This window comes from Patiria miniata, unplaced genomic scaffold, assembly GCF_015706575.1.
Source record: "Patiria miniata isolate m_02_andy unplaced genomic scaffold, ASM1570657v1 HiC_scaffold_3, whole genome shotgun sequence".
NCBI classification, from domain to species: Eukaryota; Metazoa; Echinodermata; class Asteroidea; order Valvatida; family Asterinidae; genus Patiria; species Patiria miniata.
In genome coordinates this window covers 21,329,800-21,457,452 of record NW_024037069.1, presented here as the reverse complement: position 1 = coordinate 21,457,452, position 127,653 = coordinate 21,329,800, and the positions used below count along the sequence as shown (strand labels likewise).

At 40.9% G+C, this 127,653-nt stretch overlaps 4 protein-coding genes across 7 annotated transcripts; 3 read left to right on the top strand and 1 right to left on the bottom strand.

The window, feature by feature from the left end:
- Positions 1 to 19,325: 19,325 nt before the first annotated feature.
- On the top strand, positions 19,326 to 56,808 carry LOC119736553. Its single transcript, XM_038210567.1, has 16 exons — positions 19,326 to 19,476; positions 24,058 to 24,327; positions 24,475 to 24,723; positions 25,251 to 25,586; positions 29,059 to 29,317; positions 29,915 to 30,073; positions 30,697 to 30,832; positions 36,910 to 37,018; positions 37,517 to 37,638; positions 45,680 to 45,947; positions 46,858 to 47,016; positions 48,359 to 48,406; positions 50,409 to 50,667; positions 51,172 to 51,330; positions 55,883 to 56,018; positions 56,692 to 56,808. Exons 1-16 carry the CDS (start codon positions 19,326 to 19,328, stop codon positions 56,806 to 56,808), a joined length of 2,937 nt encoding a protein of 978 aa, XP_038066495.1.
- A 904-nt stretch (positions 56,809 to 57,712) lies between these two features.
- On the top strand, positions 57,713 to 63,819 carry LOC119736552 (ubiquitin carboxyl-terminal hydrolase CYLD-like). The gene is made up of 2 exons (XM_038210566.1): positions 57,713 to 57,893; positions 61,423 to 63,819. Exons 1-2 carry the CDS (start codon positions 57,713 to 57,715, stop codon positions 61,608 to 61,610), a joined length of 369 nt encoding a protein of 122 aa, XP_038066494.1. The 3' UTR covers positions 61,611 to 63,819.
- LOC119738633 (GPI transamidase component PIG-T-like) lies at positions 63,454 to 73,187 on the bottom strand. Its single transcript, XM_038213543.1, is given in 11 exon segments — positions 63,454 to 64,206; positions 66,129 to 66,209; positions 66,763 to 66,928; positions 67,956 to 68,156; positions 68,542 to 68,686; positions 69,376 to 69,648; positions 70,378 to 70,487; positions 70,718 to 70,845; positions 71,873 to 71,909; positions 71,912 to 72,049; positions 72,895 to 73,187. Coding segments are annotated over 11 exon segments (1,908 nt in total). The 5' UTR covers positions 73,166 to 73,187; the 3' UTR covers positions 63,454 to 63,848.
- A 22-nt stretch (positions 73,188 to 73,209) lies between these two features.
- LOC119738632 (protein Jumonji-like) lies at positions 73,210 to 127,121 on the top strand. Of its 4 annotated transcripts, none has more exons than XM_038213538.1 (21): positions 73,210 to 73,348; positions 75,576 to 75,683; positions 99,348 to 100,033; positions 103,940 to 104,139; positions 105,180 to 105,409; positions 105,920 to 107,065; positions 111,047 to 111,117; positions 111,504 to 111,585; positions 114,651 to 114,776; positions 115,292 to 115,363; positions 116,017 to 116,071; positions 116,678 to 116,829; positions 117,379 to 117,461; positions 119,813 to 119,848; positions 121,271 to 121,456; positions 122,868 to 122,982; positions 123,420 to 123,602; positions 124,313 to 124,446; positions 125,034 to 125,208; positions 125,963 to 126,070; positions 126,709 to 127,121. In XM_038213538.1, the coding sequence occupies exons 2-21, from the start codon at positions 75,636 to 75,638 to the stop codon at positions 126,841 to 126,843; spliced, it is 4,023 nt and encodes a 1,340-aa protein (XP_038069466.1). In that variant the 5' UTR covers positions 73,210 to 73,348; positions 75,576 to 75,635; the 3' UTR covers positions 126,844 to 127,121. The 4 variants fall into 4 exon arrangements, with proteins under 4 accessions (XP_038069466.1, XP_038069468.1, XP_038069467.1 ...); XM_038213539.1 differs by lacking the exon at positions 73,210 to 73,348 and adding an exon at positions 73,546 to 73,567; XM_038213540.1 differs by lacking the exon at positions 119,813 to 119,848.
- Positions 127,122 to 127,653: the final 532 nt, after the last annotated feature.

Here is a 127,653-nt window from a genome sequence, read left to right as displayed (position 1 = left end):
TAGTTTTACTACACCACTCGAAGCAGCCCATATTTGTATATTATGAATGATTAAGCAGTGTCTGTAATTATAGTAGGAAATTATCCTGATGCAAATTCCATCCAAAGTGTAATTTTAAACGATCAATGGAAAGAGAGCCACATGTTTACAATTGTAGTGGCTTGGTGTAAGATTATGGTCTTGTACTTGTAAAAGCCCTTGGGTATGTTGCAGTTGGAAGTGGATTGCACCAGCATTCCTGGTGTCATTTTTACAGGACAAAAAAGGTAATGACAAAACTATTGGCCAATTATAAAGCTCAGCAGGTCAATGACATAAGTGTATTTACTGATGTACATGTACATGGCACTCAATTATACACAACTGAAGGCACCATGGAGCACTTGGTCTTGTAGAACGCCATGCTACACACCATGGGAGTCTTACAATATTGATCCAATTTCGTACCAGAGGCCGTCTGCCCATTCACTGCTTGTACATGTACATAGTTATGTACCATGATCAGAGCAGGATACATTGAAAATAAAAGTGAAGATAGCATCGGCCTCCTTGGTGAGTGCAAGATACAATTATTACGCATTATTGATATGTGCATGCCGTATTTTGATAAGATGGCTTTTATGTCTATAGTTGTATACAAACCACTACTTTACTGCATCGTGGTGCCAAGACATGATATGAATGTGCATTTATTTTGGTGTAAAGTAAAACTTTACCTGGGTTAAAGCCAAATGGATCCTCTTTATAAATAAATGCAAATGTGATGTATGATCTGGCAAGGATACTAAAGAATAATGTAAGGAGCAGTGTATGCAGCTGTGTCATTGCAATTGCTTCTTCAGGGAGTTTGGACCCTGCCAGTGCCAACCAAAGGGTCTCGATCTCAGGGTGACAAGTTTACAGTGCAGTGGAAACGATCAAAGTTGAACTTTGCACCATCACTGATCAACACGAGGCATTGATGCACGGTGGAAGATTTGTCTCTAAAGAAACACGACAGAGCTCTTCACGTAAAGTCTAAGTTAGCAGGGAAATGACAGTGACAGCTCATCAGATCCTGGTCGACTTTTACCAGTATTATGCAGAAGAACACCTGCAGTATTAGAAATCCAGGATAAGCCTTACTGGATGATATGCAAGAATCTTGGCATGAACACCCGCAGACTCAACTAGGCCTGAAATGATTGCAAGTAGTACAAGCTGCCCATTGCTTACACAGCTAAATTGGTAACTGTACATACGCCTAGTGAGATGGTTATTTTTCCCTGAGCTGTCACATCGGTAATCCTGTCGAACCCCATTAACAGTGAAACAGATAAGCATCTAGTTGGGCTGTTTAAAGATGTCTGTATCCTAGGATACTGCAGAGCCAGAGATGATGTCAATATGAGTGTGCTTGTACATCAGAGATTCTGCCATTGAAGTGGCTCAATAGAAACTGTACGTGCGTGCGCATGATTTCCTGAGCTGTAGAGACGTTGCAGAGACAAAACTGGAAAGTTTGCAGCAGAACATGGCAAGCATGCATGTCAATGGTCTTTGATTTAGTTCTGATGACATTTTCTGAGCTCAATGCATGGCAGTGACTCCACTCAATAACCTCCAACATTGCAGTGGGACATCTGATACAGCAGCTTTGTGTACGTCCTAGGTTAGTTTGAGCTGTGGGTCATCCTGTAGAAATCCGCTGAACCTGAAACTTTGCAGCAGGACTTGGCATAGATGATCAAGGATTCAGCTCTGAGAGTGATGTTTTCTGATGAGCTCTTTGGCACTACAGAGACTCAGCTAGATCGAGACCCTTAAACAATGCAGTGGCATGTGGCATAATGGCGAGCTGCCTATAATTAACACAGAGTTAAAAAGAGGAGGTGCCTGATCCTTGGAATAACCCAACATCAGGGTGACGGCGGGGTATCAGTATCCTGCTGTCGGTAAAGGCATAATCCTCTACTCGTTTGGGACATGATATGCATAATTCATCTTGGGCTTTTACTCAAAAGAAAATGTAAGATTCTTATAGATAACAGTTTAATATTTGATCCAAAAGCATTTGAATTTATTTCTGTTTATACTTCCATGAAACAAAGCATTTAAGCTGTTATAATTTTAGCAATTGTATATTTTTGTGCTCACATTTCCTTGTGATGAATTTTTTTTTAATAGATACTTTACCTTGTAGTGACTTTCGATGGAAATTGCATCAGGTTGGAATAATGTTAATGTAAAGTTTTCTGTTATGACATAGTAATTCTCAATTTTGATAAACAAAAATTCATGTATGAATGTAATCAGTAGTGTATGTCTTTTCGTGGGGGAGGCGATGTCTAAAGCAGCTTAAAAGCTCTTTAATTTTTTTTTTTAAAAACACCATCAAATGCTGCCAGGGGGCTTCCTACCCCCCCCCCCACCACCACCACCCAGCTTAATATACGCCACTGTAATGCATCTAATTAGGTTTTACAAAGGCATTCAGTCTGAACACCTACATGTGTTTACATATTAAGCCAAAATTTCACTGCATTTTGCCCTCCACTGCTGTAATCAGTGAAGGGCAGATTCCAGCAAAAACCAACATTAACCCTCCTATGCAAACATACATTCTGTTTAAAAGTTGTCCTTTCAGTCAAAATCAATCAAGTGACTGTTTTTAACAGTTTAGAGCTCCCAACTTACATAAGGCAGGATTGACTGGCTGTGACTGTTTATGTAACATGATCAAGCTACATGTATGCTTTGACTGTAGATGATTGATAAGACAGCTGTACCTACTTCTTGCCTGCTGACTAAATTTGACTAGTCACGTGCTGGCTTGCATGAAATATGATCTGACTGTTGGTGAAAAGCTTGTGTAAAAAGCATGGCAGGGGAAGAGGATTCTTTCTTTTTTTACTGTCTGTGTTTTTTGAAACAGCAGGGAGGTTAAGTTAATTAATGCACTTGTGCCTGCCAACCTTCATGTATCTGAGATTGATGCTTGATAACAATCAATCTTTCTTTTTTCAAACGATTTTGGACTGAATAATGCTTTCAGTTTTAGTGGTTAACACAAGCATAGGTGCTAGTTTGTTGTATAGCCCAACCATAACGCCAAGGCCATGTGTTGGCTACAAACTGGTGAAAGAACACAGAAAGACACTTAAAGTCATAGTGAAATTTTTCGTATTTAAGTTGAATTGAACATTTAAGTTCATCATGCCAATGTGGTTTTTGTTGCCTGTGAATATGTTTTCCATGCGTGTGATGCCATTTTCTTCTACATTTTGTGTGGAATGTGGAAATAAGGAATAGGCGCCTAATCCTCGGAATAACCCAACATCAGGGTGACACTGGGGGTATCTCCAGCTGTCGGTGACGGCGCAAATAAACCCTAAATACTTTGAACAGTTTAGGAGCCCTGTATTAGATAATATGACTGTTTTAACTCTTCATTTACAATGTACTTTTTTATTTGTTGGTTATTAAAGCTATACATGCACTGGTACTTTATTTGTATGCGAAATAAAACCATATTTTTCTGACCATGTACCTCACTTGTTACAGTAATGAATTCAAGGGCTTTTAAAGTTAATGTTAGTTTTCTACTGTCAGAGTCTAGCAATATATTTATAGAGTATGAATGGGGTTTACATTCATTAGGAGGACTAGCCTTTTTTAAAGAATTAAATGTCGGACCCTTTCATGGGCACTGTAGTGTGCAAAACTGTCATGCCTAAGTCACTGTATACTATATATGTAGCACCTGAAACAGCCAACGCACTCCAAGGTTTTATTGATTCTTTACGTTCATTGGAAAAAAAACCACAATGTAGTACAAGTGCTGATGGAATTAACATTTACTTAAAACTATGACCAGGAAGGAATGCATGAAATAATGTCATTGTCTTTTATACAAAATAAGTCAGCTGATGGCGTCAGTTTGATGAACTTATGTGTTCTGTAAATTTAAACATAAGGTATTTGCCTTTTAAACAATGTTTTTTTTTGGCGAATAAAATTTCCGAATTATTTGAGCTAATTATATGTTAATATAAACAGGAGGTCACGGGTTCACTCCCAAGCTCTTAGAAAGCATTGGTGTACATGTACATATACCCACAATGACAAACTATCAAAGTCATAAAACAGGTCTTCATCATTCATTCCATTACCTTTGAATTACCTTTCGCATACGTTGAATATTGCCCCCTGCAAGTTTTTAAGGTCGTTCGCGTATTAGGTACTAAAAGGTACAGAAATAGTCTTAAATGTATTTAATATTCTGTTGTTTATCATGAATGATTCCATGTCAAACTGTAAGTGTACTTTTGACCAAAGAAATCTTGTCCACTTGACCATTATGAAAGATTATAGAGACACCCTTCTTGATATTCTTGGCTGGTTCATATTCTGATTCCGAGGAAGTGCAGTTGAACCCTTTATTATATCTTTCACCTTGCCTCTTGTATTTTCTTTGCTGTCCTTAACTTCAACACATTTGCAAACGTCTTGTGGAAAGCCTCTGAAACAGAATCTTGACAGAGTAAAACTGGCTTTTGATGATGCCCAGTTGCCCACAATCCTATGCATCTCATGTTCTTTGAGAAGATAAGACTGCTCTTGCTGTTAAATCCTGGAATTAAACATGACAGGGCCAACACGTGTATCCACGGAAAACAAAAGGTGACGTTGCACCATTATGCCAACAATGCTGTGTTATTTTGATAAGTTTTCACCAGTGTTTTATTGCGTGCAAAATATTTATTTTGGGCTCTGCATTGCCAATTTGTTTTTGTAGAACCTGAAAATATAATCCTTTGAGATAATTACTTTCTGGTATAGCAACTACATGTGTAGCCCTTTAAGCAGGGAAACTACCTTGTAATTTACAGCTCATGAATTCTTGGCATTTAGTTTACAACTGTACAATATATTTTGCTGACAAACACCAATGAGGAACAGAGTGATATGATACTATGTCACGTAGACACCCTGGATAACTGGAGAACTTGCAGATGGGGTGCAAGGAACTTGTCTAATTGCCTGTCAATTTTTTAACGACTGCCCTTTTTTAACATAGAGTGAATGTCTTCAATTGAAAAGCACTACCAATCATCTAATAATATCGAATGACTTTATCATTGGACAAGTGTCCAACCTGTAAACACTTGAGGCATCTCAGTGCTTTGCATTCTTTTGCCAAACGGCCAATGGTACCACATCGGACACAGGTGCGTACCTGGCCCGACTGAGAAATCCAGGCATTGTGGTCTCGCATTCTGATGGCCGAAAGGATGTTCCATGTGATCCTCATTCTACACCGATGGTTTCCTTTGAAGACAGTGGACTCATGCTGAAAGTTGCAGAAACGTCCCTCTTACACCTGACCATATCAGGACAGAATTGAGCAGACCACATTGTTGTCCATATCTAAAGACACATATTTCACCGTGACGACAGTGATGCTATCAAAGTCGGTTAGCTGACACCTGTTTAGAGCCTCTAATTTTGGAACAGAGTCTTGAACTTGACGACTTGAACTTGACATTGAAACGGTTGCCAGGCAAGTGCTGGGCAGCAGAAAGGTGGGCCTTGGTTGAAATTCCCACCTTGCGCAGTTTCTGGAACAGCTAAGTAAATTTTGCAGAGAGAAATTAAATACATTCATCATACAAAATTAGTTAAATACAAATTAATAATCAGAAAAGTTTGTAAATTATTGTAAAAGCAAACATGAACGCCCCAATATTCAATGGAGATAAAAAATCACTAACTGTAACTGTACAATTTAAGTACATGTATTTAAATTTACCAAGATTTACAGGAATCTTGCAAAATTAAATATACAAAATTCCAAGTCATACTCAGACAATCGATGAAAACAAAACTAAGAGAATGCAGAACACAAAGCAGATCACAAAGGAAAGCAACGCTTGATCTCAATCTTAATACAGAGTGCGTTTTTCTTCACTTCTGTTTCTTTCGGAGCAGATCAAATGCTTCAGGTTACTTTTTAATCTAAGCAAGATATCAACATTGGAGTCTGTATTGTTAATCGAAATGACGCAGCGTGTATTCCATATGGCATTCAGACGTTTCGCAATGAGAATCAATGCAGTAGTTTTACTTACGTTCTCCCCAAACCAAGAACTCTATTACAGTCGTTAAGAAAGAAGCACGTTCCCAATGAATGTTATAGTTAAATTTGAAACAAGACTGAAGTGTGAAGATGTTAGTTGACAAGTTGTACGGACTGTCCTTTTTCGTCTCGGTACTAGTTGAGGAAAACTCTTTTATTCAAATGCATATGTCAAGGTAAATTAGTAATTCCAAAGAAGAAACAATATAACAAGAAATTTGTAAACAGAGAAAATAATGAGCAGGGAAATTAAACAAACTGAATCATGCGAAAGAATTAAATATATACATTGTGCTTCTACGTATCCTAAAATGTTTCAAAATTATGATAAGAGCAAAAAAAGTGTGGGAAACCCCCCAAAAAGAACAGAAATTACAAAAATGCAAATATACAAATATCTACAATGTATGTACTAGTAATTGACCAAGATTCACCTGGATCTGAAACTGTTAAAAAAAATTTGAATAAAATTCAATCAGCGAGAATAATGCAAATTAAAGCAGCTCAATAAGCAAAGCAAAGCTTGTTCTCAAAAAACTTACAAATTGCGTTATTCTGAGGGTACAGCTTCTTGCAATCGTTATCTTCTATTCTGTTTCTTTCAAAGCAAATGAAACACTTCAGGCTACTTTTGAATCTTAGCAGGATATCAACTTTGGAGTCAATAAAGGGAAACTGCACATCGAGAATTCCAAATGACTTTCAGAAGTTTCGCAATGAGAATCACGACAGTAAAGTCATTGTTCCCAGTGATTTTTTTTCAGAATATGATCTACAAATAGCCAGGAGGGTAGCCTTAATACAGTACAAATTCTAAATCAAAGTGCCAAAATTCTTGCTTCAAGTGCCAATATTCTTGCTTAAAGTGCCAATATTCTTGCTTCAAGTGCCAAAATTCTTGCTTCAAGTGCCAATATTCTTGCTTCAAGTGCCAATATTCTTGCTTCAAGTGCCACTATTCTTGCTTCAAGTGCCAATATTCTTGCTTCAAGTGCCAAAATTCTTGCCTCAAGTGCCATTATTCTTGCTTAAAGTGCCAATATTCTTGCTTAAAGTGTCAATATTCTTGCTTAAAATGCCAATATTCTTGTTACAAGTGCCAATATTCTTGCTTCACTGTGGGCTTGCCATTAGTTTGATAGAATTGTGTGGAGAAGACTGCAAATTTTATGACCTTTGTCGCCCCCCCCCCCATACTGGAAATTCGTTAGACCTGTTTCAAGAGGACTTTTTTCATGACTGCCCGTTTTTAACATAGAGTGAATGTCTTCAATTGAAAAGCACTACCAATCATCTGATGTTGTCGAATGACATTACCATTGGACAAGTTCCCGACCTATAAACACTTTAAGCACTTCAATGCTTTTGCATTCTTTTGCCAAAGGGCCAATGGTACCACATCAGGCACAGGTGCGTACCTGGCCCGACTGAGAAATCCAGGCATTGCGATCTCCTCTTCTGATCCTCATTCTACACCGATGGTTTCCTTTGAAGACAGTGGGCTCATGCTGAAAGTTGCAGAAACGTCCCTCTATAAACCTGACCATATAAGGACAGAATTGAGTGGACCACATTGTCTTCCATATCTAAAGATTCATATTTTACCGTGACGACAGTGATGCCATCAAAGTCGGTCAGCTGACACCTGTCGAGAGCCTCTAATTTTGGGACAGACTCTCTGCACATAGCAGAAGATTTAAACTTGATGTCTAAACGGTTGCCAGGCAACTGCTGGGCAGCAGAAAGGTGGACTTTGGTTGAAATTCCCACCTTGGGCAGTTTCTTGAACAGCTAAGTAAATTGTGCCGAAAGAAATTACATATATTAATCATACAAAATTAATTAAATAAAAATAATCTGAAAAGTTTGTAAATTATTGTAAAAACAAACGTGAACGCCCCAATATTTAATGGAAATACAAAAAAATCATTAACTGTTAAACTGTACAATTTAAGTATTTACAAAGTGTGTGCATTATTTATCAAGATTTACAGGAATCTTGCAAATTAAATGTACAAAGTTCCACTCAGTCATGTCAGTGAAAACAAAACTAAGAGAATGCAGAATACAAAGCAGATCACTAAGGAAAGGAACGTTTAGGCAACACATATCAGATCACTAAATAGTGTGAAATTGTACTTAGTCGAAAGGTACGGACTGCTGACTTTAAACCTGAAGGTTGCATGTTCGATGCTTGTGGGGGGGGGGGAGTTTTTCAAATCTTATTTCTTTTGGGGTAAATTGAAACTTTATAGTTTATTTTATAACCACTAAAAAGTGTGAAATTATGCTTAGTCAAATGGTACGGACTGCTGACTCTCAATCTGAAGGTTGCGGGTTGAAATCCGGGGGGGGGGGGGTTAGGTTTTAACATTTTATTTCTTTTTGTAAAAATTGAAACCTTATAGTTAATTTTGTTACCTCTAAGAGTGTGAAATTATGCTTAGTCCAATGGTACGGAATGCTGACTCTCAATCTGAAGGTTGTGGGTTCAAATCAAGGTTGGGAATTTTAGATTTTAAAAGTTTATTTCTTTTGGGGAAAATTGAAACTTGATAGTTTATTTTGTAACAACTTAAAAGTGTGAAATTATGCTTAGTCCAACGGTACGCAATGCTGACTCTTAATCTGAAGGTTGCGGGTTCAAATCCGGGGGGGGGGGGGGGGGGGGGGGGGGGGGGGGGGGGGGGGGGGGGGGGGGGGGGGGGGGGGGGGGGGGGGGGGGGGGGGGGGGGGAATTTAGATTTGAATTGAAACTTTATAGTTAATTTGGTAACCACTAAAAAGTTAGAAATTATGCTAAGTCCAATGGTACGGACTGCTGACTCTCAATCTGAAGGTTGCGGGTTGAAATCCAGGGGGGGGGGGGGATTTTAGGTTTTCAAAGTTTATTTCTTTTTGTAAAAATTGAAACCTTATAGTTCATTTTGTTACCTCTAAAAGTGTGAAATTATGCTTAGTCCAATGGTACGGAATGCTGACTCTCAATCTGAAGGTTGCGGGCTCAAATCCAGGGTGGTAATTTTAGATTTTAAAATTTTATTTCTTTTTGGGTCAATTGAAACTTTATAGTTAATTTTGTAACCACTAAAAAGTGTGAAACTATGCTTAGTCCAATGGTACGGTCTGCTGACTCTAAATCTGAAGGTTGCAGGTTCAAATCCAGGGGGGGGGGGATTTTAGATTTAAAAAATTTATTTCTTTTGGGGTAAATTAAAACTTTATAGTTTATTTTATAACCACTTAAAAGTGTGAAATTATGCTTAGTCCAATGGTACGGACTGCCGACTCTCAATCTGAAGGTTGTGGGTTCAAATCCAGGGTGGGAATTTTAGATTTTAAAAGTTTATTTCTTTTTTTTGGAAAATTGAAACTTTATAGTTAATTTTGTTACCTCTAAAATTGTGAAATTATGCTTAGTCCAATGGTACGGAATGCTGACTCTTAATCTGAAGGTTGCGGGTTCAAATCCAGGGTGGTAATTTTAGTTTTTAAAATTTTATTTCTTCTTGGGTCCATTGAAACTTTACAGTTAACTTTGTAACCACTAAAATGTGTGAAACTATGCTTAGTCCAATGATACGGACTGCTGACTCTAAATCTGAAGGTTGCGGGTTCAAATCCAGTAGGACATTTTAGATTTTAAAAGTTTATTTCTTTTGGGGTAAATTGAAACTTTATAGTTTATTTGATAACCACTAAAAGGTGTGAAATTGTGCCTAGTCAAATGGTACGGACTGCTGACTCTCAATCTGAAGGTTGGGGGTTCAAATTCAGCTTTGGAATTTTAGATTTTAAAAGTTTATTTCTTTTGGGGAAAATTGAAACTTGATATTAATTTTGTAACCACTAAAAAGTGTGAAATTATGCTTAGTCCAACGGTACGTAATGCTGACTCTGAAGATTGCGGGTTCAAATCCAGGGTGGTAATTTTAGATTTAAAATTTTTGTTTCTTTTTGGGTAAATTGAAACTGTATAGTTAATTTCGTAACCACTAAAAAGGTGTGAAATTATGCCTAGTCCAATGGTACGGTCTGCTGACTTTAAATCTGAAGGTTGCAGGTTCAAATCCAGGGGGGGGGGGGGATTTTAGATTTAAAAAATTTATTTCTTTTGGGGTAAATTAAAACTTTATAGTTTATTTTATAACCACTTAAAAGTGTGAAATTATGCTTAGTCCAATGGTACGGACTGCTGACTCTCAATCTGAAGGTTGTGGGTTCAAATCCAGGGTGGGAATTTTAGATTTTAAAAGTTTATTTCTTTTTTTTTGGAAAATTGAAAGTTTATAGTTAATTTTGTTACCTCTAAAATTGTGAAATTATGCTTAGTCCAATGGTACGGAATGCTGACTCTTAATCTGAAGGTTGCGGGTTCAAATCTAGGGTGGTAATTTTAGTTTTTAAAATTTTATTTCTTCTTGGGTCCATTGAAACTTTACAGTTAATTTTGTAACCACTAAAAAGTGTGAAACTATGCTTAGTCCAATGATACGGACTGCTGACTCTAAATCTGAAGGTTGCGGGTTCAAATCCAGTAGGAAATTTTAGATTTTAAAAGTTTATTTCTTTTGGGGTAAATTGAAACTTTATAGTTTATTTTATAACCACTAAAAGGTGTGAAATTGTGCCTAGTCAAATGGTACGGACTGCTGACTCTCAATCTGAAGGTTGGGGGTTCAAATTCAGCTTTGGAATTTTAGATTTTGAAAGTTTATTTCTTTTGGGGAAAATTGAAACTTGATATTAATTTTGTAACCACTAAAAAGTGTGAAATTATGCTTAGTCCAACGGTACAGAATGCTGACTCTCAATCTGAAGGTTGCGGGTTCAAATCCAGGGTGGTAATTTTAGATTTAAAATTTTTGTTTCTTTTTGGGTAAATTGAAACTGTATAGTTAATTTCGTAACCACTAAAAAGGTGTGAAATTATGCCTAGTCCAATGGCATGGACTGCTGACTCTGAAGGTTGCAGGTTCAAATCCAGGGGGGGGGGGGGGGTAATTTGAAATTTTAAAATTTTATTTCTTTTTGGGTAAATTGAAACTTAATAGTTAATTTTGTTACCACTAAAAAGTGTGTATTTATGCTAAGTCCAATGGTAAGGACTGCTGACTCTCAATCTGAAGGTTGCGGTTTCAAATCCAAGTTGGGAATTTTAGATTTTAAAATTTTTGTTTCTTTTGGGTAAATTGAAACTTGATAGTTAATTTTGTAACCACTAAAAAGTGTGAAATTATGCTTAGTCCAATGGTATGGAATGCTGACTCTCAATCTGAAGGTTGTTGGTTCAAATCCAGGTTGGGAATTTTAGATTTTAAAAGTTTATTTCTTCTTGGGTAAATTGAAACTTTATAGTTAATTTCGTAACCACTAAAAAGTGTGAAATTATGCTTATTAGTAAACGTGCAATACATTACATGTATTTTGGAATACATCTACCAACCAAAAATTAATTTAATACTAATTTAACAAAATAATTGATTGCGAGAAATAATTAATTAATATAATAATAATCTGAAATTGTTATTAAAGTCGTGTAGATACTTCATGGAAAAAAATATACCAGAAAAAAGTATAACATTTGTTTGTTTTTCTTTATTTATTTGTGTTTTTCCAGCTCAATGAATTTTTCCCAGATTGGGAGAAAGATTTGTCAGCATTTTCCTTGAGTTCAAGACTTTTGTCAGCATTTTCCTGAGTTAAAGATTTAATAAAAGCAGAGTTTGCTGGGGATTGTAGTTGAATACCAGACGTTTTGAACAGGATGCCGCTAATTGCCATGACTTATCTGGTGGTACAAGCCAAAGTTCGACTGAGTGCTGGCATGCTCATCCACATCATCCACATAGCGCCCTCTGTTGTATTAAATGCATTACATCAGGGTATTCCCCTTGTACTTGTGAGTCCAGGCAACCTTACAAGATTCATCAGGTGAGTTTCTGGGCACTGCAAAACAAATATTTTGCGTCATGAACCCTGTGAGACATATAGATTTTAATAATTTCTATCCATCAGCATGGAAGTTTAAGAGGAGTTTTAAATCGATAACAATAGTCAGTAATGAAAAAATACCCCACGAATAAAACTAGTCACACTTGTCAATTTTTTTTTATTGTAAATTTGTGTTTACCATGGCATGTTCTCATTTATAATGTTGTTATGATTGTACGGTCCATCACAACCAAGCTATTTTCCACAGAACCGCTGCACAGTTTGCCCCTAAACTCCGTACAATACCTCATGACATACTCACGTTATGTGCACCAAACAAACATCGGTGGATTCTGTCGGTTTTTCGGCAAAAATGATGAAAAATATGCCCTTTCCACACCGACCCAACCTGACACTTGCATGCAGAATGATCGCGGTCATCGGCGGCGGAACATTTCTAAAAGTGTGGGGGCAAGGTCCAGTTACTGTTCCCGGAGCAGGATTAAAGCAAAATCAAAGCAAATGGGAAAAGTGTGAAGCTAGTTGGTCCGAAATGAAAGTGTGACCTACGTTATGTCTGCTAACCTATGCATGTGGACTATTCCTACCGTAATTTTCGGAATACAAGCCGCGGCTTGATTTTGCCCATGAAAATGTTTACTGCAGCTTATACACAGGGCGGCTTATACGCTGAGCCTTGAAGAATAAAAATAAGATTCACATGTGTAGTTAATGTACTGGTATAAGAAGAGAGGTGTTGCTGAAATGAATTATCAATTAAAAAGTCATTAACAAACCGAAACCAAGGTACCGAGCGGTAAAAAGTATGGTGAAAGCTGTCTTCGACGCTTGTGACCAGCCGTACGTGACCAAATTGAAAACTTTTGAGGTAAAAAACTGACCTGTTTATTCTTAAGACAAAACAAGTCAGCATCTATTGCCACAAAAGCAAGATTTGTAGCGCTCCAGTCAGACAACACACGGTGGGTTGCATACTCTCTCACGTACTGCAGGAAAATGTTGTCATTCACCGGCGCGGCACGGCGCAGGCTGCCTAGCTAGCCGGCCATGCACTAACTTTTAATGCCGGGGACCGGGACGGGGCAGCCGGCAGCAGTTCCCGGTGTTTATTTCTTATCATCAATTTCCACATTTGTTTGTAAGAGTATCGATTGAATATGATTTGATATAAATTTTGTGGCCCTTTTTATAGCTTCTGTAGTGTAACTGGAACTGGTTCAGAGCTTTTTGACTAGAACTTTTAAATTTGGATTCGAGATGCTCTGTGGTGCGATCTGAGGCAATTTCTGACCACTTTTAACCAATATTAAGCAAAAGATACATTGTAGTACATAATACTATTAATAGGGCCCTATAAATGAGACACGTGTTCAAAAATCTTTTTTACCTCTTGTATCATTTTAATTAACCTCGTTTTTTAAAATTGCTCCTGGTAAAAAGTGGGGGGGGGGGCAAAATAGCTACCTATTCAAAAGTGAGGGGGCAACTGCCCCCTCTGCCCCCCCCCCCCCCCCCCCCCCCCCTGGTTCCGCCGCTGGTGATCGCGGTCAATTTCGGTTCGCTCGCTCGGAGCGCGCTGCAGGGGGTACGGTATGAGCGAAACGATAATATGCGCATGCTTACAAGTGCAAGTACGTACCCCCCACGGCGCAGTGTGCTCCGAGCGATCGAAACCAAAAATGACTGTACGGAAGCTTGACTTGCCTTCCTCGATACCGCGTTACCGTGATAATTTATCACAGAAATCCGGAAATCAAAGATACCTATTTCTCGATACCGCGTTACCATGATAATTTATCACCGAAATCCGGAATTCAACGATAATTTCTTCCTCGATACTGCGTTACCGTGATAATTTATCACAGAAATCTGGAATTCAAAGATAGCTATTCCTTGATGCCGCGTTACCAGTGCATCTTTACTTGTCTAGACGTATGTAAGATTTTTGACACTGCGCTATTGTCTGGTGCTAATTACCATTGCCAGGGTGGTAAATTCCCAAAATGAGATCGAGCACTCGCACAATGATTCCAAAGTACATGTATATGCGTACTAATATATAAAGTTCATCACATCAAATTTAAGGCTGTTTCATATTTTGAGTTTCAAATGGTGCACAGTAACGCAGTATCGAGGAAGGGATTATCTTTGAATTCCGGATTTCTGTGATGAATTATCACGGTAACGCGGTATCGAGGAATAGGTATCTTTAAATTCCGGATTTCTGTGATAAATTAGCACGGTAGTGCGGTATCGAGGAATAGGTATCTTTGAATTCCGGATTTTTGTGATAAATTATCACGGTAACGCGGTATCGAGGAAGGAATTATCTTTGAATTCCGGATTTCTGTGATAAATTATCACGGTAACATGGTATCGAGGAAGGAATTATCTTTGATTTCTGGATTTCTGTGATAAATTATCACAGTAACGCGGTATCGAGGAAGGCAATTCAAGCTTCCAAATGACTGCGATCATTCTGCGCGCGTGCATGTTTCAAGCGTCAGGTTGGCTCAGTGCGGAAAGGGCATATTTTTCATCATTTTTGCCGAAAAACCGACATAATCCATCGATGTTTGTTTGGTGCACATAACGTAAGTATGTCATGAGGTATTGTACGGAAATTAGGGGCAAACTGTGCAGCGGTTCTGTGGGAAATAGCTTGATTGTGATGGATAAATAGCTTGATTGTGATGGATGTTTTTGTACTTAGTTGGTGTTTTGTAGAGGCAAACAGTTTCGCGGGGTAAGCTGCCTATGAGGCTCCACTACGTGGAGCCTCATAGTTCAGGAGTACCACATGTAAGTAAGCGCCTATCAATTGTTCCCCCCCGGCTCCTTCTAGAATTAGAAGGTTTCTCTCGGTCAGCCTTTTAGTTCTAGCATGGTGATTTTTCGGGGTCAGCAGACAGTACACTATGGCTTTTGGAAAATTCTTTGATAGAAGAAAAACCTTTGTCTGCAATTCCACATCATGGAAACATTTTTGGGTGGAAAATTTGAGTTTTTACGTTGCCGATCAGACGAATACAGCGTTGATCTTCGCGTGACCTCAGCAGGTCAACTCTACATTCGGCTCGACGTACCATTCGGGATGGAGGGGAGATTGTATGCTTTGCATCGCGAAACAGCACATGTACATCTTGAAGATATTTTGGCGTGCTGAGTATGCTGTGCTGTGTCGTTACAAGTTGTCAGTTTTGGTGGACTGTTTACTGATGGATCTTTTCATCCCTTTTTTGTCAAATTTAAAAACAGTCCACCAAAACTGACAACTTGAAAGGACACAGCGCAGCGTATTCAGCGTGCCAAAATGACGTACATCATGATGTACATGTACTGTTTCGCGTTGCAAAGCATACAATCCCCCCCCTCCATCCCAAATTCAATGTTTGCAAAGACATTTTATTTCTTTTTTTATCAAAGCGTTATCCAATCTATCATCACCTTCTGTATGATTGCCTGGTACAGTAACCTAAGAGCCATGGACAGACACAGACTGGAACGTGTCACCAAATTGGCCTCCAAAACAATTTGGCCTGGACGTTAGGGATTTACATTGTATGTTTGAATCTGCAATTATCTCTAAGCTACATGACATAATGCAAGATCCTTCCCATCCACTTCATTCTTCGGTGGTTGTCAACAAATCAGGAATAATTCGCCCTCCAGGAACCCGCACTAAGCGCTTCAGAATGTCATTCTTGCCTAATGCATGCCATCTATTCAACACTCAATTCAAAAGATAATCCCCTGTTTTTTGTCTTGTCCTTTTTTCCTGGTATGCTGGCATCCACTCACGTGTTTTTATTGTAAAGAGCTATTGTAATTGTGTCTCTTACTAGGCTCCTTGTTATAACAATCTGGTGTTTTTATTTGTTGGATGACAACCTTGTAATTTTTGATAGTCTGTAAATATAGTCTCTGTCATATTGTGTTAATATCTTATAGTACCTTTTGTTTTTTACATCAAATTTTATTTATTTTGCATTCCTATATATCTAAGGTCTTATTGTACCTGTATAATGCACACTGGAAATCAATTTTCATGTTTTTAACGTGATGAGTATAATAAATTGAATTGAATTGAATTGAATTGAAGTCATTGTAGAGTTGACCTGCTGAGGTCACGCGAAGATCAGCGCACGCGCAACGTACGTAAACACACATGAATCATAACCGCTGTATTCATCTGATCGGCTGGTGAGTAAAAACTCGGATTTTCCACCAAAAAAATTGTCCCATGATCCAAGTGTCAATCTTTTTAAAACATGTCAGAGTTAGGCCCCCCAAAAAAGTCTCCGGTTTCTGGTATGGAGCTTGTACAAAAAGTGGTGCGGTGACGCGGCTTTTTTTTTTTTTACCTGACTTTTTTGCTTCAAATGTCGGCTGATGACTGCAAATGGTGCCCGACTAAACTTAGTGCAAATATATGGGAGACCAGAGAGGCCACATAAAGCTTATTCTCGATCATAACCCCATCTAAAAACACGTTAAAATTGTGCAGTAGCAGGATTCCAGTCAAACCAGTGAGTTTGGCGGTTTTGAGACATCATCTTTCATTAAAAAAAAACTTTTTCATTTTGCCGATGCGCATGGCTACGGTGACGCGCGCGCGTACAAGAAACCGGAGACTTTTTTTTTTGGCCTTATGGATCAACCAGCTCAACTTTTTTGATGGATTGATGTTTCAGAAAGTGGAATTTCAGACAAAGATATTTCGTCTATCAAAGGGCATTTTCAAAAGACATAGCGTGCTGACCCCCGAAAAATCACCATGCTAGAAGGCTGAAAGAGAGAAGCCTTCTAATTCTAGAAGCATCCAAGAAGAGGGGATTGTCACTTTTGAAGTGACAAAATCCCCACCCCTCGGGCAAAATTTAAGTGACAATCCCCGACCATGCCCCGACATACATACGTGGGGCGCACTAGTAAATGCATTTACATGCAGTACGCCAATGTTAACAATGTACAGGTAATTTGAGTGACCAAAATCCCCACCCTGGGGCATGAAAAATGTGACCAAATCTCGACATCGGACCTGGGGCAGCCGGGGGGGGGGGGGGACATTTGATAAACACATAACAGGGTCAATAATGGTCTGGCTATTGGCTCCGTGCGTAACAAAAGAGGGCGCATTTTAACCACTTGTGAGAGCCTCTTGGATGCATAAAGACAAAAACCGTCCTAGACACAACATTATTTTGCCCTCGTGTCTGTGAGCAAAATGCTGGGCGTGTAGAATGTCAGTTATTACGCGAACGCTCATCATGGGCGTGATCATGGTGATATGCCATGCACAAGGGGTGATAAGCAAGTGCACTGATAATTTGAAGCCAAATGACATTCACACATCACGTAACAGATCGTCACAGGCCATATGACGCAGCCTGTTTTGCTCATACCATTCACAACGTAAAAGATAAATGTCGTACTAGGTTTTATTGTATGTCTATGCCTTGGACGGGACACCGCACGACTTATTTAGGAAAGAATGTTGCAACCTGATGCCACTTCATCAGTTGTGTACAAAGTCTGTGGAGAGTCAAGGAAAGTTTTTTATTTTTAAGTATTTCCTAACAAAATTGGAAATGTTTCTCAGTCCCGGATTCATGTCTTGTCATCATTTTTGCAATGACTTACCTTCATTGGCATGATAATAGAAAAAAGCTGTATCATGGTTGCAACATTCTTTCCCTTATTTATCCTAAATGTGCACTAAGCTAATAGCCATAGCGTCCTCGCACGTGAGCGTCAGGCGTCATCGGTGTGCGAATACGTAATTTAACTTGCGATGGTCTTCCAGACTAGTCCCCGCCCCCAATAACTTTGGATCATTCGAAATAAACAGTGGATGAACCGGAAACCAGTCTTGGTCACCTCAAACACTCCTTTTTCTGGCTTGCACGGGTACTTTGTGCACGGAGCCCATTGCCAGACCATGTCCCAATGTTAAAAACGCAGTTTTTAGGGTCCAACTTACTTGGACTAGGTGACACTTGATTTGTTTTCCAAATGTTTTGCCCAAACCTAGTCTCACTACATAGGGCCTAGTTCTAGAGACTAGGGGTGTAGGTCCAGGCTACAACTGGGGTACACAAGCTAGAGTTTTAGAACTTCTAAGGGAAAGAATTCCATACAAGAACGTCATTATTTTTTCTCTGCAATGACCTACCGGTAGTATCAGCCATCAGAAAGTGGTAACATGTCCTCAAAAGTCAAATTTAGCATGAACAATATTGAAGCATTTACTGAGAAAACACAATTTTTCACACCAGTCTCATTGTTTGTGCACAGGGTGTCAAGTGATGTCCAGGTATGGAACTCTTAATTTTCGATTAAGTGAGTCCTAGCTCATTAAGTGAGTTTTTGTGCTTGTATTGTCGCCAACATGTAAGTCCCGAAACACAAAAGTGTCTTTGCGTTCTCGAAGTGGTGCTTGGGCGAAGTGGCGAAATTACCTGCATGTATACTTCAGGGGTTTCCGGAAGGTCTGGGGAAACCCCTGAAGTATAGGTAAAAATTCATCAATGTTTAATTGGTCTTTCAGACCACAAAGTACAAACATGGTTGTTTATTTTGATCGTGAGTAATAGATGATAAAAATTGTCATTTTTTGAATTAAATCAGTGCACAGTAATATGCACACGTCGGGATCAGGGCTGATATTTGTTGAAAGTTTCAAGTTTGTTTAGAAGAAAAGCTGCCGATAATATTTTGCTGGAAGAAAGGAAGAAAGAAGATTAATTCTTAGCATTTTAAGACAGTCGTACCAATCACCCAGACACTGACCTATCAGTCACCTGGAAATGTATGAAACCTCCATATATCTCCATGCTGAAACTTAACATGTCTGGTATCTTGATTATCAGATATTTTGAGGTTAACAGAATGTCTGAAATGTAATTGGTTTTAACAGGTTTACGTTTTTGAATATCAAAAAGTCTAAAATGTAAAATGAAAGAGGGATAAAAAATTGTCTGAAACGGTGTCCAAATGTCTCAAATACATAATGCCATTGTTCATGTGTTAGACATTTTGTCTGGAACAAAAGCATTTTAAACATTTCTGGTTTATAGTGACAATTTGCAATTTCTTTTCACTCAAGTAATCAACATTTGTTGGGAATTTATCATTCTTGGAAGACTTTTCCTGTATATTTTCATACAGAACTTGTACGTTCTATTACCTAGCCTGCACATTTCATCTTTCACACTTTCAGGCCACTACGGCGAACAAAGCAAATTCAAACATGACAACTTGGGCGGTCATGCGGAGGAAGATTGTTGCAGCATTTGGAATAAATGGAACTATGGGAGCAAAGACTTCCAGATCTGTGCATGCAGAGAATTACATCAGGTCGGAAGACGCTACCCAACGAAGCTACATGTACCTAGAGACAGGTGAGTCTGGCATCCCGTGAACTCTGCATGAGGACAGCAGATGGAGCTGTGAGAACATTCATGAGAGTTCCGCTGTAGTCATCCTCGCAAGTCCATCAGAAGTCCTCCAGTCTCAAGTCAAGTCGCAAGCTATTTAAGTGAACTACATGTATGACAAAGGCATCCCTTACGGTTATTGTTCATCAAGGCATTCGATAAGTGTTTTATAACACTTCACCCACAGATTCTGCTTGGTTTTAATATTTAAATTATTTAAATCTGAACACAGTTTAAATAAACTTCAATTTCAGTACAAAATTGGTGGGAAATGTATTTCTTTCTTCCAAACCACCCTTTCACGAAATGTTTGAACCCAACTCTGTGGTGTGCTCTCTTGGGAACAATACGCACAACGCTAAACACGCACACCAGCATGCATTTGCACACATATACCGTGCCATGGGTATAGTACTTTGATTGCTATGGGTAAAGTACTTTTGGTCGTGCACTGAAAGATAGCAAAAATAGAAAGTACCATGTGACTCACTCTCGGCCAATCAAGCAACAGCATCTGTGGGTGATCAGGTGTTATAAACCCGACTACAGCACCAGGGTACAAGCAAGTGCGCAGAAAACTCCTGACATACAGGATTTATGGGGTATCACTTTTGTTGTCATTTCATGTGATCTCCTTTGTCTCTTGAAACTCAAAGTCCATATACAGTAAACTCCGGCTACTCGTACAACTTGTCAAATCACTCAAGTCGGCCGTCTGACTAAAGTCCCGATTGTCCGTAATGCATTTCCATAGAATTTTTTATTTCTAAGTCGGTTTTTATAAGTCGCCATTTCGCTCAAGTCATCGTGTTACTCTCGGTCCCCTTTCCATAAAAAGCATTGCAAAATCTTTTGTGTAAGGCGGCATTCAACAAATCATGCATTGGCATTGACTTCCTGTACTGCGGTTGGCAAAGTGTGAGTGAAAAGTGGTTTCGCACGGCCTGTGATCGCTGCATGCATCGGTGTCGAAAAAGGATGTACTGCGTACTTCGCATATATGCATCGTGAGCATATCAATACCAGTACCCCTTCTACGCTGTACGCATGCCCTCTGTCCATTTTGGGGGTCGTCTTATCAAATTGACTAGTGCTGCAGTCAATGCGTGCGTGGCATATATCGCGACCACCCACGCATTTAATACATTACTGTGCACACGTACAAATCGTTGATCGTACCACGATCTGACCTATCTGAATTTTTGACGAATTTGGGTTTTTAGCATATTCTGGTTATGCATGATGAAATCTTTATTTTCTGAAAATTTCAAATTCATAAGTGGCCTTGTTAGCTAATTATGCTGTTTCATCTAATTAAAAATGTTGACCTATCGCTACAAAATGCGAAATTATCATTTCACGAACTGACGCATCGAGATAAGTCACTTCGTGAAACGCGTAAACAACACTGTCAGTTTTCCACGAAGTGACTTATAGAGTCTGGTACCCAGACTTAATGTGGTCCCTATCACTTTCTTATGAAATTGAGTTACTAGGGGCTAGTCTTTAGCGTTATCAGAAACAATGGCGGCGTACACATGTCATTTGATGGCTGAACGAAACTAGCAAGTTTCAACCGAGTTTCTGATTCTGTAAATGTCTGTAAGTATCTTCTGTATTTTGATACTCGTATTGCAATATGTTTGTGTTGGGCTTTGTCTAAATACATGTTTTGCAGAGACTTGTGTGTATAATAGCACAAAATCCTACACTAATTAGCCTATTGGCGTACTCTGTAGTGTAGGCGGTATTGGGTAGTCATAATCAGTCAGAATAACACTTGAGTGGGGTTTGATTCCAAACTAGTGCTTTTTAATGACATCTCGGTTGATATTTACGTTGATTCACTGACTGTCCTTTCAGGAAAATATTTATTAAATAAAAGGGCCAAACTAAGGTTGCTTTTTTAATATTATGATTCGTGATTGGTTTGGTTTGTTTGTTTGTGTTACAGAATGTGGATGTCTCAGTGGTTAATTGCAGCCAAAAGTTTATACAGAGCACCATTCATCTACATAATTGAATGAAGTTTTGAAAACGCTTCGTTGAAAGGAAAGTGATAGATTCCTGGAGCATGAATGTAAGCAATTTTTTTAACATAAAGGTTTTTATTTAACCTTTCATACTTTTGCTGCTTATTATTTTGGTTTTATACTGCCCGGCTCAGATCAAAAAGAGCATTGCGTCTGTTCTTCGTTTTTACGCTTTGTGCTTCGTTTCTCTCTTTTTAAATGTTGATTTAGTACTCCAGTCTTGCTACCATTCTAAAGTCAATGCAGATAAAAAGAATATAAATGGGGTGAACTGCAAAAAAGTTAAATTCAGTTGCTATGATTTGTTTTAGTTAATATTGCAAAACATGTGAAAATCTATATAAAAAAAAAGGATAGTGACACCAGACATTAAACACATTCTGAATGATTTATCAATAATTCCCTTTAACAAACTGTAATTGTTTTATATTGATTTTCCATGTCGACTATATTAAAAGAAAAAATCCAAATAAATGTTCATGTAGATTCTAAATTTAAATTTAATAAAAAAGTATTGATTACTGAATGCATGAACCACCTGCCAAAGTCTGCTTTGGAATGTAACGGGAAAATGCTCAGCCTTAAAACAAAGGGCGACTACTGATTGCCGAAAAATGTTGAGTGAATGTATTTCTATTCTTTTTTGTGTGCATATCTCCAGATTTTCGATGTTTTGTGCTTGTAACTCCACAATCTTTGAACCAGGAGCTGTTCCTTAGCCGTCACTCAGTGTTATCACCTTTGATCTACATCCTTCACTAATGCCAGACTTATCTTGATATATTAAGAGATACCTCTTTTATTGTCAGTCCTCGCATTAGTTCATTTATGTACCTATAGTTTGAAGTAAAACTAAAAACCAAAAACAGTAATTAAGAACAAATAAAGGAAATTCATTGCTAAGAACGTTTCAAGTAAAGCCCTTATTTTTAAATTTGAAAGATTGCTGAGAACAACTCTTTGCACTGCCTCTCTGTTGAACTCTTTACATCAGACCTGCATCATGATGGTCAGTCCCAGTTCAAACATCAAGGCAGTACATGTACTTGTCTTTCTACATAATTAATTTGTTTCTTAGATTTACTTTTCTATCCCTTGAGTGGCCCTTAAATATGGCCTGTTCTGATAGTTTGCTCTCAAAAAACCCAAAATCTTCATTGTATTAACGCGACTAAACATCCTATTTATATTCAGTTTGACGTTTTGAGCATTGTTAATTAAAATGCAGCCGATTTTTTTTTTTTTAATGTATGTCATTGAGATATATCATTTTTTTTTAAGGGGGTGGCTTACAAAGTATCTGCAGAAAATTGCTGTTTTAGGGAATAATAGGTTTGAATAATGAGAAAGTACACTTTGAAGAATAAAAAAAAATAGAAAACAAAGATTTGAAGATTATGAGAGTGTACATGTACGTTTATCGTTCTGTGTCAGTGTAACTTGAACTTGTGAGTCTTGTTTAAACAAAATACCTGTTTTGTCCACGGATTTTATTTCTCGATTTTTTTACAGATAAGAATAAATAAATAATGGGATAAAATACACCTTTACAATGAATGCGTTCAAGAATTATTACTAGGAGGTATACACAATGTATTCAACGAGTTTCTATGCACCCCGTATATATTGGAATTCATTTTCTAATTTCCTTCACTATAACAGCGTTTTAATTTGTAAGAGCTTAATAATCTCTAATAACAATAATATTAATATAAAAAACAACATATTGCAACGAACCTCCATGATGTCTCAACGTGAAGAGGTCCGCGCGTGTGCATGCGCATATGACATTAGTCACTATCAGCCACAGAGAAATTGAAATTGTTCGTTTTACGAAGTGACCTATCTGGATAGGTCAGCGTTCGCGCACATGAAAAACGAAAATTTAATTTTCACGAAGTGACTTATGGATTTGGCGCCTATTTTTCACCTGGTAATGATGAGTTTTTGCCTTAGAAACAATTTAAAATCATAATTAAACTATCCAACTTTATTATATATAAAAACCGAGTCAATAAAAATTAGTGTTCTGGGTGAAAGGGTGGATGCAAAATAGGCCCAACTTCAAACGCGTTTTTCTTGAAATGGCAAAAACTGAGATAGGTCAGATCGTGGTACGATCGACGATATGTATCGTGGTCTCCACTATCAATACCCCAAACGTGATAACACAATTCGAGGACTAATTTGCTGGATTTAACTCAAGCATTAAGGAGATAATCCAGGATAAATCAAAGCCAATTGCAATGAATCATGTGTGCAAAAGACCATTCATGTAAGTCGGCAAAATGACAACTTACAGCAGATATCGGCATTCACGTAAGTCGTCACAAATTCTCCTGTCCCGAGAGTGCCGGTTTAGCAGGAGTTTACTATACTTGGGGGTTACTGAGATTTTGGTAGACTGGGTCCCATGTAAAAACACAAGTTCATGTGCATATAATGGACACAAAATTTCATCTTATCTTAAAGTGCACAATTAAAACTAACATTTGAATTTTTTCTTCTGCAGAGGCAATGGAAGCAGATTTTCTTGATGAGGACCTGGTTAAAGAAGTTGTGAACACAATTTACAAGGACTGGAGGACAGTTGGTCTTTCTCTGAATCTGAGCACAGAAGAAATTCAGGGAATTGAGGCAAAATGTCCGCAGGAAAAAGAACGTACAGTGGAAATGCTTAGAGCCTGGCAGAGGAAAGGAACTGGATATGATACTATTTCCCGACTGGCTGAGGCTTGTCGGAGCTGTCACTTTGATGAACTTGCCAATGAATTGGAACAAGGTAATTAATACCCATTTATATTGAAGATTTAATGCTATTTACGGGTTTGGGGGCCCCTGAGCCAGAGGTCCCACGCCCCATTGGTTTTGACTAGTAGCAAAATGCCTTGTCTAATGCCGCCTTCATATTTTTTGCACTCCTTTTAAGGCCTGGTTGACGACATCATGCTCTCGATTGCCATCAAAATCGGCCACAACTGGAAGGTTCTTGCAAAGACTCTTCGTCTAGACACCAAAGACATTGAGCAGTTGGAGGATTTCTCTGAGGACAAGCAGCCCTATCAGATGCTGATGTTGTGGCGTAGGAGACAGGATCGCAGCGTAGATGTGCTGGGTGCTCTGGCCAAGGGACTACGGGAGAGTGGGCTCCCTGATCTAGCATACGACCTAGTGCAAGGTACATGCTTATTATGGGCTTCGAGTTCGAACAAGAAATGGTGTTTTTTTTACCAGTTTCAAGAGCCCAGTAGATGGAACACACCATTTCTACGTACTGGTTCGCACGCATGCATTGCAAAGTGCATGTACACATGACTGATTTTATTTAGAATGTGCACAAAGTTATGGTTCTTTGTCTGAGTGTCAGGCGTCGTCGGCAATGTGTTCAAATGTTTCCTAGTGTTCTTCCCCAACTCTCCCTTTCTTCTCTTGTGAGGGGGTAGTTAATCTAGAAACCCATTTAATGTTCATTATCTTCAGGTAAATTTGAATTCACGATCTTGTCTGGTCGATCTATGGCAACAAGCCTTGCTACATATAACCATACATTTTGTAATCAAAATAAGTCCAAATAATTGAAGGAATTTTGAGGATTTACTTGTGACAAACTTGTGATGGACTTGACCTCAACACTGTTTTGACATCACGATTTAAATCACATAAACCACAAATGTGCTTTTGTATATGTTTTATGTGGTGCGGCAGGAGTCACTGATGAAATACTATGCAAGCTAGCCATGCTGATAGGAGGCAGCTGGGAGAAGATTGCTCTGCATCTGGGATTCACTGAGGAGGAACTCGAGGAACTCAAAAGTGACAAGTTTTTTGAAACTGCCACCATCCTCAACATGCTTACCAAATGGAGGGAGCGCCATGACTACACTAGGGATCGGTTTGGCTTCCTCATGGAGGCACTGAGGGCTTGTGACTTGAGCAACCTCGCCGAGTTAATGGAGGAAGAAAGACATAGAATGGAGCAGTCTAAAAAGGTTGCTCTTAGTGCGAAGACCGAAGAATACCCTGAATATGCCAAAGACAAAGGTAAAGTTTCAGTAGCCTGTTTTTCAATGATTTATCATTTTTTTATTATTATTTTTTCGGAATTCTTGTCAACAAACTTAGATGGAAATAGTCTCTGTTTAAAGCTATAGTCCATCGTTTGCAGCCATCCGAAAAGTAACTGGCGTATTATTGTTGAAAAACATACTTAGTTGAAAGATAGTAAGTGGACTAAACTCCCTGTGAAATTAATCTTTCTGGCAAGCTGTCATTTTGAAGTAATCAACGAAAGAAGGCCTTTCCAACGGTGCGTCTTAAGACGAACCGTAGGAAAATTTAAATTTTGTTATTCGGCGCAAGCATTGGCACGACGCACAGGCGTGCGCAGTTGCTATAATTCGTCGGATCAGTGCGCGACATCGCGTAAAGCTGCATTCAAAACAATTCAAAACATGATTCAGCAACTTTTGATTTGAAATTGAGATCCTAGAATGCTGTTTTTCTCGGAATTTACAGCTGAAGCTGGGCTGAAACTTCATCAGGTTAGTTGTTCAGTATCCTTCATTAGATTTTGAGCACTTTTGTTGCTTCAAAGGAACAAAATGCACAAATTACAATGATGGACTTTATCTTTAAAAATACTTGATCATGAATATCATTATCAGCCTTTATCTTTATCATCCCACTGCTTGGCAAAGGTCATATCTCTTTATCTCTGGTACATGTATGTCTCTTCCAGGCTGCTGTCCTCATTTTCACCACCAACTCGTCTCTCCTTCTTGACTGAGGTCTCCCTCTCTTCCGTTTACCATATATTGGTTGCCATTCTCTTGTAAGTCGACTCCATCTTTCATCCTTCTTGCCAGGCGTCCAGCGCATCTCCATTTATTCCTTTTTGCTGTAACCATCACATCATTCACATCAGCTATACTTGTTATTAGTTTAGAAAAAGATTGTCGTGTTTTTCCAATATTTCATCAGAATCTCCATCAGTAGATATGAATACGTCATTTTACATGTATACAAGCTGTATTGATTGCTATGTTAATGTTTCAAGCTACTTGTTTTAACTTTTACATTATTTAAGTACTTGAGCATATTCTGTCTGCAGTTGTAAGATGAAAATAAAAATACGAAATACCACAATGTATACATTGCATCAAATTTGGTGTGTACATCTTGCACACTCCGTACCTCCATTCAGTCAGAATCCATTGGCCAAACCCTCCTACTGCTTAGTGTCAAATTGGTCGCACACATGTAGTAATGTCAGTGTTGTAGTACTCGTACTCGGTACTCGTACTCGAGTTCTCGTACTCGTACTCAAATGTCAAAGTACTTGTTATCGAAATGACGGTACTCGTACTCGGGCAGCAAAGTTCGCTTGTACTCGACATGTCAAAATTGTACTTGATCATCAAAGTACTCGTACTCGAATAGCAGTACTCGGGGGAAAAAAAATGGTATAGCTACTAAAATACGTATTGTTCAGCGAGCAGGGATTACATTAAATAAGCTTGGCAGTAATGTACATGTATGGCAAGCTTTGTACATGTATTGCAAGGATAAATTCTGTTACCACCTCGGATTTTCACTCCAAAACAGTCTTTGCTCCTCTTTTTCATAATAACGCCACTATTTAGAATGACTCACTACTGTTCCTTTGCAAGATGCTGGGTACAGATGTTCAAAAATGGTCAAAGATCCGTAGAACACAAAACAAAATTTACAACAGAATCAAATTACATGTGCAGCCAGCAAGGGTGCCCTCAACCATACGAGCAGGACTTTAATTGAGCACCAATGCTGGCAGATACATGTGCATAATAAAAATGCATTATTATTATTAATATTAATCTTATATTAGACAGTGGAGTTGTTCTGAAGAGTTGGAAATCTTCTTTTATTACCCCTCTACCGAAGGTCAGGAACCCTACGGAAATGAACGACTATCGCCCAATAGCCCTAACGTCCAATGTCATGAAATGTTTTGAAAGGCTTCTTTTAAACATGTTGAACAGCCAAGTTTCACACTTCGACTCATCTCAGTTTGCTTACAGGAGTAACAGGGGTGTTGAAGATGCCGTGACCATATTTCTTCAGAAATTGTACAATCATTTAGATGTCTCCAAGTCTTTTGTTAGATCGATTTTTATTGATTTTTCTAGTGGTTTTAACTCCATCGTTCCACATATTTTAATTGATAAGTTATTGAGCCTGGATGTAACACCACAGCTTGCGTTGGTTATTCACAATTTTCTCTTAGATAGACCACAGAGGGTAAAGTGTAATAATATGGTGTCTAGCGTCAAATATTTGAGTTTAGGTGCTCCCCAAGGCTGCGTGGTTTCACCTGTTTTGTTTTCACTGTACACCAGTGACTGTGTTAATCTTAGTCCCAACTGCAGCATAATTAAGTATGCAGACAACACAGTTATTAGCGGTTACTTAACCAATGATTCCATTGAATACATTAGTGCTGTCAAAAAGTTCGTTGACTGGTGTGAGCGCCATCATTTAGTGCTTAACGTCAAAAAAACTAAGGAAATGATTTTCGACTTCGTCGCTCAGCTGCAGTCAATGAACCCCTGGTCATAAATAACCATCCTATTGAGCAGGTTTCAGAGTATAAGTATTTAGGCACAGTTATTGACAATAAACTCAATTGGAACACAAATTCACAATTACTTTCTAGTAAAGCTAACCAAAGGTTGTACTTCTTGAGAAAACTAAAAGAGTTCCACGTTGACAATAGGATCTTAAATCTTTTTTATCAGTCACTGATTCAAAGTATTCTCACTTTTTGTTTGATCTGTAACTTTGGTAATCTGTCTAAACAAAATGTAAAGAAACTGGAGAGACCAAGGAAAATTGCTCAGCGTTTAATTGGTACTGATCTGGATTCAATTGGTTCACTGTATGAAAAAAGACTCATGCTTAAAGTACACAAAATAATGCAAGACATCTCTCATCCACTTAACAGTTGTTTTACATTCAATAGGTCGGGTATTCGTCTTTCTGTTCCTAGGACTTCACTATGTCGCACCAGACGATCATTTGTTCCTAATGCTATTCACATGTTCAACGACAATGCAAGCAGGGTCTAACTAAGGGTTGTTTGCACTTTTTACCATGGTCTCGTAATGTATTTTTCGCACTCTTGGAATGGATTGGTCGGGGCAGCGTTGATTGGTCACAGGAGGCTACGGGGGTAGGAAGGCTGGGTGTTCTTTTCTCTCTGTATCCTTCCAGCCTGATGTTGTCTATGATGTTGTCCCATGTGACCGGTTGGCGTTGTTTTGGCTGGTGCATTTTTTTAGTGTGCGGGTCTTTTGTTGCTTTGTATTTCAAACTTGTCTTATTTTGTAATTTATATTGTTTTTTATTGACTGTGTGTACCTGTATTTGGCCAGTGGATGTCAAATTTCTATGTTTTTTAACGTGAACAATAAATATATTGATTATTGATTGATTATTGATTAATATTATTATTCCTGAGTTTGTCTTTCTAAAGATTTTGGGGGCTTTGCGTCCCCGTTAGTGGAAGGTTTCATTGACCCCCCACCCCGTCTCAGACCGGAGTTCGTGGGCATGCAGAAGGGCATCCAGGGGTATCGGAACTCCTGCTACCTGGACTGCACACTCTTCAGTATGTTTGCCTACAACGGCGTCTTCGATCTGCTCCTGCGACGCACGCAGGGCCAGGGCGATCTGCAGGAGTATGAGAAAGTCCAGAAGACTCTCAGAGAGAGCATTGTCAACCCCTTGAGAATGTGAGTCTGGGTTTGTATCAGGAAGGAGACGATTCCATGAGAAGACTCTTGATAAAATAACTGGACCGAATTATTTATTGATCTGCTGAAGAGTTCATTAAAAATTGGGCTGATGGATTTTGTTTCCTTCTAGGAACAGAAAAAGTCTGACCTGGATCAGTCTGTACGGCTTTGGTCGAATAATACTAAAGCTTGAATAAGTGCTGCCATACACTTGAAGAACTTATTTTCTGCCTTGGTTGTAATGTTGTCCACTTGAAGGGCGGATCCAGAACACATTTTTGGGGGCCCAAAAAAACTTTGTCCCCCCAAAAGTGGGTCCAAAAAATTACAGTGTGGGGTTCGGGGCCCGCTTAATTAGGGCCCCTAAAATTGTTTGAATTCTATATGCTCTGTGGTGCAATCAGAGGCAATTTCCGACCACTTACCAATTTTTTTTTTAGGAAAATATGGTAGTGTATGCAGTGCCTGACTATATTGCGACGTCACTTAAAAAAATGTGGGGTTTTTTTTGGGGGGGGGCATGCCCCCTGTTGGCCCCCCCCCCCCTTGGATCTGCTCCAATCTGGTCCAATTTATGTTTGATTTTGATAACAGGAATGGTTTTGTTCGAGCTGATCGTATTTTTCAGCTGAGGGAGCACCTGGATCAGTTAGGCACAACCAAGGGTCTCATGAGTGAAGAGAAAGATCCAGAAGAGTTCCTACATACCTTGCTGTCAGAGGTCTTCAAGTCTCAACCACTCCTGAAAATCAGGTGAGTTGCATCTAATGGGTGTGAATTGCATCACTGTGATTAGGTGACTGTGACGAGGTGACTGCAAAGAAATGACTGCAACGAGGTGATTGTGATGAGGTGACCACAGCGAGATGACTGCAACAAGGTGACTGTGACCAAGCAACTATGACAAAGCGACTACGACAAGGTGACTAGGGCAAGGTGACTATGACAAGGTGACTAGGGCAAGGTGACTAGGGCAAGGTGACTCTACAAGGTGACTAGGGCAAGGTGACTATGGCAAGGTGACTAGGACAAGGTGACTAGGACAAGGTGACTAGGACATAGTCACTGTAACTATAACATTGAAGGTGATAATCACAGTGGAGGGGATATAACTGAGGTTGAGACTGTCCATATCTAGAGTATATAACAATAATGATGACAGTGATGATGACCATGCATGATGATGACAGTGCTGGTGATTAAAACAGTGATAGTGACAAAGATAGGTTTGATGTAATTGTGATAATTACAATAAAAGGAGTTAAAAGTTCGATGAAAAGGATGTCAAGGTTGACGGAAAAAAAATGTCAAACTGGCCATACCAACTTTCTAAGACGAATCACCTGATTGGTTGCTTAATACAATTCTCCCCCCAGGCACGGTGCTAACAAAGCCGTGGATGAGTCCAACATTCATCAGATATTCCTAAAGAAAGACGAGTCCTTGACACTCCCAACGGTAGAGCAGCTATTACTCCAGTCATTTCAGGAACATGACCTCAAACTAGTAGAGGTAAGTCAATCAAGTCATTGGCTGCCCTTTTCCTTGGCTACTTGTTGCAGCTGGTTGATCGTAAAATGTCAGGGGCATGGCAGATCCAGCTTTGGCTTGGGGGTGGGGGGATGGGGGTTGAGGGGGCGTGAACAAGTGTGTGCTTATTCTTTCTACATGATTTTCCTATTTTTTTCAACCCAAGTTATTTGGTAAACACCCCCTCTCCCCACATCAGAAAGTTGTATCCCAAGTTGAACCCGAAGCTGAAATTGATCCCTTATTAAACCCCGCATCCTCAAAAATAAAACAATCACTTTGTATGAAGAAGGAACCCAAAGCATTTGTGACGAATAGATCTAGCTCCTGAATCCTGCAGAATCTTCTGACTAATTTCAAAGTACTGCAACAATAGATCTTTCACGTGTAGTCACACCTAACTGTTTCGAACTTCCAACTTAATTCAAACATTCAATAATAATTTTGTTCAGCACAGCTCTGGGTCTTACACAACAGAACAAGTGTAGTGATTTGCATTGTCAGGCTTAATTCAAGCAAAGAATCTATGTAGTCTGTTGTGATACTTCATGAGCACTACTTTGTATGCGCGCAAGCACATTAGGTGAACAGTTCGCCCGCGCTCTCTCTTACATTATGTCTGATGAATAAAGCTGCAGTGGCACAGAACCTGAGAATAATCTCCTCTGAGTTCTTCATTGATTCATCTCACTTCATGGTGGCAGCAGTGGTGAAAAAGGCCAGAGAACACCCATCACTCTCAACTAAGCAGAGTAACTGAAAACTACCGGTTGAACAGTGAACATTCGCCGTATTCATCCGCCAGCGCCGGAACTGTGCATCAATCATATCTACGGAGGCCTGTACGGGACATCAAGTCAAGTTGGAAAACTGACAGTACATCGCTCATTTCTGTGGAAAAGCAGGACAAACTGTGTTTGGACATTCTTGGAGAAAGGACTGCTCACCAAAAGAACTCTGGACATTTCATATATGAACAATAATATGTGTTTTGACAAATATATTGTTGAATAGTCAAAATTATTATTGAAATAATTATATTGTTGTGATTTATTGTGATCACTAATCGTAGCACTTACCTTTATGCTACATTGCAGTTGCTATTGTTTACAATTTCGTTTGCTGTAGCATATTGAATTGTATCCCAGAGATTTCTATCCCACAGCCCTGCATCATGGCCAAGTTCCCAGAAATGAACTGGGGTGCCACAGACATCGCAGAAGAGTTTAAGCTTTTTAAACAACGGATGGACCTGAGCTTCAGGGACCAGGAAATCACCGATCCTGCCAAGCGTGCTGTTAAGATACAAATAGCAGTCGGAACTGGAGGCCTCAAAATGATAAATTCTTCAAGCCTGTCAGCAGAAGAACAACTGATCCCCAACCAGTTATGGGAGTTGTTCGAGAAGCAGTTACACATCAAAGTGAACTTCCGCATACATCGCCTGGAGCTTATGCGGTATCGCCAGAAACCAGATGAATCCCTGGACAACTTCGTCAACAGATGCCGAGCAAAGGCACACGAATGTAACTTCGGACCAGAGGAAATGACGGAACGCATCATCGAATTAGTGATTGCGTCTACCACATCTGAATCTTTCCAGAAAGATCTTCTAGACAAACCCATTGGTTTTAGCATCGATGACATGCTACAAGAGGGACGGAAGTACGAAGCCATCCTTGCTGGCAAAAAGTGCCTTGAGACGTTGGAGGCGTCACATACAGCTGTCCATGCTTTCCGACCCACTGGCAGAACCTGTGGCAACTGTGGTCTATCCCACCCCCCAAGACGGTGTCCTGCCTACCGGGACACATGTAAATCATGTGGTTCCAAGGGCCATTGGGCCAAATTCTGCAGAAAGACCCGAAGCCAGGGTAAACGCAAGGGCAAATCTCCGTCCAGACGTGGCCGCAGCCCATCGCGAGGAAATACAACTCGCAGACCAAGATCCAAAAGTCGATCCAATGCCGGCAAGCAGAAGCCAAATGACACCAACAGAGATGAACAACCCATCCATTCAGCAGAAGCTTCAGAGGAATATGAAACAGTATTCCACACAGTTACTGTCTCGAACCTCTGCATGAGCTCGATAGACAACAACAGGGAGGCATACACAACGCTTGACGTTATCTGCCCCGACCTCATCGGCACACACCGACTAATCACAACAGTTGACACTGGAGCCGGAGGAAACATGTTGCCACTCCGTACGATCAAACAGATGTATGGATGTCGATGGAAGTCTTTCGTCCAGCCTGTGAAGACCAAGCTGACGGCGTACAACGGTACAGAGATTGTATGCCTAGGGTGCATTGAGCTTTTATGCCGCTACAAGACACCGAAGTGGACAAAGAACAGATTCTACGTCGTAGATGTCCCCGGACCAGCCATAGCCGGCCTGCCCATGTGCAGCGAGCTTGAAGTGGTCACCATCCACTCCACTGAATCGTCACCTCAACCCCCTGCATCACCCAAACAACCAGGAGTAAGTGAACCCCAAAATCTGTCACATGACACCATCAAGTCGGTCCACGACCTCGTGAGGTTGTACCCCAACCAATTTGACACAATTGGAAACTTCAAAGCCAGAGCAACTCTTCATCTAAAGGAGGATGCTAAACCGAGCATTGACGCACCCAGGAAGTGTAGCATACACCTGAAGCCGAAGCTCAAAATAGAGATCGACAAGATGGAACAGCAAGGTGTAATTAGAAAGGTCACCCATCACACCGACTGGTGTAGTTCGATAACCACGAGCTTGAAACAAGATGGGACACTTAGGGTCTGTTTGGATCCTAAGCGGCTGAACCAGAGCCTCAAGAGATGTCCGCACAAAATACCCACACTGGAGGAACTCAACCCAGCATTTTCTCAAGCCAAATTCTTCTCGAAGCTTGATGCTAAAGCTGGGTATTGGGCCGTCAAGCTCGAGGAAGAATCCCAAGAGCTGACCACCTTTCGAACGCCATTTGGCCGGTACTGTTTCCAGCGCCTTCCATTTGGTCTCTCCATCAGCCAAGACATCTTCCAGCAGTGCATGGACGACATCATAGAACAGGTCCCAGGATGCGTCGGCATTGCTGAAGATGTTGCTGTATATGGCCGTACTGAGGAAGAACACGATGCCAACCTCCTGAATCTACTTCAAACAGCCAGCCGTGAAGGCTTAGTTTTCAACAGCAACAAATGCCACATCAAGACCAACCAAATCAACTTCTTTGGGTCACTGTACTCCGACACCGGCATCCGGCCGGACCCAGGCAGAATTGAGGACATCCACAGCATTCCAACACCTCAGGACAAGGAAGACCTGCAAAAATTCCTAGGCCTGATCACATACGTCTCTGCATATATCCCTAACCTGGCAGACAAAGCAGCGACCCTCAGGGATCTCCTGAAGAAGAATGTGCCATATCTGTGGCAGGATGACCATCAAGCAGCATTCGAAGCCTTGAAATATTCCATCACCACTGACGCGTGTCTCCAGTACTACAACCCAGAGATACACACTGTGCTGGGAGTCGACGCATCACAGAAGGGTCTGGGAGCCTGCCTCCTTCAAAACAACAGGCCGATAGCATTTGCGTCGAAGAGTCTTTCCCCGGCACAAGCCAACTACTCTAACATAGAGAGAGAAACACTAGCCCTAGTGTTCGGCATCACCAGGTTCCATAGCTATCTCTTCGGGAAAGAGTTTACACTCCACACTGATCACAAGCCACTTGAGATGATCTGGAAGAAACCCCTCTCGAGTGCACCACCTCGTCTGCAACGCTTGCTAATTAAGGTGCAAGGATACAACTTTGACGTACAGTACAGACCAGGGAAAACAATGACGCTATCAGATGCTCTGAGCAGATTGCCAAACCCGACAAAGAGTGATGACATACCCCTAGACAGACTGGTCGGCAGTTTTGATGTCTATGAAGGCCAAGACGCCATGTGCATGGACCTTGTGCATTTTGGGCAGTCTAAGCAAGAGCAACTGCAGAGAGAAACAGCAAGAGACCCTGTACTAAGTGCACTGTGTCAGATAATATACAGTGGCTGGCCAGACTCCGTCAAGGAACTACCTCGAGATCTACGGGTCTACTGGCCATACAGGGATGAGCTTGGTATCTCCTGGGGAATAATCTTCAAAGGAAGACAGGTCATCATTCCAGACTCACTTCAGACGGATATCTTACAACAGCTCCATACAGGCCATATGGGTATAGAGAAGACAAGACGTCTAGCCAGAGAGTCGGTCTACTGGCCCAACATCAATCGCCATATTGATGAACTTGTCAAAGCGTGTTCCTACTGCCAGGAATCCCAACCCAAACAGCAAAAGGAACCATTGGAGCCACATCAAGTACCTTCGACACCCTGGACCAAACTTGGCACTGATCTGTTTGAAATCCACGGAGACAACTATCTACTGATAGTTGACTATCATTCGAAGTACCCTGTTGTTCACAAGTTGAACAGCACAACCAGTGCAGCAGTTGCTGGCATCACCTCACACACATTCAGCCTCCTTGGAGCACCAGCTGAGGTTATGTCAGACAACGGCCCCCAATTCGTAGGCAAACACTACAAAGACATGTGTAACACATGGGGCATCAAGCACACAACTTCGTCTCCACGTTATCCACGTTCAAACGGTTTCGTGGAACGTTCAGTCAGAACCGTCAAGTCAGTGATCAAGAAATGCCAGAGGTCTGGACAAAATGTCGACATAGCACTCTTGAACCTCCGTGCAACCCCTGTGGACTCCAAACTACCGTCACCAGCTGAAATTCTCTTCGGCAGACCGATACAAACTACCTTGCCAAACAACCACCTGCAAGCAAACCCCCAGAAAGCTGAGGATATCAGAGACCAGCTAGAGGCAAGACGACAAAAGATGAAGACCGACCATGATGCCAAACAAGCAGTAAAAGAACTCCCGCAACTCTATGTTGGCCAACGAGTGCGAATCCTGGACCAGCAGAACCACACTTGGTTGCCTGGTGAAGTCACAACAGTCTGTAAGGAACCTAGATCATATGAAGTCACCACACCCAATGGACACAGACTACGTCGCAACCGTTCGCACCTACGTGAGATGCCCAGCCAGATGAAATCCCCGGCTACGCCCAAACGAGTTCGATTCGCTGATGAATCACTTCCACTGTCCAACAAGAAGCTAGACACAGAAGCTGTGAAACAAACAGACCGAAACAAAACAGACCGAAACAACACAGATCGAAACAAGTCTCCGACTGTCACTCGCAAAACAAAATCTGGACGCACAATCCGAAAACCAGCCAGATACACTGAATAATATCACACACCCAGATTATACATAGCAGATACTTCAAACAATTTGGTTCAGAAACGATATTACACATTTAATTTCATATGGAAACAAAAAAAATAACCCACACGATTTGAAACAGAACTCAGAGTTTCATATGTTTATTAAACCCGTTTCAGTACATTTATTGTTGTTTAAAGTTAAATTTGTTAACCGTTCAAAAAGGAAGAAAGCAAGAAAGTACCAAAGTCAAATTTCAAAAGAAAGAAAGTACTAAAGTTCACTTTGTACTAAAAGTACACTTTGTTCACTTTGTTCAAAGTACTAAAGTTCACTTTGTTACTGATTCAAAGTTAAATTTGTTACCGTTCGAAAAGAAGGTGCTAAGACTGTGTGCCACATATTGCAGAGAAACAAAAGTTGTAGTTGTCAGTAAGATATGACCACCAATGTTTCATATGCCTGTTAATTGAAAAGCCATCACTACACATTTCATGTAAATGCTTGCTAATTAAGTAAATTCCAGTTTTATGTGTACACCAATAATTATTGCTGAAATTGTACTTTCAAAAGGGGAGGGATGTTGTGATACTTCATGAGCACTACTTTGTATGCGCGCAAGCACATTAGGTGAACAGTTCGCCCGCGCTCTCTCTTACATTATGTCTGATGAATAAAGCTGCAGTGGCACAGAACCTGAGAATAATCTCCTCTGAGTTCTTCATTGATTCATCTCACTTCATAGTCATTCCGTATTTCTGTGTTTTTCTTTTTGCAGGCACCATCATGCTTGATTGTGCAGATGCCAAGATTTGGCACAGACTACAAAATGTACAATCGCATTTTGCCATCGCTTCAGCTCGATGTCACAAATATCATTGAAGACTGTAAGTAAAGACTCAACTTCTGCAAATTTATATGTCATTTGGTATAAATAAGGGTGGAGTTCTGCACTCCAGAAAATCATTCATAGGCGACTTGAGAGGTGTTCACACCCATGATTTAGCACTTGCAAGTACAGATGTCTTAGCAACACAACCACCAAAGCTTGCTGTCTTAAACACAGGAAGGTGGCCATATTTCGGCAACATTAAGATCTGGTAATTTTGGAAAAACTTTTGGGCAGCAGTATTGATTTACAGTAGATTTTTTAAAAGTCAATTAAAAGTCATTAAAATCATCACAAGTCATCCAGTCCCATGTCAAGTAGCTAGCTATTCAAATGAGCTGTCACAAAGGCATTCCTTTGTCATTGTTTATCCCTCGTAACATGTGAGCTGACTCATGATTGGACTAATATGATTGAGTTGAATGCCAAATTTGGACGGGACAATCATAAAATACTGACATTCTACTGTGTAGCATAATGTGTATCTTTCTGACAGATCCCAGGCAGTGTACAGTGTGCGGCAACCTGGCTGTCTTTCAGTGCAGTGAGTGCAAAACAGAGGAAGCTTTGGAATATACCACACTTATCAAGAACTACTGTGAAGACTGTTTCCAAACGGTAAGTCACAGTCAATGACCTGTACAGTGAATCACACTGCTAATTACTGTACTGAGAGTCTGAGACAATAATAAGACGTCATTGGAAATGTGCTAGTGTTTAATTGTGATCAGGAGTCTTTGCATGAGTTGCCTCTCAATGTTAAAAATGAAAAGAGTGGTGATAGTGAAGGATGCATGCCTATACACACCTGCATACAACACCTGAATAAATCCCCGTCATCTGATTTGTACATGTCATTGAATTATTAGTCCCAACGCACGGTGCGGCCACACCACGAAAATAAAAGTTGTATTGCACATTGAATAGAACTTCACTGTCAGTGGTGGCGCTGTTTTCGAATCTGATTCACAGAATGTCAAATTGGCGGATGATACGCGAGAATCTCTGTTTGTTCTTCGAAGAAAAAGCGTAACTATGTAAATGCGATGAAAAAATGCGGGAAATTGTGGAATTGGTCGTGGGCAGGTTGACCACTATCAGGTTGTCGTAATTTTGCCCACGGACCTAAAACGCTGGTCGCCCATATTTTCTTCTTCCAGTAGCTGTTACTGGAACCGCACTACTACTCTCTGCTGCGCACTTTCAGTTTTCACCGGTAATGGATGGGTTGTGTTTAGGTGCGTTTTGTCATAGGTGCAATTGAGTCGTACACCAAACAGCCGTGAATGTGCAATATGCATTCCTTGAAATCGTACCATCTTTGATGCATACACTATGTGCTGTGTGTGTTGTAAGCAGTGTTTTGGCTACCAACGTGCTAGCCGTGCTGTTGCACGTGAGTTCTGACTGCAGTCAAATCCACATGTCGCGTTGGTTATAGAGATATAAGATCATTTAGTTGTACATGGAGCTACGGAGTATGGTTGTACCACTACGGAGGATTTGCAGTTCTTTACAAATCGCGATGATGAAGTCATTTGGGTGCACATTGCAAAGAGTGCATACATGTAAACAGTGGCGTAGCCAGGAATTTTTAAGTGGGGGGGTGCTGGGGGGCTGGAACATTTCATGGGGGGCGTCATGTTACTATCTAAGCGGAGCGCCACCATCGGTTGGCGCGGAGCGTACAAGAAAATTTTGGGTAAAAAGGCCTCCCAGATGGCAGGAAATGACACTTCCCAGACCTTGCAAGATGCTCTAAAGTTTTCTAAAGATCCTTTATTTTAAATCTGTGAATTGCTGGGCTTGCGCTCTCAATGTTGGACAAGGTTGTTGGGACACTTAAGCTGGCGTTTTGCCAAACGACTGTAGACAACGATTTGCATGACCATACGACCAGGAAACTTTTGATCTACAGATTCCCATACCCCCCCCCCCCCACCTGTCAATGTTGCATTCATGCTAATTTTCGGACTAGACACCAACGTTGTGAGAGGGAGCTATGTGAAAAAATAGTAACAATACCTTATAAATACCTAATTATACGCAAAACAGTGCATGCACTCCCTTGCATTAAAAGCAACTAGTTCTAACCAACCACAGAAGTCAATGTAGTGATATGTCTTGATTAGCTTCATTGCAGAGAAGCTTCTCTCACATGAGGCTAACGTGACTGGAATGATCGCTGCGATTTGCGAAAGTCGATATAGCTCAAAGAAGGCATCCTTGTAGGGCTCCAAGAAATTGGCAAGACCCTGCATGCTCTTTGGTACTGCTTCTTCTTTAGAAGCCTTTCTCTCTATCAGCCTCTTTACTTGATGGAGATCATGCCTCAGGTCTTCCTGATCTGCCCCATATGATTCCTGTAGAGCCTTCAGGTTCTCAGGGGACAGAAAGTTTTCACTGGATGGTGTCAGGGCATCTATACCCTTCGTCGGCCTGCAGATTAGGTCGCTAAACCTCCGTCTCATTTCCTGCAACATCCTGTCCAGCACCGGGAACATGAAGTTAACTTTGAAGTCCACTTCAGGGGTCGCTTGCTCCTGCTGACCAGTGGCTTCGAGCACATAGTAGCCTTCCGTGCATGTTGAAGGTCGAGGAGCTCGTCTCCGTCTGGTGGGCACGAGGTCATCCCGGCAATCACTTACGACTCCGTCCACCTCCTGCCAGATCTCACAGAAGGTGTCGTCATTGGACCGCATGTCCTGGAGCTCATCAATGATGACTGCAGCTAAGTTGCTAGCTGCAGACAGGTCCACATCGTCTTGCTGCAGCATGGTGGACAACGATTTGGTTTTCTGCAGTAGAGTGCTCATCAACACAAGTCGTGCCGCAAAGTAGTTAAAGAACAGAGCCCACCTGAATGGAAAAGGAGATAAAAAAGTGTGTAAGAGTGAATAACCCATATGATTTATTCGCATGAAAGTATTGAATTTACACCGTGAGAGCAATGAACTCACGATTCTGAGGAAGGCAGGTAAAGTTTAACAACACTGAACACATGCGTGTTAGTGTCTTTCAAGTTCTAATACGGTTAATTTCCTCCCTGTAGTTGTCTCTTACGACAGGCTGGGAATACTGTGGGCATATTCCACAACCCCCAGCACACAGGTGGAACACAATTTTGAGAGGAAAAGCTGTTGAGAAAAATCTAATATTATACATGGGGTAAAAACTCACCTTCTCACTCTCTTTGAAGGAAGCCCATGCAACCATGGCATTGACATGATAGTCAGCTACAACATGTTTGGAGATCTTCCCTTTCTTCCCAAGTACCTTCTTCCAGTTGGAGAATCCAGTACTAGTGAAAGCCTCTTCAGCACATGCTATCGGAGCCAAGAAGTTTCTGCAAGCAAAGTCACATTCATCATCGCTGGAACCACTGTCATCAGCAACCGGCAAACTAGTATCCTCTATTTCGAATGTCGCATTTCTCCGAGTCATGACAGCAATATCGTAAAATTGTTAGTTGTGGTGTAGCAAGAAAGTGTCACTATCAAGAGCGTCAGTTATCCTCTTCCTACATAACCCAAACCCAGAACCACTGCACCGCATCCTTTTTTTCAGCTGTTTGTGAATTGTCTTCAATTCCAAAGAGAAAAATATTAAATATTATATTATACATTTGCTACTATCCATAAATGTGCTTGTCTAAGTGGTAATACTTGTCGGAACTCCATCAAATTTCTCAATTTTAAAATTCAAAAATATCATCTCAGTTTTATTTCACAACAATATCTATATATATAAGAGAGAAGTTTACTCGCCTCCGAGACGATGTTTGCTCCTGAAAGAATCCGAGACCGCGGGCTCCCGCGGCACCAAAATCGCTCCACGTCCGTGGAAAAATGTGGAGGGTGTCTTCCACCGGGTCGGACACTTCGGGTCATCCTGATTTTCCGGTACGGACCGGCGATCCATTTTGTCGATTTTTCGTGACTGCGTTTTGCGCAGGAATTTGCCGTCGTGTGCGCTTTCACGTTGACTGCCTGGGCGCCTCCTGTGCTGGCTTTTCTGCGAGTCTAGACTGTGCGAGGTCAGCGAGGTCAATGTAGGGGTTTCGTTTACGTGTTCTACTCAGCCGTTCTGCAAAAGTGTTCACAGAACGGTAGTATGGGGTGACCTTGGCAAAATATTTTTTCTCCATGGTGCGTGGCCACCAAGTGTCCCTATTCTTTCCTGTGCTTTGCTTGCCGCCCGTGTTGCCGAGTGCAACGAATACTCAGAAGGACTACACATTAGTATGCCTTGCGCAGTCTGACCAATCGAAAGTCTACACTGCGTAGTACTTCCGGGCTATGCGTAAAACCATCGATGGCAACGCGTACTGCAGCCTGCTCCACGCCCTGGAAACGAGGTTGGGTCTACGGTGCTCGCTATTTGAAGTACAAGCATGTGACGTCACGTGATAGAGTGCTGTTGCTTCCATAATATGTTTACAGCTCCATGCTTCCACCACCAAGGCTGAGCGTTGTGAGTTCGCTGCCCGCCACGTATAATTCAGTGTCTTGTTATAATTTAGGGGGCCTGTTTGGGATCAATGAAGGAGCAATGCATTGCTTCAAATATCGCGATCTTAAATGCAGTCACAAAAAATCGACAAAATGGATCGCCGGTCGGTACGGAAAAATTAGGACAACCCGAAGTGCCCGACCCGGCGGAAGACACCCTCCACATTTTTCCACGGACGTGGAGCGATTTTGGCGCCTCGGGAGACTGCGGTCTCGGATCCTCTCAGGAGCAAACATTTCTCGGAGGCCGAGTAAAATTTTCTCTAACATATGGTTGAACCAATTTCAATAAAAGACTTTTTCCTCGCAGATGGTCTCCCAAATTGTAAGAAGTTTAAGTTCACGTTTGTTGAAGAGTCCAATACTGAAACTTAATTATGACCTTCCTCCATCATTCAGACTGTTTGTAATTTTATGGTAACAATCAACATTTTCATTGCCAATGACAACTTCACGTTTGATTGCATTATGATTTATTGTCAAAACTGTACAATCAGCCTTCACCTGTGTACTACGGTAACCTTTTCACTAATTTCCCACAATGCGACTGCCTCACAAAATGCCAATTTGACAGACCAACGGGAACATTTACAGACAGTTGCCGTGGTACATAATTATCATGTGCGTAAATCGACGGGGGACAGGAAGAAACCCCCCCCCTCCACTTTGTTTGGTCCCCCCCCCCACTTTTTCTTCCCCGAATAAAAATTGTAGCCTACTATAATGATTCTATTGCTCAGAATACCGTGTAGCTGATTCAATGACCCCAAGCTCGAAAATGATGTTTAAACGATGATCTTTTGCTCTAATTGGTTTTAGTGGTCAGCTATTGCCTCAGATCACACCACAAAAAAAATAAATTGCTTTTCTATAACTGCATGTCTTCTAAACTAACCCCCATTTACATTTAACTCCCCACATTTTCATCTCCGACACGCGCCCTACCCGATCTATGATCGGGTAAATCAGCTTGTCAATAATATAACAAAGTTATGAGCCCTATTCAGTCAGTGACTGCTCTAAGGGGTTTTACAGTATAGGCGTATTACCCTGGTCATTGGAACCTGGCACGCCCATCCGACAGTCCTGAAGAGTGGCAGCTGTTAAATCAGTGCTTAATTGTGCTGAGGTTCCTCACAGGTCCCCACTTACACCTGGGTGGAGTGAGGCAATCGAGGGTAAAGTGCCTTGCCCAAGGACACACTGTGGTGGGGCTGGAACCAACGATCTTTGGATCACAAGACCAGAGCCTTACCGCTAGGCTACCATGTCCCTTCTATAAGACCTTCAAAACCTGATACACTACAGTGTATTAAGTCAAAGCAAATTGGTGCCTTTCTATCACACACTTATGTAGATAGCCAGTACAAATGTTTTTACTTCATCCCCAGCTTGAAGCATGCGTTACGAAAAAATAGTTACTGATCGGCTTCTATCTTGAGAAAATGACAATATTAATTTTACAACAATGAATAGTATGCCCACACCGGCCAGTCCACCCCACCCCCACCTCCCAGTGGAACTTCCATTTGACAGCTACATTGGCGTATTCAGTAACAAGGAAACTTGTGACAGTAGGTCAGCAGTCTGAACCAAATCAATTGATGGAGACTTAAAATGGCAATCCCAGAAGCAGGAAATCACATACCCAGCTATCTTGGAAACTATTTGGGATGAGTAGTCAAGTTATTGTGGATGCGTTGGCCTGTGATCACATCCTCCTGGATCAGAGGCCTCAAACTGGGAGTGTGATAAAGAAGCAGAATGCAGCCAGCATGCATGATCACTCAAGTAAAGTAAACAAATAAGCTAATATTTACCATCTGGTGCTAAGGTTTCTTCCATTTGCTGGACCTGCACCTCTATCGAGTCACATTCATCATCGCTGGAACCACTGTCATCAGCAACCGGCAAACTAGTATCCTCTATTTCGAATGACGTGCCTGGTAGATTTCCCTCGTCACCACCACCTGTGCAAGCCCTTTTGGATGGGTCGCCTTTACTCGCAGGTCTTGTTTCACCTTGACGTTTTCTTATAGATGAGAACATCGAACGTATATCTGCCATGGTTATGACAGTTGAATCTATGAGAAAAGGAACAGGCAGAGTGGAGTTAACTGTCCTTCAAATAAATAAAATTCTCTAGAGTGATTCTCTAGAGGTTCTGTAATATTCTGCACCATATTGGCTGACAAATCATCCTTAAGAAAATATAAATGTACATAGTTACCACCCCCATTACCCACATTTCAATTCAATAAATACTGAATGAGTTGGAAATTGCACAAAAAAAGAAATATACAACATTTGATCAATGTTTGTGGCCAAAAATTTTGACAACATGTGTCTAATTTGCTGAAAGCCTAACTTGTTACTTGTTAGGCTATGCAGTCGACTGGGCCAGTGCCACACATAGGCTAAGCCGCTAGGCCTACATTTAGTTGATCATGCGTCATTGTAATGTTGCGTGTCTCATTACTTATAAAGAACAGACTTACTTACCATGAATTTCAGTTAGACTGGTGGTTCATTCTCTGGGAAATATCAAAGAAATAGGAATGAAAGGTTGAAACTGAAAGCACCCCGAAGCTGCTCAACGCTGAAATCGATATCTCGCGGACCCGACGATGGCCATGGCATGCACGTCGTACTCATCAGACAACAGGGGTGTCACGTTTCAACTTTCTTTATCGGCAACATTTGGCCGTAGGCCTAAGGGCTCCTTTCAAGTCAAAATTTCAAATGGTCTAGTAGACCTACACTTTATTTTTTATTGATCTTAATCTCCTCGTAAAAGTACAATAAAAGGATTTACATTATTTAGTATTTTTCTAAACAAGAATTCAAAAACCTTGAAAAGACAGCATAAAATTCAACGAAATTTCTGTAATCAGGAGAAAAAAATCTGCCAGTTGGCAACCCTTTGAAAGGTCAGACCAGCTCGCCGTAATTTTATTCCTATATTTAAAGGCCATCTTAGATTTTTCAAGAATTTTAAAACTCATTTATCAAAATCATAATAATTAGAGTTTAGGAAATTAAGGAAAATAAGTAATAGTTCGTCAATCGTCCTTCGGGAGTTTTGGGCATGTCTTTTAAACCCCTTTCATTACCCGGCATCAGAATTAGCCAAAAAAAAAAAAGAATTCGGAAAGTTTTGGAGAGGCGTGGTCTATTAATTTCAAGGAAATTTATTTGGTCTATTATTATTATTTTAGCTAATATCTGAATGGAGAAAAAATGTTTGTGCGTGGCCGATTCGCGTGATATCGCTGACTGAAACTGTGTGACCCACGGACCACCTGTCTATAATACGTGTTCTGTGGTGTGAGCGAGCAGTGCAGTGGGTGTTAATACGCATTTTAATAATATAGTACTGTAGATTATCATTATGTGCTATGTCACGCCGGTTGTCAGACTACTGGTCCGCGGTCGAAGGGTCGTTTCTCAGTAGTCATCATGTGGATCATTCGCGACTATTTACATTTAGATCAATGATAATTTTTTTAGAAACTCAAAATCTCGGTGGGTGGGGGGGGGAGGCGACTGGGGGGTGACAAGGTTTCATGGGGGGGGGGCTGTTGCCCTCCCACGTTTTTCTTCATTGTCTTTTCTTGTTCTTTTTATTTGGGAGGGGGTGGGGGAGGGGTGCGGGGCTGCTTTAACTTTCTAACAAACCTCCTCGGGGACTTCTCCTTTCTGGAACTACACTGCATTTTTGGGGATTTCACTTTTAATGCAGTTATTCTTTCAACACCAATTTCCCCAGAGTTGACACTTCCAAATAAAACCTTCAATTTGACTGTCACAGGATAATCTAGCAGTTTTTGTTAGCACATTGGGGCTTATAGTTCCTTACTCCTTGTCACTTGCACTTGGTTTTTTATTGGGGGTATTAATGTATTTTCAACCAATTTACCCGACAGGTTGACATTTCTCTTCCCCACATTTCAAACCCCAACACAAATACGCCCTAGCTGATCGTGATCAGGTACATCAATTTGTACATTAGCTTGTATAAGAACAACGCTTTTATGCACCAGTAACGGTTTTATGAAACCACTATTTTTTATGTATATGTTTTAGCAGATAAAACAGGTATTTCATACTCGATTGTAAGTCCTGTATTCTTTCCCCATACAAACCAGATGCATGGAGGCACCCATCGGAAACACCACAAGCCCACCACCCTGACCGTCCCGGACCATTTCCTGACGGAATTCTTCTCCAAGACCATGGAGAAAGGTTTCTCGGAATTGGTAGTGAACGAACACCATCAGAGATTACTGACCCCAAAGCTGATGGACTTGTTTGCGGTCATCTGCATCAAGAGCAGTCATTACGTAGCATTTGTGAAGGCTGGGAGGGAGAAAGATTCTGAATGGGTGTTCTTTGACAGTATGGCTGATATGCAGGGTAAGCATGAGACAAAAAGAATTGGACTAGGAATCTGCCAAGCGACAGCGAGATAGCTCAGTGCTTTGAATCAGGCATCTGTACTTTTGAATAATATCAAAACAACCTGCGCGCGTTTTTAAGAATAAAAATGCTAATTACCTGAAACATTGTGATATGATTGGCTTCTACCGTAATTGGTAGAAGCCAATCACAGCGAAAATTAATTTCCATAGACTGTGTACAAACGTGGAACAAACCAGCGCGTACGCTTGGTAGATTGACCAAGTCTGGGTTGCTGCATCACTTGAAAATAACATGTACATGTACGTTTTTAACATGATGGTCCGGATTCGACGCATGAGGGCGCGCGTTATGTACTGTAAGGACGTATGCGATATGCGCTGTGAGTGGATTTACTATAGGCACAGACCGAGCGCAACCCAGACTTGGCCAAGTCTGTGGCAGGAGCCTCTTCATGTCGCTTGGTGGTCGGTCAGTCACTTGGTGGTCGGTCAGTCGCTTGGTCGGTCATTCTGTCAGTCTGTCCTCGAAAATTGACCAAAAATAGTTGACTTATTAACCAAATGCCATGCCGTCATTAAATGCACTCTTGTTGATGGTTTTTGGAACAGCGATTTTGTTTTGATCGATGCGCATGTGCTTTTATTTTGAGTATGTCTGTCCCCGAAAATTAAACAAAATAAACCCCATAGGTTTCCCACAAAATATAACTACCAAATTTTAATTTTCAAAAAAAACCCACACTGAATCAATTAAATGTTCACATACATCATGAAAATAATGTCTAAGTGTCTGCATTATAAAATCACAATTTTAGCTTTAAAATATGGTTTGAAACAGGGTTAGTAATAACATGTGTAGACCCATATTTAGCATTTGTTTTTGTTTTTGTATTGTTTCTTTTAAGGTGACAAGCATGGCTACAACATCCCTCAGATCACCCACCTCAAGGATTTCCTGAAATGGGTGGACATGGATCACATCAAGGCCCGCATCGAGGGCAAGCAACTGACTGAGATTGTGGAGAGGCTACTGGGAGACGCATACATCTGCATGTACTCAGAAAGTGAGCAAAGCAACCAGGTTTATGTATAATATGTATTATCTTAATGATCAATAACTGAATGAAGACTGAAGGTACTGCTAGGTACTCAGCCAATCAGCTCGGTCGTTACTGCAGTGTCTAAGGCTGAAAAGTATTGCAAAAAAAATGTTTGGAAAATTACCTTGGATTGGACATTTGGGAGACATTCCATTAGACTTGTGCACAAAATTGTTCAAACTGAAATGTGCCCTAACCAGATATTCTCTTAGCCCCCCAGATAGCCCCCCAGCGCCCCCCGCCCCCCACTGAAAAATTCCTGGCTACGATTCAAATGCACTTTACTTTAATTAAAACGGGGTACATGTTATTCTAGTGTTGATTCAAATGCACTAAAATCATCAGATATATTAAATCACCAAATACATCAAAATTATTAATTAAAACCAGAAATACATCAAAACACATCATTAAAAAGTAGTGTAAAGTTAAATTTATTAGAATGGTTACAGTAATATCCACTTTAAATCAAAAGCAGTTTGAAAAAGATGAGTTTCAGCAGCGTCTTAAAATGGTTTAAGTTGTTGGCATTTCTCACATGAACTGGTAACTTGTGCCACAGGGAACTTGGGGCAGCATATTGAAAGGCTAATTTCACGAAACTCATCGTAACGCAGCTGTGAAGCATCCTGCCATTCATTTCACAAAACGTGTCGTAAGTGTGACGCGTCGTAGGTGTATTGATAGCACAATACGATGACTGTTGCGTGTATTTATTCAGCAAACAGTAAATAGTCGTCTGATAGTCAACAAATAGTCGTCGAATCTCCGCTCCAAAACTTTTTAAAACGTAAAACAAAATAGCAAACGTGTGATGCAGTTTTAACGGAAAACAAGCTTGCGGTGGACTAGAAGCTAATTTGGAATTTAAACTGCAACATTCCAGGCCAATTAATAATTACTTCCATGCATTTTCCTTTTGCGACTTGACGCACATTGTCTCGGTGTTATAGTCTTGTTTATGTAATTTTTATGGCATAAAACTGGGTAAGAAAACAACGTTGTCAAGGAGCTTACGACGCGTTCAACACAACGCAAGTTTGGTGAAAGGATCGTACAATGCGTCGTGAGTTGCTACGTGTTACATATCGTAACTTGGGTTGCGACGCGTCCTGATCACCTACGGCTAAGAAGTTCTGCTACGAGTGGTTGGATGTTTAAGAAGAATGCAGTTATTCTTGATTAAATTTAAACTACGAAGACCATAGCGAGACGGCAGACTAACGATAAAATAATAAATTTTCCCTACAAGAATCCCACTTCTGACACCATTTGTGGCATTTTCTCCCACAAAATATTTTTATAGAATTGCGCACGGGAGCGGCTCTGCACTCGGTGGGAATTTCTGTGGAAGGTGAGTTCACAACAACCCAGGGGGTGTGTCTGTTGGGCGGAAAGTACATTTACATCCCCACTTACAGGCAAACCCTATTAGAAACACAAGTAATTAATAATCGGCACAAAGATATAACTTGCAACACTCAATTCATTGCTCTGTTTACACAAAACAAAAGGAGGTACATGTACCTTCAACCACTATAATCTCCTGTTACCTCTGGAGGTGATTGGTGTCCAATATAATTCAACAGATCACTGATTATTTTCCTCTTTAAAATTCACCCAAAAATATATGGCCTTGGGATTTACTGCGCAGTATGAAATTTTCCCAAGCTAGACTTGCCTTAATTTAATAGCTGGGTAAAGTGTCACAAAGGAAACAACACAAATTCTACTTACAATTTTGTTCTCAATGTTGGTGCTCAGCGCACAGCAGGTCCGCACAATATCCTAGCAAGATCTCAAGTAACTGCGTAACCAAAACTCCCTAGTAACTTTGAATTTATGCACTCTGACTAGGCTCCAGCGGGCACCCAACTATGCATTTTGTACATGCTTGCAGTGCACCGCACACTAAATTAGCGGAATGCGCTGCAGTTTTCACGCTGCACTTGTTTTCGTTGCATGATACCCCGAGTCCAAGTGCCAAGCACTTTTGCGCGCTATGTATGCATGCAACTTAACTGCCCAATTCGCAGAGTTGTAACGAGTCACTGATTTTTGTGACTCAAGTTGAGTCAAGTCATTTTGAAGAAGTGACTCGAGGCGACTCGAGTCATTATGTCAAGAAAGTCGAGTCGAGTCACAGTGCGTAGTTGAGTCGAGTCAAGTCAAATATTTAGCTTGAATCAATTTGAGTCACGAATATTTGAACACTACATAACAAATAAAGACAAGAGAGAAAGTCATTTGTATCACTAACAGTAACAGGTAACAAGAAGCGAAACTTTGGTTTATTGCTCTCTGGTTTGGCTTTTGATCTAGAACTTAGCTGATCGCTGAGAACATCAAAACCATATTGCATTATACAAAACTGTTTCTGATTATTTAACTCTTTTGCTACGGAATTTAATTTACCTATTTTGTCCCAACTGGACGTAATTAACCACTGGAAATTCCGCCGAGCGTCGATGTGGGCGCCGCCATCTTTAAATGTATCTCCGTAAGCAAACTGCTCACAATAACCTGAAGCGCACCCCGGCCAGACGGAGAGCCGCTGGCAGCGGCTCAAACTAGGGTCAGAGGTTATACGATATAAATTATGTAGATAAGGCACACGTCATGGGGATACCCCGTTTATTCACAGCGACGTCAACGTGCCGCTGCCAGCGGCTCGCGTACGACCTGTACAATTTTTGTGTGCCGCTGTCAGTGGCTCGCCGTAGCGAAAGAGTTAAAAGTTGGCATGTATCTATTGCATTCTTAAAAGGAGGGCATGAATTCAGCCGGCGTTCAAATCCAAGAGCTTAACACGAAATTGCCCAAAGCCAATGATGAAACCATAAATTGGAAAATGTGTTTAAAGTCTGGTTCCTGGATAGTATTTTGTGCGTTTCAGAACCACAAGGTGGGAGTCTCTGACACGTATGTTTGTACACGACAAGCAGCCGCTGTACCGTATTTGCAAAATGACGCCGAACATACATTTGTATTCATTGCAACTATTTTTCGCAAAGTTTTGTTTTTGTTTTTGGGACTCGAGTCTCATTAGCCGTCGCTGGAGTCGAGTCGAGTCTTCTGATGAGGGACTCGAGTCGAATCAAGTCATTTGCTCACAGTAACTCAAGTCAAGTCAAGTCTTTTACCCTTAGGGACTTGACTCCAGTCACCAAAAATTGTGACTCGAGTCAGATTCGAGTCGAGTCATTACAACTCTGCCAATTCGTAGTTATTTATCACTGAAGTTGAGAATATGTATAAGGTGAATAGGAGGGAATCATCGCACGAGAAGTAAGTGTTCACTGATTTGCGCTTCAATATTGCTATTATTACTCCTTATAATTTCTGTCATTCTAAAGATTTTGGGGGCTTTGCATCGCCGTTAGTGAAAGGTTTCATCGACCCCCCACCTCGCCTCAGACCAGAGTTCGTGGGCATGGAGAAGGGCATCCAGGGTTATCAGAACTCCTGCTACCTGGACAGCACACTCTTCAGTATGTTTGCCTACAACGGCGTCTTCGATCCGCTCCTGCGACGCACGCAGGGCCTGGGCGATCTGCAGGAGTATGAGAAAGTCCAGAAGACTCTCAGAGAGAGCATTGTCAACCCCTTGAGAAAGTGAGTCTGGAAGAATGAGACAACTCCATGAGAAGGACTTTTGATTAAATGAACTGAACTGAATAATTGGTTGATCTGCTACAGAGCTCATTAAAAATTGGGTTGAAGGATTCTGATTCCTTCAAGGTCCAGAGAAAAAGTCTGTACGGTTTCGTCCAACAATAGGGAGGTTTCGCAAGCGAACGGATACGCTTACACTTACGCTTAGCTATCCTTATCCGTTTTTTTACCTACGTGTAGCGAGCGAGATATGCGTGTCTTCTGCACGTTTAGCGGATAGTGAGTGGCGTATGATGTCATACGTGCAGACGACACGCATATCTCGCTCGCTACACGTAAGTAAAAAATGGATACGGATAGCTTAACATAAGTGTAAGTGTATCCCTTCGCTTGCGAAACCTCCCTAATGCTAAAGCTTGACAACAAGTGCTGCCATACACTTTAAGAACTTATTTACTGCCTTGGTTGTAACGTTGTCCACTTTGTGCTTGATTTTGATAACAGGAATGGTTTTGTTCGAGCTGATCGTATTCTTCAGCTGAGGGAGCACCTGGATCAGTTAGGCACAACCAAGAGTCTAATGAGTGAAAAGAAAGATCCGGAAGAGTTCCTAAATACCTTGCTGTCAGAGGTCTTCAAGTCTCAACCACTCCTGAAAATCAGGTGAGTTGCATCTATTTGGAGTGAGTTGCATCACTTTGACCAGGAGTAACATGGAGGTTATGAAAGGAACTGCACCTACTTCGTGACCCCCCGGCGCATCACAGTACCCGAGCGGACACACGCAAAAATAATCAAACTGTTGTAGGGCGCTTAATTACAGAGGGAAAAACTGTCCTTAACTAGAGGCCAAAGTAGCGTTAAATCCTAACAATCTGGTCCATGTCAACATTTCCCACTCAAAGCACACTGTTGTCCACGATTTGCCATCTAGTTTACTGTGCAATGCAAGATCAGCTTACAACAAATTTGATGAATTGTCCATTACCATTCTTGATAATGACATTGATGTTTGTGCAGTCACTGAAACTTAGTTCAAGCCTGATCTTCCCCCGGAATTAATGGCTGTTCCCGGTTACACCATGTTTGCCAAATCAAGACAGGATCATAATGGTGGTGGTGTGGCCATCTATGCAAAGCATCATCTCATTCCATCATCGCCCAAAGAAATCGCAATCCCCACCAACCTGGAAGTTGTGTGAATAAACTCGGCCCACAATGCCTCCCACAATCAATACCATGCATCTTCTGTGCTGCTTTGTACTACCCCCAACCAGACCGTGCAATAGAGACGCAGGTAACACAACAATATCGAATATAACGAATCACCCCGGAGCTCGCTTCATCATACTTAGGGATTTTAATCAGCTCAATACGGACCCCTTGTTACCAGATCAGATGTCTCGTCAAATTGTTGATCTTCCTACCAGAGGGACCAATACCTTGGACAAAATCATTACTAGTATCAGTTTTACATCAATCTTATACCACTGCCATTGACAGATACTTCCCCAGATGCAAGGTAAAACTCCACTCATGCGACAAACCATGGGTATCTGTAGGCCTGAAATCCCCCATAGGTGATAGACAAAGTGTTCATCGTGGTGATAGCTCTACTTGGAAACGACTGAGGAATAAGATCAAGTATTCTATTGCCAAAGCTAAAGCACACTACTATTCCTGACGGGTCCAACACTTAAAATGCAGCAACCCATCAGCATGGTATCGGGAAATTCGTGCTCTTACAGGTGTAAAAGCAACCATGTTGAAATACATGTTCCAGGAATATCATCAGATGATTACTGGAACATCGCCAACACAATAAACCAATTGTCCATCTCAAAAGTCTGCTGATCTGAACCCTGTTATGTACCCGTTCGGTTGTATACCCATGGGAAGTACACAGGACAATAGCCAAGATTCGACAAAAGACCCCCAGAGGGCCAGACAGGATTTCCACTCGCATTATTCGTGAGTTTTCTGTTGAGCTCGCTACTCCTGTTGCTCATATAAGTAGGTGGCACTTCTTTTCCTTAAATTCCGGCGCAGTTGTGTGTATCATTTTGTATCATTATATTAACATTCATATATATCATATCGTATCAAAATATGCCGATACAGATATGTATCGATATATATATCATTAATTAAACCTTAAAGGGAAGATACAACATTTGCAAACATCAAAAAACGAAATGATCCAATTATCACCAAATACCTTACTGGATTGTTAAGGAATGAAAGTCTAAAACATCCTGTAAAATTGTGTCTCCTGGTGTCCTGACATTTTCAAGAAAAATTGTATTTTTTCCAACGCTGGTCGGCCGACCAGCACTGGAGAAAACTGGCCATTTTCAAAAACTACTCCATATTTCTTATATTTAGTTATTCCACATTTTCTTTGCAATTGATTACTCACCTGTGAACGGGTACAAGCCAGCTAAATTGATACTCTGCCCGTACAATTCCCCAAAGTCTATAAATTGCTTCATTTCATCTAAGTGGGGTCAGGGAACCAGACTACAAGAATATTATGGGTTTTCTTGGTTTTTCCAGCATCTACAAGCCAAAAACGTAAAACAAGTCAGTTTAACAATATTTACTAAAACATATAAATCCTCCAAATGCACTTATTTCTGAATATTGCAGCAAAAGCCAATTTTGTGCATTCCCTGTAAAATTGATTGATCTCGGAGTGAGAAGTGCCAATATTCCATGGATTTGTAGTTTCCTGTCATCTCGCCAGCAGTGTGTTCAATATCATTCCACTTGCTCTGACTGGTCGATACTTAATGCTGGAGTACCTCAGGGCATGAAACCTCGGAGTTATCATTTTCCTGGCAACGATTAGTGATGCAAACCCATCTGACCAACTGCACACATTCAAGTACGTTGATGATCTAACATTGGTTGAATGTCGAGGAGCCGATCAACCGTCAAATATGCAACTTGCAGTAGATAACCTTGCCGAATGGTCTGACAGCAACAAAATGAAACTGAACCCTGCAAAATGTGTTAAAATGGACATTTCCTTTATGCAAAATCCCTCGATTCGATCTGACATCGCCATCGATAACCAAAATCTTGCCACTTGCAAGTGTCGCTAAGATATTAGGCGTCTACATCCAAAATGACTTGAAATGGGACACACATGCAAAACATATCGAAAAAACGTGCGAACAGTAAATTCTATATGCTACGTCTTTTAAAGCAACATAGTGTACCACATGTGGATTTATTGACTATATATATGTGATCAGACCTTGTACCGAATATGCAGCACCAGTCTGCAGTGTTGTAGGACTCAATGGAGTCCAGGACTCGAACTCAAGTCGGACTCGAGTCACATTTTCCGTGACTCGGACTCGACTCGAGTCACATTGGAAAATGACTCGGACTGGGACTCGGCCATGAGGACTCGAGCTTGGTGACTCGTGACTCGAGTCACCTATTTTCATCAAAAGAAAAAACATAACGTTATGTATTTGTGCGACAAACGTAGCATTCTTTGTTACTCCATAGACAAAACATGGCGCTGCAGAAAATCGTATAATGTTTGAATAATGTTTGGATGATAAAACATGGAGGGAAGGAACGGAGGAGGTTTTTTTAGGGATGGGAATTAAAAGGAAAACACATTTTGGGTCTAAACAACATGTTCACACACAAGGTAAATTATATACACTGGGATTTACTTAAAAGACAGAATGGATGATTAAAAAATATTTAAAAAAAAAGGGATTAGTTTGGTCAACAACTAAGAACAAGTGACTCAAGACTCAGACTTGGACTCAATGCTTGTGACTCGAGACTCGGACTCGGACTCGAGGCTGCAGTGGAGCCCTGACTCAATACCAAAAACAATGCATTAAGAGGATCCATAAACGCGCACTGCGGACAGTATTTGGATCTGCCTACACAACATATGATGAAATCCTCTCCCGCTGCTCCCTTGAATCGTTGGAAGACCACAGACAATCGCTTTGTGTTTCATTGATTGATCAGACTTTAAAGCGAACACCTCAGTTCAAAGACTTCCTCCTTACAACTTCCCATGCCAGGACTCGCAGACATTAAAAGCAAAAATCACAGAATTTTATTGTGAAACGAACAGAAGGAAAAGTAGCGCCTTACCATACCTTGTTCACAGTTTTAATGTAAAATAATTTTTGCAGTAAAGTGTTCTCTCAATTTTATCGAAGTGACTTCCCTTTTTAGATTACTTACTTTTTCCATTTCTTCTTCCACATTGTTTTTCGGTTCGTTTAATTCCATTTTACTCTTAAATTCATTATTTTTTCATTTATACACTTTGGAAAGTCTATGTTTTCCCAGTCTATATATGTATTTGTTTACCCTTTATATCTTGTCCACGGTTTTCTTGTATGTCAGTTAATTTTTGTAGTAACTTGTTCTCTTTGTTTTTTCGAAGTTCTCTTTTTTTTTAATTGTTCGATGTCATTTCCCTTTTAAAAGTTTGATAGCTTATTGTTTTTTCTACCATATTGTTTTTTTTGTTCATTCCATTCTATTTTTGTCTGAGCTTCATTAATGTTCATCTCACTACTGTTTTGAAAGTTTTTTTCTTCAGTTTATATGTTTACTTGCATATACATATAACTTTTAAACCGTTTTTATTCATGATACTTAAAAAAACATTTTAGTAATAATAGTTTGTCTTATATTGTTAATGTTTTGATGTTGTAAATCCAACCACAATTCGTTCTTGCATTGCTAAAGGTGGATATTATAATAAACCATTATTGAATTGAAAAAAAAGGTTACTGTGACAAGATGACTTCGATGAGGTGACTGTGACGAGATGACTGCAGTGAGATAACTGCGACGAGGTGACTGTGACAAGGTGACTGACAAGGTGACTGTGACGAGGCAACCCTGACAAGGTGATTATAACATAGTCACTGTAACTATTACATTGAAGGTGATAATCACAATGAAGGGGCCATAACAGTGAGGATGAGACTGACCACATCTAGAGTATATAACAATAATGATGACAATGATGATGATCATGCATGACGATGACAGTGACAGTGGATTTGACTTGAAGTGGTGACAAGGATAGGTTGGATGTAATTGTGATAATTAAAATAAAATGACTGAAAAGTTTGATGAAAAGGATATCTAGGTTGACTGTGACATAAACACATTATGTCAACCTGATTGCTTAAACAATTCTCCCCCCCCCCCCCAGGCACGGTGCTAACAAAGCCGTGGCTGAGTCCAACATTCATCAGATATTCCTAGAGAAAGATGAGTCCTTGACACTCCCGACGGTAGAGCAGCTATTACTGCAGTCCTTTCAGGAACATGACCTCAAACTAGTAGAGGTAAGTCAATCAAGTCAGTGGCTGCCTCTTTCCTTGGCTGCTTGTTGCAGCTGGTTGATCATAAAAAGTCAGGGGCATGGCAGATCCAGCTTTGGCTGGGGGGGGGGGGTTACAGGCATGTGCTGTTTCTTTCTGAATAACTTTCCTTTTTTATATTTGAAGACAACCCCCCCCCCCTACCCCCACCCCGTACATCAGAAAGTTGAATCCAAAGTTGAATCCTCAAGCTCAGATTGATCCCTTATACCTGACTTCATTCTAAGAAACGTTCTGCATCCTCTAAAAAAACAACCACTTTGCTGGAACCCAAATGGCACATTATTTGTGGATAAAAATGCATCGATTCACACTCTCGTCAAGTAATTGTGACTAGGCTCCGCCTTCTTTAATCCTGCATAATCCTTCGGAATTCCTGGTACATTTTTGAAAGATCTGGGAGGATTTTGGCTTTATGCTTTCTCCAAGTTGGAGTCAATTCAAAGAACTGCAAACGGCGATCATTCACAGGTAGTCACTCGTAATAAGTTCCAGTTTCATAAAAATATTGTTCAGCCCAACTCTGGGATGTACGGCTGACATAACAGATCAAGTGTGGTGATATGTTTTATCAGGCTTAAGTTAAAGCAAAAAATCTACGTAGTCATTCCGTATTTCTGTGTTTTTCTCTTTGCAGGCACCATCATGCTTGATTGTGCAGATGCCAAGATTTGGCACAGAGTACAAAATGTACAACTGGATTTTGCCATCGCTTCAGCTTGATGTCACAAATATCATTGAAGAATGTAAGTAAAGACTGAACTTCTGCAAATCGTTCATGTCATTTGGTATAAATAAGGGTGAAGTTCCGTACTCCAAAAAATCATTCATTGGCGACTTGAGAGGTGTTCAAACCCATGAGTTAGCACTTGCAAGTCTATGTCTTAGCAACAAAACCACCAGAGCTTTCTGTCTTAAACACAGGAAGATAGTAATGTTCAGGCTATATTAAGCTCTAGAATTTTTGAAATTGTTTTGGGCTGCAGGAATTTGATTTAAAGCAGATTTCTTACAAGTCAGAAGCTATTCAAGGCATTCCTAGTTTGTTTATCCCTCATTGCATGTGATCGAACTTACAATTTGACTTATAATTGACTTGAATGCCAGAACTGGATAGGACAACATTGATGCCAGGTCGATCCAAAACTTCCATCATAACATTTTACTGTTTTGCATATGTCTGTGTGACAGATCCTAGGACGTGTACAGTGTGCGGCAGTTTTGCCGTCTTTGAGTGCAGTGCCTGCAAATCGGCGGAATGTTTAGAAGATGATACCATACCAATCAAGAACTACTGTGATGACTGTTTCAATGTGGTAAGTCACATTTAGTGACCTATACAGTTAATCACACTGATTACTGATTTTGTACTCATAGTCTGAGACATGATAGAACATCAAAGGATTACAGTACCGGGGCAGGATCATTCCCCGCTTCAGTCAATTTTTTTTCCTTCAATTTTTGATTTTTTTTTAATGTTGTTATAGCAAAGTCTACTTTTAGCAGAAAAGGTTGGATTTCTATTCTGTATTGTGAATCCTTGTATTCATTTCTTCTTTCCCACAAACCAGATGCATGTAGGTACCCGACGGGCAGACCACAAGCCCACCACCCTGACCGTCCCAGACCATTTCCTGAAGGAATTCTTCTCTAAGACAATGGGAAAAGGTTTCTCGGAAGAGGAAGTAGACCAGCACCGTCAGAGATTACTGACCCCCAAGATGATGGACCTGTTTGCTGTCATCTGCATCCGGACCAGTCACTACGTAGCGTTTGTCAAAGCCGGAAGGGAGAAGGATTCGGAATGGGTGTTCTTTGACAGTATGGCCGATCGGCAGGGTAAGTATGTGACAAAAAAAATTGGACTAGGAATCTGCCAAGCGACAGCGGGATAGCTCAGTGCTTTGAATCAGGCATAATAATAATAATAATTACTACTAATGCTATAATAGGGCGACACTCCCATAGAGTTGTGCACAAACATAAAACGACCCCTAACCCAATAGCCTTATCATTTAACCTATATCTATATTTTGGACCACGAGCAATTGATCTAGACTATTTGTGACAGCAAAATTCCTTCTCCTAATAAGGGTAGTTTTGACAATAAGGCGACGCAAACTTGTCGCCCCAATGAGATGTGTCGCCGTCATATAGCAATAATAAGCAAATTCTGTTACCCTAATCAGTATTCAGTAGTTTAATTTCACTGAATACTTTAAATGGACTACCATTTCATATAGACTTACTTGCGGATAAATCTCAGTGACCCCTACCCCATTTTAAACTGACCCTACCCCCACAAAACTCCATATTTGAGGGTTTCTCTTCCCAACTAAGCTTTTTGAGCTATTTGCGACACTAAAATTCCTTCTCCAAATGGTACTTAAAACAATACGGCGACACCTTAATGAGACATTGCCACAGACTTGTGCACAATGTTTTCCAACTTTGTAAATTGTAGCGGAAGGCGTTTGCACGCCAGCTTGGGGTACGGGGTCTGGACCCCATGGCTTTGGGAGGTGAGTCCCTGGTAAGGGGTGGACCACAGCGAGATATGAGGCTTACTCATAGACTTAACTTCATGCTCTGGGCTTTACTTGTTGTGCAATCCAATCACCATATTAATAACCACTAACCCCATTTTTACCTTATCCTACCCCAATATGGTATATTTAAGTGTTGGACAATGAGCAATCGATCCAGCTTTGCCTCTAAATAGGAGCTGATATATGCGAGGCATTAGGGAGCCATTTCTAGTTCCCCCCGCCTCCTAAAGGTATCACTTCTGATGCTAAGGTGTCTCCCAAATGGTACTTTTGTAAATGGTAAATTTGCATAAAAAATATTCAGATGCGCATAACAATTAGTGTACTTGTAAGCAAGAGATCATGAGTCCCACCTTTCTTTTGAAATTTTTCAGTACTTTTTTTTTTTCAGTACTCAGATCCGTTACAGCAGTGAAGTGTGAAAACCCAGTATTAAAATTTGTTAGACACACATTTTTTTTTTCATAAGGAAATGTCTACAGGCGTCACAAAAATCATTTCTAAGTGACCTCATAACCAGTCACAATTGTAGCTTAACTCGTGGGGTCAACCGACTTTCGCTCATGCTGCCCCGGAACTTTGAAACAATCTCCCACTTGAACTACGCCAAATGAAATCCCTGTCTGCATTCAAATCTAACCTCAAAAACCATCTGTTTCTACGTCGTTTTTGTAATTAATGTTTTTCTTTGTATGTATGCGCCATGAGCCTCATGCCTGATGGATACCGGCGCTTTACCAAGTGTTCATTATTATTATTATTATTATTATAAGAGTAGATCATTTGTCATTTGTGAATTTTTTTCGTTTAAAGTAACAAAACTGCTCAAAATCTAAAGATGCATGGTGCTTAAACGCTTTCAGGTCAACTCGGTCCGTGACCAACTCGGTCTGTAACCAGCTCCGGTGGGGCTGTGCGGCCAGGTGCAGCACTGACACTGGCCGTGCACCGTGCCGATGGCCGTTTGCGCTGTGCGGCCAGGCGTGGCACTGCCACCGGCCGTGCACCGTGGCGATGGCCGTTGGCGCTGTGTCCACATGCTACCTAAAAATTGAGGCAACAGACAAATGACAGAAACTATAAAGTGCGTACGGAGATCTGGGGAAAAAACACACTCGAGACCGCCCTGCCTTGTTACAAGAAAATGCAGTCGTTTTGCACACGTTTTCCCATAGGGACCGAGCTGGTTACGGATGGAGTCGTTTACTGACCGAGTTGGTTACGGACCGAGTTGGTTACGGACCAAGTTGGTTACGGACCGAGTTGGTCACGGACCGAGTCGGTCACGGACCGAGTTGACTCGGACCGAGTTGGTCACAGACCGAGTTGGTCACGGACCGAGTCGGTCACGGACCGAGTTGACTCGGACCGAGTTGGTCACGGACCGAGTTGGTCACGGACCGAGTTGACCGGCACCCTGCTTAACAACTAACATAATAAAGTTTTATCTCTCTGAATGCTGTTTGTTCCAAGAAATCAATATTCTAGGATCTGGATTTCAATTCAAAAGTTGCCGAGTCATATTTTAAATTGCACCCGAAATCAGCGTCCAGACCACATTCTCATTCAACTGAATGCAGCTACGCAATGTCATGCACTGAACCAACAAATAAATGCAACCATGTGCATGTAAGCATTGTGTCAACGCTTGCGTGCACCCATTTATGGATTCACCCCAAAACTATACAAAACCAACTACTAAAAGAAATTTCTAACATTGGAAATGACCTTCCTGGTTTTCTTTAAAATGTCAGCATGCCTGAGAAGGAATAATTTCACAGGGAGTTTAGGGGTGCGCAGTCCAGTAAATCGGTACAAAATTGCTTACGTCGGCCGCATCACGATTGCATGCCCTCAAATTCCCCGGTACATGTATAAGAGCATTTTGAGGGCCATGAACTTGATGATTTGTAAAAAAGAAGGGTGGTAGCTGTGCAGGACTGCGAACCCATATTAAGTTCTGTGAAATTTGGATGAAAAATAGACCCTAAAAGGGCTCTATTTTGCAATGGAGCGTAGGCGTCCATTTTCAAAATGGCGATGAGCTTCAGGACTGCTTGTAGGGGTGATCATCTTTGGATGAAATGTTCTCCCAAAAGTCATTGGTTAGCCCCCAAAAAATATTGAACAGAAAATGAAGGATGACGAAATAAGCTTAATTTGATGCATGTCTTGAGCACCTCAGAGAGTTGTGAGTATTATAATTTTGGGAAATGTGCGTAATTACCACCAAGGTCTATGGCAGTCTGTTTACAGGTCTGGACCCTGAACCAAGTAAGCTTTTCAACAGTAATTTGGTCAGTTATTTTTTGGATAGCTGCAAATGATCTCTACCTTTAAAATATGGTACAAAATAGGGCTAGTCATAACATCTGTAGACATATATACAGTGGCGTCACCAGACTTTTCAGTCTGGAGGGGGCACAGGGGGGGCACCAGCATTTGATGGGGGGGTCACTTAGGTGGATAAGGATCACTGTCCTGGGGGAGGGGTCTAAGGGGAGGGGGTGCCCCCCTCCCCTTTGGAAAATTTTCGCATACGGAGGATGGGCTAGATGCAAAATGGTGCCACATTTGATGCTAAATTCGATCTGAAGATATCTCAAGAAATTGCTATTTTTGAGGTAATGATTTTAACAACGCACAGAATTTTGCAGAGGATAGGGGGGCACCAGCATTTGATGGGGGGGGGGGGCACTCAGGGGGGCACTAGGTTTTCCAGGGGGGGCACGTGCCCCCCTGCCCCCCCCCTTGGCGACGCCACTGCATATATACTATATTTATTGATTTTTTGTTCATGTCTTTTTTTCTTTTTTAAGGTGACCAGCAGGGTTATTACATCCCTCAGGTCACACACCTCAAGGATTTCCGGAGATGGGTGGACGTGGATCACATCAAGGCCCGCATCGAGGGCAAGCAACTGACTGAGATCATCGAGAGGTTACTGGGAGATGCATACATCTACATGTACTCAGATAGCGAGCAACACAACCAGTTTTATCTATAATAGCCTATAGATAAAATCTTACTGATCAATTAATGAATGAAGACTGAAGGTGCTGCTACGTACTCAGCCAATCAGCTCGGTCGTTACTGCAGTGTCTAAGGCTGGAAGCATTGCAAATATTTTGCTTGATGCTAAGACTCGGGTTGCAGAAATTTGGTTACAGAAATTGGGTTGGGAGTTACCCACATCCCCACATTCCCCCTCCTAGTTACAACACTGTATTGTGAGAGTGCTTCACAGCAACTGTTAATGACACTGTGTGGCATACCTGATAGAACCAGAGATGCATATATTTCATACGCGCAGTCACACACACCATTTTCTCTGTACATTTATAACACAATATTACCCCTGTTCAGCAGGCCACACAAAAAAGTAGATGTTACAACAGTTTGGAAATGTACATTTAGGGAGTTGCACTCCCATTGATCAGAAACCCTTTTTTTTTTAAAACTAAGTTAAGAATTGAATTAATGAATCCAGTAATCCATTTTTACATTATAGCTTGAACTGAAATACTTGTAAACAGAATCATGAAGTTCACAAATGATATTATGTGTACTTGTTACATTTCTTTACACAGATTGACTTGAAAAGTAAACCGAGGAGTGCCAACTTAGGGCTGAATATACTTGTTGATAGCAGTAAAGGTATCCTACAAATAAGTTTCTGATCCACATTTTGTCAGAACTCATTGTTTTTGAGTTGAAAAGATCTCACATACATGTATTATGCGTCGGTTGTGGTATTGTTTTTGTTTTTCTTGAGTAATTGATGTATTTGATAAATTTAAAGGTGGTACATGAAAAGTGTCTTAGAAATGCATTCATATGTGGCCTTTCAGCCATTTTTTTTCTGTTTATAAAACTACAGTATTCAAGACATGTTTGAGAAAATGGGAAATCTTTATTACTGTAATGACCATTGCTCACAGATTGTTGGCTTTATACATGTTCTTTAACCAGATTGAGATAGGTTAGTCAAGAAGAGGTCAAAGGCCAAACTGGTTTTGATGCTTCCGACAGTAATCAGTTTTGTATATTTTTAGCAGATACTCAGACAAGGGAAACCTTTCCCCTTTTATATTTTCTTGGCTATCATTTACAAATAAGAGGAAGTTGATAGAAAACCTAATTTTGATGTACATGTACATTTATTCTACTGATTGTCCTGTTTAGATGTTAAGTTTGTGTTCTTGTTTAGTTTTTGCTTTTGAAATCGTATTGTCCCGTTTCGTTGCCCTCCATCCTTATTTGTCACTGTTCTGTTGATTTTCTTGTCCAGGGAAAAGAAACATAAATTCTGATTCCGTTTGTGCTTTTAAAACCCTCCTTTACTTATAACTATAACAAACTGTCAAAAAACCCAACCCCTAACTCTCTCTTTTGTACAGGCTGGTCACCAACTACCAGAAATCCCTATGGATTTTCGTATAACTGGTTTGATCGATTGGTTGACCATTAATACTGCTACAGCTTGTGTAGTAGCCATTTTAATTAACCTGTCAATTTTGCTTATATGAGGCCAGTTTACAGACCTGTTAAAACTTGTAACCTGATAGATTTTGATTCGTAGGGCTACAGATTGTCACTGAGAGAGGGAGGGTTAATAATATTGTTTCCTGTAGCGCTTTACAAATGTGCCAGGTACAGTTATTCTATAGAGCTCATCAGTAAAATTAAAAATACATGTAATATCATTTGTGTTACATTTTTATGTGCTCAACACTGGGAGGGAGTGGTGTGATGACCCGAGAAGAAGAAGATGGAGAAAAAAACCCAACAAAGTTCCTTTCGAGAATGTTAATAGAGAATTCATTTACAAAGTTCAACAAAGTTCCGGCTTGGTTTAAAATAACAATTAAGCTTTATTTACATAAGGAAGACAATGTAGAGCATATTTAGGATTACTGAAATGAGGTGGTGTATGAAATAGCTGACAATGCTGCAAGAAAGAATGAGTTTGGAGTTACAGTACTTACTTAGAGCAGATGAGGATGAAAAATCATTCAATCACTACTGTAAACTGTTTCCTTTAGAAAAACTGCTTGAAATTTATCAATAACCTTTGTATCCTGTCATTAAATGACATCTTAAGAACTGTATAATTATATAAAAATGTGCAATTAATGAAATTTTTCAGTGCAATTTGCAAAAAGTGATTTAACAAAGCTATATACATAAAATTAAATCATTCTAGTGCATACTTATATCAACTTCAAAAGTCTGGTTTATTGCATCAACTGTCTTCAGTTCTCAAGTCTTTTCCATTATCACCACCGGCCTTTCTATCCCGAACAACTCTCTCCTCCTCCTTCTCTTCATCTGCGGGCGTGCTCCCTTCCTCCTTGGCCGGAGACCGCCCGAAGAACTTCAAGATCTTGGACTTGAGACCCCCTGTGGGTTTTTTGGTCGGCGAGAGGACGAAGCGGCGCGTGGTGAGGTTGTGGAGAGACCCGAAGCCGATGGCCACGACGGTGCACGTGAGGCAGATGACGTTGTACGGCATGCTGAAGTCAGGGACGGGGAGTTGGATCAGGAGGGGCTCGGTGTAGATGCGCAGGAAGGGGGTGCCGGGCATGGGGTCACTGACCGTGCTGCAAGACAAAAGGACAGAGTTGAGATCATTCAGACTGCGACAGACGCCTAGTGCAAAGTTGTTCTGTAAATCTTATATGATTGTTTGACAAGTTGGGGCGTCATGCACAAGTACTCCCTCAACGGTTAAAAATGGAGAGTTGGGGGAGACCACTGGGAGAGACATTCGTATGCACTGCCGATGATGCCTGACACTCGCATGAAGACGCTATAGCTTTGTTCATGTACTGGGTGGTCCCCCAAGAAAAGTTAACACTTTTTCAGATTTCTCAAAATCGGGAAGACATATTGAAATTGTTTTTAAGATATTCCTTAACTATAAGATGTTGCTGGTATATATTGTAAAACCGGCGCTGAAAATAAAGCCTGAATTAAGAAATGGCGGCCATTTACTGAAAAATGGTCGAAAACCAATTTGTCCACACTTGTGTTTGAGATATGGTCATTGTTATTGCACTTCTTTGTGCACGCAGTGCTATTGTTTGACCATGTCTCATAAGCCCTGTCCGCACTGGACTTTTTTTGGTCAAACTAACCGAGACTATGGGTACTTTTCCCATTTTAAGTCCAGTGCGGACAGCCTAGGACGTTTTCCTCTCAGTTACTTTTCCTGAGTCCAGCGGTTACTTTTACTGGCCAACTGCTGCCCAGGAAAACTTCCCACGCGCCCAGGAAAACTGACCGAGTCGCTTTTCCCGAGACGATTAGTCCAGTGCGGACAGTGCGAGTCGGTAAAAGCGGCTCAGGAAAGCGTACATCCGGCCCGAGCGCCCTGTTATGCATACAGAGACCGCACGAACCTGCACGTGCAGTGGCCGAACATTTTGTAGAAACACGCTGCGGTGTATTATCAAGTCCGAGCGGTAAAATCTCGTTAAAATATATATTTCAACGGACAAATACATACACAGAGAAGAGAGATCACATTCTGAGAATTTATTTGCGGAAATTCTCTTTCTCCACCGATGTATTGTTATTTTCTACGATCCAAATTCGTCCTGATACGCTACTGTAGTCATGCACGGAACATCATGGTCCGGTACCGTACGTAGGCCGTAGTCACTGGTTCCTGGCCCACATCATAGCTTCGATTCTGTAAGCATGCGATGGGAACCAACGAATACTGATGGCACTGCTGCCGCACGGAACATCGTACAGCGGCATGGCTTCGACGACGTGCATCACAAATGCGTCAGAATTATAGGCCCTTTCGTCAAGATTTAGCGTGTCAAGATGAAATAATATCGTGTAAACGATTATGTTATGCATGCAAATGGCGTGTGTAATATTACTGAGCGTATCGGTGGCTGAAAATGTGATCGGCAATTTGTTTTCTGCGTACGGTGAGTCATTATACTGACACTGTGACAGCTCGGTTACTTCTCCCACGCGGTCGGGGTAAAATTTCCCGTGTCGAAAGTCCAAGTGCGGACAGTGGTCACATTTGACCATTTTTCATTTTACCATCGTCTCGGTAAAACCTTCAAAAAAAAAAGTCCAGTGCGGACACGGCTATAGACTTGCGTGTGGACAAACTGGTTTTTGACCATGTTTCTGTAAATGGCCGCCATTTCTTAATGTAGGCTTTATTTTCAACAATATTTTCACCATATACCACCAAGATCTTGTAGTTTTCAAATAACTTCAAACAAATTCAACATGTCTTCCCAGTTTTGAGAAATCTGCATCTAAAAAAATGTAAACTTTTTTTTGGGGACCGCCCTGTGGAATAATATTCATTGTGTATACTCGAGCAAACCAGTACGTGCATGCAGTGTGTCCTGGTCACTGGTCTTTCAAACCCAGTCGAAAAGCAACATCTACTGTGCATGCACGGAGTCCTAAGACTAACTTCATTTGATTGAATCCACGCTAGTCTCCAATAACAGGACTATGTTAGACGTCTGTTAATCATACAAACCTTGTATGCAGTCTGGCACTGTGCAGATCTGTTGCTGTGAAGTTGGCGTACGAAGGCATCAGGGCAGACACAATTGCGGAACTGTGTAACAATTCAAAATATGAAAAGTGGGCATCATTATGGGTAGGATTTTTGGGTGCTCTCTTTGTGTTGTGAAACAATGTGCTCAATCCTTAAAACTCACACACTACAAGAGGACTTTAAGGCATCCAAGGATCATTTGTTTTTTTATGAATTTTGTTCGTTTCCAATAATAGCACCACTCAAAATCCAAAAGAAGAATGTTCAAAACCTAAACTTTTAAAATTTCAGCTGAGTGGATATTACACTTTTCGAGAAAAAAAAAATCAGTGAAAAACCACGGGCAACCTTTTGATCACAAAAAAAATGTTTTGTCAATAGCTCTCTTAATTTCCAAAAATCAGTCAATTGACTGACCGTCGGAAATCAAATACACTTCTTGGTGTTTTCTAAATGGCAGCAAGCCAGATGGAATAATTTCACGGGGTGTTTAGTACCAGTACAATCTTTAATCCGAGTAAGATTTTTGATATTTCGGCAGGTTACTTTTGGGATGAATGCAAATTTTCTATATGTCTAGTCTTCAAGCAAGGCAAGATTTTCAGAAGTTCACCTGATGTGGAAGCCAATGTTGGCATCGGGCGGGTACTCAGTCCACTTGAGGAAAGCCTTGTCAAACTGGATGCTGAGAGTGGTAACCGACTGAGGCGGTAGGGTCAAGACTATCTCCAGGAGGTATGGGTTGGATCGGTCGTTACCTGGGGTGTACAGCTGCTTCTCTGTTGTAAGGACACAGATGAAACCATTCAGTAGTGTTGAAGTTGAATACAAGTCCACTCACAATTTCAGTCACTAGTAAATCGCAAGTCCATTCATAAATCCATTCACAAGTAATAGGGATGAACAATATAAAGCTTTTCTCACAGTTCATTTGAATATTTTATGATCGACATTATGGACTGGAGGACTTGTGATTGACTTGTGAGTACCTGTGATGGACTCGACTGCAACAATGCCATTCAGCTTTTGCTTTTCAAAAGTTGTGTATTGCCATTTCAAGAATGTTTTAATGCTCATATGCATGCATGCATTAAGTGTTCCACAATCCACAGCATGTGTGTTCCTCAATCCGTTCACCTTCAATGATGTGTTTGCAGCTTCACAAACTACAAACACATCATGAATTCAAGATTTGTGTAATGTGTGAGCAAATGTGGAACCACCTGTTGTCTGAAACTATTGCCTCGGTCTTCATTTATTGAAACTACATGGGAACTTGCTGTCATAAGCCGCATTCGCATTGGACTAACTATTGTAAACAGTTACCGTTAGTGATTGTTAACATTCCACTGTGGTTATTCTACCATGCATCTACACTTGGATTACTCATGGCCCGCGGAAAGTCCTTAATCACATAAACCACCTGATCAAAATGTATGCTTTACATTGTAGCGGCATTCCGCATGGGACTTTTCAGTGACATAAAACTGACAATGTAACTCTTCCGTGACCCGCTTGGCCCTGTAAAACATCCCGCTGCGGAGGGATAAATGAACCACCGACGATCGACACTTAACAATTTGGAGAGTTTACCGGCTGCCTGCACTGGACTTAATTTGGTCAAGTTAACAACAGTCTCCATACATTTTACCCAAAAAAATCCAATGCGGACACGGCTATGGATGTAACCAAAGCTCTGGACACCCAACGGGCCACATTCTAAGTAGCGGTTGGGCCGTACAATCCTGGATTGATCAGCTTGTAGATTTTGGCGGATTTTGCTAGCTATTTTACTGTTATTCATACCTGGTTTGACTACACGTTTGTTGTTCTCCACTCTCAGTGTGTGCAGGTACAGCCTAACGAACCAGGGCACTGTCTCCATGTACACCACGGGCAGGGCCTCGGTAGGGTGATGGTTGAAGAGCTGGCAGGTGATACCGCCACGCTCCTGGCCAAAACCCGACAGGAAACGGTGGGCGTGCAGGTGGGGTGGCCTCACCGGTGCTGCCGGAACAAGAGACAACATTAGGATTCGTGACACCTTACCAACAAACTATCTCTTGATTGGCTGAGAGTGTCACATGACTGATTTGACTACCTCCGGATGCAAAGCTCCGTTATGAATATTCAACAAAATTCAATGAAATATCCCTCCCATAAAATGCATATTTATCATTCTTGATGTTTTTAGTGTAGTTTCAATTGCTGCATTTTAGAGCTTAGTAGCTAATATTTGGGTTTTCCCTTGTGCTACCGACCTATTGGGCGACATGGGTGTCATCCGTGCGGGGAAGCTACCTTACTTCCCGGACATGAGAACACCGACCAATGACAGGAGTGCATTTGGCTCATGAATATGTATGAGGGGATAATATCTCAATATACCTACCATAGTGCACACTGTCATTCCACTTCATGGCCACATTTATCTTGTGCTCTTTTGTGATCTCCTTCAAATCGTAAACAGTGTAAGTGCGCCCCCTGTTGTTGGTGACTGTCGTGGATTCTGGTGTAAGCAACCATGGGTTAGACTCCTGGAGAAAATATAACACACACGCAGAGACAAATTATGCACTGAGAAAAGAATAACGGATATTTAACCTAACCTTGAATTCTTCTGGTCTGTTAGGTAAAACAATTTACAGCCAGTAAAAAGTACACTCAGAATTAAAAAGTACACTCAAAATTAAGCTCTGCTGTCTCCAATGCTCCATTAACAGTTAAAAGATTCCAAATTTGGAATAAAACCCGAGTGCAGAGTGCGTATGCCTTTAATCCATAGTGTGTGTACATAATACAATAGCTATGGGTCCATTGTCAAATACAGTTATTGCAAGCCGTGGTATGGCCTCATGTTCTGGAGGATTGAATTCATGGTCTTGGGGTAATTCCGCAGGTTGTGGGTTCCAGTCCAGCCTGCGGCGATGGTGCGTGTGCCCTTGGGCAAGGTACTTTGTCACTCATTGCTTCTCTCCACCCAGGAGTAAATGGGTACCTGTGACGGCAGAGATGGTTATTGCGGTTGATTTAAGCTGCTTTGTGCCAAAATGGCAGCATCGAGCTGTATACTCCCCAGGGAGCTGAGATAGTATTGGGAATGTTTCATTGGCCCAATGAGCAGGGTAATAATGATGTAGTGCCTTAAGCACCAATACTAGTGGATGCCTACACTTTATAAATACACATCATAAATCAATGCCTGTTTCAGCGTTAATAAACTAACACTTTTCTCGGTGATATCCACATAGATCTTGCTTTCGTTGGCCATGGGGCACGTCGTGCTCAACGGACGCTCAAACAGGCTTCTGAGCGTCCAGTCCTGCTTGCCGTCGTGATTGGCTGGCGGGTTGAACACCACGGCCAGGGATTGGCTGAGCTCCAAGGCCGGCCTGGTGCAGGCTGGGTAATCATCGCAGACGGGCCGCAGGTCGACGGCTAGGGAATGGTAGTTGGCATTGTAGAGGTTGCCTGCGTGGAAGAGAGTGGAAAGGCCAGCCTGCAAAACAGGGAGGGAAAAAAACGCATTTTTTTTCAGTAGTGACTAAATCGAAACAAAATTGTGTTCAAATGTTTGAGGATTTGGGATGAAAAGCATTTGAAGGCCAAGATAAAAGCATAGGTATTAAAATGAAAAGTGATTATGTCAAAAAAATATTTTAAAGTGGTTGTTAGGTGATACAATCTTCTCTCAACACACTAAAATTTACAACACAAAAATTGAATGATGTTAACTTTTTGCATGAGTAAAACCTAAACAATTGTGAGAAAAAAGACATATCCAAGAAATGCAAGTGATGCTCTCAAAATGGAATATGACTTCAAGGTTGTAGTTGTGCTTCATATATCACCAGTTATTTGGTTAATCTCAATATTTTCATCGTTCATTGATTGGTTGAAAATGTCAAAATGCCATGTTAATTTTTTACATAAACATGGTTTTTCCTACTTTAGATCCCTTTTGTAACGAACATTCAGATCTAGTTCAGATCCCTTTCGTACTAGACCAAATGATTCATGAGATTTGAAATGAAAATAAATGTATGTTTTTAAACAATTAGTAGCAACTACAAGTTCAAATCATTGAAAGATTGACTGCAGCGGTTAAGAATGACGCCAGCGTCTAGTCAATGAAAACGACATATTAATGTCCTATTTAAAACACAGTCGCTCCTAAAATGGTTTGGTTGGACGTGACTCTGGGACGCCCGTGTCAAGCAGGAATTACCTTGGAATCACAAGGCAAGAGTTTCTTCCAGGGCGTCAGGTTCTCAGTGCAGACGTTCTCTCTGGGCAAGGAGGCATAGCGCATGTTGGCTGAGTTCTTGGAATAAGATTCTTCAAATAAAAAGTAAACAAATCATAAGAAAAATAATTCATCGTTTAATATGAACTGAGAAAAAATTGTCAGCCCTTGCAATGACAGGGTTATGGAGAAGATCGAACAAACAGATTTGACAATGCAAAACAGAAGAGACAAACGGAAGGTTGAAGATGGAAATGGGGCAAGACAACATTCAGCTCTGAGTCTTCTATTTTACGAGGGGAACGTTGGAAGGGTTCCGTACCTGAGGCCAGCCCAGCCGGCTTGAAGGATACTTTCGGCTTGGCCGAGTTGGTGTCGTCGATGAAGTTGAGTGAAGCACAGAACAAACCAGAGAGGGCATTGATGAGTCCCTTCCACGACTCGTCAATACTTGAAATTAAAAGAACAAAAGTAGGAAGCTGTATAATCAAAGACAGCTTTTCTATTTGACATGCACAAGAAATTCTAGGTTGACAAACTTATCCCTATTGTTGGCTTGGTATTTCCCAACCTACAATGGGCTCTGTGCGTGAACAGAAGAGGGCGCTTTTGAGAGCACACCGCGTGTGCGAACTGGCTCGCACGTAAGGTGCGAAGTACACACCACTAGTTCTATTCTGAATGTGTACAAAGCCATAGGGTCTTTGTGTGAGTGTCAGGCGTCATCGGCAATGCATTCGAATGATTAAGTTCAGTACAGGTTGAATTAGAACTGCCAGAATCGAATGTGTCTCCGAGTGGTCTCCCCCAACTCTCCCTTTCGTACCGTTGAGGAGGTACTTGTGCATGGAGCCCATAGTGGCTATGCTCTACATTCTATATCCTGAACTTCATGAGACTGGATTTTATCATACAAATCGTGACGGGAAACTGAGTAGGCTCATTTCTAATGATGGCAGGAATCGCACCCGGTACCTCTGGACCACTGACTCTGGTCTCTACCAACTGAGCTATCCAACCCTACATTGGTGATCTGTGAAGGACCACCAACATAGGGCTGCTCAGTCAACCCTAACCCCCTACTAGTTCCTCAGGACTACCCTGCTAAATCCAACACAGTCCAACCGGACTTTCCTGTTCAATCCACTGTGCCTTATTTTCAGTTGTCTGTTGAATCCAACGGAGTCCAACAATGCATTATAATGCGGTTCAGTTGCCTGCGGAATCCAACATTTTGCATGAGGAATGCACACATGGGGTTAACTGCTCAATCCAACAGGCTCCATCGGGTATGTGACATACACATAGTTGGATCCTGTTGGATTCAGCAGGGTTAGGGTTAAGTAAAGCACCAGACCTGTTTTTAACAGGTCTTGGGTTCAGATCCTGCTCCACTCAATTACACTACATTGAATTTGGGCAGTTCTAATCCCATCTGTACTAAACCAACCCATCCAATCGTACCCAACGTACTCACTTTGGCGTGGAGGGTTTGAACCAGACCCACAGTTGTGCCCGGGGGGAGCAGACGTGATCGGATACCCCCACTTCTCGGTCCTCCACTGCCCCTGGGTCAGGGAGAGGTGAAGTTCCTGGACCGAGTACTTTGCGACGACCTGCCCCAGAGCCTTGGGAAACAGGTTGTAGTGGGACACTGTGAGTTGGAAAGAAAGAAAGGAGATTTGGGAGTTACAAAAAAAGACTTGGAGATTTTGAGATGGCAAGAATGTGTAATGCACAGGGCATATCAACTGAAATGGATGGCCTAGTCCACGTGGCTCAGAATAACGAGTCCAGTGATTTCAAATGCAGGTCCATTATTTACCATATGAACAAACCATTGCAGTGGTCTTGTGATTTTTGATACTACAGATTATTGATATTCTGTCAAATGCTCCATTTGATTTTGAATAGAGAGTTTCTCTGTGATACACATGAGATGACTCTTTGTACTTTAATTGTTGTTGGGTGCGATCAGTGGATCTAGTCTACGCTATTACTCAATCGCTCAGAAATGCACTTGCGTGATGGGACGATTCTGTAGAAAATCTGAGACTTTATTTCCCTCTTTCAAAACCATCCTTCAGAGCCATAAATTAGAAAATAAAGGTGATCGATCGATGGCAACGATCGACCGATGGCTGTACGATCAAATGATGGTGCAGCGTGATCGACCGATCATGGCGATTTCGCAGATCCACAGTGAATGTGAATAACTAAACTTAAAAACACTATTTTCTTCATTTTCATTTGTTTGGAATTCACTAAAAAAATTTAGGGCTGTTTTGTTTTAGTTTAACGATGAAATTTTTAAGGGCAATCGGCCACAAAATTGTCAAGTGAAACAAATACATTGTATGAGGTAATATCAGGAATTTAAAAAAAGTAGAGTGAGTTTAATATTTTAATTTATATGAATTAGCCATATGCATCCCACTGCTTTGAACTGTGTAATTAGGCCTGAGTATAAAATGTATACAAAACCATGCAGAAACATACTTTCATTCACATTATTTGTGTGGCTCACATTCCAGTTTGTTGTAAACTGGAAGTGCGAGTAAACATGCCCACTCTGCAGAGGCTTGAAGAACAATTCCTCCCGGAAGCTATCTTCACCAAGAGCCCCTACAAAAGGAGACAAAACGGACACCAAAACCACACCAAAAACCACAACACGACCTCCCATGCGAGCCGCCATCTTCTCATTGAGGGCGCCCTTGCATTTTTGCGGTCTCCGTGAAAAAAATAAAAATTGATCTCGATGGCACATGTGGAAGATGGCGTCCAGTGGGAGTTCTTTGTTGTAGATTTTCTCTTTTTCAGCGGCACAGTATCCTAAACCACGCAGAAATGACCGCAGCCGAAGAGTTGGACATCTCGCCCAGATCGCCCGGAATATACCGGCTCGCGTGCGTGCGGTAAAACCAGCTTTTGATTTGATCTTTTGCCAGAGGTAAGTTGATTTGCCTCCATTTTTAAAGCTCTCCGATTTGTTGGTTGGTTGAGTTTCGGTGAAAGCGCGCAGGGGCCGCGTACCGCTGGACGGGTGACGGGCAGTCAGTGCGTACACAACGGCAGGTACGTGTACGGTCGTACGCCCATGATGTAGTTAACAGCAGTGCGGCTTGCGAGATTGATATGGGTGACCGCAATCAGTGGTCGATGCGGTTGTGTACGTGCACTTTTGAACTCTAAATACGCGGTCTGTAACTGCTCTATGCAAATTCTTTTTCACCGCAAGCATTGTTAGAAAATTAAATATTGAGTGTAAAATTAATGTTTTAGCCCAATGAATTGATTTGCAGATTGAAAACATGTTATTTTAAACCCTACGAATTTGGCGACTGTCATATTTTGTAGTGAAGTGAAGGGCCCTCTTGAGTTTTTGTCCAATTACAGTCAAGGGTGTTTTTTTATCATTCCAAAATGACTTTTTTCAACCTAAAGCAGACTTCTGTTAATTCTAATGACATCATTTAATTTTTTTTGGTTATTTTGAACAGTTTCTTGCAGTAGAAAATGTGATTTTCTTTCGCTTTTTACTGTTGGTGCCTTGCGAATCAATGCGGTTTTGCGTGTTCATTCATCATTGTGCCCCGCACTCCCGCAGTTATCACCATCTTTATTTTGGTGTTGCGTTTTGTCGATCTTCGTCGTCGATTTACCTCAAAAATTTCCCTCAAAAAATAAAAACCCTGCCCTATATCTACGGCATTCATACATGTTGGTTTGTAATGTCACTCACTACATGTAGTTTGGTAAGTCCAATAACCTAACAAAGCATTTTCCTTCCCTAAGTTATAGGGAACAGGGCCCTTCACTACACAATCGCAATGAATTCTTACACCAACAAAATGAAGTCATGCATGTCGTGCGAGACAAAAAAATCCAAAGAATTTTCTGAAGTACCATTCATAGGTGTAAAACTAATGGAATTTTTTCAGTAGGAAAAGGTCTGAAGGCGATTTCAAATAATAAATATCTGGGTCAATTGAAAGAAATACTGGAAATCTGTTGTGAACAAAATAATAATTTTGCCTTTGACAAAGATTCCATTTTAACTTTGGTACAGCTTCTGTTAGGATTGAAATGTTAGGCCGTCTAATTCTGTTTGATTAAAAATAAAAGGGAAGAATGCCATACATACATGGACATCACTCATTTTTTCCCTGCAGTGAACTATCAGCCATCAGAAAGTGATAGCATGTCTTAAAAAAATCAAATTTAGCAGGGAGAATATTGAAGCTTTTACTGAGAAAACACTTGGAATTTTTCAGACCAGTCTCATAGGGTTTGTGCACAGGGTGTCAAGTGATGTCCAGGTATGGAACTCTTTCCGATTAAACTAATAAATTTCAGAATGAAATATGAATGAAGTTTCCACAAATGTCCAAGGAAATAGTTGATTCATAGGTCCATATTTTATAACGTACAGACTTCGTTTAGTAGTGTAAGCAAATGGTAATAATGTAATCGACCTTTGTGTGTTTTGTAGAGTTTCCCATGTTTCAGTGTTATCCATTATGTAGCCCTACTTACATGTAGTCTGTGAGACGTTGATTGAGTTTTGATGAAGGGAAGACGGGAAATTACATGACTGCTGCTAAAAATACAACTTGACATTTAGCCAATTTCATTTTGGCCCCTTTTCCCATTGGGGTAAAACTTGACTTTCATGTGCAGAAAAAAAAAATCCGGGCAAAAACATCGGAACTAAAATGCTACAGCCAGACCCAGTAAAAAAAAACTGGGGAAAAAAAACAACTGTTCAGATTTTGTGTAACTGCTTTAAGCAGAATTTGATGTTTAGCAAGTCTATATGCTAAGCATGAAAAGGTGGGGTAAGTGACAAGTATACTATCACATGACATTTTTGCCTGGAAAACCGTTTTTTTTTTATAAGCAAATACGTTTTTAATAAGCAAATACTTTTTTATGCTTAACCAAAATTAAACAGCCAATGATATAGGTCCATTGTATGATCCTTGTGCACGCAACATGCCGAGAGCTCCGTGATTGGCCAAATGCCAGATGATCAACCTCAAGTCTGTAAGTGACAGCCCAAGATACCTTTTGAAAAGTGATAAATGATCCGGGATCATTTGATCAAAGTCCCACGCAACACGCCTCAAGCAAGTCCACTCACAACAGGTGGGACCGTATTGTTGTTCTATTGCCAGTGATACTGTGATGTTGGATTGGGTACAGCGGAGTGAATTGCAATCAGCGAAAAAGGAATAATGAATGCAGCAAGACGCCCGAAGAGAAAAAGAATCCAGAAAAAACTGGTAAGTCAAGTTTTCTTTTAACTCTTAATAGGTACTTTCATTATTTGTTATCTTTAAAAGAAATGTCCCAATTGGTTGATTGTTTTCCAACCTCGGGGTCATTGACCAATGGGGTAGTGCCTTTTAAAATCACATGCCAGCAAAAGGGAGCTTTCCAACACATTGATTGGCTAAGCAAATTTCAGCCGGCATTGTACAGACATGCTGATTGGCTGGTAAGTTGTTTTTGAATTTGATCGTCGGAGCTGGTTCATACAGGTATGCAAATTTATGCGAACCAGATGTGACAAAACATTTGCAGCAAAATTCAATGGAGTTGCAAGTGTTCAACTGTTGTCGTTCTCTGAGCAAAACTTGTCGTGGCGTCACAAATGCGTATTCGTGTTTGCAAGTTGCATCGAGAATGAACCAACTTTAGGCAATAACTGTCTTGACTGGGTTTAAGCGGCGTTTTGAAGAAAAAAAATATACTGTGTTTACATAAAGTATAATCCCAACTGAGTTGAAGCAGTGCAGTTTTCATACATGTTCAAAGATACCTCTTGAAAAAGTTGACACAGCATTCAAGGACTAATGGGCCTGTCTGGACTTGTTTACAACCAGACGGAATTAAAAGATCATTCCTAAGGTTAATCTAGGACCGCCCTTGTCTTTTTAGGTCAAGGAATTCAGAGACGAGATTTCTCAACTTAATCAAATTTATCAATTGATGAGTACGCTGTATCTCCTAGAAAATGTATACTTATGTACATGTGTTCTATACACTCAATACATGCACCCGATACAGGTATACATACTGTACATGAACTGAAATGAACGTACAATGTTAATCACATCAAATAGAAATTTGCTATCAGAATAATTTGTTTTAAAGGTATAGTGGACCATTTGTAGCTATCCAAAAAGTGACTGACCAAAATACTGTTAAAAAGCCTACTCGGTTTAAATTAAAGATAGTAATGACACTAAACTCCCTGTGAAATTATTCCTTATGGCAAGCTGTCATTTTAAAGAACATAAGAAAAGAAGGTAATTTCCAAAGATGTGTCAAGTGACACATTTTTGGAAATTTCCATTAGTGGTTGGTTTGTAATTGGACGAATTCGTGAATGGGTGTGCACAAGCGTTGACACGACGCATGCGTGTGCGCGTGAGGTTGCTATTATTCGTCGGTTCAGTGTGTGACATTACGAAGCTCTGCAATTGGCTGAATGAGAACGTGTCCCAGATGCTGATTTCGGGCACAATTCAAATATGACTTGGCAACTTTTGAATTGAAATCAAGATCCTAGAATCTTGCTTTCTCAGAATATACGGTACAGCATTCACTAGCTGAAACTTCATCAGGTTAGTTGTTAATCACCCTTTGAACACTTTTGTTACTTCAAACGAACAGAAAATGCACAAATTACAATTGGTCCACTCTGCCTTTAAATTAGACTTGGCGGTCATACACATCGCACGGTGCAAAAATTTTGGACAATGTAGCTACTGAGATACAAACTGATAAGCAGAGAATCATTGGAGTACCAGCCACAAGCAAACAGACAAACACATGGCATTTTGGCTGGTGACCTGTTTTTGCTAAGCAAACTGTGCTGAGCTTAAAGGGAAAATACAACATTTGCAAACATCAAAAAATAAAACTACCAAATTATTTTGAAATACCTTGCTGGAATGTTAGTGAATGACAGTGTAAAGCATCCTGTGAAATCATGGCACCTGGTATACTGTCATTTTCAAGAAAAGTGGTATTTTTGTATCAATTTCCAACGCTGATCGGCCGATCAGCGTTGGAAACAACTGGCTTTTTTTCAAATACTGGCCCCAATTGACCATCGCACTTGTTTGCAATCGATTACAAACCTATGAACGGGTACGAGCCAGCTAGACTGGTTCCCTGACCTTACAATTCCCCAATGTATGTATATAAACTGCTCTGTTTCTTCTTATATGGAGTCAGGGAACCAGACTACAGGAAAATGATCGTTTTTCTTGGTTTTTATAGCATTTTCGAACCCAAAACCTCAAAAAAGTCAGTGTAACTATATTTGCTATATATTTCCAACCCCCCAATTCCATCCATTTCTGAAAATTACAGCAAGAGCAAATGATGTATATTCCCTTTAACAGCTCTCTATCATTGGCCCATGCTCCTCAGTTGCTACAAGGTACTAGATTTTGAATTTGACTAGTTAGGCCAAAACAAAAAAGGAATCGGTCTTTGGTCAGCGCGCGCGTCGATTTTGATCATGCGCGTCAATCTATTTTTTCTTCAAAATTTCTGCGGTAGCTACAACAGCACCCTCTATTGCCGCACCACCTCAACTTTTCGTACCAAGGAGCAGCAAGGAATGGGGAAGGGCACAAAGGCAAATGATGGAGGGCACTAAGGCAAATGATGGAGGACACCAATGTATATGAGGACACAACAAAAGCAAAAAAGTACAATGTACCCACCTTGTCTGTACAATCCAAGCTTGAAAAAAAACCCAAAACCCCCCAAAACACATTGCCACATCAATTCCAGAACTTTGGTCTGACCAGAGACCGACTATTTTTTTTGCCTTACTTACAGTTACATGTATGCCCATTATTCAGTGGCTTCCCCCTTTAGATATATGATGTATTTCATAAAATTTATCAGTTTCCTTTTTGGGTTTTTTTGCATTACCTTTAAATGGCTGAACTGAACAGTTTATGTCATTTCCAAGTTGTTCTTTGCCATATTCTCACCGGGGAATAAAAAACAACAGGGAAATCCGTGGATGTTTATCCTGGAAATATGGTCGGACTTTAACGCATTAATGTTTCATTTCTAGGAAGTTTCTCTTCCAAATAACTATTCCATTACAAATGATAAGTATTCAATCCTATATCAGAAACAAATGCGGTATTTAAAAAAAAAATATTTATCCGATGTAAGTCCAGTAATTTGAAGCAGATTTCCATATTCCCCTTAGCTAATGAAAATTAGGACTTTTGTGTATAGAATAGCTGCATATTTCCTTACTAGAAATAATAAATAGTGCTATGTAGTACTTTTTTCGGTTTTGTGAGATTGTGTGTGTGTTGGGAATTTTCATGTTGGGAATTTTCAAATGCCAGGAAGAAATTACTTTTGATGTTTTGGTTCTAAAACATCATTGGATTTCCCCCCGGGATTCCTGGCTTACAAGTACAAACTCGAAATTGATTACGATTAATTTTTTTTGTCATCTTTCGCTCTTTCTCTGGAAGTGTCGGTTTCAATTTATGTGGTTGTCTGCACGTCCTTTGTTGAACTTTCCAGGAGAATGCTGCGATCGAGTTTAAAGTGACCATTTGTGCATTATTACGTAAACTAGATTCATGTATGGTACAATGTTTACAGGTACATAGTTCATGTATAAAGGGTTATAGTACATGTACCAGATGAAAAACACTTTTGTAGCATTTGGGCATGCAGACGTTCTGTGCTGTACTTAACTTATCCAGGTTTTGGATTGGGGGGATGGGTGATTTTTTTGATAAAAATTAAGGTTAAATGGGGAGGGTGGGAATACTGGAACCAGTTGTAAGGAACTGGTGCCTTTATTTCCTTTAATAAAAGGTCTATTGTTATGGGGGGGGTTAGTAAGTTGCCCCGCCCCCCTGTATATGCCACTGTGGTTACTAGATAAAACTACTTTTATTATTACAACTGTTCAGACAATCAGTTTATGGATGATTAAGGCCAAGGATGTTTAGACTAAATAAAATGGTGTGTTTGCAGTAACCCGACCTACGTGGAAGTTTGTATTGCTTCCGGTACATTTGGCCAGATTTTTTTTTATGACTAAATGCATTATTTGTCAATTAAACAATTAAACAGGTTGATTAAACAGAACACTGTGAAAGGTATCCTAAAATAAACAAACTACATGTACATGTGCCGGTGTATAAGAGGGGCAGACAAACATAAGAACATTTACCTAATAAAATTATTTTCCTACCTACATGTACCTACCTGGATAATTTTTGGGACGTTACCATAAACACACACACAAACGTTTTCTCACCCTTACGTGTATGTACAAGTATTTGTCAAAAAAGTATTTTTCAGTGTGAAATCACTTCCCATTCCTAAAATGACAGCTACCAGGAATCTGATACATACATGTACTTCAGACAAGACTTTCATAAATCGCCATCTCTTGATCCCTCGGAACCCCCCCCCCCAAAAAAAAATCCCACCCCACCTCCAGAAAAAGTGAAATTTTTACAAAAGTTTTATCAAACAATGACATTGAATTTAAAGTGGGAGACAGTTTTAGAATGTACACAAAACATGGACAACATTGTGAACATGTTTTGATTATTCCATCCAACAGCTGTTAAGCCTTAGGACACTTCTGATTTTTGTTTTTTTGGGGGGGGGGCCCTACCGGTATGTAATTTTCTGAAGGGTTTGCATTTCTGTGTGTGTAGAGTTATTGGAGCATTTGGCATTGTGCATGATTGATTTCTTTGAACGGTCTGAAACGTATCAATATATGCAATCTAGTCTGAATTCACACTTGATGTACATGTATACAGACTATCCCGGAAAATTTAGAGATTAAATATGGGCACTACGTTTCACACAATACTGAAGAAAAAAAGGTCAAATATGGTCTTTGTGCATATGACCGAAATAGATGCTTGTCCACTTGTTGAGTGTTTTGAGTTTGAATATTGTTGAAACAGTTTTTAAGTTATAATGGTATTGGAAATTCATCTCCACTTTGTGACTGTGGCGAACCCCAGACGATGTGCCATATGATCAATGGCTGCCCACTCTCTGGCCTTACTGGTGGCATCGCAGCCCTTCACTTGACCAAGGACCCAGCGAGACACTGGCTTACGGACAATACAACGAGATCGCCATAGCATACGACATCATCATCATTCAACATTGTGTCGGATAAAATAACTTTGCCATAGTTTTTCCCCCACCTAAATGAGCTAGATAATTCATTGTAATTCAGTGCATCAAGATGTTAACAGACAGAACCTTTTAAATTAATGAAAACCTCAGTTTTTTCCCCTCCAAACTGCAAGGAATTTGCAAATTAGGACAACCTGTAACAGTGTAATCATTCATCTGTCGTCAGTTAGGTCGCAAATCTCCAAAAATATAACTCTTTCCATAAAAAAAATCTGCAAAACCGTTTTTAGGAAATTGCACGCAAGATATAAACATTACGAGATCATTTAACTAACGTAGCTCTCTGTTTACACCTTTGAAAGGAAATGATCAGTTTTTTTGCCAGGGTCGCCAATTACGCTCGTGCCCTTGCCAGCTTGCTCCGCTGAAAAAGTTTGTAAACTAAAAGTCCGAAGGAATTACCCCTACTTCCTTTTGTGTAGCAACATCTGTTCCCTCGGATCGGTTGCTGTTAGTGTGTGCAGTTTATATTACATTGTGTGCGCGAATGTAGGCTGTCGGGGTGCGCGATAGTGCTGCAGATGTGTTTTATTGTGTATTCGTGGATCGCACGGCAAATTGATGATAATTATTCCTGGCAATGGGTATCTGTTAGACTGCTGTCTGAGTTTTGCTGAACGGGTTTTTTTTTGCATATTACAAAACTGCAAAATATTTCTGTTCAAGAAAGGTACATTTACCGGTACTTACATAATGTATACATGTATACATACATGTACTGTACAGTTAGTGTGACGACACACATGAAGGATGTATGCTTACAAAACAAGCGCGATCTGAAATATCTCGGAAGCTGCGGGCCAACAAATTCGTGTTCATGCATGAGTCACGTGATTGTGCCATGTAATTTCTGGAAGGAGTAGTGTTTTGAGTAAAAAAAAATCAGGTTTTGACCCCAGTGACCCCATGATGACCTTTGACCCCAGTTTGGTCATGTGACAAGTTGGGGATGGGCTACTGATACTTTTGACAAACTTTGGTTGAAATCGGTCAAAATATGTAGGAGCAATAGACAATGTCAATGTTTGTTACTAACTACATGTACATTAATTGTAATGATGATCTGTTGAGCTGCTATCCCGAAGCTAAAAAAATGGGGGGGGGGAGAAAAAATACCCCCCACTCCCACCCACACATCTTCGTAAGCACCGGCAATTCTGAACCCCATATTGTCCGTAATCCTCATTCCTTTATTTGTACATCTTAGCAACAGCTCTCATTGGTTTTGTACACAAATTTCTATCGTGGACGTTTGGTCAATCGTGGACGTAGTGTTTGTGCCCTAACCCTTTTGTCCTAGGTCGACGATTGTCGGTGTTAACATACTTACCCCCACCCAAACCCCCAACCCCACCAAAACCTCCAACCCAAACCCCACCTCACCCCCCACCCCAAAATATAAAACAACAACAACAACAGCAACAAAAAACAGACAACAGAACATTTTATAAGTTACAATCGTGCAAATTGGCACAATAACATTTGAAACTAATGGTATCAAACCAGTCCATCACATTTGTAGTCCCACAGCAGAATCGTGATTAAAAATGCCGTCTGTTCTAGTCATCTAATTAACATAACTGTAGTGTTTATTTTTCACAGGACTTCAGACAAACCATTTGCAGAATACCTTTAACATTCGTGTTCGTTGTTATCGCAAACATCCGTTCAAAAATCAATGAAATGCGCATACTGTGTCAGGCCACAATTTACAGACGATTGACGTTATCTCGAACCCTCACGAATGGAAGGAAACATGTTCCTCACATACGTGCGTGTAGAGCCTGCACATAGTTTACTGATATTCCTCTGGGAGTGTTTCTTTCCCATACATGTCACGTCTGTCGGTTCTTGCAGTGTTTTTAGTGACGATTTGAAATTCCTGTGTGTCATGGTATGATTCAATCTGAGAACAAACTGAGTACTGGCCCAGTTTTTTTGGGTCTTGATATGAAAGTTTTTCTGGTCTTGTGTAAACCTTCCGGGAAAAAAAAGGATTTAATAACTTAGCAAGATAAGAACATCTATGCTTTGTCGGCACTTGACATATGTTTGATGACCATAATTAAACCTCTTCAAATCTAATGAAATTCTGATAGCCTTTGTTCTTGTACTGAAATACCTGCATGCTTGCACAATTGACCAACATGTATGCATGCACACAATATTGTATATGTACATGTATGGATAATCGTCTTGTTGTGTTCAGTATGACTTATATAAATTTTTATACCAAAGTAAATTGTTTGAAAAATGAAAATACTTGTCTATTGCAAAAGAACATGTAAACATCATTCAGGTAAAAGTAATGTACGTATGTGACATGCTGGATACTGTACATGTAATTAATAGGCTCATTGTGATGTACATGTACCGTACGTCTCCCTGTACACGCATACGTACATGTGTACAAATTTTGCATTCATGCATGAACATGATATCAATACTTAACAGTTCATGAAAATCAACTTTAGAACTCTGCTAAAAGCCTTTTTCTGTCATACCTCACCAGAATTCACGAGTTTGTAAACATGCCAACACTAACTTTGCTGGCAGCTACTATATATTTTAAAGTGACACGCTCCAAGGTAAAAAGAAAAAAAAATCTGGGGTTCACAACTTTCAGGTTTGGACCTGTGCCAGGTTGAAAGCCAGGTGTTTTGTCTTGAGGGACAAGCAAGAGGGGGGAGGCTTTCAGTCAAGACTGGACCAGATTTACTACAAAACCACAGCCTGCTGGCAAGGTTCCACCAGCGCAGATCCATTCTGTGTGGAACTTGAAGGCAAGAAAAGGGCAAAACACCCTGGCTGTTAGACCCTGGCATTTGGTTTGAACCTCGGTTGAACTCATTGTTTTGTCTGGCGTCTGTCTGACCAGTGATCAGGTCACATCGCTCCGCGCTGACCCTGTGCATGTTTGAGTCTCCGGCCTATGGCAACTGGCAACTGGTTTGCTTACATTTTTTTCGGTCCCCAAAGGTTGCTCTTTTTCGTGCTAAAGTTCAAGTCGTAAAGACATAGCGTGTTATGAGTATGCCCTAAACAATAAGTGGTAATGTCTTGCAAAGTTCACGGAGGACACTGGACAAAAGGTTTTTGTAAGAAGAGATAGAAGAGATTCACTGAAATGCCGTCTCTATGAATGTTTTTGATTGTAAATGTCTTGAGAGCATGATGTTTTGATCCCAGCGGAATCGTTGACAAAAGGGCGAAATGTTTCAGGGTGATTCTTGTATCACTGAGAAAAATATTTTCTCCAAAAAAAAAGAAGACGAAAACAAAAGACAGACTGAGCAATAACTGTCCTATTTTGCTCATTTAATGCATATTTATAGACAAGTTTATATATTTTCAAACATTTTTGTTAAATGCAAACTTCCAATGTGCATTGGTATTTACATGTGTACATGAATTATATTTCAAGCTGATTCTAAAATCCACAAAAACCGTTATGAATTAATTACATGTATCATCGTATCCATAGAGCTGCACACAATGCCAAAATGCACACAATGTACAAAACAGCACCAAAAAAAAAAGCACAAAAGAAGGCGAAATCAAATTTTAGAAATTCTACATCTCTACATGTCACAAAAAAATAAGCAATTACTGTAATGCCATCGATAGGCATGGTAGTTCTATGTAGATTAAGTAATTAAACATAAACGTGCATGTTTTACATGTTAACTACACATGTTGGTAACACGTGCATAAATTTTACATTGTTGGGAAGTTGACAAAAGGATTATTCACGCTTCCTAAAAAATTAATGCACACTCAAGGTCAAAACGTCAGGGGCTGTTCAAAGACATCATCCCCTGTGCACACGGATCGCCATGAAGCATGTTAGGGAAATAAGGTGAAACAGTGCAAGCTGCCAGTAACATAACATTTTGATGACCACAAAAATGGCAGTCTATAGTATGCAAACTGACCATGATCTGACCCTCACCATTATGGGGTCAGTTGGTAGTCAAGGTGCCATTCATGAGAGCATAATAACCCTGACCGCTGTCGTGTCATATGTTGAATTATTGCCTTTAATTTTTGTACTAGTAAACATGTATTTTGTTGTGTTCAAGCAAACTTTATACCCGTACATGTTGTTGAGAATATGTTTATTGTATGAAGTACAAGTACGTGGAGATAATATTTTTAGGATACAAAGTTCACTGTACTTTAATCTGGTTTTCAAATTTGTTTCTATTATATTGTTGTTTGTTTCTTGGTACAACTGAAAAATGTGAATTTATTGCTTGGAGTTTTCAAGCAAGTGCATTGGTTGGTATTACATGTACATGTGCCCCTACATATGTTGTTGAAACATGTCGATGTGATAGGCCTAATGAAAATTGAAATGAAATACGTGCACAATTCACATTTTCTTGTTGTTCTCTTGTTTCTATTTGAAGCAGTTAATGTTCCAAATATGTTCCAAATATGGACGTTTGATAACAATGCCATCACATTTTCTTTTTTACATTTCTCAAAAAGGTCAGATACACATACACATGTAGACAGGTGTTACGAGTGATTGCATATGGAAGCTCTGGCTTCATTCTGGGTCAGACAACAGACCCCTACCATGACACAGTTACTCATGTGATTATTGAAATACACGGACATGTACACATGAACATGTACAGAACAAGTACATTTACTACATTAGCTTGTAAAGAACATACATTTCGTATATCAGTGGAGCTTATACGGTACGATGTACACTGTAACATTATTTTGGCAGCTTATACATGTACTTTAATTTTTTTTACAGGAAAAATGAGATTTCAACAAAAACACCCAAAACCATCAATTACTACATTTTACCCTTGACTACACGCAGACGTCTCCATATGATCGTACACAAAAAAAGCCCCCCAAAATATAAAATCCCTACCAACATGTACATGTACCTACCCTATTTTCGAATGCAATGTACTGAGCATATTTGTATTTTTTGTTTTGGCCTTACTATTGTACATGCATATATATTCCTTCGTCTCTGACACTTCACAAAATTTCCTTGGGAGCCATGTGAAACAAAATTATAAAGAAATCAAACTGCAGGCATGTTTTTCTTAACCGATGGGGTGGGGGATGTGATATGGGGGGGGGGGGGGGGGGGGGGGGATGGGGGGGGGAAGTGGAGGGGGGGGGGGGGGGAGTTTGAGAAATGATAGGCCTACAAACAATATGTATGTAATAAGTAACCTTATTTCCTACCAGAACCCCTTAGCCAGTCACGTGTACATTCAACATTGATCAGCTGGTCCATACAGTTTGCACACATTTAACGGGAACACCACATAAAACTACGCAAGAAGTGTACGCACATTCCCATTTTAATCATATGCAAAGTACAATACATAAATGTACACCACACACACGCACATCTTACACTTGAAATGAACATACAGTATCAACTTTGGCCTACAGCTGTTAATACTCTTTGACAACATTACTTACAGGAAAAAAAAAAGTCAAATTCTTTACAATCGCATGCTTCCTGCATGCACAGACAGCATAATAAACTGTTGCATGTGAGCTTGGAAATTCCAATCTTGTTGATGACTGCTCCATACTTCCCCCAATCCATCACATTATTGCCCATCACTAAATCCACAATGAGGAGGTCGAAATTAACTCCTCTGTGTACTGTACCAGGGAAGCAAAAAGCCAATTTATTTTAGCTCAAGACAAATGCACAATATGTAAGCCTATGACTGCATACATGTACATATACATCTGTAGTTTACCGGTACACACATGCTTTCCTGTGGATGTATCAAATCTTCTGGTCACGGAAGAAGGTCGATCGGGCAAAAAATGGGTCAAAAGGTCGAGTTGGGCCAATTTCATAGAGCTGCTTAAGGTTGCAGACCAGTAAATAAACCTCCATAGACCCCAATGGTAAATGCTCACACTTCAGAAATTCGGGAAAAATACTCACAATTCTCCAAGGTGTTCGAGACACACATCAAATTAAAGCTTATTTCATGATCTTTCATATTCTTTTCAATTTTCGGGGGGGGGGGGGGGGGGTTAACATGACTTTTAGGAGAAATTTCCATCCCAAGATGATCACCCCTGAAAATAATCCTGAAGCCCATCACCATGTTGAAAAACGATGCCCACACTCCATTGCAAAATAGAGCGCTTTAAGGGCCCCAATTTCATCCAAATTGAACGGAACTACAAGCTCACAGTCCTGTGCAAGGCTTCCACCCATATTTTTTACAAACCCTCAAGTTCATGGCCCACAGCATGCTTAAATACTGAAGACTTTGAGGGCATGCAAATCGTGATTTGGCCGGCGCCGGCAATTTCGGACCGATTTACTGGTCTGCAACCTTAAGCACAAAATTTGCTTAAGCACAAAACAAAGCTTGCTTAATATAATCATGACACCGGCCAAAACGCCATGCAATGCACATTGCTTGTGACTGGTATTTAGCTGTTGTTTAGTTAGCATAACAATCCCATGGAGTTTTGGTGGGTAACCTGATTACCTCCAAATTGTTTGTTGCGTGGCTGGGCTGCCAACGTCCTTTTCCTTGGAACACGACGACATGTATGTATGTATACACATGTAATAATGTATGTATCATTTTCTCAGTAACCTTCAGGATGCATACAGCCATGGAGGAAAGAATAGTGTTCCTTCCTCCATGATCCAACATACCGGTAATAAAAAGCAATAACTTTTACAAAATGAACAACATGGCACCAAAATTCGGCACGTTTAGGATAACTGAAAGGTTGGGTTGTGGAAGAGTTAGGGCTGCTAAATTCCCCCAAATTGCTTACAAAATGTTTCTCTTTCCCCTTTAACCCCCCCCCCCCCTCCCCATTCTCTTACAACCCCACCATTCATTGTCCTCTACAACTCGACGCCTTTAAATCTTTGATACATGTTCACATAACCGTATTATTAGACTTGCCGATGTCAACAGTCGGTCAAGGTCAATTGGCTCTATACAAGCTTGGTCGGCTTGGTTTGAATCAATGTATGTATACAGGTGAAGTGGACCGGCAGGCTGGAGGAAAAAAAACCCAAGAAAACAGAGACGTGCTGCCTGTGTTGATAATGAGGAAATGTGCTGTGGATTGAGACTGATGCAAGCTTACATTTATTGCGGGGACGAAAAAAGCAAAATCTAAATTTGTAAAGTAAATATTCAGGAAAATTCAATGTGGAAGGATTTTTTTTCTTTTTTTTTTTGCTGGATGTGTCATTGAAAGTGAACAGCTTCTGTCTTGCTAGACAAAAAATAACAATTAAAATCATATATTTGTTTAGGTGAAAAGATGACGGGCTGAGCATTTTTAATTATAAACCCTACCCTGCTCAATCCAACAGGATCCAAACTATTGACATACATTGTACCTGCTGGGTCCTGTTAGAATTGAGCAGTAAACCCTTTGTATACATGTATTTCCTGTTGAAATCTGTTGGATTCAGCAGGCAACTGAAAACATTCAGAGTCAGATGCTGTTGGGTACTGGTAAATAACGCCAAGTTGGACTCTGTTGGATCCAGCAGGAAACAAAAAAATAAGGCACGTACAGTTGGATTCTGTTGGATTGAACTGGCCAGTCATTTTAGATTTTCAGGTACCCAATAACTTGGCAAGTTGGGTTGTATGGGACTGTGTTGGATTGAGCAGGAAACTTATATGAGTAACCGTCGGACTCTGTTGGATAGCTCCATGGTTGGATTTAGCAGAGTAGTCCTGGGGAACTACTTGGGGTTGAGATATTTATGTGTTCTCTCAAGACCCTGTATTTCTGACAATAGTTCACTGCTAAATGTTCTGTTCTCTTGACCTCATTTCATTGTTTGCTCTGTTGGTTATTGTTGAAGTTTCTGGAATAAAATGTGACTACACGTTATTACAATTTTCTTATAGACCCCGATTGGTGATTACATAGAGTTGTCAACACTAACGCCTTTGGTGTGAAGTTTGTCTCCTGCAATATCGGGAAATTCCCTTGTGAAGTTGTGGCAACTCTGTCTCCCTACAGAAATCGGCAGTTATTAGCTTGATTTCTTTCTGTTTTATCCAACCACATGTCCTTTCACTTAGGATTCAGAAGATGTTAACTCTGCATGCGTCAAAGAGAAGCAATTACTTTAGCTCAAGAAAATTTCAGAAGCAAGCCGAGTTTACTGTAATCATATCGAAAATAAAGAAGAGAAATAAACATTCAATGCATGTACAGCATTGTACGTTGTAGTACAGCACACTATGCAAATGAAACTTTTATTTTGACAGATGGAACGTGGTGCTTTTTGAGACACATTATGTTCTTGACAAAGGCACCAAGTCACAGATTCTAGACGTACGGTACGTTCCACAGACTATGGCACATGTACGACGACGGACAAGTGCAGACAATACAAGGTTGCACAAAGCTTTCATCGGTCACTGTGCCCCTCAAAGCACCTTCGAGCTCTCTTGACGTCGCAACACGCATCATTCGGAGAAAATTCCATCCGGAGTGTGAGCAATCAATTGTGAAGAGATCGGCAATCAATTTGACGTCATTCCTGTGTTAGCTCACTACTGATTCTTTAGACAGACATAATTTGATACATTATTACGTTTACGCGCATTGTTCTGTGTGGGCGCACTGGGTTCTTTCTTTTAATATATGCGGTCATTCAGTCCTGGAAACACCTGAATTTGTCGGTCCTCTTTGAAACAACTCAGTATATCCCAGAAATCAAAAGGTTTCACAGAGAGCCCTACTTTCAAGGCCTTTAAGCTTTTTACGGCAATGACGCAGTGAGAGTTTGACGTTGCTTTTTTATTCATCACCCATTGGAAACCCAATCCCGTCGACCGATAGCAGCTTTCTTTCTTTCCGCTTTCATGAAAGCCCGTTTTTTTCAGGGTCTTGAATTTCTACTCGGCCGGACGGCTGCTAGCCCACTTGCCCCACGAATCACGTGTATCAGATTTTACCACGATCATCTTGGCCGGAGATTGCGGTAAGAGATCAGGGGGGTCTGTGGACTCGTGGGCCGAATAAATGAATCGCCAACTAGATGTGGACAAACAGGCTACTGGAGGAAAAGGCAACAGTTTGAAAGCCCTTGCAACAGCAGAAGCCGTTATTTATGCATTGAAACAGTTCTTGAGGGGTACCGGGGTACATCATAATGTGTCTTGCAATATTTATATTGTTTCAAGAAACTGATTGTAAATTTTTTGTGCATGGCTTTGTTAAAAACGTTGCACACCGGTACATGTACCTATCAACTTGTACAAATTTCCCAAGTTGTCGCTGTTAATGTATTTTAATAAGTAGTACTAGTAGTAACTAATGTCTGTCACGAGCCAATGTGGCCCATTAGGCCGGCAATTATCACCGGTTTCAGTAGCATGAAACAACTGAGAATATTTGTATTTTCTCTGGACGGAATGCTAGTGCGATTATCTCTGGTTTCAGTAGCATGAAACGACTGAGAATATTTCTACTCCCCTGGATGAGATGCTAGTCCATCGCAGGTTACTCCCCAGCTAATACCGGTACCCACTTATACTCCTGGGTGGAGAGAGGCAAGTGGGGGTGAAGTGGCTTGCCCAAGGACACAACATATGGCCAGCAGCTGGATTCGAACCCCTGACCAGCTGATCATGAGTCCCAAACCCTAACCACTAGGCCACACTCCCCAATGTTTTAAATTGAAAATAGAGTCCTGCGGGGCACCCAGATACCCCGATTTTCCCCTGAACCAATACCGGGATCGGGGCACATTTAAAAAAATATTTGTGGGTCGGGTAGGGGTAGATTTTTTCAGGTTGGGTCGGGTCACAAAATAGTGGGTCAGGTCTGGTTACAAAATGTCAGGGATTTTTGTTTTTGTTTAAGAAGATCGCTTACAGTGTATTTCAGTTTAAACGTTTCATTTGCTTCCTTGTACGCCTGGGTTTAGAAGCTTTAGAAGCAAGTGGAGTGGCTATATAGCTGCCAATCCGAATCACTTAGCTTTACAGCCGGCAATAACACATGTGCTTAAGGAAGCCACTTGGTAGTGGCTGCAGCTACAGGCTTGTTTCCTTAATCCCTCATTAGAATGCAGTCAAGCCATAATTGAGACTGAGAGTGCATTTCACATAGTTCACATTCACAGTGCTACTAGCGATTAGGAATTTCCAAACAGATCGAGTGTGACGACGGCCCAAAATGTGAAAGTCATGAATAACACAAAGCTAAAGCAAAATTGCACATTATATAGGGCCTAAAAAAAGACTTTGAAAACACTGAATTGGTCTCCGGTCAATTAGTCTTGTTTTCGGTGCTGCCGGAGTTGATGAGTATCATCGGGTCGGTCCAGTCCTGTCCGGTCCGGGGTGAGTATTATTGGGTTGGGCCTAAAACAGGGCAAAAAGTATCATTGACGTTTGGGCCAGGTCTGGTCGGGACAAGAGATGCCGGGGCATTCCGGGTTCAGGGAAAAAAAAACTTGTCCCGCAGGCCTCTAATTCACAAGTTCTATCTCAGTTGTTGATCAAAGAATGTACAAGAAAAAAATTCAGGCGAAAAAAAATTGCCAATGTTATTTTTTTTGCCAGACCTGTGCTCATACAAAATGTTACGGACATTCGGAAGTTGGTCCCACATATAACATATTTACATTTAATGCTGTTGGACCAGTGATACTGTAGGGTGCAGACATAAAGAAATATAAGCATGGTAATGTTTCTGTCAATCCACACTTGGATGGAAATATTCTTACAACCCAGAACAGACACGCTTATAATCGTACACACGCACCATCACAGCTTCATCTCCACGCTCTCAGCAAGCCAAGCAGCGCGACATAGATGACATTGACCATCAATCTGTGTTGGCCCGTTACGCGTGTGCGCCCGAGATCAAACCAACACTACTAAAAAAAAAAAAATTATTGCATTTTCACTTTACGTTCCCCGGCAGCGCTGATCAACACAATAATGATTGATGGCTGCCGGGGGTGGGGGGGGGGGGGGGGGGGGAGTGAGCCACTGACATTACGGTTAGGTCCGGCATGCTGATGGGCTAAATCCAATCTCTTAGACTATCAGAACATTTACAGAATAGGTACTCTATCCCTCGCCTTTTTATCAAGAGGTTTTTGGTGGGTGTTTGGGATGACAGTAGGGGGTACGGTGGAGGAAAATACTGTCAATGTACATTGTACAAACGTTATTTAAAAAAAAAATTAAAAAAATTAAACGTTCCTGAAGTCAGGTTCAGAATGAAAATGTGTACAATTCTTACAACAGGAAAGACTGTTTTTAGCTGGGTATCAGTTGAAGCATTTTACAAAGTCTACATAATGTAAGGTGCAGTGAAATTGGCATTTACCAAATTGTAAACAAAAAACAATAAAATTCAATTGAAGATTATGGAGGAGTCATGAGGAATTGGCTCCATGACCAAGTACCTCCCCCCTCAACGGCACGAAAGGGAGATTTGCATGGGGGAGACCACTGGAAGGGACATTCAAACGCACACTGTGTTTTCCTTCTGCAGGCTCTCGAATGGGGTCATGAAGCGCCCTCTCTTGTTTGCGCACAGAGCCCATTGGATCAAAAAACAATTTACAAACGGGTTGTCCAAAATAACATGGAGAGTGTCCGAAAGATGTCAAACATCCCTGTTGCTGAAATCTTGTCCAATTACCCTTCCCCCTCCATACCCCCATACCCTCCCCCCCCCATAAAATGCTCGCCCCTCCCATTTGGTCACTGCTTGTCAAAATCCCTGCTCAGTCACTGAACCCATTACCCCCAAAGCATGCATCTCTCTGTACTTCAACATTCCACAGTGGTACTAGATTCACAAGAGCTGGATTTGTTTTGTCAAATGAGTTTTGTTGAGTAATGTGATTTATTGGTGAGAGCCAGTCACGTTTTTCTAGCATGCAGCGCTCAGTGACAGTGTATGAGACGTGATTGAAGCGGACAGGTCAGCTGCGTGGCTTGCGATCAAATGGACAACTGTGGCGGTGATACATCACCATAGGTAGCCTGTTATCAGTGTTCATGCATACAATTACATTGTGATCCCAATGCACATGTAGGTACCAGAGATTTTGGACATGCTTTGAGCATAGAGCAAGCTCTATGCTTTGATTAGTGTGAGCAGCTTTCTGAGTCTTATGCATTGTAGTACAATGTGTGCATCATCATCTGTGTTTGTGGATAAGCACTAATTTGAAATGGGGGAATGAGCATGAAAGGTTCTGCACTTAGAATTGGAGCTTTAAAAAGACATGTATGGTAAATTCAAAACTCTAGAGGTAACATTTATTTTGAAGTAGCAGGGCGCTTTAACAATGCCAGTGTTGGGGTACAAACAGTATAGAAATATGAATTATAAAGCAAATAACTTCAATCTAAAAAGTAAAGATTGTAAAATTGTAATTTTTGAATTTTTAGGCCAAGAAAAAGTTGTGCTTCTGGTTACCCTTCCTACATTTTGACAGCCCCCAACCTAATTTATTTGGGGGAAAAATGAGGAAAAACCCTGAAAAACCATCAGTTACTTCCTTTTACCTTGACTACACGCAGACACCTCCATATGATTGTACACAAAAAAAATAGCCAAAAAAAAAAAAATTCTTACCTACCGGTACCCACCCTATATTCAAATGCCATGTAATCGGAAGCAGTTAAAAGTATTTTTTGGGGGGCCTTATAGTAAAATGAAAAGTTACACCAATATCCATGAATTCACGTCTGTTTGTGCCCCAAAATAACATTGTTACTGTGGCCTCACTTGCTGAAAACATACAGCATTACAGACAGCGAACCAATATGTTGGCTAAATATCACCTGCCTGGAGACGGCTAGCAGATATCAAATCGGCATCAGTTTCCAATTGTTGTACATCTAATTAGTTTACAATTGCCTTATCAACTGTCTAATTACGACATTTGATGTGGTCAAACACTAACATTATAAAATCACTGTTCAGAAGAGCCTCCTAGCCTGTAGTTCCACCTCTCTTTCAGGCCAATTGCACGAAGGGACTATTAACAGTCGGGACCCTATCCATTCCCCCTCCTAACCCACTGGCTGGCCCCTTCCATCCCCCCTTTACGTTGTACCTGAGAAACCCCTCCCTTACAATTCCAGTACCTTCGCATTGTACATGTGTGTATTGTAATACAAAGGTCCGAGAGCTGAACACGTTAATGTGATGAATGACCATAGCCACAACCCCCTCCTTCCCCTGTTCACCCATTTCCCCTTTCCCTTTCTTACAGTATTTTGTCCCCAGTTGACTATTGAAGGGGACAGTGTGAGGAGAATTTACCACGAGCTGAGTCTGGAAAATCACCCAAGTCTAATCCCTGTTCTCCCTAATTACCCCCCCCCCCCTCCTGACTTATGTACTCGTCATTTTCCCATCCAATGCCCCCCTTTCTGTTCCCCCAGTAGAGTTGAGCCCATTCCGTAGGGATTTATGGGGGTGTCCACTCTACAGGATCTGAACAAGTGGAATTTATGAATGGAAGGGCCACCGTTGCTCAATTGCTGTCGTTCTCGATCAAACCGATCAGGGAGAATTTTTGTTTCAAAGTTGCCGGAGGGCTTCGACGTGCGTTGAGTAGATACAGGTATGTGCGGAGATTTTAAAGCCAAGGTGTATTCACGAGAGGTACATGTACAATGTATACTACCTTTGATGAACAACTGTGTGTGTCAGTCATGTGTGAGTGCCGTCGGACTGTTGCTGAATTTCTGTGGAGACAGACGTACCATACTGTCAGTTTGATGCCAGTATATGCTTGCTGTTGCTGTGTTGTCTTCGCCTGTCATATCAGTGCTTACGGGCTTGCCATGGTTATAGGGAAAGCCCAATTTGTGAGGGCTTCCGGGGGGAGGTGGGGGGATAAATGGTCAGGGGTTAGTCAGTATAGCCTCCCCCCCCCCCCAAAAAAAAACCCCGACAATCCTGCTGTATTCTAAACAAGTCACCCGTATATAAATAAATCAAATTAGGTTTTGCCCTTCACCGACATTCAAACAAAATAATAGTATATAAATAGTTAGACATATCTGCTATCAGATTTAAACAGCCTGCTGACAAGGGCAAGCTCGGTGGTTGAGTGGTAAGACATCTGCACTCTGCACTAGTAAGCAGGAGGTTCTTGGTTCGAGTCCCACCAGAGTACGCTTGTGTTTTTTTCTCTCGCAAGCCCTCAGACAAGACTAAAATCGCGTTGGTGAAGAACAAAATCCAATATTAAAAGTCACCCTTCCCAGCTTATAGTGTAAGACCACCTAAGGGTTTTTCATTTGAAAGAAGTCCTATAGGTTTTAATAGATTACTCGCAAAAAAACTCAGCTCATTGGATTCCCTACTTTTATGTAATTTTGTTTTGCAGGCATCTAATTTTGTACATTGAAATCTCTCTTGTCCTTTTTAGTAATAAGGAACATGTACTGTTTTTTTTAGCTGCGGCTGAGCAGCTCTACAAGTGTATGTCTCTCTGTTAGTCGGAAGGTTAGTTAGTTACCGTAGTTCGTTTGCACAAACGTTCACATTGTCTTTTGCTCTTACATATTTTGACCGATTTCAACCAAACTTTGTCAAAAGTATCTGTAACCCAGCCCCAACATTTTACATGAACAAACTGGGATCAAAGGTCATCATTGGGTCAAGGTCAAAATAATGTCATATTTCAAATCAGCTCAAATAAGCTCAAATGACAAAAGTAGCACTGTCAACATGTTGGCCTTCATTCAAACATTAAAAAATCAGGGTGTTTGCATGGATTGAGGCAACCGCACAAATTGCATTTCTTGAAAGGTGCGACCATTGAGACTGGACATGATGGACAGGAAGTAAGGGAAGAAACGAGGGGGAATTGAAGCAGAGGATGTGGGGGATTGAGGGTTAGGTGAAGTACGAGCAATCGTCTCGGGAGGATTAAAGAAAAATGATAAAAGGGAGGGAAAAAGAAGAGGAGAAAAATGTTGGGTAGGGGAGCAGGGGGTGAGTTAATAGGAAGGGAAATGAATTAAAATGCCGGGAGGAAAGCAAATGGATGAGGTTTTTGTTGGAACCAGGTGGCTGTTGTGTTTTTAGGCTTTGGGGATTTTTTTGGTGGGGGGGGGGGGGGAAGCAGATATTGGGACATGCTTCCGGTGGGGGGGGGGGGGGGGTAATGCTGGTTTCAGGTCATTGCGCCTATTGTTATATTTCCTGTAGCACAAAAGTTGAACGATTGCCACTTGAGTTTAACACTGTAAAGAGTGGATGAACAAGAAGTTATAACATACATTTTGTACATTGATATATGTACATTTGTTTTGAGTTTCGTCATAACTTCTCAGCTACTGCTGTGTAGCCGGCTTCTTTCTTTTCTTTTTCTCGAGAGGGAGGGGGGGGGAGGGGGAGGGGGAGGGGTTCGAGACATTCAGCTAAGCATGGGAGTTCAGCATGGAAGTTTGACTTTACTAACCACACGTCGAACGGATTAAGAATTGATCAATATGTGGACAAAACAACTCAATGTAGCTCAACATTGTGGGAATTTTTAAAAACATTTTGAAGGTGATTTTTTGGAATGCATTCACGTGCACAGGTTTTCAAATGGTTTGTCTATTTTAAACCACATTGGTAGTCATACAGTATATAGTTACTCATTGACGCCTTTTTATTGCTAATCATTTCTAAACTCCACTTTCACTATGCATGTCACAGCGTTATTGTTTCGGTAACCCACAACACGCTGCATTGATTGCAATCAATCCCCACTCTTTCCCTGGGAGCTTCAAAAATGAAAACCTCAACCCTAACCGAGTAATCTCATTTTGTTTTTATATATGTCAGTCGAGCAGCAGACACTATTAGTGTCCGTTTAAAAGCCAGTTTTGCCTATTACCTAATCGGTAGTCTGCGGTCCGTTAAAGGAGAACCCCTGTCATTTCCTCTTGACGATCACATTCACTTTACACTCTGTGGTTGAGCCGCGGCAAAAGTGATTAGGCATCGGAAACCCATGTCACAAGCATTTAAGACAGTAGCCAACGTGTGTGTATGTTTTGGGCACAACAGCTGGGGCAGGCATGTTTTGTCACTAGTCAGGTTTATCAGGCTCAATATTTTGGTCGTTGCTTTTTTTCACTCCTTTCTCCCCCCCCCCCCCCCCCAGTTTGTCATTGGCGTTACTGTGGTCCATTTTGCAGGGGGGGGGGGGGGGAAGGGGTCATATATAGGGGGCCGCATTTTGTATAGGGGGAAAGCCAGTGGGTTTTTGGCGATCGAAAGTTCAAGTTTGTCTATCCAAAAATTCTACTTCCCCCCCCCCCAATGCCCCCATGCCCCTCCCCCACAATAGTTACTGTAGTTACTACGTGCATAAAGTCACCCTGCTGTATAATGTACACGTACATATTGTACATGTACATGTACATAGTTCATACATTTAGGCTACATACATTTACATGTACCGGTACCCAAAGGCACCGTTGAAGCATTGAAAGGGGATCCACATGTACATTGTATGTGATAAGATTGTTGTGAATTGCCCCGAATCCGTGCTGGCTTTTTTGCACTTGAAGAGGGGGCTTGCGCATTGAGAGCAAATAGGCAAAAGGATGCACTCGGTGTGGGGGAGCAAAGAGGCAAAGATCCTGAGGGGTATTCTGGGCATGTGTGTGTGGGGGTGTATGATGTGTCAGGGACTCACAATGAAGATGGATAAAAGCGTTGATACTTGAAGCAACTGTCAATTTGTTGCGCTGTCTTTCCTGTTGTGCGCATTTATATGTGCGTATACATGTACATTGAACATCATGCATGTACATGTACATGTACATTGTATACATGTACTTGCCTGTAGGCCCACTTATGAAGGGATGTCAGCATGTCCAGCACATGTGTTTGGGATGTGTTTTGGGGAAACCTTTTTTAAATGAAGGGAGTAATTTGAAAACAGTACTTGCTGAAAATGGCATGATGGGTATAGAAATTTCAAAAACCGGTATGTGTCAGTATTTACATTTTGTAAGTCTTCGTAGGATTTTCCATTTAACAAGTCTTCTGAAGATTGTATGGGCAAATGATGAAAGAGGTATGATTTCTAGGGGAGGAACAAATCAACCTCGTTTTTGGAGAATGAAAAATGAAAACATTTAGCCATTCTGTTGACATACCAGTACGTCTACTGTGCCTTTTGCATGCGAGTAAGAGGAGCACTTTTTAAAATTTTCACCCTATACAATATGGCCTTTAGAAGATCCTGGGAATATATTTTTACTGTTTTCCTGAATCCTGTCAAATAATCTTGATTCTGCATTGCACCTCTGTATCCGTCAGAATATGGCAAAGTTACAATGTAGTTTTGAGAGATGGAACATCAGGTCTGGTTAATGAAGTGACTAGCAATATATTTGTAGGTCACTGTAACACTGCGGTAGGCGATCGTCACACATCGGGCAGTGTACACATGCACCCTATGCGCATTCATATTGATACAGAAACTGAACTTTGGTTCAACACTTCACTACATATGACAGATTGCCAATATCTGTGTGTGATGAATACGGGGCGGTCTGATTATACGGCCCCGCTGTGTGTACTTTCGTTCCTGTGAAGTAGGAAGCCGGGTTTACCCTGGAATTTCCTCCAAATTAAAAATAGAATTTCATGCAAGGAGGGAAAAATTAAGATTGATGTTGACTGATTTTAAACTAAAAAAGTTTAGCGCAGAGGCCCGTCTTTTATTGAAATTGGTGCAAATTCATCAATAACAGGATGGTACCCCCCCCCCCCAAAAAAAATACATACCCGGTAGATAAATTAAAAAAAAAAAAAAAAAATTGAAAAATATTGAAAATAAATTGAAATACACATGTAAAATGAAATAAAGAAATAATAAAATTTAAAAAATAATAAAAAAGGAAAGAAAAACATAAAAATAAAAAAATGGAAGAAATACTACCCATGTTTACTATTAATTCTTAGAATTAATTTTTTCTATTCCATTTATTTCATCCACCTACCATTTCCCAAAATATCAATTTATGAAGTCTTAAGTACTGCCTTTTCCCCCGAAGTCGAGGCAGTATTGTGACACTTCTTGGGTGGGGTGGGGGAGGGGGTGAGGGAGGGGAGGGAAGCATAATTTTTTCCTAGGAGGGTTAGGGGCAATGTCATGAATAGTTCAGTTTTTCCTTTGAATCATTGCAAGACTTAGGTTCTCGTTCTATTTTCCCCTTAATTTAAAATTATCTCAGTGATAAATTTGGAGAAGAAAAATAGCTGATGAAAATGAGCAGCGACGACGTAGATTCGAACCAGGGATCTTTGTATCCATAAGCTCATCTCGCTATCCACTAGGCTACTGTGTGGTAGCTCGACGACAACTGTTCTTTAAAATGCTTTAATGTATTGTAACTAGTTGAGTAACTAACAACAATGCTGTTGATGTCGTTGTCCGTTCTCATGGATAAACATAATTTTCCCATCGAAACTACTGAATTATTCATGACATTGCCCCTAACCCTCCTAGGAATAAGAATTACGCGGGAGGGAAGGGGCAGAAGGGGTTTAAGGATGGGGGATTAAACAGCAAAAACGTTGTGTGGTTTGTATAGGTTCTGACTGATTGTCATTTGTATTTTCGCTTTACATAGATGTACATACATGACATGAATGGGTCCCCATTTAAACATCTTTTATTTTTATTTTGTGTGTGTGTACAGGAGTACAATGAAGGGATGTTGTGGCAGGAGGAACGTGACCTATGCAAAGCTCTCTATGCCTCCATCCAGGACAACCGGCCCAAACGGGACGGCGAATACAGCAGCGAAGAAGAGGGCGACTGCGAGGAATCCTCCCTCGAACCGGCGTCCATCTCCACCAGCATGGACTACAGCAACAGCAGCTCCATGTGTTCCTGCGACGCCGGCGTGGAGGCTTGCCTGAAACAGGAGCCGGAGCGGCGGAGTCCGTGCCCGCAGCGCCCGCCGGAAACGACCGGAATGTGTCTACGGAAACACCAGGACTCGAGTTCTGCCTGTAGGCAACGGGACAGCAGACCATTAGTGTGTGAAAAACAGCCACTGCCGGTGCCACAACAACAGCAGAAAGAACTACGACAGCCACAGCAGCAGCTGCAGCAGCCGCAGCAACAACAGCAGCAACAGCAGCAGCAGCAGCAGCAGCAGGTGCAGGTGCAGCGACCGACCAAATGCAGACAGAGCACGAGAGGCGCAAGCAAGGGGTCCAACAAGGCAATACAGGGTAACGGTGCAACAGTAACTCCCCGGGTGGACACCGGGAGAAAAGGACTCAGAGCCAAGCGGGAGAGAAAATGCACGGAGGACTTGGCAAGTCTAAAGCTGTCTGCAGCAAAGGATGCTGGGATGGGATGCTCAAAACCAAAAAAGTACGTAGCCTACTTGTTTACATTTCGGTCAATTTATGCAAGCTTTCCATATTTTTTGCAATTTTCCCAGGTAGCATTCTTTTATTTTTTTTTCTCGAAAATACAAGAATGCTTTGAGATTTTAGACTTTGTATGATGGGTACATTGTAAATCAACTGTGCATTTAGTTTTCACTTTCGCTGAAATTTTTTATTGACACTGGGGACTAACTGTAATTAATATAAATTTGGAGAAAGAATGAATACATTTTCCCTTTTACCCTAACATCCCCACTCTACACCCCTGCCCACACCCCATCCCCACCCATACATCCACATGCCTGCACTACTACCAGCTTCCAACCCACCCCAAGAAAAAAAAAAATCTTGATTCATTATTATGACAGGAAGGTGTTCACAAAATGAATTGCGCACTGAGTATTAAAATGTACATTCCATGTATACATGTATTTACACAGAGCACTGGGAATGTTCATATAAATTGTCCCAGTATATTGTTACACTTTTAATATAAAATTTCTGCATTGATAAATGTGCATGCAGACCTCTCGACCATTCCACCACTGGAGATGAATACCCCGGTATCCGTGGAAATGACAAAATCCCGACGAATCCAGGGATAAACGTTGAACGTCGAGTGGGATTTAAATCAAGCGAAATGAGTAGAAGGACAAATACGAATGACCGTCTTTTTGTAATTTGTTTCATGCGTGCTGTACTCATTCAGAAATACATGTATGGTTCAGTTTCTTTGTCGGTGTCCAATTACATGTACGTACACAACCTGATACAGATACATGCACATAGTATATTACGCATCACATGTATGAAAATAAAATCTTGAAAATAGTACTGACATCAGTTTCTTTGAAATAGCAAAAGTGATACGTGATTATTCCGTTATTCTGCGCAATGTGTACATGTAGTTTGTACTGGGAATTTCAACAAGAACAAAAACACAAAGAAACCCTCCCCCCCCCAAAAAAAAAATAAAAAAAATAATCCCAGCAGATCCTCATGACATTTCACTTTCGCATTTGACATTTTCTGTGAAACTCAATTAGTCACTTTTTATTTGAAAAATTTGGTTGTGTAGACAAGTGGATTGATTGAGCAAAGTATTCTTGCGTCAGAAATAATTGATGCCCACGTGGTGAATCTAAAATGTCAGGTTTTTCTACCCATTTTCAACTCCCCTGGGTATTTCTTTTCTCTCCGATACGTGGGCGAGTGATTCCTGGATTCTCCTTGAATAATGTACGGTAACATCGTTGGTTCATTTGTCTTTTCCACCCACATCTGGTCTATCTACCCACTGCCCTGGTCATATGATACCTTCATTATGGTCTGTGAGAGGCAGGCTCATAAACAGTTCCTTCATTTCGTCGAAATATTGTATAGTGGGAAATTGTTACATCCTCCCCCCTAATTTCTTGACATGCGTTCATGTAGATGATGTAGTACAAATACGTAAACAGTGAAACGCCTCTATAACGAACATCGTGGGAGCCACAGAAATTGTTCGTAATAACGATCGCTTGGTATAGCAATTTTGAACCGCCGGTTCCCTCTTTTGACCAATAGTGAACTGGCATTTCTCACATCCCGCAGAAAGTCGTCACGAAACTTAAGCAATGGTTTTCCCTTTTATTCCTTGGGGAAATATTAGCCATCTATCGCTCTTCAAAATTCGAACACGATGCAACTATGGGCCGTTTGATGTTTGGGAATCAAAAGTGGCCCAAATAGTGTTTAATACATGTACAACCGGTAGATTTTTTGTTAATCTGTTGACTTTTTTCAACAGCGATGTTCGGTACGTTTTGTACATTAAAACCGGGAGCCAAGGATGATGTTCGGTATAGCCGAATGTTCGGTATAGCGGTGTTCGGTATAGCGGCGTTCCACTGTAGTATGATTGAAACTGCAGATTAACCCTCCTATGCAAACATACATTCTGTGCCCAGGTGTCCTTTCAGTCAAAACCAATCAAGTGACTGTTTTCAACAGTTAAGAACTCCCAGCCTACATAAAGCAGGATTGACTGGCTGTGACTGTTTATGTAACTTGATACAGCTGTGCTTGAACTGTTGGTGATTGACAAGCCAGCTGTGCCCACAACTTGCCTGCTTTGTCTGTTGACTGAAGTTAACTAGTCACAGTGCTTGCTTGACATATGATCTGACTGTTGTTGACTAGCCTGTATAAATGGCATCCCAGGGAAGTGGATTTATATTTTGACTTTTGACTGTCTGTGACTGTTTAAATACAAACAATACAAATAGTTCCATGTACAGACCAATCAGGGCATGCTATCAGTTAGGCCAAAAAAAAAAAATATTCGGTCTCCGGTCAGACCAAAGTTCCGGAATTGACGCGGCCACGCGTTTTTTTTTTTTTTTTTTTTTTTTTTTCCTTCAAGCTTGGATTGTACAGACAAGGTGGGGTACTATTTTGCTTTTGTGGTGTCCTCATGTACATTGGTGTCCTCCATAATTTGCCTTGGTGCTTTCGATCATTTGCCTTGGTGCAATTTCCCATTCCTTGGTGCTCTTTGGTAAAAAAAATTGAGGAGGTGCGGAAATAGAGGGCGCTGTTGGAGCTACCGCGGAACATTTTGGAGAGAAAAAAAGACCGACGCGCATGATTAAAATTGACGCGCGCGCTGACCAGAGACCGACTTATTTTTTTTTGGCCTTATATCACGGAGGCTCTTTCAGTGGCGTAAGCATTCTGCTACTTGTAGCTAATGTCGATAATCTGTCACAGGGCAGTTGCTTTGTGCAGTAGTATGCACAATAATTTGTCCATTAAAGGGGGCCTCGTGAGTTTCCAATGATCACGCGCTCAGATTCATCTATATTACCGGTAGGTGTGTAATGAGTAATGACACCACTCTGTTTTAGACACTGAGTAAACTACACCAAATGCATCGTAAGGTGTATCATGATGTTGCTTCCGGCAGTTGAAGTTGTACGTACAGTGTATACAAAAGTATGCATGGATTGGGTGTATCAATTCATACATTTCATAAAAAGCTATTGACTTCTCCAGTCTTGACTTGAACAATTTTTGAAAATCTCTCTGAAACTGCAATAGCTGCCTGATCTCATCTGTCATTTTGGAGGCAGATGTGTAAATTGTGACTTTTTTTCTCTCTCTTCAAAATTACAAGCTGTGTTCTCTACAAATTGCCACTTTCTGTAGTGCTTCAAGAGCTAGCCCATCTTTTGTCTGAGTTTATTCATAGCTAAGTGCCGCAATACACCTTTTCAATTCTGGAACCATACTGAATCGCTACATTATTGAATCACAATGTTCAGGTACCTGATAATGTACCATAGTGTAGACAGAATTTTTCATAAATCAAATTCGCCTCATTGTAATTTTTACTTCAAATGTAGTGGAAACTCAGTGAGCAATAAGTAATGCGGTATGCGGTATACGGAGTGGATTTCCCTCAGAATTTGACTGAATTTTACATGTGTCTGCCATCAAGTGAATATTCCAGTCTAACCACGGAGCCAGTTAATTTGCCATTAATTAAAATTTGTTTTCAATCAAATGATTATTTCCTTCGTCAAGATTGTATGATTGCCGCACCCAAGGTGAAATGAGTGTTGAACAGTAATTACCTTATTTTAGTCATCGTTGATTTAATTAAGATGATCATAGTAGGGTAAAAGCCCAGAGGTGCTTGTACTCTAGTCTAAGCATTCATGCAGTTGAAAATTCTGCGTTTCAAACTTTTGTGTTTTGAAATGTCCTAAAAAAAAATTCAAAATTTTGACTTGGAATTCCATCTGATTGTGACTTTCAACAGTAATTTGAAAAATTGAGTAGATTGGAAACCAAAACAAAACAAAACCTCCCAAAGAAATAATGACCACTCGTTTTCTCTTTTCAGGGCTCGCTTGCGTGCCCAGCGGAAGTTTGCCGAGTCCCTACCCGGTAGTCCCAGCACCACGCCGGCCAAGAGTGGCTTGACTGGCAGGGGGAGTAGCAGCGGCACGGGCAGTGACAGCGGCGGGAGCAGCAGCAACAAGGGCATGCTGTTCAACTTCTGCCCTCAGACCGAGGACTTCCTGACATTCCTGTGTCTCAGAGGTAAGGAGTGGTCTAGCTTTAAACCCATTAGTGCCTGTATCGCCCCAAAGCGCCCTGCCTGTTACTCCTTGTACCGTCCCCAATCTACCCCAGCACTCTGGATTTATGGATACATCTGGGAGAAATTTAAGTGTAGTAAGTAGTAAGAAGTAAAGTCTGTCACAAGCCAATATAGCTCATCAGGCCGGGGTTTATCTCCAGTTTCCTTGGCATGAAACGACAGAGGATATTTCTGTCCCCCTGGATGGGATGCCAGTCCATTGCAGGTTACTCCCCAGCTAATGCGGGGTACCCATTTATACTCCTGGGCGGAGAGAGGCAAGTGGGGGTGAACTAGCTTGCCCAGGGACACAACATATGGCCAGCAGCTGGATTCGAACCCCTGACCCTCTGATCATGTGTCACAAACCATAGCCTCTTGGCAACACTCTCCCTAATACAAGTGCTAAAGGGGTAATTAATTGATGGTCTATTGTTTACATATTCTAGATGTTTCTTTACAATTATTGGAATGTAAAACAGTGGATAATATTTACATGATTTTATAAAAGGTAAATAAATGAATGAATGAATTATCATGGTCACATCGCAAATCTGTCCCATGAATGATATGTTGAATGGTATGTCTACATGTAGGTGTATTTATATGTGTCTCTTGCAATTCAAACGCTGCATGCTTACATAATGAGCTTGGATTGAATAGCACAGAACAGTCAGGCCAAAAGGCCAAACTGCCCGACTCACACTTGACAGTCGGGGAGTCAGTCAGTCAGTGAGATAGGACCAGCAACTATTACGATTGTGTCGGCAACAACAGCAGTATCTATAGTCAACAATTAAGACTGTGTAATACTAAACAAATTAGACTTTGTTCCAATCTAGACTTTGTGTCAGTCCACTCTGTAGTCTGTCCTGGTCACCCTTTATTGACAATTGAATATCTCGTTAATTTCATGCCATAAATATAGCTAATGAATGATTTTATTTCTGGAGAATTTGTTTTGAAAGGGTTTTTATTTATTTTTTTCCCCCTTGGCTAGGCACACCAGCACTACCTCTGCACCTGGATTTCTTCGAGGTGGCCAAGAAGCACGAAGCCCACAAGGCATCGTCCAGTCATGACAATGGCAGCACGGACGAGGCCAAGAGTGCTGAGAAAAACCACAAATTTGTGGAGAATAACTTTCACATACCGGGGATCGAGCCGCTACCGACAGGAATAGCCGACTATCCCAGCCTGTCTGTGGCTCGCTTTGAATCCACAAAGAAGGTAGGAGTCTTCAAAATCTTAACCCTGACACTCCTAGATCCGTCAAAATCGCCCGGGAGAGTTTGCAGGATTTTCCAGGGTTTAGGAACGTACAGCTCAGTCGCTGTGACTTTGCATGGGGCTTGGCCTCTCTTGAAAGTTAGATTATCAGCACAAACTATTGTCATGTATGTCCTCCACAGTGGAGGATTTTGGAGGATTCGGAAAGGGTTTCTAGAAAAAAATGAAATAAAGTTCAGTTTAAGTATCTCAGCTTCTGGCGCTAGTTTGCTCCACTTTTTTTAATTTTTCGGAATGACAATCTCAGTTTTGTGAGTTGACCATTGTAATTCACCTCTTAATAATAATGAATATGTATCAGATAACTTTGTAATTATATTTTTGGTTGGTTTCCAGTTATTATATGGACGATCTTAGAATTAACGAAAAAGATATACGTAGATGTTTAGAAAATCATCATGACTTTAACGTTATCACTAATTGACAGCTATTCATTTTCACGGTTTTCAGGCAATACGAAGAAGGAAGAATGTGGCGTCTTCAACCCAGTCAACCATTCCACCCCCGACGGACATCAACGGCAATCCACAGTTTCCACCGTGTCTGTCACCTATTCCCCCACCCATTGCGGCCATACCCAGGTGCCGGCACCCTCCGCCCCTCACCCCTATCGAGCCTGTCAGCGACTCGGACAGCTGCAAGTCCAAAAACTCCAAGACCAAGCAGAAGACGACGGGGGCCGTGCCGTGCACCTTGCGTCCCAAACTCGACCAAAAACTACCGCCACCTACCTCCAGCAAGCTCGCCCGGGACAAGAATTGCGCCCTCATGAAACCCCCCCTCAGGAATGGCAAGAGCCGAAAGTGCGTCGACCTGGCCCAGCTGCGGTCCAAAGCGGCGCTCGCGCTCAACAACAATTATGCAAAACTCAAAAAGTCGCACAAGCCCAACTCTGGAAAGATTCCCGACAGGAAGAGAGCAACCAGTGTGGCGCCCCCCACGTTCGAGCCACCCACGCTGCGCAATAAACGGAATCGAGTGGAAGCAGACGGCGTGTTTGCAGAGAACGACGTTGTGGACTTCAAGCGGCGTAAACTCCAGGAACTCACCGGCAAATCTTCCCTGAAGCTGTTGCGAAACAGCAAACAGTGTCTGCAGAAGAAACTTCGGAACCACGTGCGGACGGCTGTGAATTCCATACAGCTGCACAGTAAAAACAAACACATCAACAACCACGTCATCAACAATAACACATTAGAGATTCTCCCCGCGGAGGTTATGTTCCCCCTCTGTGGTAAACCCCCCAAAATGGACGTGGGAGCTGGCGAAAATAACGACCAGCCGCCCATGGTGAAACGAGGCAGGGGACGCCCGCCCGGTTCCAAAAACAAACTTAAGCCGAAAAGCAAACAACAGCAATCGATCAAATCTACCTCGACCTCCGCGGTCCACAACCGCGCTGCTGGACACCGCAAGACGCCATCTTGTGCCCATGTCTCAGGCCCCGCAATCAGTACTAAAGCTGCTACCCACAATGCACCAGTGTTCTTCCCGAGCCAGGAGGAGTGGAGGGACCCGATAGCGTACATCACCTCCATTTCTGCCCAGGTGGCCCACAGCGGTATGTGCAAAGTTGTACCTCCACAAGGATGGATGGTGAGTTATTCCGATGTTCCTCTAGAATGGAAAAACTAAATAAATATCTGGTAAAATGTTAATTTAATAGTGAGAGTTGTACAGTGTGACCCCCAAAAAAGTGTCCTTCTGACTATTTTTAAAATAACTACAAAAAACATGAGGTCAATTTTGTAAATGTTTGGTTGTGCGGATACTAATAAGCCTTGGCCTCAACCCCTCACGCCTCACTGCACAATTGCCAATTGATCACAACAACACTTTTGGACACTGTGACCAAGTTCCTTGCCCTATTCAATTTCAGTGCTGTGTTACCGTAGGTAAGCTGTGTAAAATCCTGCATGTTGTGAAAAGGGCTGCTGTTGGGATTGAAATCATTTGCCTGGCAACGCAGTCCTCATGGCAAGACCTCAGTTTAATGAACTGATTCCAGTTCCTTTTTTTCACAACATGCAGGGTTTTACACAGCTTACATAACACAGCACTGAATTGATAACACAGCACTGAATTGATAAAGGCAAGGAACTTGGTCACAGTGTCCAAAAATGTTGTTGTGATCAACTGACAATTGTGTAGTGATGCGTGACTGAAATTAAATGAAACTCATAGGGGTTGAGGCCAAGGCTTAGGAGTATCTGCACAACCAAACATTTTCAAAATTGACCTCGTGGCTTTGTAGTTGTCAGACGGACACTTTTTTGGGGACGTATTGTATAGAATCAAAATGTTGTGTCTATAAAACAGTGTATTGTTAGCTGCTCTTATACGCTGGCTTTATTGCTGGCTTTACTAAATAACCGCTAGACTCTGCTGTTTTTGATTCCCTCATTCCTGTAAACTATATCTTTTAGGACACTCAATCGTTCACTTCCTGTGAAGTCACCTTTTCAACAATCCCCACTCCCCCCTTCCCTTCCCCCAAAAAATTATTGTGATAACATCCATTGTCTCTGTGGATTTTGTACGTTACATTTTGCTTGCATTTAACATGTTCAGCATTTCTGTTCTGCACTTCCTTGCTGAAAGAAATTTTACTCAAATAAAACAATTGTTTGTTTTTGTTCTCTCCATTTAAAATGCGATGTTAGTTTAAAGCATGCCCTTTGCTGTGATGCTGTCGGATCAGTTAATGCTAAGGACCTGCCCACGCTCACGTCAAAACATATTCATTCATGAAATCCAACAAAAATATATAGATAAAGAGCTTTTACGCACAGCACTTACTCGGAACATTATTCCCCATCCGTGCCTGCGTTGAGTCCAATTACAAGTAATGCTTGTGTGTAAGACCTAGCAAATTGAGCTCAGAATTTTTTTCTTTCCCTAGTATTATTACCCCGGTCATTTAATGCGCATTATGTGCGTAGATTTCAGCGTTCATTCATAAAAAAAGAGGAATATAAAAAGCATGAATGACTTGCTGAATGAATGAACGGAGCTGAAACTTGGCAGGCTTCATCCACTCCGCTATTTATAACCGCAAACAAGCCTGTCCCCTGGGGATTCCTAGTTCTCTCACCAGCTGCCCCTTATAAAGGTCGGTCTGGGGTGTATTTAGATACGGTTCCCCCCCCCCCCCCCCAACATATGACACATCACAGGGTTTGACGTCTCTTTTCTTGTAGGCAGGAGCCGGTCTCTTGGGATAGCCAGCCAGTCTAGGGCTCCCTTTTTTTTTCTTGCACAAATGATTAACTATTCGTAGCGTAGTTGGTGACATTTACTCCATTGTTGGACTGCCATTGAACGCCAGCCTTTGTGTCGGTGGCAGGTGGGCGGGTTCATCTACATGTAGTTTGGCTTTGTTGTGTACATGTGGAGGAAAAAAAAAGTGAAGGTGCTTTGTGTGTGTATTTACCTTTATACGGTACTTTCTGGGGAATTTGAAAACTACTGGGAACTTTTGGAGTGATTTTTTAAATTTTAATGGCTGTATTCATAATTGATTTTTGAAGGGATGGTATTATGGACTTTAAAAACTGTAAAACAAAAATAACATACACTGTATTGGCATTTAAAGATAGAGTACATGTACATGTATATCATTTGTCATCCGTGCATTTTTTTTTTTTGAAGCAACAAAAATGCTAAAAATCTAAAGAAGGGCGCTTAACAACTAACCTGATGAGGCTTTAGTCAGTGAATGTTGTATATTCCGAGAAAACAATATTCTAGGATCTCGGTTTCAATTCAATAGTTGCCGAGTCATGTTTTGAATTGCGCCCGAAATCAGCATCGGGGACACGTTCTCATTCAGCCGATTGCAGCTACGCGATGTCACATGCTGAACCAACAAGTAATAGCATAGTGTCAATGCTTGCCCACACCCATTCACGGCTAAGCTGAATTAAAAATTAAATACTAACAAAAATTTCCAAAAATGCGCCTTCTTTTATTGTTTTCTTCAAAATGACAGCGTGCCAGAAAGAATAATTTCACAGGGAGTTTTAGTGCCATTACTATCTTTAAACCAAGTATGCTTTTCAACAATAATTTTGTCAGCCTACTTTTTGGATAGCTGCAAATGATATACTCTACCTTTACAAATGCCATGTGAATATTAATTAAGAGGGCAGATGTATTTGCAAAAAGCTTAAGTTTCCATGCCTGTTATCATTAAAATAATCCTATTTGGTATTTTTCCTTGGAAACCTATCAGTGTTAACCACATTTTCTCCTGCAACCAATCCTTTAAATTGATGAAAACAAGAAGGAAGGAAATAGCATTCTTTTCAAAAAGCAAAAGGAAAACAGTTATGATATTTTTTTAGGGGAAATCCCACATGATTACATTTCGATGCAGTTCCTCAACCCCTGTCTCCGCCCCATCATGAATTCAACTTATAAAAAGAAACCTTTTCAAGAAGTAAAAGTGTTTACTACAAATTGTTTTTCAGCCTGAGGGTAATTGAAGTATGACATGAATACCCCTGACTGGAAGAATGACTTTTTTAGAAAATGGAATCAAAGGAATCCAAGAGATTTTTAACAATGACTATACTGCCCAATAATTAAAAAGATAAACCTGGACCCTACCAGACTTTTACAGATTCACGACAGTCTTTAGCAAGGCACCTACATGTACATGTAAGAGTATGGCCAAAAAAAAAAAGTCTCCGGTTTCTGGTATGGAGCTTGCCCCAAAAGTGGTGCGGCGACGCGGCTTTTTTTTTTTTTTTACCTGATTTTTTTGCTTCAAATCATTGAAATGTCGGCTGATGACTGCAAATGGTGCCCGACTAAACTTAGTGCAAATATATGGGAGTCCAGAGAGGCCACATAAAGCTTATTCTCGACCATAACCCAATCTAAAAACACGTTAAAATTGTGCAGCAGCAGGATTCCAGTCAAACCAGTGAGTTTGGCGGTTTTGAGACATCATCTTTCATTGAAAAAAACCTGTTTCATTTTGCCGACGCGCATGGCTACGGCGAGGCGCGCGCATACCAGAAACCGGAGACTTTTTTTTTTGGCTAGAAACCGGAGACTTTTTTTTTTGGGCCTATAAAGTTAACCCTAACCCCCTAGGCCCTTTTGGCTAGGAACCATCCTCAATCCTGCAAAATCCTCCAATTGTCACCATGTAAAAATTGGATTTAGCCTCAGCAATCCTCCAAAAGCATCCGTTACTTCTTGAATTTGTTCATTGGAGGGGCGACCATTAATTGCCTCAATCCTTCAACATCCTCCAACAATCACTGTTACGGGTTGAGGCAGTGCCGATGACATTCAGAAGCAGTGGAGATGATATCACGCATAATGGAGGGCTCAATAACGCATGAATACATGAATGTAAACAATGCTGGGTACAGCCTACAAACTCGACTCAGTGCAGAGTCAATCGACACTTTTTTGCCATTTATGCAGCCTCAATCCTCCAAAATTCTCCAAAACCGCCTGGAGGATTGAGGAGGGTTAGGGTTAAAGATGATTCTTTGAGAAAACTCTTTTCAGGAAATCACCTCGTCTTTTAACAGTTGTTACTCCTTTTTTTTTTTCCAGCCCGAATGCAAACTCAAAGATGACATGAGGCTATCGCCCCAGATCCAGCGCATTCACAGACTTCACCACAGGTGAGTGGTCCGGAGTCCGGTTACAAATTAATATCCCCACAACCGGACATCCTACATGTTGCAACTTTCATTGAAAAGTCATATTTGTCTGAAGCTTTTGTATTTTGAGATGAAATCCAATCCCACAACATCTGTTTAGTAATGCAACATTACTTTGAATTACAACAAAATGCAGTAATTTTTTTAGGAAAAAGGAGATACGGAATTGGGAAATCAAGGAAAACATAATTTCAAACCATTTTTTTCCAAGTATCTGGTATTAACTGAAATTAAAAAGAATAATTTTTTTTTAAAGCGGTTTCTTTGAAATTCATTGCCTTTTAACCTTTTTTTTCAGTCCAGAATTGTGTACCTAGAAATGAAATTTCACTTGTTTACATTTTCAGATGGGGAAGCAATGTTCAGCAACTTGCTTGCATCAAGAAGCATTTAGCGGCCCAGGACAACGACATGACGTACCCACCACAGGTATGAAGCGAATCCATCACAATATGCCTGTCAATTCACATGGAATTCTAGATTGAGATACCACATCTGATAAATATGTGGAGGAATTGTTTCCATCATAATGCTGATCCGAAGTTGCTCAACCAGTTAGTCCCTGTATCAACCCTGTATTTATTCCATGATGGATTTAGGGAATAAATAAGGGAATAAATGTGTGCTTGGCCAGTTTTAAACACTATGTTTAAGACTGGTTTGGAGTCTGGATGCTGATAATGAACCAAGCCGAACCCATTCATAAATACCTTTTCGGTCAAACAGTCAAAACAAGTCAAAAAGTATAAATTTCCAATGATTTTGTTCAACAATTTTAATTCATGTGTTTTTTAAACATTCCTCTAGCTACGTGTATGTTCTGGTATGTGCCTCTCCCGAGTATTCGTAAACAACTCCTTATATGGAGATTGGGGCGCGTTTTGCGTGCTGCGCGATGTGGCGCAGAACGCAGCAGTTGTGCTGGTGTAGTGTGAATATAAGGACTGTGAAATACGGACTCATTGGTAGTATTGCGCATGCCTTACCCAGCATTGTGAACGTTCAACCAATAAAAGGGTAAAAGGCACCGGATTTCACCGGAGAGCAAATTTCATGTGACACTACAAAAATGTTTAAGACCAGCCAGTTGGTGTTTTATCAACTGTTTTAAAAAACCAGCCACGTGACGGGCTCTCGACCAATGGGAATGAGTAAACTGTCTAACAGTGTAATACAGTGCAGCACAGTCGCTAAAGGATTAAATTGTAATTATGCTGCAAAATAACAAAATAGTTTCACAAGACGTGTCAATGTAACAGTAGTCAAAACATTGAAACAGTTTCTTTTTCTATTTCCTATTTCCATTTCTACTCTCATTTCTTATCTATTTCCCTGCATTTTTTTTTATATTTGGCTCGGCCTTCCCACTCATTTTCCTGTTCCTATTGTTTTTCCTAATCTTCATGATTTTTCCCTATTTTTTATTTCCAAATTTCCTTGCACTCCCACTTGTATTCTTAAACCATCAGTCTTGCATAAGTGTATCCTTGGGAACAGAAAATATTTCCTTGTTGGGAAAAGTAAACTTCAAAGTAAAAACAATATTGTTTTAGATCACATCCTTGTTGTTGAAAAAAATAAATAAATAAATAAACTCCCCTTCAAACAATCCCCTCCCCCCCCCCCAAAAAAATTAAATTTAAAAATGATAAAGAAATAATTTAAATTAAAAAAAAAAAAATCAAAACAAAAATGAAAGCAAACAAAAACAAAACAAAAACAATTCTAGATTCATTCCAGATTCATTCAAATTCAGACCTATGTTACTATCACACACAGAAAAAGTACAAAATACAAAATAAATCAAACCAAAAAGTCTGGCAGAAATTGCTGTTGTAGCCGCAATAAATGTCACATTCACTGTTGAAACACGCTGTCCATACCAAGTGATTTACAACTTCCATATGGGTACGTCAATTTATAGGGAAAAAACCCGAAGGGCCCGGTAATCAGGTTTCCACATGGACAGCCCATTGACCACTCATAGTCTATTTTTACAGCACTGTAATCATTGACGTTGTGTTGACATTTCGTTCACCCTTTCTTGCTGGCAGAGATACTGTCAGATAAAAATGTTCTGATGTGATAGTCATTTCATCGCCTCTCGAAGTACAATACTTTTGCGACGCTGTCAATTTTTTTTTCTGAGTTAGGATATGAAGTATAAAGGAGTTTATTATATTTGTCGATAAGTTTGCTATTGTAGCATTGTAAGAAGAAAATATAAAAGACCCTTTTTATCCCCTAAAAAGGACTCAAACTTTACATCGTGTGCACAGTTTGTTTTTGCTTTTTTTCTTTGAGATATAACGCAAGTTGTCTGAAATGAATCCAGAACACATTATAACACCTCACCCACAGATTCTGTGTCTTGATTGGCCGAGAGCGAGTCACATGTTACTTTCTAATTTTGCTATCTTTCTGTGCACGGCCAAAAGAACTATGCGCATAGCAACCAAAGTACTATACCATTAGCAACCAAAGTACTATTTCCACGGCGTGGTATTTGTGTGCAAATGCATGCTGGTGTGCGCGTTGTGCGTAGCGCGTATTATTCAAATTTCGTGAAGGGGTAGTTTTTAAGAGAGAAATACATTTTCTACCAATTTTGTATTGAAATTGAAGTTTATTTCAACTGTGTTCAGATTTAAATAATTTAAAATATTAAAATCAAGCAGAATCTGTGGGTGAAGTGTTATAAAACAAATATTGAATGCTTTATCTCGTGGGGAAGTAAAACTAGCCTCCCTCGATGATCCATAGACCATTCTATTTTCCCTTGGCTTCGCCTCGGGAAAATAGAATGGTCCATGGATCACCTCGGGAGGCTAGTTTTACTACACCACTCGAAGCATTCAATATTTGTATAATATCTGATTTGGTGGTATGCAGTTTCAGATAAAACTAATAGCCAAGGCACATGATAAAACGAAACAAGAAAACAAGGTTTTGTTTTTAAATAAATAGATCATTATTTTCAAATCGCAGACATGAACTTCTTTCTCCTTGCTCTTCAAAATCTGAATCCTTGCACTCCAACACCTTCTTTTCATCACAGACAGTACAGAGTTTTGATTTCTAATAAAAAAAATACCGATATGTTCCTGAAATGACTTGCTGTAAATTGTGCAGTCTCAAATGTTCCCCAAGATCAAATAAACACACAGTTTTGCAGCCGGACTGATTGAATTGTGTTGGATGGGAGCCAGGCTGGTGCAGCATTTTTTTTTTTTTTCGTCTTCCATCTCGGTGACCCAGGTTCAAATCCTGCCTGGGCCTTTTGGGTACTCAGTCCCTACCTGATCCTGTGGGTTTTCCCTGGCATGTCATTTTTCGATGTTTTCCGCCCACTTCAAACCTGAACGTTTCTTCATTGTCTTCTCTCTCGCAAATTCTTTTGGCCTATGCATATTTGGAAGAATCCTTATGTTTATTTCTAGAAAGAATTAAAATAAAATGAAACTTGTTGGATTGTTTCTATGTTTTGTTTGAAGGTTGGTGGGTGCGAGCTGGATTTAGTCCGATTCTCCAAGATTGTGACGCAGCAGGGAGGACGGAAGACACTGACCAATAAGAAAAGATGGAACAAGGTGGCTGACTTGCTCAAGATTCCAAAGATGGTAAGCTAAATAAACAAACAAATAAACAAACAAACAAAATATCCTGTGTGAAAGATACTTTGGTTTGCAGAGTTTAAAATTACCGTCACAGACGTCCGACCATTTCGGATGCGCTCTGTCGGATTTACCATAAGTACTTTCTGGGAAAGTGGATGAATTCGACACTCTGCAGGTGAAAGCTCAAAATTGATAGTTAAAGTTAATTTTTCCCAAGTAATTTTTTTTCAAATCAAATTAGTGGTCATGTACATGATATGAATGTGATTGGTTCAAATTGTTCTGAGATAGCAGGAAAATTTGGAAATGAAATGACTACTTAAACATTATGAAAGCTTTAGTAGCGTAGCCAGAAATTGGTGGGGGCAGGGGGCTGAACACCATTTGACACTATATGACACTGTTCACTACCAAAACCTACAGTGTACGTGTATGTATCTTCATTTTTTGGGGTCTCTTATCATACATTAAAGCTGAGCAGTTGAGCTAAACATATAATGTGATTTGTTCATTTACAGATCCAGGGACGAATCGGCAAGCTGGACGGTATATATTGCAAGTATCTACTGTCGTATGACACCCTGACAAAGGTAGGTTTTAGATTTACAGCCTAACCCTCCCCGATCCTACAAAATCCACCAGGAGGGTGTGTGGGATTTTGTAGGATTGAGGAAGGTAAAGCCCAGCTAATGTTACATAACACTGGGCTCAGTGTCCCTTGTAAGTTTGACGTACAACAAAAGTTCTGTTGGTTTTGTGCACGGTGGTTGAGATTTGTCAGGATTTTTCTGGATTACAGGATTTTTTTCTGATTTCTGGATATTAACACTAACCTCCCCAACTCCATAAAAATCAATCCCCCCCCCCCCCCATTTTGGTGGATTTTGAGGGACTTGGTCCTGCAGGCCTGGTGTGACTACATATTGCTGGAGTATGATGGACTTGGGCCTGGAGGCCTAAAGCAAAGCATGCATTGGAAGCAGTGTGATTGATGGATTTTGGTGGACTTGGTCCAGTACTTAGTAAAAGACAGTAGGGAGTTAGGGTTAAAGAATTCCATTTGAAATCTGGAATTCCTTAGATTTTACTGTAAAGCAAATACAAACATAGACCCTATGTTGCTCAGTCCCTCTGAAGATTTTTTTAGTTTCCCCTGATTTCACCACTGGGAAGTCATTTTGCCAGTATGCCAAGGTTGGAGTTACCATTTAGGTTAATGTGTATTATTTTTTTCTTCAACTAGGAGGAGAAGGAGAAACTGTGTGCTGAAGTAGAGGCTGAGAGAAAGCGGCAATCAGGTGAGTTATGATGTCGGTAGTGACCGAAGTGTAATCAATCACAAGTCATTGAGTCTCATGTCAAGTCATAAACTGAACTGTGACAAAGACATTTTCTGTGCCGTTGTGATTTCTCGTGATTGACATTTTAATGACTTGCGAATGGGTTGTGTTTGACCTGTGATTTATTTGTGATTTACTTGTGAATGACCTGTGATTAAATTGACATTGACTTGTGTTTGACTTGTGATAGGTTCATGGTTGACTTGTGATTTGCTTATGACTGCCTTGTGATTAGCTTGTGATTGACTCAAGATTGACTCGTGATTGCTCAAAATTAACTTGTGATTGACTTGTGTTTGATACACTGCAGTGTTGTAGTACTCATACTCATGAGAATGTACTCATACTCGGCGTACTCGCACTTGTTAGAAAAACATTAACTTTATTCATACTCGTACTCGTCTGGTACTCGTACTTGTCCGGTACTTGTACTTGTAGTCCGGTACTTGTACTTGTACTCATGGCAAAGTACTCATTCACGGAAATGCACTCGACAACAAAACTGATACCACTGTCTCTCGAGTGTGACCTTCAAACTATCTGTGATTCTCACTTTGTTTACAGGCAAGCGCAGCGCCAAAGACTCGCGCGAGGACGACGGCTTCGACAGCGTGCTGAGTAGAGGGCGCTCTCTGAATCTGACCCAGTTCTGCAAGATGGCCAACAACTTCCAGATGATGCAATTCAAGAACGACCCCAGCGCGACAGAAGTGGAGGTCAGCCTAGTCTATTTTGTGACGTATAGTTGGTGTCAGTGTGTTTTTATTTTTGGATGTTAAGGGTCTGTGCGCCTACATTTTGTATGCATAGAGTATAAGAAGAGAGTTGAACAAAACTACACACCTCAAACATGGCTGCAATGCAAATGGTCTATTGGGCTGAAATTAATCTCACCTTTTTACGTTCAATCATGCAAATGTAGTCTCCCAAGGGGAGTGTGGACTAGTGGTTAGGGGTCGTGACTCATGATCAGAGGGTCCGGGGTTCGAATCCAGCTGCTGGCCATGTATTGTGTCCTTGGGCAAGCCATTTTACCCCAACTTGCCTCTCTCCACCCAGGAGTATAAATGGGTACCGGCATTAGCTGGGGAGTAACCTGCGACTGACTGGCATCCTATCCAGGCGGGATAGAAATATTCTCAGTTGTTCCATGCCAAGGAAATCGGGCATAAAGGCCGGCCTGACAGGCTCGTGACAGCTATTCCGCCAAGGAAGTCTTCAATAAAAAAAAAAAATGGTTGTTTTTTAATTTCTCACCGTTGCAGCGTGAGTATTGGCGGACTGTTGAAGGAGGACAGAGTCACGTCTCGGTGCAGAGAGCCGATATCGATACAGCCATCTCAGGAAGGTATGATTTCCCCAAGACTTTCCCTCCTTGTCTCAAATCTTTGAAGAAAAGTCCCTAAATTGGAGCATTACATGAAAAATGCCCAAAATTGCTTTTGTTTGTCATGTTTCCATAGGAACAAATTGTTTACATACATACATTCTTGAGAGGAAAAAGCTTTTTGAATAATACATTCCGTCACAGCACAATCATCTTCATATTGACAAATCTAGTATTACTTGAAAAACACTCTGAAATTTAAAAAGCTAAAATTCCACTATATTATCCCTAACTCCCTAGCATGATTTACTAGGAACCATACCCATCCTGGCAAATTCCAACACCATATGGGAAACTGCACACACACATTTCCGATTCTGGAGGTGTGCCAATCCAATGTAAAAGACTGTCAGTTTAGGGGTACTGTACCCATCCAGACAGATTCTGAATAAAACTGTATGACAAAATTATACAAGATTGACTGTTTCAGCTTGAGCTCCCGTATTAAGGCCAATTGTTACATACATGTAAGCGACTTTGTTGCAAGACAATGTCGTGTGTTTTTATAAATACACACAAATATATGAGTGTTGAGATGCACGACTTTGTTGCATAAATGTAAACATCCTCATTGACCTGTGCGTAACTTTTAAAGATGCACGACATTGTCACGCAACAATGTTGCGTATGTGTAAGTTGGCCTTTAAACATGTAGAAACCAGCTTGGCATTTTCACTGTCAAAATCTCAGATTTAGTAAACCGCTGTAGCTATAGAAAACGTTGTCGCTGACTTACACTAGCTGTTTCCGACAAAATTTGTGAGGTTGTTGACATGTTTCCAAGTGTGCAAAATGTATCTGTGAAAATCATGAACATTCTGGCATTCATCTAGTTAATGTTAATATATGAATTGTTGTCTCCCTTACTTACCACTGTAACAGTGACAAGTCAATTTTTCCCGAAGCAATACTAATTTTAGATTGTTGCTTATTAATGTTGTAATTAACATGAACGTGTACCATTTTTTCTGAATGTCAAAATATTAAAGAAGTGTATAATTCTGTTTTTTTGCCTGACGACGTCCGAAGGTTACAAAATAGTCAGTTCCAGAATGAGATTTATTTGATATTCAAACTACCATTTGAGGACTGAGAATATAATTATCGTTTCTTTTGAACCACCCAAACGTATTTCTGCATGCCATTGTGTGCGTGTGTGTATTACAATGTTCTGTTGAGATGTGTTTTTGAATGCAGAGTGTTGAATGCTATTGTCATTGTTGTCAAGGTAATTGGGAGCTTTTCCTTTCTCTAGTCAAAAGGAAAACAAGTTGCAGTTTGTGTCTTAGACAAAGTTGATATTGTCTTCCTGCTCAATTCTGTGCAACAAAGATCAATGCTTTCAAAAGATATGGTAGTATTTACATTCTTTTAGAGTTGGAGGTGTTATTCCTCGTATTTCAACTTAAGAACAAAAAAAACTATTAGAAAAAAAATTAAATTGGATATAAAGATGGCAGGGATGGTCAATTTCTCCCCTCCCCACTTCCTGCCAGAATTCCAAAATCCTGCTTTGTAAAAACTTTCCTAATTTTTAATCCAAGAGGCAGTATATTTGCAACTGTTTTGACCCCGAACTACACTCAACCAAAAAAAGAAAGTCCCCCCCCCCCTTCCAATACTTTTTTGTATAACTCAAAAACTACTGAGCACCTCTCACTCAAATAACGACTAATCAGTACAAAAATTCCGTAGCAATCCAGCCATACCCTTTATTCGGCCCAAAACAGTGATAATGTGTACGAATTTATGCAACTTATGACAAATGTTGTGGTTCACACTCACCTTGCGCGTATACAAAAGTGCAACTTTTTTTCGGTACCATTTGTCATAAATTGCATAATTTTGTACACATTATCACTGTTTTGGACAAACAAAGAATATGGCTGGATTGCTAAGGAATTTCTGTACTGATTAGTCGTAATTTGAGCAAGATGTGCCCAGTAGTTTTTGAGTTAGACAAAAAAGTATTAAGGGGGACTTTTTTTTTTGGTTGAGTGTATCTGCACAACTGGCTACTTCTAAAAGTAGAACTTGAATTAAGATTTGGGGGGGGGGGGGCAGGGGGGGGGCAGGAGGGGGGGTGGACAGCCAAGTGGGAGGAAAGGGGCTGTAGGAAAGGTTGATAAATGTCATATCTTGTTTTGAGGGGAAAAGCTCAAAATAACCACGTAGTAGTCTTGTGCTGTGAACTTTTAACCCTGAGTGAGCCTCTAATTGACTTGATACCCAACCACCGTTTGCTGTCCGTATTTTATGAGTGATCCTGTATTGACAACCTCTACCACTGTTTGCTGTGATTTCCTCTGTAGTGGTTTCCCCCACCGAAAAACTGACCCCTTTGCAAAGTAAGTTAAGACGGCTGTCTCCTCTCTATAAAGACACTCACACAAAAAAACCAAATTAATTGACCCTTGGCCTCATTAACATTAATGCATAATTCAAATATGCTAATCTGTGCTGCACCAGCCCCCTGTAGTTTCTTGCACGTCGCTGCTAACTTGCATGTAAAAAAAATATGTTCCCTGCACGGTGCATTTGTGCTCAAAAGCATTTAAACAAATTAAAAGGGGAAAACACTTATGTACCATTTTTTTTTACTTGGATTTTGTTTCGTTTTTCTAGAAAGTTTTTCTTTTGTTGAATGAAGCACAATTTTCTTTTTAAAAATTGCATTAGTTTATTAAACATGATTTTGTTTCCACAGGGTTTATCATTTTATGATTATTTTATGTTTTCTTTTTTCCGTTCATTATTTTCCTTTTTCCCCCTTGATTTTATTTTTATCATTTATTTTCACATTTGTGGACTAATATATTTACAACATGTAGTTTGCCCATTTTTTTTTTAATGGTTGTGAAGATTTAGCACAAATTCTAGCTGCAGCTTTTGCATAATGCATTGTGGTTTCCATGGGTTCGAAAGTCAAGGAATTTTTTTTTTTCATTTGGTGCCATATATGCAGTATTCATTTGCAAAAATATCAATTGAAATATTTGGCAGTTTGTTTATGCATCTTGCATTTCATTAATCACGAGGGACAGATTAAACAATGGGAGGTGACCAAACATTTGGTTTGCTACTAAAATGGAAAAAAATAGAGAATTAATGGAAGTTGGGAAAATCGGGTGTAAGTACAAAGCCGTTGCCATGAGCTTCTATGCAGACGGAAAACGCTGGGCATTTTGTGTTGGCTACGTGTTGGAGTGTCATAAAACGCGTGGGGAATTTGCCTGGTACTTGGTACCACAGGCAAAAAGGTTATTTCACACAATAAAAATTTAAGCCCACTTGAAAAAAATTGAAAATATTAGATATGTGCAAAACGACTGCCACAATAGCCGATGCTAAGCCTTCAAGAGGTTCTCAAACTCTGAATACATGCATAGCTTCAAATTGGTCCAGTGGCTATCATTTTATTACAATAAATAATCCAAAGTAAAATTTGGAAACAATAAAAGTCATAAAAATATGATTCAAGCCTTGGAAAAGTTTTGCAATTGTACCCTTCCGCCATCTTGAAATCAATTGATTTAAAAGCATTTGTTGTCGGGTGCAAGATAACACTGCGGCTCTGACCATGAGTATACTCGCCAGTAACCGTGTGTCGTTACACTTGCCATTTATGTTCAGGGGTTTACTCATGTAAACATGAGTAACTCGCTCAAATGTAGCCATCGTGGCTCGGCCATATCCAAGATGGCTGCCCCTATGCTAATGTTGTATTGGCTCCTTTTAATCAAAAACTCTATCCCACGTCAAAACCGCAGACACAACTGGAACTTGAACAACGTGGGCAACAACCACGGCAACTTGCTGCAGGTGCTGCCGGGCAAGCGCTGCATCAACCTGCCCGAGATGAAGGTGGGAATGCTGTACAGCACCGAGACTTGGAACTGCGACAGACACGCGCTGCCCAGCATCGAGTACCTGCACACGGGAGCTCCACGCATACAGTGAGTATACAGGGGCAGAGGGCTGCCCTCTATGTTTAGGTTAGGACACCTCGGTGCCAGTTTGGCTATGTGATCTGATACACCGTGCCCTCTGGAGACATGCACACAATAGGGAACAAAAGATTGTATACGTCTCCACAGGGCAATTTCTATAGATGAATATGTCTCCACAAGGTTTTCATGAAAAAGATATATGGAGTTTACTCAAAAACTAGGAATTTCCAAGATGGGTTGATCTGTCCCAAATGGAAGAGTTTTAGAAAAGGGATATTATGTCTGAATTTCAGCCAAGGAAATTAATTCTGGTTAAAATAAGAGCATTTTGAAACTTCACTTTCAAACTCGAAAACTTTAGTACACGAGAACAGAGAAATGTCTCCACAAGGATACAAATTTCAGTATGTGTGCCCTGCCTCTGTGTGTTGTTAATTTTTAGATTTGTGTGCAGTATTGGAATTTTCAGTACCGCCTGCATTCCCAAACAAAATTTCCAAAAGAAGTGCAAAGTTTTCTATATTTTTGTATCAGTGTTTACGTTTAATATAAAACATTTGCTTTTGCTGTAAGTTTCAGAAATGGTTGGATTTAGGGATAAGTATTTTATAGCAAATATTTGTTATACTGGCCTGTTTAAAGTTTTGTGTTCAAAGATGCTGGAAAAGCCAAGAAAAAATGCTGTTTTTGTAGTCTGTTTTCATGGTTTTCCCTATCCTGCTTCAGATGAAATGGAGCAACTTATAGAGGTTGGGGAATCGCTGGGTCAGGGAAGCAGACTAGCTGGCTTGCAACCATTCACGGTTGTGTAACCGATTGCAACCAAAATGTGAACTAACCAAATTTGGTAAAATAGGGGCAGTATTTGAAAACTTTCAGGGTTTATTTTCAATGATGGTTGGTCGACCATCGTTGGAAATCGGTAAAAAAATTCAACTTTTCTCAAAAAATGACAGCACACCAGGTGCCATGATTTCACAAGATGCTTGAGACTATTATTCACTTACAGTAAAGTAAGATATTTCATAATAATTTAGTTTTTGTTTTTTTTGATTTTGCAAAGTTGCATATTACCTTTAATATATTGTAGTTGCAGTCTGAAAAATTACACAAATCATAAATTATACAAAGTATGCCTTTTGGAGTAAAGAAGTGTTATCTTGTATCAAAAGACATAAGTACAATTTTATCTCATTAGCATTACATTGCATTTACTGCTTGATGAATTCCTAATGCTATGCAGTATTTGGGTGGTTAAAGTTGGTACAGGGAGTAACAGACAAAGTACAGAACTAGGGGTTTCAATCACTTCATGAGGTTAACAAAACTTGTCTTGACTTCTGGTTACCAGTAGAATCCTAGGCCTAGCCTGGCTATCATACACTTTAACATTCATCCACTCTTCTGTCTCCTATAGTTACTGTATACCGCGAGTCCATCAAGACAAGGTCGTCCAAGCTATGCAGACCCTAGTGCCTAACCTATGTGCTAAGAAACCACACTGCCTTCACGACAAATCTTTCCTATGCATGGTGAGTACCTTGCTCCTAAACTGGCTTCCCAAAAATCTTGACGTTTTGGGGGGTATTTATTTAAAAACTCAACGGTGAAGTCTGGATCCCTGACTTAACCACAGAATATACATGTGACATAGACCTGGGGGCTAATTTCAGGTAGTAGACTGGGGACGTGACTTCATACACATGTATCTGAGGACAATGCTTCTGAAATATTATTGGCTGCCACCGACACGCAACCTGAAACGCATCTCCCTATTTGAGGATATTTGAATTAACTTGACCCCTATGTCAGAGTTCATTAGGTCAAGGATGTACTTGCTGACCTCAGACTCAAAATCTGCTAAGAGAGGTTTTGATGCAATGAAGCACCAACAATGGCTCCTTGGACTCCTTAAACTACCTTATTTGAGTGACGTCCTTCACCGCTGTATTTTTCTTATCATCCTCAGATACCACCTCAGAGCCTCTCTGAGTTAGACATCCCCGTCTACCGACTAGAGCAGCGGAGTGGGGAATTTCTGGTCACGTTACCGGGAGCCTGTACCTCCTCTGTCTCATGTGGGTACAACGTCGCTGAGACCATCCGCTATGCAACACCCAGCTGGGTACCGGCTGGAATACAAGCTTTCCAAGTGAGTGGTTGTATCTACCTCAGTTGGGACAATACCCTGATTGAGTCATTCCTCGATTGGGCTATTTTCTTAAAGAGACATTCCCAGATTTGGCCATTACCCTAAAGTGGGCCATTACCCTGATTGGGTCATACCCTGATTGGGCCATACCCTGATTGGGCCATACCCTGATTGGGCCAGTTCCTGATTGGGCTATTCCTGTATTAGGTTTAAATCCAGTGTGGGTTATTCCTTTGTTAGGCATTATCCAATATGGCACCATTTCCTGTTATGTAGCCAATCTCCCAATTTGGGCGTTTCACAATGCAGTGCGCCACCAAGAGTTTGCCATGGAGAGTCCGTTTTTCAAGTTTACGGTCAACAAAACACGGCTCATTTGAACAAGTATCAGTAGACAACTTGAGCTAATTTGTGAAGGATTGGGGTATAGCGTTCTGCCGCCTTACAAAAAACAACATATTGAAAAAAAAAGAAGGACAAACAGATACTCGAATCATACGCTTACGAAACTACTGACTGGACAAACTAACAATCTCAAATAGCCGGCACTGTGAATTTGCCTACCATCTCCCACAATGCACCGGAAAAAAATGAAATCTCCGTGGCAAACTTTTGGTGGCCCACTGCATTGTGTAACGCCCGAATTGGGCTATTTTCTTATGTGGGCAATAACAAAACAGCAGTTTCACCGATCCATTCGTCCGCTTTAGATCGCTAGTGAGCTACACCAAGCCTGTGAGTTCTCCATAGAGCAGCTGCTGAGTCTGCTGAGAATCAAGACGAGTAACAGCCTCAACAGCAAGAAACTGCTCAAGGTACTACAGCCTGAGCTCAAAGCAATCAGGTGAGTACCCGGTACCAGACTAGTCTGGGAACTTTTCGTTTTACATTGAATTTATGTTCTTTAAAAGGGTTGAAAACACATCATTGCATATTAGGAAATTCAGCAGACTTTTGGAAAAAACATTTATTTCAAAGAAGACATTGGCTAGTTTATTGCATAATTGGGGCGTGATAGCTCTGTATGAAACAGATTAAGCCATAGGCCCATAAGTTCCCTAATCAAGTGATTTACACCATTAGGGATCACACCGGCAGCGCATGGCTGCACTGAGCCTGAATTCGTCCATACTGGTCTTGTACCCTGACTTCTCACACCACATATCCATACTGGTTTACCATTTTAGGGATAATGAGAAAGAGAATGGGCAGCACCTGGCTGTGCTGGGCCTGAATTTGTCTATCTGAATTCATCCATCTTGGTCTTGTACCCAGACTTCTAGCACCACATATCCAATCTGATTTTTTCCTTTTAGGGATCAGGAGCTAGATAATCAACAACGCCTGGCTGAGCTGGGACTGAACTCAACCATCTTGGTTTTGTACCCAGACTCCTAATACCACATATCCAATCTGATTGCTCCCTTTTAGGGATCAGGAGCTAGAGAACCGACAGCGCCTGGCTGAGCTGGGCCTGAACTCGACCATCCGCTTTGCCGAGCCCGAGAGCCCCTCCAGAAGCCGGGACCGGCGCGGCAAGACATCCTCACTAAGCAGTGAGGAGAAACGCTGCTGTGTGTGCCAACAGATGTGCTACGTGTCCATGGTGAGTCCTAGAGGTCCCAAATACCTGATTTTTTTTCTCCAAAGATAGCATCCAAACACAAGGCCAGGAGCCACGCAAGGTGTGGGCTACAAGCTAGAAAGAACAGGAAGACCAAAAAGAGATTACAGTGACAGGAAATATCTGTTTATATTTCTCTTAAATTGTGAAAGATTGGAGGAAGAAGGGAAATAAGATTTATGTAGGGAGTTCCAGAGAGAGGTAGTACAGGGGAAAAACTCAAAAGAATATTTCAGAGTATCAGCCTTCAGACAGCACTTGCCATCTTCGGATGCAGTGTTTTTCTTCCTCGTTGGTCTAAAGACAAACTCAATATCTCTCACTTAAACAAAATAACTCTCACTTAATGATCTGATGATGACCAATTGTGTGTTTTGGTGATGGAAAAATGACCAGCAATTTGGCATCTTCGCCTTCCACCGCTTTGTCCCGGGTTTCGATTCCCGCCTGGGCCAATATGTGGAGTGGGTCTTCAGCCCCTGCCTGATTCCGTGGGTTTTCCCCAGAAATAGTCTTCCGGGTTTTTCCTCCCATATCTAAAACTGTAATTTCTTCTCATTGTATTCTCGCTACAGGTTTCTTCAGGCCTGTGAGCTACAGTGCCTAGGGCACTTTTGAGGAATCCTTGGTTTCATTTACCAGAAATAATTAATAATGATAGTAATATTCATTGCTACATCAGTGATGTAACAAATTTCCTTGAGGTTTTTTTTTCTTTTTTTGTGTCCCATTGTAGGTGCTCCATGAGAGGGAAGGAAAGGTGTACTGCTTGAGACATGCCCTGGAGCTGGCTCAGAGAGGCAAACTCAACAGGAACCACAAGCTCATGTACAGATATGATGAGGTCAGTCATTGCAAGATCTTATTTCCATTTTACTAAATATTTCTTGAGTGGATTTCTTGCATTAAATAGATTACCAAAGTCTTGGTTATTCATTCCATAAGTAGTTAATGGTTTTCTGTGTTGCAATATATCAGTTCCTTGTTTACGGATACTTGGGGTCATGAAGTCCTCACTTAATCCAGTCCAGCACTGGCATTCAGATTGACACTCTGAGTCTCGCTGAACGTAAATGTATTTTGGTAAACCAAGGTCGACCATTTTGTAGTTGAGTCCATCAAAAGTTCCATGCAAGTCCCCGCAAGTCCATCGCAAGTCCATCACAAGTCTATCACAAGTCCATCACAAGTCTATCACAAGTCTATCACAAGTCTATCACAAGTCCATCACAAGTCCATCACAAGTCCATCACAAGTCCATCACAAGTCCATCACAAGTCCATCACAAGTCCATCACAAGTCCTTCAGTCTCAAGTCAAGTCACTAGCTACTCAAATAAATTGTAACAAAGGCATTCCTTTACAAAAGTAAAATTCCAGTCTTGAAACGGTTGTAATTCACCCATCCTGCATGGAATCTCAGTTGTAATTTCAGAAATAAAGTCCACGTATCATTTTGGTTGTTTTTCCCCCCATTCTTCAGAGCCAGCTAGACGGCCTAGTGTGTGACGCCCAGTCTCCGAGGGACAGGCAGCTGCCCAGCAAGAGGGCCTCGCCAGGCCGCCGCAGTCAGCTCAGGAAGCAGGACAGCAGCAGCAGCAGCAGAGAGACAAGATGACTACGAGAGAGCTAGTCACGTTCCAACCCCTCCCCCCTCCCTTGCCCCCCTCACCCACTCAAATCACTTCAGGGAACCGATTCAATTGCAATAACTCCACTCTCTGCTTTACCTCAGTCACCCACAAGAAGCCTGTCTTCATGGAGTTTCTAAATCACAGGAATTTCGCTAAGCGCAGGAAATATCGTCTAAGCGAACACGGGTCACCAGCCAAAATGTAATGCAATTGATATTGTATGTGACTGGTTTCCAGCCACGTGTCTCAGCAACTCTCAAGGGCTGCAGTAAGTGGCAACAGCATCCAGGTTGCAATCCACTGCCAATTTAATCTGACGTCGGACTTCCAAGCGGGCCGAACTGCAGCAAGTTACAGCTTCATAGAAACAGGACTGCAGCGGAAATCGCGGTGAGACATCGGAGCAACAGCACAGTAACAGCAATGAAAAAGTGTTTCCTGGAGCGCTTAGGCCCAGAAAGGGGCTAAGTGCATAAAAAAAAGTTGCTTAGCAAAAACAGGTTACCACCTAAAATGACATGCATTGCATATTGCATGTGACTGGTCCTCCGCTGATTTGTGCTTAGCACATAGGTTTGGTAGGCACTATTTGCTGCTTAGCAGGGCCCAATGTCATGGCTCTGCTTACCGTTAGCGAAAAATCCCTGCTTTCTGTAGCAGAAAATTATGTTAACGGGTTAACAGGGAATTTTGGCTTCTGCACATGCGTACATCCTGTAACTAAGGATTCTGTGCTTACAGGGTTAGCACATAATTTTTCTGCTAGCGCTGTAAGCACAAAATGGTGATTGTAA

Coding starts and splice junctions, on each gene's coding strand:
- LOC119736553 (XM_038210567.1), top strand. CDS start 19,326: ATGACAACTTGGGCGGTCATGCGGAGGAAGATTGTTGCAGCATTTGGA. Junction 30,074..30,696: donor CAACCACTCCTGAAAATCAG/GTGAGTTGCATC, acceptor TTCTCCCCCCAG/GCACGGTGCTAACAAAGCCG. Junction 56,019..56,691: donor ATGACCTCAAACTAGTAGAG/GTAAGTCAATCA, acceptor TTCTCTTTGCAG/GCACCATCATGCTTGATTGT.
- LOC119736552 (XM_038210566.1), top strand. CDS start 57,713: ATGGGAAAAGGTTTCTCGGAAGAGGAAGTAGACCAGCACCGTCAGAGA. Junction 57,894..61,422: donor CAGTATGGCCGATCGGCAGG/GTAAGTATGTGA, acceptor TTCTTTTTTAAG/GTGACCAGCAGGGTTATTAC.
- LOC119738632 (XM_038213538.1), top strand. CDS start 75,636: ATGAATGCAGCAAGACGCCCGAAGAGAAAAAGAATCCAGAAAAAACTG. Junction 100,034..103,939: donor GGATGCTCAAAACCAAAAAA/GTACGTAGCCTA, acceptor TTCTCTTTTCAG/GGCTCGCTTGCGTGCCCAGC. Junction 115,364..116,016: donor CGTATGACACCCTGACAAAG/GTAGGTTTTAGA, acceptor TTCTTCAACTAG/GAGGAGAAGGAGAAACTGTG.